The sequence below is a fragment of the Canis lupus genome, chromosome 23 (genome assembly GCF_048164855.1).
Source record: "Canis lupus baileyi chromosome 23, mCanLup2.hap1, whole genome shotgun sequence".
NCBI lineage: Eukaryota > Metazoa > Chordata > Mammalia > Carnivora > Canidae > Canis > Canis lupus.
In genome coordinates, this window is record NC_132860.1 from 41,593,612 (window position 1) to 41,737,790 (window position 144,179).

The window sequence follows — 144,179 nt, forward strand, 5'->3', positions numbered from 1 at the left end:
GTCAAATGGCTATCAACAGAAAAACCAAAGTGCGGCAAGGCTGTGGAGACAAGAAGCCCTTGTGCACTGTTGGTAGGAATATAAAGGGAGCTCTTCTGTGCTGTTGGTAGGAATATAAACTGCTATAGCCACTATGGATAACAGTATGGAGGTTCCCTAAAAAAAGAACTATCACATGATGTAGTAATTCTACTTGTGACATTTATCCAAAGAAAACGAAAACACTAATTCAAAATGATATATGCACCCCATCTTCACTGCAGCACTATTTAGAACAGCCAAGATATGAAAGAACCTGTGTCCACTGGCAGATAAAGGATTTTTTTCTTTTAAAGATTTTATTTATTCATGAGAGACACACAGAGAAGCAGAGGTAGAAGCAGGCTCCATGCAGAAAGCCCAATTTGGGACTCGATCCTGGGACTCCGGAATCACACCCTGAGCCAAAGGCAGACACTCAACTGCTGAGACACCCAGGCGTCCCGACAGATAAATGGATTAAAGAAATGCAGTGTATATACACTGAGCAGTGTGTATTCACTCATGAATACATCCTAGTAGGATATACAGGATATCCTACTGTTTGTGACAACATGGATGGACTTAGGGGCACATTGTGCTAAGTGATATAAGTCAGATAAAGACAAGTGCTATATGCTGTCAATTGTATGTGGAATTTTGAATGACCAAAATTGTAGAATCAGAAAATAAAATGGTGATTACCACAGGTTTACCCCAAAGGTTGTGGGGTCCAGAGCAGATGTAGTTTAAAGGTACAAATTTATAAGATGTAGTTAATACACCTTAGAAATATAACGTCCAGTACAATGAATAAAAACATAAACTTGTATTATAATCCTCAAACTTGCTAAGAGATTAGAACTTAATTACTCCAACCACCAAAAATAATTATGATTATGTAATAATTACATAATGCAATAGAGATGCCAATTATTGCTTCAATGCCAATCATATTACAATATATAAATGTATCAAATTAACATGTTGTACACCTTAACTTTCCTTGGAAGCAGAGGCCTCTGTGGTTGGTCAATTATCAAGAGCACAAAAGAAGTCACTAAAAAGTGTTTTTTGTTAAATGAATTAAGCAAAGGGATGGCTACAATGCTAAAAATGCTCACAAACTTACATCTTATTAAAAATGTTAATAAAACTTGTAAACTGCATACCTACCAAACTCAGAACTTTTTGGAGAAAAACTATTAAGAAAGCTAAAATTCAGCTGGTCTCAAGATTATCTTGGCAAAGCACAACATATGCAAAGTAAATCATCCATATAAGCTAGAGATCTCCCTTTGGAAGAAGGGCCCTATAATTTATAACATAATTTTACATTCGGTTCTTGATTCATTAAACACTCTTTTAAGGTGGTTAAAAAAAAAAAAAGTCTTTCCCTCATCATTTCATGGAACATCTTCCCTAGCTTTTCACAAATGAGAACTCATCCAGTTTTCACATAATTGAAGAATGAGTTTGTTTGCTTAACACACCAATAATTTTAATGTGTTGCTTTTCTTTCACCCCATTACAGTGACACTATTTGCCTATGTACACAGTCAAGTATACAGAGATGCAGGAAAATTGTCCCAAAGTCCAGATGATAATAAGGCCAACTTACATGCACAAGCCTTTACATGACAAATTCATTGCTATGAGCCTGTCACTTTCATTCAGTCTTGTAACTCAATCCTTAATTTTTGTCAATTGCCCACCAGCCTTTAGAGGTCCTCATGAAGTATGTCAATGGCTCCACTGGCACAAAAACTGAATACCCACTATCCTTTCATGATAATTTGGTCATTTGATACTAACAAAAAAAAGACTAATTAAAAAATGGCAGTTACTATTTTAGGTTTAGGTGACTTAGATGCCTTTAGTGTCATGGTAAAGAGTTTAAGGATTTAGGAATCAAAGTCCCTCAATTTAAAATCTAATCTCAAAAAACAAAAAACTCTAATCTCACCATTTGCTACCTATGTGACCCGAGGCAATGTATGTAGTTTTCCTTTGCTTCTGCTTCTCTATCAGTAAAACACGGATAATAGTATATAATCATATGGAGGTGACCGAAAACTAAGTTAGTAAGAGCACTTACACTCTAGTTGCTAAGCTCTTGAACAAAAAATTAGCTGTAGTTGGGTCTACCATTTTTGAATTACTTGTAACTGATAACTAAATTCTTAAGCCTCAACTGCAAAATTTGTAAAGTCTTCCAATCAAGTGAATAGTGTTATTACTTTTCCTGATAGCTTTAAATTACGTGCCTGGAAAATTAAACTAGAATTCCATCTAATTGAGTACTTTTCAGTTCTAATTTTCATTATCTTGATACTGGCTTTCTGCTCCCTTAAATTTGTTCCTTCCTTTTGCCTCCAACCCCGGTTCTTCCTGCTGATAACTTAGGGCATTTTATGGAGGTCGGGGAAGGTACTTGAAGGAATCCTTGAGTTATCAAAACCAGTCCAAGTTGGCCTCTACTATTAGGTCACCAGTCAGATCAGTATGTTATTAAAATCTTGCTTTCATTAGTAGGGAGCCTTTTAAAGCTTTACACACAATTGTAATTATAAGAAACCCATTAATTCTAATAAGCTCATGTATTGAACATTTATAACTTGTAGATTTTATTTGTTGACACAATCTTTACATTTTCCTGCACCTTAAGAATATATCATGCCTAACTGTGTGATCACTGATGCTGACAGAATCAAGCAAGAGACAGTCTGTGGTGAATTTATGAATTTACGTTATTTTGTCAACCCAGCAGCTTTCCTTCTCTGTCCTGGCAAAGAACTTTTCTTTCATAAAAGGGACTCATTACAAGTGGTTTTGGGGACACACAGTGCACATTCAGGATGTAAGCCTGAACAATCCTTTATTTGACTTATCTCAGCACCTGTGTACTTCTAGTACATCATACTTCAGGGCAGGGTCTGTCATTGTTTTTTGAATTTTCATTGAGGTGCCCTCAAATGTTCAGAATGCTATCAATTCTGCATCCTCAAAGTTAGCTAAATGGAATATTTACATTATTATTAACCTACGATTTCCAAATCCTGAGAGCCAGACAAGGCCTCACCATGAACTTCAGAACTTACCAATAGACTGGACTACTTCACCTGGATGTTATAATAAACATTCCTGGGAGTCAGCAGTCCTTTATGACAACCACTTTTCCATATCCAAAACCTTTTTCTACATTCCCTGTCTTGTTCACAAACCTAGGAGTTATCCAAAACCTTCATTCTCTAGTCCTTAAAACGTTTCAGTTCAAGATCCTAAGTCCCTTCATTTATCCCCTTCTCTTCCTACTGCTTTTGTTGCATTTCATGCCTTCATCCTATCTGGCCTTTTAACTACTTCCAATTACACCTTCCTATCAAACTGATTTTTCTAAATTAAAATGCAAGCCTTACTGAAAACATAGGGAACAACCTAAGTGAAGGCAAAAGGTGACTAACTCTGAGTCTGTACAAGTCTTGAATAAGACTAAAGACAAAAAACTCCCAACAAACAAAATGCCCACTGTACTCGAGTTGATAAAATTTGTTCCCTGTGGGAAGTTAGTAATTCTGATACTGCTATACATGTGTACTGGAGCTGAACAATTAAGTAAATGGATGGCAGACGGAAGAATGCACATTTTCACTGCAGGAGTAAGTTATAGAGAAATGAGGCGGCCAGAATGATGTACATGGTAACAGATTAGTGTTGGAGATATAAATATGAATTCATGTTTAGCTTAATGTAGATACAAATGGTTACTTATAGAAATATTTATAGATATAAACACAGGTTGATACATACATTTCCTTGCTATCAGCTAAGTGAGCCTAGAAGCAAAGACAAGTCTCTGGCTATGAGTGTACACCTAATATCCAGATATTAGTTTCTAATACCATTCTTCAATAAACCAGGGATCCTTGGAGAAATGGCTAACTGGAGGGAGCATCTTGAAGTAGCAGAAAAAAAGTACTAAACAAAAAACTTAAAAAACCCATAATGAGAGGATAGCAGTCCAACAGAAAAACACAGGAGCAATGGAATGGCTTTAAAAACCAAAGCTGGGGATCCCTGGGTGGCGCAGCGGTTTGGCGCCTGCCTTTGGCCCAGGGCGTGATCCTGGAGACCCGGGATCGAATCCCACATCGGGTTCCCGGAGCATGGAGCCTGCTTCTTCCTCTGCCTGTGTCTCTGCCTCTCTCTCTCTCTCTCTCTGTGTGTGTGTGTGACTGTCATAAATAAAATAAATAAATAAAAATATAAACCAAAGTTGGAACAACCTGAGAAACAAAACAATGTAATACTAGATTATAACTTGAAATAGGAAATAGAGTCCATAATGAAATAAAATATGAAGAGACAAATCTCCTATGCACAGAAATTCTAAATAATGTAAATTTTCCACCCTTGAAATATAATTCCCCACTCCTATTTAAGCATGGACTGCACATAGTGACTTCCTTATTTTTTTTAGTGACTTTCTTCTAAACAAAAAGAATAGTAACTTTACAGTTAGAAAAAACTGAAAAATACTAGTCAGATAATCCAAATGTTAAGACATGTTGACAGTATATACCCATGATACCACCAATGAGAATGACATTTTATGTCTGTGGTTTTCTTTCTCAATACACAGAGGTTCAACCCTAAGAAAATCAGCAGACAAATCCCAAGTGAGGGTCATCCTACAAAATACCTGACCAGTCAGTACTCCTCAAAACTGCCAGGGTTTTGAAGGAAATCTGAGAAACTGTAAAAACCAAGAGAAGCCCAAGAAGACATGATGACTAAATGTAATGTAGTATCCTAGATGGGATCCTGGAACAGAAAAAGACATTAGGTAAAAATTAAGTATGGACTTTAGTTAATAATAATGCATTAATATTGGTTCATTAATTCTAACAAATATATCATACTAATGTAAGATGTTAATTATAGGGGAAACTGAATGTAATATATGAGAACTCTGTACTATCTTCAATTTTTCTTTAAATCCAAAATTGTTCTAAAACAAAAAGTTAATTTAAAAGAAATTAAGTTGGTAAGAGGAAAAAAAAAATGCCAGCCTAATCACATTTCCACGCTGCTAGTACAAACTTTATGGTATGTCATAAATTTTCTGCAAATTCTTGGGTCCCATTCCCAGAGTTTCTGATTTAGTAGGTCTGAGGCTGGGGACCGAGTTTGCATTTCAAATAAATTCTGAAATTGATCCTGCTGGTCTAAAAATGGTATTTTGATAGTCACTGGCCTCGCCTAGAAGATGGAAATCAAAACACACGATCCCTTGTTACCTATCCTATGTCTACAATCTCATCTGTCTTTCCTATGCAGGTATCTTTTGTTGTAGACACTTTATGTAACTGCTGAAAGCAGGTCTCATACTAATGGGGAAACAAAGACAAATCTAATGCTGTTTCATTACACATTTTTCTAACTGCAGAGATGAATTCCTATCTATAAGCTACATACAAGATACATACCAAAAATGACAATGGAAACTTGTTTTTGAAACTGAGGATCCTGAAACTTCCTTGGAGGCTGTTGAGAGAAACTAGACACCTAAGAGTTGTCAAATCACAAATGATGAGTTTATAATCCAGCTATTCTTATAACTAAAATAACCAAGACAAAAGGACTGCATATTTTATTTTATGAACTTATTTCCTAAGAAAACATATGAAACTCAAAATTTGTTCCTGGTGACCAAACATAGTGTTACCAATTTTCTATGCTATGTGCCAATGTTTTATGGAACCTATTAATTCAATTGACAGACACAAGCAGCACAGAGCAGCAGTTAAGAGCACAAAACACAAAGCCACGCTGCTGGAGCTAGGAATCTCTACTCTCTATAAACTCACTAGTTTTGACTTAGATGAGTTATTTAACCTATGAAATAAATCACTTTCCTCACCTGTAATATAGTGATAGCCTATCTCATAGAGTTACCATTAGGATACACTCATATTCATTAAAATCCTTAAAACACTGACTAGCCCATAACTTCAATTAGCAAAGTCTTAAAGATAATTTAACAATCCAATCATTTGGACAGTATACCTGCTTGGTCAAAAAGAAATGGAAACCAAATTATTTTGACACAATTTTTAATCAATTTAAAAATGTTTAAGGTCAGAAGGTTTATTTCACTTTAATAGACATTGAAAGTGGCCTACTAAATTGGAAAACTAAGAAAGGTAATTAATTAGCATTTAATTAAAACATGCTCTTTAGAGAAACTGTTCTTGAAGGATTTCTTCAAAACTAAGAACTATATAAAAACTTAAAATCAAACAGTAACTATGCAGAAGAAAAACACTGGAAGCTCAGTACTTCAGAGATAATGCTACGTATATAAAGCCCCAGGCATCTACACCTAAATAAAAAAGGCAAGTCATGCAACAACTCCAGAAGAGTTTAAGTTGTAAGATACTTAGGCAGTAAAGAAGCAATCAGGTAAAAAAAAAGAAATCAACTTCCTATCAATTCAACAATTAAAATAAATGAAATACCTATTAACAAAACCAAAAAAACAAGCTACGCTTAGCTTGCATTTCAGAACTGAGGCCACAGAATTATATTATAGGCAAAAGATAAAAATGATAGCAAATATGAATGCCAAATCAAAATTAATTTGCAAGGAAGGAAACCCCTAATAATGTTCTGACAACTTAAAAAATAGCTGGTTGTTAAAAAGAAAAAGTACATAATCAACTGCCCTAAAAACTGATACCAGAACTCATAAATGAGCTTTTAAAATGTTATTTATTGTGGGTGTCATGCAGTCTCACGCTGAGGAATGGCTGACTTTTTTTTTTTTTTTTAAAGCAAGGAGTGGCAGAGCAATAACCCAAAGTCACCTTAAAATATCTGTAAGAACTCTGAAGATTTTCTTCACCTTTAAATGGTTAAAGATTGTCTGAAGAAAACCAAACAAGTTATACTTAATAAGAATTAGAATCTCTAGCATAAAATTATAAGAAAATTGATCACTAGTCCTTTGCTATTATATGGTTACAAGAATTTACATCACTGACCATATAAACAGATCTTTCTCTGGTAGGTTGGTTTCAATTTGTATTTTCAATGGTTTAGAAATTATTAGCTAAAATAATTATAAGAAACTTAGGGTAAGTTTTAAGAACTTCCCTTCAAGTGTTCCACTAAAAGAAGAATGGTCAAAATCAATGTTCTATTTTAGGTAACAGTATTGTATGTACCAAGGCTAATTCTTAGTTTTGTTCATGTTCTTTGGTCACATAAGATTTTAATACAACGCGAGGATTAACATAGGAAACAAAGACTTCTCTATGTACTTTTCTTGGTAACTCTTCTATAAATCCAAAATTATCTCAAGATAAGATGTTAAAAAAATAAAAGCTCAACTATCCGGACCTTATTACCTTTTTACTACCAAATGTACAGAACAATAAAAAACTGTATTTTCTATTTTCCCATGTTGAGTTGAACTCTCAGATTAGCTACCAAGTGTATAATAAACTTAGTTTTGACTGCTTTGCTATAGTAATTACTTTGAATGCTGAGAAAGACAAACCGTATTTCTAAAGAAACAGTAAAACTTAACATTCTTAATTTTTTGACAGATAAAGTAACAACATTCTACATAAATTATAACTCTGTCCCTTTATGTAGGAGTCTAAGATAAAAATATTTAGATTTTTATTTGGGCAACAAAATCAAGAGGTTCATAGGAATAAGAAAGAAATAGAATGATCACTAATGTAACCAGACTAAAATATATAAGCTGCATCTCTCGTTCTCTCTCTCACTCACACACTCACACTCAGGCATACACACATACACACTCACACACAGTCCGTGCTTTGTAACTCTCAGGTGAATAATCCCCTTGGTTTAAATACTAGTTCAACTGCAATGAACACATTAAGATATTGTTTAGGTGGAAAAAAGTCTCAAGAAGAAAACATTAAAAAAGGTATATTAATCATTACTTCAAATCAAGTTATCTCTCTCCTCTAGACAATAAACAAGATTTTATGTCTCCAAATGAACCCAGGTCCTTAAATTATGAAAGATAATTTTTAAAAATTTAAACACAACCCTGAGTACTAGAAACTTTTATGCTGTATTTTAGTCTAATTATACTGAAAGTTTTGCATGGTAGTTCATTAAAATATATGTATCATGAATGCCCAGTTACCAGATTTTTTTTTATGTCTCTATAACAGCTAAATCATTTATTATATAACTACCTTCAGTAATCTAACAGTAGTTGAGTGAGACATACTACTTATAAACCTTTACTTCTAAAATTGTACTTATGCAAATTTTCTTTATAAGAACAAAAGAAAAACACTCAAGGGGCTTGGGAAATAATTTTAATCTACATTTGCATAATTCATACCCGAATTTCTTAAGTTCTGCCAGAGTTTTGGCCTTCAAAACATTTCTTAATTTTAGTTTTCTTGGTGAGCTAGCTCTGCATTGCCTTTAAAAGTACACTATCCTTTAATGGGTTCAATTAGCATAAACAATCTAAATCTGTGATACCTGTATCTAATGAAGTACAATATATAAACAACACTGTATCACCTAGAATTGTCAAGCTTTTCATGAAAGCCTAAAAAATAACTCCAAAAGAATTAAGCTATTTTATTTAACAGGTAATAGATATTTCTCATAAAGCGAAGCTTAAATATTTAATTTTTTGATACCCTAAAATGTATTTCATAAGCCTTTAAGTCTACGGTTTTATACAGTTTTCCATCAGGGAGGCCAGATATACATATACACACACACTTATATACACACATATGTGTGTGTGTATATATATAATTTCTCTTACATGTAACTAATTAAAGATTTTAAGAGGGTGGAGGCTATAAATTAGGTGCAATTTAGTCATAACACCATACAAAGACCTTATATAATAATCAGGAAAGAGATGTTTAACATTATTGCTTAGTCTTAATAAAACGGCAAATTTTAACCAAACTGATACCTCTCCACTCTTATGTTTTATATACATTTAAATCATAGTGCTTAAAGTAATATAGGTACTGATATAATGTTTTAATTTAATTAGTTGTAAACAAATTCCAATTTATTATTCAATGCATATATTCCCCTTTAACTAGCTACTATGCTACCTCAGAATTATTCTTTCTAGAAAAAGTAACCTTCCCAAGGATAAAACAATGCAGAGCTTCTTCTCCTTTAAGGTTTTCAAGTATTATAGGAACACAAACTCATGAAAAAACTACTTAAAAATCCAACATCCCATCTTGCTTTACTAATTATGGGATAAAGAAAGAGATGTGAACAAAACAAACATTCTTTTACACTTCTCTGTTAAACGTAAAGGTATACCAAGAAATACTGTAACTGTTTATGAGCTACTTTCTAGCTTTTCAAGTATAGGACACAACTATATTTCTGTCAAGTGAGGAGAAATGAATAGTCAACCTTAGGTAACTAAAAAAGATGGGAGGCACGAAAAGATAAACTGACTTTGGCTTTTAAGAACCTACCGTTGACCCTGAACTGCCAGATTCAACAACAGCAACAGCAACAACAATAACGACAGCAACAACAAAAGAGGACAGCAGCAAGCCACCATTTTACCATACAGTAAGAATTCTGAAAATAGGCAATACATTTTTTCCCGTCAACTCATTCTGTTGTATCTTGTTTCTCCTGCTTTTTGGTAGCAGGCAGTTCAAGGCTTGCCCACTGCATAGGTTCAGCTTTTCTCATGGTGATCTCAATCTTTGTTGCAGTCATAGTTACATAACTTCGTGTTACGTCAATCACCTGCAACAAATCAGAAAATGACTGTAAGCCTCGATCTTAAAGGAAAATACTGGTCTTGTCCATGCTAATAATCAAAACTCCAAGCTGCTAAGGCCATTTTTATAGCCAGATTTAAACATTTTATTAAGAATTTAAACATTTAAACATTTAAAATTCATTTTAGTAAGTTACATACCTACTTTGCATCACTGTTTTGTAAAATAGTTTATTTTTACTGTACAAATAGGCATTTTAAGGTATAAGAAAAAATTCTGGATTCACAGATACTTACACCCCATAATTTCACATTTTGATGAAATTCCTTCTCTCCTTCAAATACAATGTGCACATTTAACTGAAAAATATACAGGGTTATCTGATCAAATACAAATCGATATAACAGGATTTAAAACAATGATTATTATTTTTTTAAAGATTTTATTTATTCATGAGAGACAGAGAGAGAGAGTGCGCACGAGGAGAGACACAGGCAGAGGGAGAAGCAGGCTCTATGCAGGGAGCCCGACATGGGACTCGATCCCGGGTCTCCAGGATCAGGTCCTGGGCCAAAGGCGGCAGTAAACCGCTGAGCCACCCAGGCCGCCCCAACAATGATTATTTTTTTTTAAGGAAACCATTAACAGAAAAGAAAAATTAACTGAAGTTTCACACTGAGAACTAGGTACTATATAATACGATAAATCTTCTAAGCTAATACAGTATCTCCAGAATGCTTCAGAAAGAATTCTACTATGCAGAAATTTTCATTTCAATAGTTTCTGACAGCAATTTCAAACTATTTTTTTTCGAATGGAAAATAAAAAAAATCTTAAAATCAGCCCAAACACAGTATTTTATAATACATTAACATAGAGAATAATGTACAAAGACAATTTTTTCTCAAAGATATTTAGTGTACTTACCAATGTACTATTTGCTACTACTTGGCTAAGTTCTGGAAGTGAATTTTTAGCATAGATTGAAATGGTTACTTCACCCCCCGTTTGATGCCAGTCATGTCTACATGGAACAACTTTTTTCCCCTGTAAGAGAAGAAAAATGAGTTTACAAAATGCCAAATAACCTCTAAAAAAAAAAGAGGAATTTGAGCCAAATAACTGAGAAAAAATTACCATGTGCAATTGAGGTCCTTAAAGTTGTTTTTTTTTAAATAAGATTTCATTTATTTATTGAGAGACACAGAGAGAGAGAGAGAGAGAGAGAGAGACAGAGACACAGGCAGAGGGAGAAGCAGGCCCCATGCAGGGAGCCCGACGTGGGACTCAATCATGGGACTGCAGGATCACGCCCCGGGCTGAAGGCAGGCGCTAAACTGCTGAGCCACCCAGGGATCCCCCCCTTAAAAAGTTTTTAAGGGAAGACATCTTCTAAAGTTCCCAAAGGTTTAAAAAAACATATATATTACAATATGAATCTTTATAGTCCTACGGCTGAAGAAAATGTTTATTCTTCCATTTGATTTTTTTCTTTCATGTCCATAGCTTTAATACATTGAAAAAGACAACTTAAGAACTAATGAATTTTATCGTATCTTAACATCTCTGCAATCTGTTAAGCACAGTCATAAAAACATTCTATGAAGACTAAAATAAGACATTTGCTTGGTGAAATAAATCCAAACACTTTAACTTCACGCACAGAAACCCTCCACTTATTTTCTGTAAAGTTGGAATCTGACTACAAATTGAAATTTCTAATTTCTATAAATTGGAACCAATTGAGTACTTATACTATCTGTTCTTTGTTATAAAATAATTTTCCTCTTATAATAACATGCAGAAAAAAGTGATAATTTGCTTATTGTTATAGAAATAACTATTACCTACCAGAGGAACATTATTTTATCAAGGACTATTTAAAAAAAGAGACAAATCGTGATGTTTTGTAAATGAAAGCAATTTAGTTACAATGGAGCAAAAACTGTGAGACACTACTGTTCAAAAAGCAGTATCTACATTTTGGTAAAATTATGCGAACCGTATTTAAATTACTTATATCGCTTACATTTTTTGCCCTTAACTACTAGCTCAGATACTTAATACTTGGTAACTGTAAGCATTAAAAAAAAATAACAAAAACATTAATCAAGGGTTATACCCTGAAAACTTCTGCATATAACAGAAAACAACATTTTCAAAATTATGGTCCTTGGAGAAAATACAGCGAGATTTTACCGAATCTTTTGGTTAATAAAACATTCCTGCAAGTTTTGCAGCAGATGAATTAAAATAACTTGAAGGAACACCAAAGCATGTTATTAAAAATCAGAAACCACAGAATATTCAAATGTAGAATGAATGAATCTCTAAAGCAATTTGAAAATTTACAATTATTTTTTAAGTTAAAAGACATATATAGTGAAAAGCTTCATTGCTAGTAGGGTTTTAGTACCAATATAGGACATAAAATTAATTTAATATATTATAAAATACGTTACAATAGCTAACACATACTTATTGAGCAATAAATTGCTTGCCTTCTTACAATTTAATGGGATTTTTGGACACTTACGTGGATAGCCTGTATCTTTTTAAAGTTATCCAGGAAGTAGGAACTAAAGTTTTTGTTATTTTGATAAACTACCCCGTAGCAAGCAGAGGCATTCAAGACAATTGGAACAAGTTTGCGATCCTTCTCTTTGGCCAATAGATGGAGTGTTTTTGCACTGCAAATGGTTGAGTCAAGTTTTAAAGGACCAAAAGAGAATCAGAAGTCTAAGTGATCAAACACTGAAGGAGTAGAAAAGTGATTTTTAATAAACAAAAAGTGGGAAGAAACTATGGAATTACAGAAACACATGCTTCAATTTTGGCAGAGGCTTTACTATTTCACAAAAACCTGCATATTTGCATTGTCATACACAATGGCTGCTTTGAGCAAAGGGTAGTGCTCTGGGAGCTTGACTCAATTTTAACTTTTAGGCACATCAAACTTTTACTATGAGAGAGAGAGAAAAGTAGTTTGTTTGTTTTTTTAAATGTGAAGACAAAATCATCTTAAATCTTTAAAAAACGACTCAGATAAATATATCCCGATATGTTATTTTTAAAAGGCTAAAGGCTACTTACAGCATCCTTTTTAGTCCACATGTGTTTCCCTGTTGTACAGCCCTCTTGGGCTAAGAATGTATTGAAATCAGAAGTTTTTCTTCTACAACAGCTCCAGTATTTCATCCTTTAAATTATCATGGAAAAACTTCAGAAATAAAAATCTTACAACCACTTAAGTCCAGAAGCAGTACAGTGACAATGTAATTTTAAAAGCTAAGTAAGTGTGTGAACTGTAGTATTCTACAAAGTGTCTATGTCTCTAAAGAGTTAAAACTATCAGAAGACTAATCATTTTAAAACCAGAATGCCATTTATTGTAGCAGTTTTGGAGCTCCTGAGTAAAGATGCTTAAAACCACGAAATTCCAAATCCGCTTTTCACTAATAGCTCACATCCAGATTCCTCATAAAATTCGCCAATTCCCCAAAAGTGGTATGACCAAAGGTTTCGACAGAGTGGAAGATTTTAACATGGTACTGTATTTCTATCGACTATAGCATAAAACAAAAGAGGGGCCAGATCTCCAATGAGGACTGTGGAAAGTGTGGCTTTTTTTGGATGACACAATACTGGTGTTTTAGTGCTCTAGGGCTAAAAATTCTCAAAGTCTGTCAATGCACAGAAAAGTCCTTCAAACTAAAAACGATCCAATCCAAATAGAGTATCCCATTGAAAATTTAGGGAATAAGGAAAAACATCAAGTTTGAATCACAATGGCCACTTTACTGTAATCATTGTTTCAGTTATCTGACATGTAAAAAGACAAAATCCACAATCTAGGGTATTTTGAAGACTATGTAACAATGTAAAAATAAAATACCCAATAATGCTGCATGGCAAACAATATTTATAGGCATATTAACTTTTCTAACCTCTACCATGAAGTTTTTATTAGTCATGTATAAGTTACCCTTCATGAAAAATAGGTACTCCAGAATGATATACACAGACTTCTTCAAGACTCTGTAGACCTTGATATGTCTAAAAGAGAAAAAAAAGAGGAAAAAATAAGCTTCACATCTCAATGCTATATTTCATAAATATTTGTAGGACTGGTGACCTCTAAGAACTATGAAAATGCTCAAGAAGTAACAATTACCTACAACATTTTTCATAAATTCACCCCAGGCCATTCCAATAAGGAATTTGAAAAATGATTCCTTTTTGGATATGCTTAAGTTTTATTTTCCTGTGAAAAAGGCAAATAGTAAAGTAGACAATGGGATATATTAAGATGCTTTCACACTGTCAGGTATGAGGTCACAACTCAAGCATATTCATGTATCTAAGTTTATAGAATAATACTGAAACCAAAGCATTAGTATTCTCAATAGAAACAGAGTTATATATAGCATGATTTATATGTATAGGAAACTCTGTGTGGGCATTACAAATTAAGAAGCAGTTCTGGAAATTCTAGGGTGTTGTTGATTTCTTATCCCTAGGAAGGGTAAAATGAGCTGCAGACCTATAAATATATCCAGGGTTTGTCTGGAAGATCCGGGCCCCATTGCTGCTGTAGGTGAAGGCTCTACAGATGAATTCACAAAAAGTTATGTTAATAAAACACAGATGCAGCCAGTAGTTTATTTTTACTTTGGTATTTATAGCAACCACCTACAAGTACAGAAAATAAAATTCTGTATATTTACTTTTGGTAAATCCAATGTACTGCCTGTATGCATCTCCTAAGGAGATTCCATAAGCACACAAAACTCAAGGTTAGATTCTGAACTTAACCAGTATTGCCCCCTCCACTCCTACTCTTCTTCCTACCTTATTTGATGGCACCATATCCATTTAGTCTTCCAAAGCAAAAAAAAAAAAAAAAAAAAAAGTCCTCCGCAGTTTTTCCTCTCCTTCCCTTCATGTTTTCTAGCATGAAACCCTGTCAATTTACCTTGAAAATATCTATCATTTTAATTTGCTAACCTTCCTCAGGATCACCAGATTTTAGAAAATGAGACTATGCTAACAGATTTTAATTAATTTCTCTACCTCACACCTTACATAGTTATCAGTTCCAGGTGGTTTGTACATTTAAATGTGCCTCTCTACATATGAAAAAATATTGATGGCCTTAAATTAGGCAGATTTCTTAAAAGGAAAACGAAAAGCACTAGTCAAACCAAACAGACAAATTGGATTTCATTAAACAGCCTCTGTTTGTCAAGTCATTACTAAGACAATGAAAATGCATAGCATCTATCTCTGGCTAAAGAAAAGAAGTCCTAAAATCAGTAAGAAAAAGCCAACTGATAGAAAAACAGGTAAAAGTTTTTAGACATTTCACAAAAGAGGATATCCAAGTGACCAATAAACATAATAAAGAAAGGTACTCCACCTCATCACTGGGAAAGTGCAAGTTAAAATCACAATGGGAACACTATACACTCATGGCTAAAATATAAAAGACTGATGTTACAAAGTGTTACACCAAGGTGTAGAACAAACAAAATCAACCTCATATACTGCTGGCAGATGTATAAATACAACCATCCAAGAAGAAATCTATGAGCAAGTATCCCTTAAAGTTGTACACAAACTATGGTCTGATAATTCCTTTTCTAGTCATTTACCTAAAAAGAAATGTATCCATGTGTCCCAAAAGTTGGGCACAAAATGTTCACAGTAGCATCAAACCAGAAAATTTAAAGGACAATAGAAAGGGTAAACTGTCAACATTCACACAAGGACATTATTTTGAAACAATGAAAATGAACTATGGCTACATGCAACAAAGATAACTCTCAATACACATTTTATTAAGCCAAGACGACAGGTACTAGAGTACCTGGTCTATGATTCTATTCACATTAAGCCCAAAAATAGGCAGAATGACTCTTTACTGATAGAAAAACGTTACTTTTGGGAGAAAACAGTAAGTGGGAGAAGGTATAAGGAGGGCTCTACTTTGTGAAAATCCCTTGAGCTATAAATTTACTGAAATCTGTATACTTTTTAATGTTATTATTTCAATAAAAAAGATAATAATGACCTCTATAACCTACAGTGAAATCTAACTTTTGAGCACTGTAAAAGCGTTTTGAGATAGATCTGGTCCCTACTTTTCTAATCTTAACTCCACACCAACAAATTTTGTGCCATTATTATTTACTGTTCATTGTTTTCTGTATACTGCTATCACCTCTGCTTGAGATATCCTTTTCCTTTTTGTCCATTTGCAGGATGGACTTCATGTTTCAAAATTCATCTGAGACAGTTTTTCTCTGATCTCCCTGCAAACACTTCACCACTTGCACGGTCTCCTGCAATCCAGTACTTTAGTACTTACTCTCTATTTCTACCTTACATATATATAAATACATTTTCATTTCCATTGCTAAATAAGAAAGGTGATCTCAAACTTAACATGAGGGAAAATTACAAACTTCCCCTAATCCTCTTTTTCTCCTTCTTGGTTAATGGTGTCAACAGTCACCTAGCTGCTGGAGCCCCAACTCCCCTTCACTTGAAGTTCATTAGTAAGTCCTGTTAGTATTTCCAAATAGTATTCATTCTGCATGATTTGACATAAAACCAGGCAGGCAGTGTTCTAAAGCATTCAAGACACAGCAAACGACAATAACAAAAATTCTGTCCTTGTAAACCTTACATGAGAGGAAGAAGGGAAGGGAAAGTCAGCTGGGATAGATCATAGGCAAAATACACATGCAAAAGCAGCAGCATGTTATATGGTGATCAGTGCCCTGGAGAAAAAAGGACAATTTAGAGATGCTGGAGGGCACTCAATTTTTTACATAGGTAGAAAAAAATCCTTACTGAGATGTCTGAATATATCCCACATTGAACCATTTCTAAAGAATACTCTCTAATCCCACTAGTTGGTCTTCCACAATTGCATCCTGGCTGGTTTTCCTTCCTCCAATTCCCCTACTGCCCCATTGTATTTGTCGTCATATTATCAGCCAAAGAGATATTTTTTAAAACCCCTCCTTAAAACAGAAAACGTCTTCCCATTATACCTTAAAATACAAAAAAAAATCCACCCCCTCCCCAAAACCCAAACCCTTCCCTGGGCCCTGAAAGGATAGCCATAATCTTGCCTATCTCATTTACCCCTTTCACATTTTACACCGCTGACCAAGCCCCACTGACCTTTCTCTTAATTTCTTGAAAAACCAAGCTCTAAGGGCTCCACACATTCTGCTCTCATATCAACTTGGAGATTTACATAACTCACCTGCCACATTATTTACATTTCTGGCTTAGTGTCACTTCCAAAAGAACTTTCCTGACAGCCTTATTTAATAACTATACTCTCTACTGAATTCTCTTCATATCAATTTGAATTTATATTTAATACCAATGTGTTATCCTTCCCTCTAAATTAGAATAAGCGCCACACAGCAGAAATTTTTAGTTTATACTATATTTCCAGCCCCCAAGCAATGTCTGGCACACAGTAAGTGCTCAGGAAATGCCGACTGAATTAGAATTACTTATTCCCATGATTCTGTCAGATACAATATTCATCAGACATTATCTCTTATCCATGTTCACAGCCCTAATCCACAGCACAGCACACCAACCAAGACATAATAGGCACCCAAATGTTTGTTGAATTCAATCAGTAAATTGCACTCTTCTTCAAAATTAAATTTTACTTCCATGACACAACACAAATTTTACAATATATACCTTTGTACACCCTCCATTTTTACATGAAGTCCCAATCTTAATTTCATCACTGTCCTCTTCTAAAAATAAAAAGGAAAGAAAATCAAATTAGAAACATTAAAATAACTTTAGTGTCATTCTTAAGTAACCTTCTTCATAAAGCAAGTATTTGAAAAAAATAGTAACCTTAAAAAACACCGATATTTTAAAACAATTTTAAGTTATTAAATTTTCTACATGACCTCTCAGGTAATATATATAAAAAGCTAGTAAGAAATCAACTACTGTGATTAGGTTTTGCCCATGTCCCCAAATGATATATGACACATTTCTATTCTATAATGCAATACAATATCCAACATCTTAACCCTGTAAAAGAGAAGTCATGAAAGGGGTACTACTTCCCTCCATGGTATTGAGTGTAGGTCAGAATATATTGAATATGTTTTATATCATGCACATTTACAATTATCAAATAAATTTAACAGTTAAAAGGAATGAATGATAGAAGAAAAAATGCTTAAGAGTTTCTCATTTTAATAAAGACGTTACAGAATAAACTAACAATTCATTTTGTGGTATTACTGGTATTTAGAAAACAAAAACAAATTCTTTACTATATTGTGCTACCTTTTCAATATTTATGTATAGTGAACTATACTGCTTCTCTTTTAGATAATTGGTTAATTGTACAAAAAAAAGTTACAAGATAAAAATCTTACCTTTCTTACTTTCTTCATTCCCCGAGGATAGTTTAAGTTTGTCAAGTGCTTGTTTTAGGGAGGCAGATATTTTTAATTCCAAGTTTGTCATTGGTTCATCTGGGCTGGAGAATTTTTAAACTTTATTACCATTATTGATGTTCCAAAAATATATACATATGCATGTTTTTTTTTTTTTACTAAAAATAAATACACTAAGAATCTATAAAAAAAACCAACGCCTTGTGAATTTTTTCCTATTAAATAGTATTTTACAAATACATGCTATTACGTATTTACACTTTTACGTTTTAACAGAAAAATTCTGATATAAAAGCATTAAATTCCAGACACTTGGGTTGCTTAGTCGGTTAAATGACTGACTCTTGATTTTAGATCAGGTCACTATCTCAGGGTCGTAAGATTGAGTCTTGAGTCAGTGGAGCCTGTTGGGGATTTTCTCTCTCTCCCTCCCACCTCATTAGTAAACAAATTTAAAAAAAATTAAGTCTCCAATAATCATGCTATTACCAACATGGTAAGTCATTAATCAGTAAGTTTAATGAGAAAAGAGTAAATACTAGGAATCCAAGTTGCCAAGAAGGGACCATGAAGTACTTTTACATTCCACACCTAAGCAAAATGCTAAGCATACAATTAACAGGCAACAAGTACGTACTACGTGAATCCATATTCCTATCACTGGAGATAATTCACTTGATGTGGACACTGTTTACATGCATCCATAAAATCAGAATTATATCACAAGGTAATTTCAGTAGGGTTAAAAATGAATAACAAGACCTCCCTAACATTTCATAATGGTTAAGTGTTATGTGTACAATTTATTTAAAGCCATTCAATAAGTATTAAGAATATTAATGCAACAATAAAACAGAAATCCTAGGTTATACATTCCACATCCCTAATGAAAATAATTATTGTAGGCAGATGTCGGAAGTATTAACAAAGTACATAAAAACCTGTATTTCCATAATCTCTACAATACTACCAAATGAATTTAGGGAAAAATACTTAATTTCTCTCACTTCTTAATTAGTAGTTCATCATTTAAAGTAAATATTAACTCATACTGATAATTATAGTAGGCACCACTGTAATACTTAAGAATGAGCCATGCCAAAATTGTCTTTTCCTTATAATTTTTTATAACTGGTGTATCAGCCAGGAAGTCATTTGATAAAGTCTCTGATGATTATGGATGAGGTGAAGACGGAATAAAAATCAGTTTAAGTAGTCTGGTTGAATGAACAAACATCAAAAAGTCTCTCAGGTCCAGTATTATTCAGTATGCTCTAAACTTATTTAAGATCAATAAAGGGAAAAAAGTCATGAAAACCATGAAGTCCATCATGGGAATACAAATATCAACTGGGGACATATTTGAGACCAACACATCTGTTTTCTAAGTCTTATATTTTGGTTCTTTTTTTTTAAGATTTTATTTATTTATTCATGAGACATAGAGAGAGAGAGAGAGGCAGAGGGAGAAGCAGGCTGCATGCAGGGAGCCCAACATGGGACTCGATCCCGGGTCTCCAGGATCAGGCCCTGGGCTGAAGGCGGCGTTTAACCACTGAGCCACCTGGGCTGCCCTGTACTTTGGTTCTAAAACAATACTCAAGTGCAACATGAAAGAGGCCTGGTTTAACAGTGGCAGTCAACATGCATATATGGGAATGTAAAATAGAGTTTAGTTGATCAGAGATAAGTATGAAGAATCTGTGTAATTCTACTGCAAAATGAGCAAAAGGTATTTTAAACATACTTTAATAGATCAGCCATCTAAACCAAATAAACAAAAAATTTAATGATTATAATGAAATCAGTTTTCAGGCATGTGAAAGTAAAAGAGGAGTGATTAGGCTTGTTATAAGTTACAAAATATGGACAAATGAAAGACAGAACTTTGCTCAATATGAAGAAAAATATATACTTAGTAACAATAAAAGGGACTACTTTAAAAGTAAATTCTTCTTCACTAGAATTATTTGAAAGGAAACTAAACATCCTTCTGTCAAGAATGTCCTAGAAGATAGTCAAGAAGACAGAAGAAAGAGGAAGGCCTCTAAAGTTCTTTTTCACCTCAAACTGATTCTCTGACAATTCCTGTCTAGAATTTCATTATGCCATAGTGAAAAAGACATGTCAAGTCCCAAGAAAGATGTGTGGCTCTTCTGCTTTTGACATAATATTATGATAATACACTGAACAAATACGCAATGAAAGTTTACTATGTACATGTCCTCAAGCTGCAGACAAAATACAAATGGAAGGTATACTAAGGGAAAATCAAATAGATAAAAAGTTGGTGACCTACATAACAACTACAAATGGTATGTGAAATCACAAAATACTAAGAACAGATGCTATTATTCACTCGTGACAAAAATATACAAGTGTATGAGGTGTACCTTGGCCTTTTTATTGCTTCTACTGGCTTAGGGGCTTGAATGATGTGCTCCTGAAACTTGGGTTTCAATTCAGAAAGTTCTTTCTTCTCAGTAGTCTTGACTTCAGGTTTGACTGGCTCAGGTGGCTTCTCACTATTATGCCTACCTTTTGTACAGCCCTGTTTGTTAGGAAATATAAAAGTTATCATTGTTTCACATGCAATGGTAGAAAAATTATTTTCAATTCTTTATTAATACATTCTATTATATGCATTCTCCACACACTTATTTTAAGAAACTAAAAACAGAACTCCAAATGTGCAATATTTGTAAAAAAGTTCTCACATCTTAATGTATTTTAAAAGAAGCCTTTAAATTATACTTCATAAATATCTACTTATACACAGCATAAACTTTTTTACGGTAAACAAGTTCTGGAAATCTCACATGGAATCCTACAAATTATTTACACAGAAGGACCTTGATTTGAGCCCTCAGTTCTTCTACTTACTAGCTATATAACCTTGAGCAAGTTAATCTTTTTAAACTTCAGCTTCCTCACCAGTAAAATGGAGGCAATGGCACTTAAATTTTTTGAGAAGATTAAGTAAAATAGAGTATTTGTCAAATCTGGCAGGTAGTAAATGGTCGATAAATGCTAGCTACCTTTTCCACATTCTACTGAGTCATACGTGCACTGTAACATCCCTGAAATTGTAACTTCAAAGGCATATCATTTCATTAACAGCTTTTATTTACTTTAAAGATACACAAAATAAATGGTTTATCTTGAGAGTATCGTAGGTTTGATAAATACTATTATTCCTCACTTACTATAAAAATGCTTTGAATTGTTGCCTACCACCTCCTTCTTGATGTACTTTAAAGACTACTTATACCAAGGACAAACAAAATTGATGGGTGGGTAATTAATACTGTGAAACTTTTAGCTCTCAAACAGATAAATTCCTTATTTTAAAGACTGTCAAGGGAGGTGAGCTCCACTTTAAAAGAAAGGTTCTATCTGCATGTTAACAGACTATTCAGTAGACGTCCAAAATTAGATTCCTAAAATTTGGAGCTTCCCATTATTTTTACTTTTTCAGGAGATAATCTAGGAAAAAAAATACTTACCGCAATGCTTAAAAAATCAGAAAAATCGGTTGTTCTTCTCTTACAGCAAGACCAACCCTATGAAACAGAAAAAAACTACAAATTCAATTTGCATAGAACTACAACCCACTAAAAGTCTATTTGCACTTATGTTCTGGAATCTGGCAGTGACTAGCACATATATAGATTCCACAGTTGGAAAGTGTTATAAATGATTCATCTAATCAAGTGAAATGATTTTTAGTTTTTGATTTTAAAAAAATTAACCAATGTTAAAGGTGATTTGTGTTGTGACTGATCACAAAAGGAAGTACCTTAAGATAGGGAAATAAAAATTGCTTCTGGGCAGCCCTGGTGGCTCAGCAGTTTAGCGCCGCCTGCAGCCAAGGGCGTGATCCTGGAGACCCTGGATCAAGTCCCACGTCAGGCTCTCTGCGTGGAGCCTGCTTCTCCCTCTGCCTGTGTTTCTGCCTCTCTCTCTCTCTGCATCTCTATAAATAAATAAAATCTTTAAAAAAAAAATTGCAAAAAAAAAAAAATTGCTTCTGTTTTCAAGACTAGTACTTGATTCTGAAGAGAAACATTTTATAATTTCTAAAAATACCATAAACTTTAAAGGATCTAAGGAGTAAGTGAAGTGCTTTACTTTAAAAATCCAGTAAATTAGAAATATTAATTACAATTCAGTTTCTAAAGAACTCACTCACTGAAGGTGTTCCCCAACAATAAGCATTCTATTTTCAGAACAACACAGATTGATGAGCATAGTAGCCTAAGAATTGCTAGATCTTTTTTTTTGAATTGTTAGATCTTTGAAAGTTAAATGATCTTTTCAGCAACAAGCATAAAGTTAGATATTGCAATGCCATGTGTGATTTTTAAACAAAGTATCAAGTAGCTTACCAAAAGCTTTAAACTGTCATCTATAATTCCAGTGTAGTATAGAGAATAAAAAAATACAAAAGCAGCAGTTTCAAGACTTAGGATGTTTTAAAATTAGACCAAAGGCTAGGATTTGCACATATCTATCTGGACCTCACTGCTTTTCTCAATATACTGCATGAAGAATTTGGTAGTGGTTTTTTTCACACTATGCATTTCCAAATTATTTTATTTATTTTATTTTTTTATTTTTATTTTTCCAAATTATTTTAAAGAAAATGTTAAGGGACACCTGGGTGGCTCAGTGGTTGAGCATCTGCCTTTCGCTCAGGGCCTGATCCCGAAGTCCTGGGATGGGGTCCCGCATCGGGCTCCCTGCATGGAGCCTGTTTCTCCCTCTGTGTCTCTGCCTCCCTATCTTTCATGAAAAAATAACTAAAATCTTAAAAAAAAAAAAAAGAAAGATGTTAAATTTACTATAATTCAATTTTTCCTTTATTCTGAAATTGAATTCTTTTACTCTGAATTGAGATATAAATGAAATTCTACTTTAATCTTAAAATATAGTATTTAGTTGCATTGATAATAAAGTCATCAGAAAAGTTATTCTGTATGGAAAAAAGCTTTATTATCTTAATCACATATAAAGAATTACAGCAGATATTCTGGGGATACTGGAATACGTACATGATACATACCAGTTGTTCCCAAATGCTAATCTGGGATCTATGGCAGTCCTCAATAAAACAAAAAAATGAAGGATAAATTGAAGTATGTGAGTATAAGATTGTCATTTCTTAAGAAGGACAGTCTCTCTTCTCTATGTCACTTCTAATTTGAATATTAAAATATTCTTTTGTATATGCAATATTTAACTTCTTTTTTTTTTTAAGATTTATTTATTTATTCAGTCAGAGAGAGCGAGAGAGAGGCAGAGACACAGGCAGAGGGAGAAGCAGGCTCCATGCAGGAAGCCCGATGTGGGACTTGATCCCAGGTCTCCAGGATCACACCCCGGGCTGCAAGCGGCGCTAAATCGCTGCGCCACCAGGGCTGCCCGCAATATTTAACTTCTTATTCGGCAATAAACTGGCAACAGTGGATATTATACTGATTTATCTATTTTTGTCTATGTATTTGCGCTGTGAAATTCAACAGTGTCAGAAAGTACAGGTCTTCAAGAAATGTTTATAGAGACAATAATAAACAGCAGGACTGGGAAAAAGAAACAAGAAGACTTCAGAATGAAATCATTAAGATTAATTTAACAGGGTGACTAACAGTTGGGTAGTAAAAAAAAGAGCAATGGACTGAATGACTAGAAAGTTTGTGATATTACTAGCAGCAGCAAAGTTCAGATGCAGGCTATTTTTGGGTAAGAGTTCACTTTAAAAACTGGTTTTCAATCACAAATGAAATGCAAACATTCTGCAGAAGCCACTGGTACAGAGAGGATGTTTAAGGATAGAAACAAATGAAATGAGAGGAATAGGAAGCTAAAGACAAAGGTGAAGTATGTCTCTGGTTAAGGGATAGAAACATATTACAAGAAAGAAAGAAAAACATACAGTATGAAAAATAAACATAGAATAAATGGCAGTCTAGGAAAGATAAGTCCCCTCACTCTTCTGTAAAAGTAAATATTCCCCAGAACCAGATTCCATCCCCAAAATAGTTTGTAAAACAGTTAAAAAGACCTAAGGAAGAATCAGCTCTCTTAACCTGCCCTACTGAATGGCTGTTTTGTTTTCTTTACTTTTCTTTACTCAGATTCCATCCCCAAAATAGTTTGTAAAACAGTTAAAAAGACCTAAGGAAGAATCAGCTCTCTTAACCTGCCCTACTGAATGGCTGTTTTGTTTTCTTTACTTAGAATTAACCAGACTAACATAAACTTGTTATCTAATTATATATCTTTATTAACACTTGGCTATCAAACAGATAATTACCAAAATGATCCAACTACTCCTTAGAAGGTATAATTAGAAATTCAAAAGGCATCAACAATATTTAAACATGTAAGACTGGTTACCAAAATCTAAAACCATGGCGGCCACACTGCAACATTTCCTTTTGAGATATATATTAGCTTTTGAGATATTATTGTATTATCATAAATTTTTAAAAGATCAATAAATACACCAAGAAAAACTTAGTCAAGCAGCATTCTATTATTTCTCTAATTATCCAGAACATCAAGTACAGGTGGAAAACAGGTGGTACCTCAGATTGGCACCCTTTACTGTTTGTGACAATCTTTGCTAAAATTCAAAGCAGCTCTTATTACACAGTAGCCGCCTGACAGATTAAGAAACTAAGATTCAGTACAACTGCTTTCACTTCCTCTCAAGATTAAAAAGTGAAGAAATGAAGAGTACAGAAAATGAGAGTTGGGAAGGAAAGAATTTTGTAACTGGGAAAGACTTTAAGATCAGCATCCCAAAATGGTCATTAAGAAAGCAAGAAGTCACAAGTTGACAAAAAAAAGATGAGCAAATAAAGATTCAGTATTACACCTCTAAATTTAATATACAGATATGAAAAGACTGAAATGTATCAAGCTCTTACCTTTAAGGCATCATGAAAGACTGGAACACCTGGGTGATACGTGCAAGCATCTGGTAAAAAACAAAGAAAGGGAAAAAATACACTTTATAATAAAGAATAAAAAATCATGATTTTCTTCAGGCGTTAACATTTAATCCTTTTTCCAAATGCAGGTAATACTCTGCTTTTCCTTAAGAATTCGCAAATGTGTGAGTTTAACATGGCACATAGTGCTTAATATAATATCATATTAAAATAGTAATAGTTAAAATTCTAATTCAAGAGTATGACAACTGTAAACAAAAATAATGCAGAACAGTGCAAGTATAACAAATTGCATTTTATTCCTCTAGTCTTTATAGTTAAACTTGTTTAGAACCAAAACTTCAAGCTCCATGATTTTGACCATCACCTTCCAATTCTATTTACAAAAATATTATCAAACCAAAGTGTTCTATGTACATCGATCCACAGATTGCCCAAGAGATTCTCTAAAAAGATATTTTAGAAGGATAGGTTCAAAACTGTAAAAAGAGATGTACTATCTAATTGCTATTTTAATTTTCCTAGACAGGTGTCAATACCTAGATACAAACCTCATTAAAAAGTTTAAGTTTCACAGTCTATTTTCAGGGTTGTCACTGCCTGTTACACTGTATTTCCCTCCCCCTCACCCATTACACCATCAATTTTCACTAACACTTATGAAAATAAGCTCAGTACAGTTTACAATATAAAATACATTTTTAAAAAAATCTTATTTATTCATGAGAGACCCACAGAGAAAGAGACAGAGACATAGGCAGAGGGAGAAGCAGGCTCCCTGCAAGAAGCCTGATGTGGGACTCCACCCCGTACCCTGGATCACACCACGAGCTGAAGGCAGGTACTCAACTACTGAGCCACCCAGGCAATCCCGAAATGTCACATTTTTAAAAAATCAGATGATGATAAACAATTACTTCCTGACTAGACACAATCAGGAGCTTAGAAAAAGCAGGTGAGTTCCACATCTGTACAATTTTTTTTATAAGGCTACTTTGCCCCAACTTTCTTGTCTGCTTAGCTTTTAATTGGCTACAACCTCTGATGCCTGTTGTTGCCTTAAAATGATTGATTCCTGGTACTTCTTATCCCTATATTAACAGAATGGTTCCTTAGTAAACAGGTGTTATATAGATACTCTGCTAGGCTAATGGAGCAAAAAAGTGTCAGGTATTTTCATGGTACAGTAAGTAAATCCACGGAATAAGAAACTATAGGTAGCAATGGAATTTAAGGGCTGAAAAAGGAGATTCAAAGTAGAAATGAATATACAGAAGGTGAGTAAGAGAAAGTTGAGAACAGAATCAAAGAGGGAACAAATACAGTCTTTTCAAATATCAAACTCACACAGAGGCATAAAATGCACACTGCATTAACATACTAAGAGGCATAATCATCACAGTGGTCAGTCTGGGCAGAACGGCAGGAGTCAGTCAGGTCTTAACCCTACAACTAGTATGAATGAAATCTGAAAATTACTGCTTTCGTGTGTATAAAACAAGCAGATGGTTATTTTCCTCTGGCCTTTACTAGGTTTACAGGTTTTGCTCAGCTCTATTTTAGCGGTGAGGAACTACACTGTAGCAGTTAGGAGCCAAGGGCTTTACTCATTGGGTCTGACCCTGGCTCAATTTCTGGCTCTGCCTCTCAGTAGCTGATTCAACTTCCTTACAAATTGGAATTAAATAAAAAACTGTGAAGCAGTGCTTTTTGCAGAGTTAACTGTTTAATATGTGAAAAATACCAACGTACCTCCTTTAAACATTTAGTCTGTGTTTCAAACTAAAACCTGCTTATCAGCTTCGAAGGCAGGCTTTTTATTTTTGCCCAAAGGTCAGACTTCTGCCGTTGTAAAAAACTTTCTCCTAACCAAGTCCGCAGTTTGCTATTAGCTGTTATCTTCTACTTCCCATTTCCATTTTCTTAACTTACCAAACACCTTACTGGGATTAAGTCTCTAACCCCCATTTTGATAAAGCAACTACACTTTCCACAACCTTTTGGGAGCCCCCTGATGAATTCAGTACCTGCTGATCCCATAATCCCTGAACGTCTACTCCTCTTTCCACTCCCCTCTCTCATCTCTTTCCCAGGCGTTATACCATCTCTCTCTCTCTCTCTCTCACTCACACACACACACACACACACACACACACACGGTACTTGCTTCCAAAAAAATGGTTCTATCTACTTCCTAATTTCCGGCCGGTATAGAACACCCTACACAGACATTTACTGTAGTACATTATTGTCTTAGGGAACAAAGCCTCAGTCTTTCCACTTAACATTAAACAGCGCAGATACTAAGGCAAGTTTTACCCTTTACCTTGGCTACCAACAGCAAAGGCTTTAAAACCTTTTATTCCTCAATCCCGTCATCCACTGAACTCACACAATCTTCTTTTCGAAGAAGTCCATCTTAATGGGATAAAAACGTCCATGACAGAAACGTGAGTGTCGTACACGGACTGCGAGACTGGACGGTACCTCACAGAGTCCTGCCAGGGCCTTCCCATTCTAACCCTGTCCCCAGCTCGCCTGCGCGCCAGGCAGGTACCTCAGATCTATCAGGTTTTGGTTTCCTTCACACCGCAGGCCCCACGCTGCTACCAGGCGGAAGCCGGGGCTCTCCAACGGCTCCGGCCCTACACACTGTAAAGGGGCGCTGGAACCCTACAGCGTGTCCGAGGTGACAGGCCGACGTCCGGCGCACGGAAAACACACGGGTGCCAGCTGCAGTGCTCAGAGCGCGGTCGTTTGCCACCACCGTCGAGAATCCACTCGCTTTATCCCTTTCCCCGTTCACGTTTCGGGCGCAGGGACTGCACGTCGTCCGGCCCGGCCCGTTCACTCGCATCCCCGCGGCGGACGCGGGCGCCGCCAGCCCGAGGAGGGCACAGCGCTGCCTCGGAGGGTCCCGCCCCGCCCCCGGGGCCACCACGGGCCGCGCACCCCGCCACGGAGCAACACGGCCTACGGGTACAGGGCGGTCTTCACGACCCACCACGCTTAAAAAAAAAAAAAAAAAAAGTAACTTTATAAGAGCCGGGTGGCTGAACAAGCGGGAAACAAAACTTTCAGAAAAACCCCGCCAGGGCCCGACCCCACGCGCTCGCGCGCTCGCGGCTCAGCGCCCCCCGCCCCGCCCCGCCCCGCGCCCGGGCCGACCTGCCCCGAGGAGCCGGGGCGGGAGTGAATCCCGAGGTTCTAATTCCCGGCGAGTCCCGGGCGGCCGGGCGGGCGGGCCACGTGGGAGCCGGCAGTGCGGGTCGCGGGCGGGCGGGGCGGGGCGGCGCGGCCGCGGGGGAGGGAGGGAGGGCGGGCGGCGCGGGGCAAGCCCGGCGGGGGCAGCGCGGCGCCGGCCCGCGGGGACCCCGACATGCCCTTGGGCCCAAGGGCGTCCCCCTGCCGGGCCGGGGCGGGCGCGGGGCGGGCGGCGCGCTCTCACCGTCGGAGTTGGTCTCGGGATCGAAGCGCTGGCCGCAGCCCCGGTTGTAGCACAGCAGGGCCATGTCTTCTCCCCGCCGCTCGCGGGCCTGCTCCACACGCCGGGAAGGGCAGCGGGCTGCCGGCTGGGGCGGCTGCCGGCTTCCGGAAACGGCCGGTTCCGCTTCAGGAACCTTCGCGAATTTTCCGGTCGCGCAGGCGCAGAGAAGATGGGAAGGGGCGGGGCCGGCGGCGGCGGCGGCGGCGGGGGCGCCGGGTCGGGCTTCGGAGGCGGGAAGCGTGGAGCCCGGAGCCCTAGAGGCAGATCGGCGACGGCGTCCGAGGGCCTACGGGCCGCGCTGCGGGCTGCGGGCTGCGGGCCGCGCGCCACCACCACAGCCGCCTCTCGGCTTTTGCGGCGAGTCCAGCCCCGGCCTGGCGGTTCGGTTCGCCCCCTCGCGGCCGCACGGAAGGCGCAGAGCCCGGCGGCGTTTGCGCGTCCCCCGCCGGAACGGGGTTGCCTGGCAACCAGGAGACGCGGGGGACGCCCTCTCCCGGGGCTGCCGTCTCCGCCGCCCGGGTCTCCGCGGCGCGGGACTGTTGGGGCGTCGGGGCAAGTGTGATCACGGAGTCATCCAGGCCGACTCCTTTGAGAATACAAAGCACTTAAAGTCAGGAGATCTTACACTGTTGACCGAATGCAGTGCTAGAAATGGTCACCGGTGTGCTCAGACTCTGGGGTAAAGGGACGCTGTTTCAAGTCAGGCTCCATTTGTTGAGTTTGCCGATGCTGCTTCAGTCCGGGGACGACTAATAAAATTTCATCAAGTGCGTGGTAATGGGCACACGCTAAGGATGTCGTCTACAACTTGTATATTTCCCAAACTTGGGACATTTGAAGTAAAAGCAAACACTTCTTGATAGCAAGTATGCTTCTTGAAATAGTAACACCAGTAATAATTAAATAGAAGTAAAAAAGCTATACAATGTTTCTAGTGATCCCGAGCCTGTTAATGAGAGGTGGGCTCAAAATCTTCTGAGCCCAATAAAATTAAGACCATTTTTTCATGGTCCCTTCCTCTTTTTATACCTAGAGGTATTATATTTTTCTGTAGTCATCTCAAGATACATATATACAATATATTATTCTTCACTTAACGTGACTAGAGTATTTTTCTGTTTCATAGTCATTATAAATGAAGTAATAGTCTGTTGAATAAATTAGCACTATGACCATTCTTCCTTTAATCTCATCACTATTATTATATATAAACTTCAATAGTCAACTAACTGTACCTTGTTTTTTCTTATTTTAGATTTCCCTCCAGGATAACTTTTGAGAAGTGGCCTTACTGGGGTAAAGGGCGTAAGCCTTTTAAAACAAATTTAAGATTTTAAAGGCAAATCTAGCCATTTATTTCCAATACGTGGTACCAATTGTCAGTTTCACCAGCCATGGATTGGAGGAACAGACCATAGAAATTAATCTTACACAATTAGAAATGAAGAGATGAAGACATTTAGAAAGTTTAGGCTGTGGTTAAATTCATGGCCTGGGTGTCCTATCTTTGCAACATTACCAGGATTATTACTGAGCTCTTTCAAATGCTTTTAATGTTTACTGTCATTTTTTTCCAGCTACAGCATTTTATAATCAGAAAATAATAAATACTTATAGGAGAAAATTCAAAAATGCAGAAATATATTAAGAACAAGAGCAATGATTCTATCACCCAGTAATAAGGACTGAAACGCTAAACTCTGATAAACTTATTTCCAGTTTTTTCTCCATTGGACATTTATTTATTGGCATGAATGTTAAGCAAAACAAAACAGCAACAAAACCCTCCTAAGAATTGGAGTCATAATGCATATGGAGGTTTATGTTCCCCTTTTGAGTATTTCAAAGACTACAAAATCAAATCATTCTTAAGAGAACAGAGAGCACATTCCACTCCATTCCCCGCCACACTTCCACTCTGTCCCCACATTCCAGTGCTGACTACCACAAATTAAGAAACTGTGTGGTGGTAACATCGCATAATTTATATAATCTTTACATCCAGGTCCCATTCCATCCCCCATTACACACATGCTGTTACACAGAATCTTAAGATTTTTCCCATGTTATGAAAGCAGTGGTATAGACTAGTGAAGAGTGAAGCTTCGGACTTAGACCAGGATTCAGAACTTAGCTCTGCAATGTAGAGCTGTCTATCTACAGCAGGGAAGTCCAATCTCAGGGCTTAAAAAGTGATCTTAATTATTTTGATTAGTCATGTAATATTGAACATACACATTTATCTTACTTTTCAGGCCCTGCTAAAATTGTGGAATAAATTAAATAAAATTAAAAATATAAACCCATAAGGACAATTTTTTTTTGAAAGATTTTATTTATTTATTCTTGAGAGACACAGAGAGAGGGGCAGAGACATAGGCAGTGGGAGAAGCAGTCTTCCCATAGGAAGCCAGATATGGGACTCCGTCCCCTCATGGGGGATCATGCCCTGAGCCAAAGGCAGACACTCAACCGCTGAGCCACCCAGGCGTCCCAGGACAAATTTGAATAGGGTATTGCACCAGACAAATGATATCAATAAATTTTGTTTTAATTTTCCCCCCCCTTTTTTTTTGGCATTTAGGAATATTTGTGGTTTTGTTCAAATTGTTCCCTATATACTAATACCTAATTGCCTCTTTTTTTCTTACTTAGGCTTTCCTACTCTACCAAATCTAACTGATTTTGACTTTCGATTGTTTCCTATAGGGCAATTAATGAGATTACTACTCTTTTCTTCTTTCTCCTCTGATTTTATTTATGTTTTTTTCAATTTTATTGGAAAATGTAGCATTTGCACATGAGTCTTCCATCCTGATGCCTAGCTTGTTATTTAAATATATTTATTATTGATATATATGTTCGTATATAAACTTATCAAATCCATTTAAATGTTTTTACTTATAATAAATATATTAAGAAATATTGTCACTGGTTACTACTAGTCTTTCAGCTTAAGTTTCCTGTCGTTCTTGTCAGATGAAGCTTATTTTCTAGTAGAGTTGGCAGGAATCATTTATGAAAACAATCTTCCCTGATCTCTTCCATCTTTAAAATAGCTTCTTCTAAAGGCCTGAAACTTGAAGGAGGGCTTTAGTGGATATAAAATCCTTAGTTCATTCTAAGTTCAGAATTTACAAATTTTTTTTAACATAGAACTGAACCGAATTTCTTTTTTTGTGACCAAGCCTATGTTGAATTGAATATAAAACAGAATGAAAGGGAAAAACCTTATCTTGGCACTACATGTTTTTCTTCTTGCTTCCCTGCAGCAATCAAACCTTTAGAAATGTCCTGAACTTGGGGCGCCTGGGCAGCTCAGTCGGTTGAGCCTCTGACTCTTTATTTCAGTTCAGGTCATGATCTCAGTGCTGTCCCATATGGGGGTTTGTGCTCTGTACAGAGTCTGTTTTAGATCCTTTCTCCTTCCCCAAATGAGGGGTGGGACCCCTCATTTGTGTGCGCTCTAAATAAATATAATCTTTAAAAAGAAAAAAAAAGAAAAAAAGTCCTGGACTTATTTCAGTACTCTGTAAATCAATATAAATGTCCTACAACAGTATTGGGTATTTTGTAAATAAATGCTTCTTCCAAAGTTTGGTTACATTTTTTCCCCAAATAAACTGAACATCTTTAGCTGAAATAGCTAATAATTTTGGATTGCCAAAAAACCTTTGCTTTTGAAGTCCTTAGACAATTGCAATTTAAAAAAAAAAACAAAGATTAAAAAAATTACAAACAAGAATTATATTGAAATTTATCCCTATAAAGCAAGGGAGGAAAAAAAAGAGAGATTACAGATAATAATTCTGTATATTGGGGTAGCCCCGGTGGTGCAGTGGTTTAGCGCCGCCTGCAGCCCAGGGCGTGGTCCTGGAGACCCTGGATCGGGTCCCGCGTCAGGCTCTCTGAGTGGAGCCTGCTTCTCCCTCTGCCTGTGTCTCTGCCTCTCTCTCTCTCTCTCTCTCTCTCTCTCTGTGTCTAACATGAATAAATAAATAAAATCTTTAAAAAAATAATTCTGTATATTAAAAATACATTGATATTTATACTCTAGTGTGCATGCTCAGTTATTTGAAGAGTACAACTTTTTTAATATTACCCCATGTTTGAATTTCTGCTATAGGCAACAATCCCGCTGAAAGTAATTTAGTAAATTGTGAAGTACATTTTCTTCTGATAAATTCTCATTTACTTATATATTTTTAAGTTTTATTTCCCATCAAAGATAGTGTCCTTATTAGTTTTAGTAGCCTAACAAAACAGGAGCTAAGAATCATACACATTCTGTGTCCCACCTCACATTCTCGTTACCTACTATTTTACTCTAGTCATTGTGGATTTAACCTGACATCTCATTTCATCTGCATCACATATCTTTCTCTGTCTAGTCTCAGGCTTCTCCAGTGCCAATGAATAAAATGCCTATGAGCCATTCTGATACTCACCAAACTTGGAAGCAGGAGGAGTAAACAGGCAATGGTGCAACCCTTGACTAATTCTTAGATAGGGACTGGTAGATAAATGCTCCTGATTCTGTGTCTTGGGTAGGCAATTCTGAAGTATATTCTACAAGGCTTCTTAGGGGAATTGACCTCCAGCTATTTATTGCAATAATAATGTTGCTCAGTATTTTATCCTAGTAGTCAATATTTCTTCCCTTTCTTGTCTTGCCAGTTTTCCACTCTCCTCTTCTTTGTAATAATTTCCTAAAATAAGCTGTTTACAAGCTTTTATCTCCAGCTCCACTTTTGGAGAGGACCTAGGCTGAACCAAATTGAAAGATGTACATTCTTACTGAATATCTTTTTTAAAATTAAATCTTCAAAAAATGAAATTCATCATATCTCAGAATTTTATTTACTAAATTCTCTTAACAAAAAAGACAACTTTACAGGCTGAAACTTTGAGGTTATTGTTGATTAGGAAGAATTGATTTCCTTGTGCAATAATTGCTGGCATTTCTGTAACATTACATTTCCTTTATTATCCACAAATGCTGGCTTTTCCAAACAATTTCAATTTGTGTTAAACTTTGGCTCTAAAGTTGGTGCATATGAGTCCCAAAAGGCTTGTTCAGATTTGAATAACCAAAATTTAAAATTTTGTTGCTGACTCATTTATTTGTAGCCCACTTTTCTGTAATTCTATAAGTACAGAAATGCTAGAATTTCCATTTCTATAAAATTTTATATACACAGTACTGATTTTGGAGTATTCCACATTTTTCTTTTTTAAGGAGAAAGCCCTTTTTTGTGATAGTTTCTTGTATATCTTCTTTTCTTCCAAACTATAAACTTAGGCAATTTGTCAAAGTGGATAACAAAAAAAATTTTTTTAAAGAACATTAAGACCTATAAATCCACTTTACATATCCAATTAAAATGTAAGATTCTTTATTTTTAAAAAATGTTTATTTATTCGAGAGAGAGAGAGAGAGAGAGAAAGGCAGAGACACTGGCAGAGGGGGAAGCAGGCTTCCTGTAAGGAGCCCCTGTGGGACTTGATCCCGGATCCCAAGATCACGCCCTGAGCTGAAGGCAGGTGCTCAACTGCTGAGCCACACAGGCGTCCTGTAAGATTCTTTTTTTAAAAAAAGATTTTATTTTTTTATTTGAGAGAAGAGAGCACAAGTAGGGGACAGAGGCAGAGAGAGGGAGAAGCAGACTTGCTGCTGAGCAGGAACCAAAATGGTCTTGATCTCACGACCTTGGGATTGTGACCTGAGCCATCCAGGAGAACAAACTCTGGCTTTGGGTGTGCACCCTGATTAAAGTTCCTTCAGCTATGACAGTTGCTCCCTTCTGCTGAAGTCTGGCTGTGAATTAGTTTGCACTTCATTAGAAGGAGGAACCACGGTGCTCATGAACCCGTAAGTCCTGACACCCTAATTGGCAGTATCTCCAGAACCATCTTGCTGCCTGCTCCTCTAGGGCCAGTGGTGACAGGGCAGTTCTGCACCCAGCCAAATACATAACAATAAAAGCCAAACATTTGTCAGCCTCAAAAAAAGGGGGATCCCTGGACGGCTCAGCGGTTTACCTGAGTGGCTTACCCCTAAAATGTAAGATCCTTGAAGACAGTGATTTTTGTCTCTTTATTCACTATTATGTCCTGAATGCTTAGAACAATGACCGATATAAGATAGGCACTCAATAAGTGTTTGTTGAATAAATTAAATGAATGAGTTTTTATGTGCTCAATAAGAAAAGAAATAAAAGACAATAAATGCAAATTCAAAAGATGGTCAATTACAACTAATTTTTTTCTTTAGCTTGTTGAATTTGGAGCAAAATTGAACAAAAATGTAAATATGGAAACTAATTTAGAAGTATTTATGTTACTATTAACAAAATAATATTTAAAAAGATATAAAGCCCATGTAGACTTTCACGTTTTCATGAAAGCAGCAAAGGAATACCTTTAGTTGGAATCTATTTCTTTCTAAAAAACAGCTTTATGGATACTTACTAAGTGTTGCAAAACTCAAGCATTTTTTAAAATATACATATTTTCCCACAAGATGGCAGCAAAGATTTATTTTAGAACCACTGGACACAGTAGTTACACCAAATGACGTACATGTTTGAAAGCTACAATGTGTGAGGAAAGTGGGGGATACTTTTTTATTATTCCTTGGAGGTAACACTTCATTAGAAAGGTTGTATCATTGGTACCTAGATAGAGTTTCTGTGACTCAACACAAATCTCTTTTATACTTTCCACTTCAATTTCATTTTCTTTATTTTTATTTTTATTTTTATTTTTTTATGAGAGAGAGAGAGAGAGAGGCAGAGACACAGGCAGAGGGAGAAGCAGGCTCCATGCACCGGGAGCCCGACGTGGGATTCGATCCAGGGTCTCCCGGATCGCGCCCTGGGCCAAAGACAGGCGTCAAACCGCTGCGCCACCCAGGGATCCCTCTTTATTTTTTTAAACAAGTATTTTATTTTATTTATTTAACAGAGATAGGACAAACAGCAGGAGCAGCAGGCAGAGGGAGAGGGAGAAGCAGGCTCCCTGCAGGGAGCTCCATGCGGGACTCCATCCCAGGACCCCGGGAGCATGACCTGAGCCGAAGGTGGACACTTACCCCATTGAACCACCCAGGTGCCCCTCAATTTCATTTTCTTTACATATTTCCAGATTAATCTTAAGTTACAAATCTGAATGCATCACTTAACTAAACAAACGACCAAACAGAAACTTCAGTAATTTCCTAAGCCCTATGGAATAAAGAATACTCTTTTTTAGCTTACTCACTCAACCTATTCAGTAGCTATATTCTCTTACAAATTGCTATGACAGGCGCTAGGTATAGAAACATGAATAATGCTTCATTATTATTGGGGAAAAAGGGACAAAGGTGAGAGATGAGTTTGGGGCATTGAGGTCTGGAATTCAGGTAAATGTCTAGGCTTGAGAAAGCAGTTTGAGAATCAACAGACAAGTATACTTGAAGGGCATGTAAATACAACTGGTGATTTTTTTCATTTAAATAATTTATACATGATATTTGCAAAGAATATTTTAAAACTATAGTAATGATGAATGTGAAATTCATTCTATACATAAAAACAACTTATATGTGCAGACTCTGAATATTTGTCTATGTAGATATAACAGATCACAAATAGGGTCAGAATACACATTCTGTTTTTGTAAGTGCAATTCACTTACTAATAAGTCGAGATGGGGAAGCTGGAATGGGCAGAAAATAAGACTGAAGAAGACTGGCTGTATAGAAGGAAAGGCAAGCTAAGAATCCAGGGAATAGTGCCATGTATGACAAGAACTAAATGACTTTTACCAATGGAATAATTTAGTGTCAAGTTCTACAGAATGATTAACTGAGAAGAGAACTAAGAAGAATCGATTGGATTTGGCAATTAGTATCCTCGATGGTGACCTCTGCCTGAATAACTTTAGTCTGACTGCTATGTGACAATGAGGGATGAGAAGCAAGGATGGGGTGGCAGTTGTCGTGAACTTTTCCTGTGAGAAGATTCACTTGAAATGGAAGAGATTAAAGCATCAGTATAATTTGTGAAGAAACAACTTGGTGGACAAAGAGAGATCTAAAATATAAGACAAATAGGGAATAACAAATAGAATAAGATTCTGGAAATGTGATTTAAAAAACTAGGTAAAGTGTTTATTCATAAAGACAGTTTTTTTAATATTTTATTTTTAAAATTTATTTGAGAGAGAAAGAGAAAGAATTTGAAGCAGACTCCCCTGCTGAGTGGAGAGCCCCACAGAGGGCTCAATCTCACACCCTGAGATCACAACCTGAGCCAAAATCAGGAGTTGGACGCTTGACCAACTGAGCCACTAGGTGCCCCTGTTTTTGTTTTTGTTTTCCTTTTGAGTATAATTAGGTTTTTAGGTATAGAAGTGAGAGTTCACACTTGAGGATCTTTACCCTATGGTCTCAATCCTGTATTAATATACTTCATGTTGTTTATACGTGAATCAAACTGAATTATTTCCTCTTGCCCTGATATATCATCCCACAATTTCCTAATTGCTTTGTTTACTTCATTCTCTCTTCTCCAATCTCTTCTTGTTTAAAGCTTATACATTCTTTAAGGTCCAAAGCAAATTACACTTCCTGCTGGAGCTATCCTCACCACAAGATCTAGTTCAAGCGGGACTTCTCACTCTCTGGAACTAGCAAGTTAGTCAATGTTATCTCCAAAAACACCACCAGCATGTATAGAACATTGGGGGAGAGCAAGACAAATATAAATGGGGTGGTGGTTGGAGAAGAACCTTTCTGTACATGATCTTTCATGGTCTGACAACATAAGAGAATCTTATAGGTAGTGGAAAGGGTTCTTTGTTTTAATCTGGTTCAGTAGTTTTAGAAAATATATTCAGTTGTTTTACAATTTAATTCAATCCATTGCTTTTTTAAAAAACACAAACCACTCCTATTATTAAACAAAATGTAAAGTAAATTTCATTTGCCAATAAGGAAATGTTTAAGTTTTGTTTTTTCTGTTTAAGTTTCCAAAAAGTGTTAAAAATTTTAATACAATATAGGAGTTCTTATCAATATATACGAAGAATAAAATTAAATACAAAAAGTACTGGATATTAATATAGTAATCAAAAACAAACAATGAGAAGAGCCAGGATTTGGAGTAAGACTACCTGACACTGGGACGCCTGGGTGGCTCAGCAGTTGAGCATCTGCCTTCAGCTCAGGTTGTGATCCCAGAGTCCTGGGATCGAGTCCCACATTGGGCTCCCTGCATGGAGCCTGCTTCTCCCTCTGCCTGTGTCTTTGCCTCTCTCTTTGTGTCTCTCATGAATAAATAAATAAAATCTTTTTTTAAAAAAAGAATACATGACACTGAGTACAAATGTATGTCACCTCTCTGGCCCACATGCTTTCGTACCTAAAAATAGGTTGTTGGGAGTATCAGTTGAAAACACTTTTGTAAAAATGTGTTGTGAACCACAAAGGCTTGTAAAAATATTAGTCAATTTTTTTAGAAGTATTCATGTAAAAAGATATCAGAATAAGAGAAGATTTCTTATCATTACAGCATATAATCCTATATAAGTTTCACAGATCTTGACGTCCATATTGACACTTTTGCTTCCTTCTTTTTATTCTTAAAGATTTATTTAAAGATTTATTCTTTAAATTCTTAAAGATTTTATTTATTTATTGGATAGAGAGCACAAGTGGAGGGTAGGGGGCAGAGGGAGAAGCACACTCCCCGCTGAGCAGGGAGCCCAGCTCAGGACCCTGGGGTCAAAATCTGAGCTGAAGACAGATGCTTAACCAATTGAGCCACCCAGGTACCAAGACACTTTTGCTTCTTATCACTAAGCACAAGTTGACAAGAGTTCCTCAGCAGGGGTGCCTGGGTGTGCAGTTGGATAAGCTGCCAACTGTTGATCTCAGCCAGGTTCATAATCTCAGTCTCAGCACCACAGAGTCTTCTTGGGACTCTTTCTTCCTCTACCTCTGCTCACAGCGCCCCCTCCCCCACCACTGTTCATACTCTCTCTCTTTAATAAATAAATAAAATATTTTAATTTATTTTTGGTTTTAAAAATCAGAGAGTCTTAATTACATGTCTTATAAATACAGAATATTTTGATCTGCTTTTAGCTAATGAGTATTTAACTTAACATCTTGATCCTAAAATCATTTTGCCTTTTGTTCATGCATATTAAATATTTTAATCAGAATTATTACAAACCTGATTATTTTTATGAGTGAAAACATTTAGGAGAAAATAAAAACATATTCGGGGGACTAGATGCCATTGTGTCAGTTTAATCTGTTGCTCAATTTTTTCTCCACAGTTAACTTTTCACAATTTTGTCATTTTCATTTTAAATATACTGATGTTGTTTTAATTAATATGATTTTTCTTATTAAGTTTTTAACTAACATTGGATCCATTGACTGTTTTTTGCCTATATAACATATTATCATTTACAGCTTATGCTACTGGAATTTTCTTTGGTGACCATTATTTCTGCTAATGTGTTTGCATCAAAATTTTACAAACCACAATGTTACATGTAGAGTTTTATCTATTTATAAATGTGTTTGTCTTGCATATTTGTACCAGTCGTAGTCATCAAAATCTTAAAGACTAAAAGTTCATATTCATTTGTTGGCTAATCTTAGAAAAAATATATATACAGAACAATTGCTTTCAGATAGTTAAGATTAAGCTAATGTCTAGGGATGGTTTGTTGTATGGATAACCCAATTCTTTCTTATTTTTTCTATCATTTTGTGTCTTAGCAATGTTTCTACTTGCTGTTTAAACTATATTTATAATGTGCTTTTTCTTTTCTTAGAGTCTGCAAAATGAGTCAGTTTAACAAATATCATTTGCATTGATATTTATAAATCATATATTTGGTCAATTTTTTGTGGTTCTAAAAAATATATGCTTAGGCTTTTTTCCATTTCTTTGAATAACTAAGGCAATACAAATTGTTTTGTGAGAAATATTAGTGATAAAATACTCATGAGTTGGCCATGAGATAATCAAATGAGGAATTCATAAAAATCAAAGCAGAATATGTTTGAGAGCTGAAGATAAATAATATTGTAACCCAAGAACAGAAATTTTAAATAAATATAGTTTCAGGAAAAATGTTCTAATACTAAAATCATGCTATGAAATATCCTCCCATGGGAAGTGTGAACACTTCAGTTATTCAAAACCAGCCTGGAAACAGCATTAAAAAATATACCCTTGGGAGTAATTTTATACAGTGATTGAGTTGACTAGGAGCCTGATAGGCCTGTACCATATCTACTTGGTACAGCTTAAATAAAATGGCAACTTCTACACAGTATTTGCCATTGGAAAATACAAATTAAAAATAATGTGATCAGCACAGGTAACATGATTCTTTTAATAAAATGCAGTCACATTTTACTAACTTATCAAATAATAAGAGTAATGATGATTTTCAAAGAATTTTGGAAATAAAAAATCTTATGAAGTGTTGTCAGGCTCTATAACATATTTTTATTCACCCATATTACTTCTCTGGAAAAATAATTCTATAAACTGAAAAGTGGAAAAGCAACATAAGGAAAAAGGAAAAAATAAATAAGAGGGGAAGCAGAAAACATCTGCTAGCAACTCTAAAGGACATCATATTTTAATGGGACCAGTTCAGGGATATATAAGAATATATTTTTATTCATAATAAAATAAAAAAGAAACAGATTTTTTCAGTTTCAAATGTGTTGAAGAAGTAAATAGTTACTGTTTTTATGAATACTAATCTTTTACTGTTAGCATTGCCATTTTCAAGATCTAATGTAAAGAATATTTCATAAGTTAAACATTTGAGAGTCTGTTTCATAGTATTTTAGTTCATTTCTCATCATTGGAAATAAAGAAATATGTCTGAAAATAACTACACAAACTACCAGAAGTTAAGAGCAGTTTGATCCACATATATTTCCAGAATAGAGTATTCCACACTTATTAAAAACTGACAGTCCACAGTTATTTAAAAACAAAATAATTGTAGGTCAACAAAATAATGTCTAAATATTTGCATTTTTAAACTTGTCTATCCAAATATGATTTCATAATTTTTAATAATACCCCAGAACATGGGATCATTCTGTTCTCTTTTATTCATTACTAAATACAACAACAAGAACACTTCATTCAGTGCTCCCCTGTTCCAGGCTCTTTCTATAAAATAATCATCACAATAACTGAGATGGGTACTTTATTATTCCAAGTTTTCAGATTAGGAAAATGAGGCATAAAGGAGTTAATTAACACACTTAAGTTATCACAGCTGGTAGGCTGCAAAGACTTAATTTAAATCCAGCCATTCTAAATCCAGAGCTCTTGTTCTGGGGCTCTTTATAAAGCATTTAAAATAAGTTTACTTTATAGTATTTGGGTGTTACAAAATTAACACAACAGAGTACTAATATATGTTGTAGTAGTTGTGTAATTAATTGCTATTACCTCCTCAGTAAGTGTTCTCCTGTAGCTGAAGTTAAATCATACTTTCACTCCTAAGTGCCTAGTAAGATGTCATTACATAATTCTGTGGATGCTTGGTGCATATTTGTGAAATAAGTTAGATATCAAAGTTTCACAGAGAAAGTTGCTCAGAAAAAAAGGTGGAAGGCAATACTTGAAAGCTACTTTTATTCTATAGATTAGGTTTTTAAAAAACTTTTAAATGAAGTCCTTGGGTGGCTCTGTCAGTTAAGCAACAGAGCCTTGATTTTGATTTTAGGGTCTTGAGATTGAGTCCCATTGCTTGCAGCTCTGCACTCAGGGATGAGATTCTCTCTCCCTCTTCCTTTGCCCCTCCCCATGCTTGCATTCTCTTTCTCTCTCCGTCTCTCCAAAATAAATAAGTGAATCTTTAAAAAAAATTTAAATAAATCCTAATTTTGTGATGATTGAAGACTCACATGCAGCTGGAAAAAGATAATACTTACTCTTTACATGGTTTCTTCTCACATAGTGATACTTTGTAAACTATAATACAGATACCATGACGAGGAAATTAAGATTGATACAACTCACCTGTATCAGTTCATGTAACTACTGTCACAATCAAGATACAAAACAGTTCCATCACTACCAGAGCACCTATAGTACCTTTTTTTTTTTTTTAATTTTAGAGAGGGAGGGGGTTGGGAGAGAGAAAGCTTGAGGGCTTGATCTCACAACTCTGAGATCATGACCTGAACCAAAATTGAGTGTCTGTTGCTTAATCAACTGAGCCACCCAGGCATCCCCCTATTGCACCCTTTTAAATGCTCTCTAGTTCGTATACCTTCCCTAATCCTTAACAACTACTAATTTGGTCTCTATAATTTTGCCATTTCTAGAATGTCATGAGTGGAATTTTATAATGCAAACTCTTTTAGGATTGTCTTTTTTCACTCATCATAATTCCCTGGAGACTTACCAAGCCATTGCATATATCGATACTTCATTGCTTTTTATTGATGGGTAGTATTCGAAGGTACATATGTGCCACAGTTTGTTTAAACTTTCACCCACTGAAGCACATCTGAGTTGTTTTCAGTTTTTAGCTACTGCAGGTAAAGCTGCTAGGAGCATCTGTCTATAGGTTTTTGCATGAACGTAAATATTCATTTCTCTGGGATAAATGTCTGTGAGCGCAACTGCTAGGTCATAGAGTAGGTATGTGTTTAGCTTATAAGAAAACTGCCAAACTATTCCATGGTGGCTGTACTATTTCACACTCCCACCAGTGATATAGGAGTGATCCAGTTTCTCTGCATGCTTGCCAGCATTTGGAATTGTTACTGTTTTTAATTTTAGCAATCTTATAGGTATATAGTAAGAGCTCACGTTTTAATTTTCATTTCTCTAATGGCAAATCATGCTGAACAGTTTTTCACATGCCATCAGTTTATCCTCTGCTGGTATGAATATGGCACATTTTATTTTATCTCTTGGTGACATGCTTGTTAGTCGTTTGTCTATTTTGTATTTGGATTACTCTTTACGGTTGAGTTTTGCAAGTTCCTTATATAATCCAGATACTTATTCTTTGTCCTTTCTATAGTCTAGATACTAGTCCTTTGTGTGGTTTGTAAGTATTTTCTCCAGACTGTAGTTCGTCTTATAAATCTCTTAACAGTCTTCTGTAGGACAAAAGTTTTTAATTTTGATGAATTCCAATCTATCCATTTTTCTTTTATGGATTGTGTTGTATTTCTCTTTTTGTTTCCCACAGGTAATTATATAATTTTATGAAATTGTTTATATAATATGTGAGTTTTTCTCAATATATAAGAAGAACAACATTATGAAGTATAATAAAAAGTAGATATTAATATAATAATAATAAACACAAACTCGGTATTGAGTTTATACAGCAGTTCTTAGATTTAGGTTAAGATGATCTTCAGATAATCTAGAATATACTTACATTAAATATCTTGTCTTATAAATTAAATAATAATTAATAAAAAATCTTACTGACAATAACCCCATAAATATGTCCACAAAACATCATTTAGGTAATGCTAATCTTGAATTTTTCTATTTAAAAGCCAGAGGCACAGTCTTATGAAAATAATTATCTGCCTAAACATATCTCTAGACTTTTGAAAAAAACGAGATATGTAATTTATCTACAGCATTGCTTTGTTATAATTATTTTATTCTGAAGGATTCGTATAGAGTCCTTGTCATTTAGAATCTGAATTCTAGTTAATCTTTAATCTTTCCTCAATATTATTTCTTTAGAAGGGAAATAATATTATGAAGTGGCTGACCAGGACCAACGTTTGTGTCAATTGATTTTAACAGGTTATATTTTACCATCTCATACCCCTTTGGCAATCCAATCAGTAGATTAACATTAGCACTTTTGGAAATTTTATAATTGGAGAAATTATTGGGTCATTATAGTAAATGGCCAAATTTGATTACATATTTAGGAAAACTCCTACTATGTAACATCCCCAACTTGATTTTGGGAGTCTCTTTCAGAACGTCTGTTCCTTTTTTGCATTGCCCTTGTTGGACTGGTAAAAGCACTGCATTTAATGTGGAGGTTTTATTTTCTGACTTGCTAAGTTTAAACATAAAAAGAATAAGGAGAACAGTGTATTATGATCAAATAAGCCTACCAGAGTTGAAAATTATTTGGCTTATGTTGCTATATTTTAAAGGGTGTTTCTGTACTCAAGTCAAATTTTGATTGTTTATTCTTTTAACATACATGAATCAGTCTAATCAAGGATAAAAGTAGTTTTTTTGCTAGTAACTTAAGTAATAATTATTAACAGGACTTGATGAAATGTTTTTCAATAAGTGCACTTTTACTATTGAGTAAAACATGTCAAATACAAAATTCAGTTAACCCTTTTTCAGAGATGACTCAATAATTTGGGCTCTTTCTTCCACTAAGTTTAAGCCATTTAATTAACAGCATGTCACTATAATTTTATAATTGTTTGTCCTCATAACAACTAAACCATGAAAACTAAAATGTATGCTAATTCTTTGCCATTTTATTAATTTAATCAGCAAATTTTAGGGAGGGATGTTTTTATTTGATTCAGAGATGCACTGCCTGCACATTTTGACATGTTGAAATTGAGGTACGTTGTATGATCCATGTTGAAATTTTTTTAAGGTAACATCATTTATTATTGGTTTGTTGGTGTTGCCATTTTCATTATACTGTCTGAGGTATTTTTTTTAGTATAATTGACACACAATGTTAATTAGTCTCAGGCTTACAGTTTAGTGATTTGACAAGTTTATACATGCTATGATTACCACAAGTATAGCTACCACCTGTCCCATTACCTCACTATTACAATATAATTTACTGTATTCCTTATACTCTGCTTTTTGTTCTCATGATTTACTCTTTCCATAACTGGAGAACTATAGCTCCCTCTCCCCTTCACCCATGCTGCCCAGCCCCCAACCCCTACCCTCTAGCAACCATCAGTTTGTTCTCTGTATTTATAGTTCTGATTCTGCTTTTTGTTTACTCATTCTTTTAAGATTCCACTTATGAATAGAAACATATAATATTTGACTTTATCAGTCTGACTTATTTCACTTAGCATAATACCCTCTATGTCCTTCCATGTTGTCTCAAATGGCACAATCTCATCCTTTTTATGGTGGTGTAATATTCCATGGTGTATATATATCATATTTTATATGTATATATAAAAAATATATAAATATATAAAAAATATATATCATATCATATATCTATTGATGGACACTTAGGTTGCTTCCATATATTGGCTACTGTAAATAATGCTGCAATAAATATAAGGTTGCATATATCTTTTCAAGTTTGTGTTTTGTTTTCCGCAAGTAAATACCCAGTAGTGGAATTTTTGGATCCTATAGGATTTCTATTTTAATTTTTTTGTGGAAACTCCATGTTGTTTTACTTAGCAACTATACTAATTTACATTCCCACTAACAGTGCACAAAGTTTCCTTTTTCTCCACATCCTCACCAACACTTGTTGCTTTTTTGTCTTCTTGATTTTAGCCATTCTAACAGGCGTGAGGTGGCTTCGATTTGCATTTTCCTGATGAGTGATACTGAGCATCCTTCCAGGTGTGTGTTGAACATCTGGATGCTTTCTTATTCAGCTCCTCTGGCCAGTTTTTAATAATCATGTTGAATCCCAAAATTTTGGTAAAGCAGTAAGTTGCCATGTGGTCCTCTTTGCTTAGCTATGTGTAGGTGAATATCTAATTATCAATTCACCTAGGTTACTTGCAAATTGGTAACCAAACAGAAGATTGAATTTTAAGTTAGAACCATAATTGTAGCCCAAAATTCATAAAAATTATTACATTGGGATGCAACACTGAAGTGAAAAGCATTGTATTCAGAAGAGCATAACAGTTCTGCAAGAGGAAAATTTATAAATTGAGCAAATATTTGTTGCTGGTGCATGATCTGCACATTTTTAAAGCATCAACCAAGTAACATAGTACCTAATTAGAGAGAAATACACAAGAATATAAAGATGAGTTTAATTTTCTCATTGAGACAGTTGAAAGAGGATTTCTGGTCACACTCCAGACAATGCAATTAAAGATAGGAGAAATTGCCAAATCTCTTGGAACAGATCACAGAATTTTCAAAGCTAGAAAAGGTTGGTGTGATGATTCATACATCATGAAAATCTATGCCTCAGATACTGAGCATGTAACTTTCAAGGGCTTCCAGCTGACTTCCAAGAGAAGCTGTTAACTTTCAGAGACACAGAAGTCTTACAGGGAGAAAAGGAAACCTTGAATTTAACTAAATAGGAAATGCAGATGAAATCTTGATATTCTTTGATAGGCCGAAAGTTATACAGTCAATCCTAAATGTGCTAAAGCAGTCAGGATCATGAGCATAGAATATAAAAAGCAATATTTCTCTGTTATATAACTGCATATGCCTGGAAATGATTCAGAAGAAATTTGGATTCTCGATTATTAAGAACATTTGTATATTCTCTAGGGGAAGGAAGTCTTATTACATAAGCTAATATCCAGAGGCTTCTAGCATATAAATAGGATGTCTTGCTTGTCTCCTAAACAAGATAGTAATTCCAACAATGGAAGCAAGAACTGGAGCAAGAGCTAAAAGAGGAGTGAGAAAGAGATGATGAGAGGAGAGAAGTGAATAGAAGGCCTTCAATATTTCAGAGTCTGACAAAGGAGACACCAAAAGAAGGTAAGCAGAGAGAGAGAAGGGAGGAAAACAATAATACAATGTGGTATCAAGGAAGCCAGGAAAAATTTGTATTTCAGGAAGGAGCAAGTATCCAACCATTACATGCTGCTAAGATATTGAGTAGGGTGAGGCTGAAACATGGCCACTGAATTTAGTTGCAGGTAGTTAATGGAAACTTAAGGAAAATGGTTTTCATGGAGCAGTGGGGGCAGAAGAAAGGTTAGATTGGCCTGACAAGTTAATGGGACAAAAAAAAGTGGAGACTAAAATTAAATAGTTTCTCTTGTAAGTCTAAGTGTGTAGAAGATATGAGCTGAAGGAGCACTTGGGGGTATAAATTTTAAAAAAATTTTGGATGAAAGAATTTAAAGTTGTAGGGGGATAGAATAATTCACTGTGGTTCAAACTGCAAGTTATGACTTATTGGTGTGTTGTAATGTTAATTTAGTCAGTGGGGACCAGCATTAAAGAAAAAAAGAAAAGGAGAGGAAGAAAAAATATCAGTGTATCATGCATCATAAGGTAATCTTAAGAAATTTTGTTCTGGTTATTTGTATAGTTTGTCCATTGCAATCCACAGTAAGATACATTTTATATATTTATACCTGATTCTTATATCTAGTATATATATTATATATGATACATATAGAATGTATAATATTGGGTTGTGTTGTAATATATATATTTTATTGTGGGTCACAGCAAACTTGTGGGTCACAGAGGCTCTGAAAGCTGAAGTATTAAATGTTAGCATACGTTCTGGAGAATGTGAGAGGGACAGGACACAGACACATGGACATACTGGCCATCAAGAGTAGGGGAAACATGTACTTATTTTGTATCAGAAAAGCAGAAGGAGAAGGTTGGTCCAAAGGCAGGTTATTAACATCTTTGGGAACAGAATGTTGGAAGGAATTCCTTTCTATTGGGTCCAGTCACTTTAGTTAAGTACAATGTAATCATCTGCTGAGAGTGAAGAGTATAGAAGTGGTTCACGGTTTGTAAGTAATAAATGAAATGTGAATGATTTGTTATTGAAATTAGATCAAGATGATTAGACCATTATATGAAGAGTGTGGATAGGTGAGGTTGTTTATTGAATTCATAGCAATACCAACCCCTTAGAAGTCTTCAGGTATCTGAGTATAGACACAGACAAAGGTAACAAAGATTGTTGGGTTCAGCATTGGAGTTGGTATAGTTGGAAGCTTTGAAAGACATATGGACAAAAGAGGTTAGTGTATTGGTACCAAAATGGGTGAAATGACAGGCTATAGAATAGATCAAAAGTATAAGGAGTTTGGTATTTTGGAAGAAAAGGGAAGAGGTCAGTGGAGCTGAAGGCGGCTCAAAGACATTGAACAATAGGAAGAATGGGACTCCTGAGCAGACACATGTAATTATCACCAGAGAACAAAATGTCTGTGATTTTGGAAGTGGAAATTTTTTCAGTGCTATGTTATTAGAAATTGGTGGGAGATGATGTGAGACATACTGTTAATGATAAGTCAGGGAACCATTAGAATATGATGTTGGATATATTGCCCATGTGGACACTGAATTTTCTGAGATGATGGCTGGAATCGAGGAGGAAGGGATACCCTGGGCTAGGTACCAAAATCTTTAGTGGATGAGAAGAGCTGGCCAGGAACATGGTGGATGAAAACAACAGGATTGGGAGTTTTTGAAAGTTTATGGAAGAGCTTTTGTGGGGCAAGGCAACAATGAGAACTCCAGCTCCACTTCTAACCCACGAGCTATCAAAGAAGAGAGTATTGCTCAAGAACATCAGCTCTGGATACACACTGTCTGATTCCCTTGCTGTCTTCATCTCTCTATACTTCTGTGACCTTGAGAAAGTTACTTATCTCTCTCCGCCTCAGTTTTATATCTCTAAAATATGGATAAAAGTATCTACCTCATTGGAATGCTATAATAATTAAATGAGATGAATTTATAAAATTTATTCATGAAATAAACTCATGTACAGTGTATCTTAGTGCTTGTGTAAGAAAAATAGACAATAAATCCTTGCTGTTATTATTGGTTATTCTTTTCTCAAATGTTAAGTGAACAACCTCTATTTGGGAGAGCTGTCAAAAGTTTCTTGGTAGTCACCTATTTTTCAGTTAAAATAATGTTTGGGGAATCTGATGGGATTGTAAGGATTTACTAGTTTTATAGGGAGAGTTCCAGAAAGCCCACTGGAATTATTTTGGAGGAAAAGATAGTATGAGTAGGATGGTAGGTGAGGTAGCAGACATACTGAGAACTGTAGACACGAGAACAGAAATAGAGATAGCTTAAACAACTTATATCCTCACACTGCCACTGCCACAATGGCACACAGTTCACATGAAATCTTCACACAAGCTGGGATAGAAGACATGGATATGAGGATATAGTGAATTTAGTACCAATAGTTTTTTCAGAAAGGAAGGATAATTTGGCCTTACAGAATTCATGCATACATGACCCGGAAGAAAGATCCTATAGGCATCTCAGCTCCAGGTGCTGGACCAGAGGGAAACACAGCTCTAGTTTTTCAAAAGCAGCTATATGAAATTCTGGTTCAAGTAGGGTCAGCCCTACCTGATACACAGGGACAGAGAAGTGGGAAAGATATTCCCTAAAGGAACATCAAGGACTATTTCCAAGAGATGAGGAAATGGATGTTGGGAAGGTGAACAAGGTATGTCTACCACTCCCACTGTTGCCTTCCTGAATACATTCTCCATGTATCAGATCATATGCTTACTTTAAAAACCCAGGTTATATTATTTCACTACCTTTTAAAACTCTGTTCATGGTTATTCTTGCATTCAGAATATATTTCTGATACCTCATAAGGGCTGCAAGTCCAGGCAATATCTGGAACCAACTCACTGTTTAGTCTTAGCTCATGACACTTTCTCCTTTACCCCCACACTCTTCCATGAAAGTTACTTTTATAGCAAAATTCTTTTCCCACATTAAGGCAATGGTACCCTCTACCTGAAGCTATATTTTGCCCATTCTTGCTATCCTGTTACTTACTAACTAACCTTCATGTCTCAGCTCCAAGGTTACTTCCCCAGAGAGGCTTTCCCTTGCCTACTCCTATGTTTTCAATTTTCTACTGTGGAGCTTCTTTTATATGCTTCTTGCAAGCTCTAAACATTAGTTATTATTGCCTACCTTCCCAAATGGACTAAAATTCCAGAGGAGCTTTTTTCATCACAAACAAAACTTCACACAATCCCTCTAGGTCAATATGTTCTGAATCACTGAATCCCTAAGGGCTATTTCTACCATTGTTCATTTTTAATATTTACTTATGCATCTTTGGATACATGAAGTGATGCATTGGCTACTATAATATCTAATTGTTCCCACCACTAATGCTCTATGATGCTTATTCTATATCAGCATTAACAAAGTTCTTTAGTCAATTACTTAAATATTTTCCTATTTTTAAAAAATATCTTTATTTATAAGTATATATTATTCTTATCTCTACTTTCCTGCAATATTACATTACATTCTCTCCCTGCAAGGAAATAGATCTAATTTTATCCATTTTAAAATCAATATATCCTCCAGTTACTATGTCACGTAAGCTTTATTTTTCTGTGTGTTGTTTTTTTTTTTTTTTTTACATTTTCAATATCTTGCAAGGTCTGAATAGGTTATATTTAGAGTCTAGGCCATAACTCATGAAAATGTAAGATAAAGTGATAGCATAGTTTTTAAAATACCAAAGGTGGAAGGAAAAGAATACAAATGTTTCCATTTGTACTTTGGAATAAAATCAACTAGGAAGCACATAAACTAGCAGTATTCAATGTACGGACAATATTTATCTACAAATATGTCAGGAAGAAGAAGTTAGAGATATTTTTACTAGACTAAATAGCAAGATCGTAATCATATAAGGCTATTCCCATTCCCTTTTTCAGTCATAAGACTTTATAACATACTTTTGGCACATAGAGCATATAATTTTTGTTATGTGGTAATATAATTGATAGTAAAGATCGAATTATCAAATGTTTTGGAATGAGGATTAAATAAATTACCTGGCATTAAAAATGTTTAATGAGGGATCCCTGGGTGGTGCAACGGTTTAGTGCCTGCCTTTGGCCCAGGGCGCGATCCTGGAGACCTGGGATCGAATCCCACGTCGGGCTCCCGGTGCATGGAGCCTGCTTCTCCTTCTGCCTATGTCTCTGCCTCTCTCTCTCTCTGTGACTATCATAAATTAAAAAAAAATGTTTAATGATAAATCAGAGATTAAATTACTTTTCTAGAAGTGAATTATGTATTAATTTATAGTTTTTTGACTTAAAATTTAATGTGAAGGCTATTGTAATGTAAAATTTAACATTATCATTAACATTTGTCTGATTTACATTCTTCAGCTGAAAATCAAATTGTTGCCAGGGGCTTTGCAACAGAGAATAAAGTACAGTGACATGACTTAATGGAAGGATCAATGACCCATATTCTCAATAAGGTACCAAGAATTGTTACAGGCATGAAGTCGGGTACAGGAATCAAGGGAACAGACAGGTATTATGGGATTTGGGGTGGAAGGAGAGTGCTCCCCTTCACTGATATTGAAAATGTCTTTTATATTGCAGTTTGCCTGATGTTTTGTATTTTAAGCACTTTTCTACTCCTTTCAAAATGGTGTTATAATTGTTAGCAGGCAGATCGCCTATTTGTGGTCATCATACCAGAATCATTAGAAGGATCCATACATCCTTTCATTGATCTATGCTTAGGATGTTTCTGATCTTATCAATGATAGTACTACAGGGCCATCCACTATGATTTTAAGGGGTCTTCAAAGGAAAATAATACAGTTTTAAAAATCAACAGATTGTAATTTTTAGAGCAGTTTTAGGACTATAGAAAAACCGAGCAATAAGTTCAGAGAGCTCTCATATATTTCCTCTCCTCCTGTAGAATTTCTCCTATTATTTCTCATTATTTTAATGTTTCCTTGATCGTCGTCCCAAAGAACTAGTAGAATTCAGATACGACCTCCATAAATAAAATGCATCCCAAGCATCCTGGATCTACAAGCTTTTAGTGTAATGATTAAAAGTATGGTCTTTACTTCATGGAAACATTAAAAGTGGGACTAAATATGATGCAATGTATAAGGTTTAAACAGGTAGAAAGAGGGGTTAGGATATTTTTTTTGAAAGTGAGAATGAAAAAAAATTAAAATATATTCAGAGAGTAGTAAAACAAAACAGACTCAATGTATCTCTCCAAGATAAGCCCTTACATCTAAACACTGAAACAATTACAAGTGCTTTTTTCTCCATCTTTATAGATTGATCTTTCCAGATCATTGCCTTAGAGGATCACAAAAATTAAAATTCAAACTGAAGGCTTGAAGAATTGACATTTAGTGTTGGAATTCTGAATTTTAATTTTGGAGAAAGAGAAAGAGCAGTTAATTTATGAATAAGGCACTTTTCCTTTAAATGGCTTTCTTTGAATGAATTACAAGGAGGTTAGGAGAAAGCATGCATAAGTGAGTGATGGATGAATGCATGAAAAGTGGATAAACATTGTCACTTGACAGATTTGAGGAGATATATGACATTGGCTATCATTGAGAATTAAAGCATAAAAACAGGACTTGGAAAAAGATGAGTAAGAAGTTACATACAGTATGCAGAAAAATATGATGTTAGCAAAGAGAATCAAAGAAAGAGCAAATGACGTGGATTAGAGGACATAAATTTATTTACAAATGTGATCTCAACAAGCCATTTCCTTCTCTCTTCTTTGCCTTCTTCACGAACTCTTAGGCATCCATAGCTTTTTCACACTTTGGTGAACTAACGAAATAATGAATGCAAAATTCCATAATAGTTTTTAGTTGGATTTAGGTAGGACTCAGATCACAGAGATTAAGATTAAATAATTTGTGAATGATATAAAGATGACTGTGGAATTTTGCTGAAGAATTTAGATTTGGAAGGAAAGCAAAGCACAAGACTTGGTAAAGAAAATAGGATTAAGTGAAGTATTTTAAAGTGGGTTTAGTTTTGGTTGGTTTTTAAAGTTTGTCTCCTATAAATTAAAGAACTAAACCCATTTTAAAATACTTCACTTGATCCTGTGGGATAACATTGGAAGATTTGTGACTGGTAGTTTTGTGAGAGAAGGAAGGCTTAGAAGAGTGATTTGGGTAGAACATTTCCTGAATTGATGATTGTAGTCCTTGCCAATTAGTGGTAAGATTCATTTCATTAGGATTTTAATAAAATATGGAAAAATAAACAAACCAAAAAACCAGAACAAAAACCCACAAAATTATGGTCTTTAGTATCAAATAGTTGTATTTGTGGCCAAATTCTATTTCTTTTGCTTTCTAGCTATGGGACCTTGAGCAAGTTTGTTAACTCTTTTGGGCTTTAATTCTATTGTCTGTAATGTAGGAATAATAATATCTACCTCATGACGTTGCGAAGGGGATTAAATTAGATTATGTAAATATAGCATTGATATAATAATATCTATCATAATAAAGAGTGGGTGCTATTTTTATTACAAATGATAAATGTCACATTTTTTATAGCAATAGTGTGGAATTTGAGAAGTATTTAAGGAAAAATTAAAGGATACTTAATTTATGGCAGAAAGGTAAAGTACAAAAGGAAAACCGTGGGCTTTGGAGTAAAACTGAATCTCAGTATTACTACATAAAAATGGGTGACTCTGGACAAGTAGTTTAAATTACCTGATCTTCTATGTCTTCAACTTAAAAATGGAAAGATTTTTACTTATTTATATTTTGTCTTGAGAACTAAATGAGCTAATATATGTCCCAAAATGTGTTTAATATAATAGGGCAAAGTGTGTGATTGCACTTCTAGAAGGAGCATGCATATGAACAGTAGCCTTTTCTGATTGTGTGAGATGATAAAATATAAATATGGTAAGAGTGAACTATTTGACATAGTTTATTTGGATGTTCACAAAGCTTTTGACAAACTTTGACAAATGCCAAAAGTTACCTAAATATAAAACTCCTAACAGATTTTGTTTTAAAGATTTTATTTATTTATTCATGAGAGAGACATACACACACAGGCAGAAGCAGGCTCCATGTGGGGGAGCCCCATGTGGGACTCAACCTGCCACTCTGGGATCACACCCTGAGCCAGAGGCAGATGCTCAACCACTGAGCCACCCAGGCATCCCAGCCAACAGATTTCTAATTATGATTTTACTAAATATTATTGGTAAACATTCTCTGCCCAGTAGTCTTGTCATACACCCTCACCTATTTTACTCTAAATTCAGATGGCTCCATGGTTCTCACCTGTGTGATCTTGGGTTAGTTACTTATTTTTCTATGTTTTCATAATTCAGCTATAAAATATTTATTATGACAGCATAATTCATAAGGTGATTATATATAAAAAGTGTGTGTGTGTGTGTGTGTGTGTGTGTGCATGTGTGTACAAAGCTCTGGCATGGCATCTGAAAGGCAAACAAGTTAATGAGCAAAAAATATATAAAATTGAGTTGGGAGTAGAGATCAGTGTACTCTTCTCGCTTACAGTGGAAGGTTTTTCTTCTATCTTTTGCACTGGAGTATTAAAGCCAAGTGTGTGTTCTGTTTAGTAAGCTCTCTGTTTAGATAGGTCAAACAGATCTATGGCAGCACTAAATGTAAAGGAGATATGGAATAAATTTGTAGAGTTGATCCTGTCTAGGATTGAAGAGTGAGAGTTGAAAAGGTTGCTGTTTTGCGAAAGAGAGTAGATAGGATTTGCAGGAAGCTTAGCTAGGAATTAAGAATGTGCATAAAGGTGGTATCTTTGACATCATATTTCTTGGGAATAGTCTTGGGAGAGTAGGAGAAATATATCTCAGAAGCTGATATTTGAGGGAATCAAATTTCTGGCTAATGAGTACCAGAGTACTTGTTTGTTTGGGGCCTCCAGAAGATCCAAAGTAATTTAACACTTTTAATGACAGTACTTGATAATATAAGTTGATTTGTGCCTTATTTTGTTTTACAAACAACACTAAGTTATGAAGCAGTGTAAAATCTAAGTTCTGAGAGACTTAAAGGCAGATGAAGAGACTGATTTTTAGGTTGGTTAGCATCCTTCCCCAATTCTTACCATGATTAGTGACAGAGCTTGAACAGGTACTCATTTCCTAGCTGACTCAGGACTCAGGACTCAGCTGCTCTTCTCAGGACACTGTGTTGAAAAGTAGTAGGTGGGCTTCTATGCTGTGAGGTGCAGAAATACATCCAAATAATAGTTACATAACAGTAAACATTAAGATTTAAATAACCATTACATTTTCAAAAAATCTTTTACAAGTACTGGTGACATTTGAAGAGTGGTCACTAATAGGAGCTTTCTGATGAATCGGTCCTTGCAAGACTTGGAAGCTGGCAATTGGGAGATTTCTACAGGAATGGGGCTAGTGGATTGGGCCTTCTGCCTATCTTTTCAGCATGCTAAAAATTTCCCTCCTTTCCTGTCTGGAAGCTACACATTAAAAGATACAGCTCTGAGTTATTCTAATAAGATAATCTTTTTGTATTTTCTAATTGGTTCAACCATTTGATAGTATTTTTAAAAATATACCTATTTACTGAGCCACACAATTTCTTCAATACTGAACATTTTTTGTGATATCTGATAAAAGTATGAAATTAAAGGCATTTATATATTTAAAATAACGTGTAGCATGTATTTACAAAAAAACTAGTGTTTGTTTAGATATGCAGAAATAGATAAATACATGAGGAAAGGAAGTGAACCATAAACGCATTAACAAATCATGAAAAATGACTGTTTCACTTCAGTGCTTATTACCCAGAATATGATTTTTGATTTCTTAAAGCACAATGACGCATAAATATAAAGAGGACCAGTGAAAGAAAAAGCAAAGTATTGAATGCTCTGTAGACGAGATTTTCATAATCTACAATGAAACAATCTACAATCTACTAGAATATTTGCTGAGGCTAGATCATTGGCATTTCTTTAAGTGCCTGACAGAGCATCTTCTTTTAGTGGGAAATAAGTGCTTCCAGTATGTCATTGGACTTATTATTAGGTTGGTTTATTTCCCACCTAGTACTTTTACATGGTGCTTCAATTTCAGGTTACATTAAGTTATGCATTTAAAAATTCTCATTTTTTATCAATCTTATTTTTCTGGGTATAGCATTTATTGACAAAAGCAGGGAAAACTGCGTATCAACAAACTATAACTTTGTCAGTGGCAGACAAAATGAGTTCTTAAATGTTCCTGCTTACGCTGATCAAAACTGCATTTCTGTGTGACCTAGGTGACTAATGTCTCTAGTCACCTGACAGCATCTTTTATTTAGAAAAAAAATCATGTCCTCCAATGCCTTCCTACTCAGTTACCACATGGTTAACTTTCGATGAGGTTCTTTTGAAAAGTCCTTGATTTCTCTATTCTTTTTTCTATACATCTTATCTAACTTTCCAATATCCAACCTAAGGTAGATAATAAATGTGTACTTCTTAATTTTCTATTCCCTATCTTCCTAGCATTTACAAATATAGCCATGAACTTGGGCCGATTAATGTTGAGTCCAATTTTATCTCCCTTTCCTAAGTATGGTCAATTCTAAAGAAATCAAAAGGAAACTATAATGTATTGAGTTCCTATCATGTAAATACGTATACTTAATATATATTTTTAGCCAATTCTACCTGCATGATACCTATGTGATTCACCTCTTTTTTTTTCCACTGCTTCTATGCAAATTAAAAATTCCAGTTATTCTTGGATTACTGGCTTATTGAAAAAAATCCTTACTTAACAAATTGCCCTATTTCCAGTATATCTATAAAAATACATTATAGATGTTGCTCTCATATGTATCTTTCTAAGCTATAGTTCTCATCATATTACACTCTTGTTTAAAAATTTGCAGTGGTTTGTCATTGTCCCACAGTGGAATGCAAAGAGGGGTGAGCATATTTAAGTAAAAACTCAAGATGAGGCATTACAATATGAAAAGAACCATATTAAAACTTTCTTTGTATCATTAGAGTAATAAAGAATATATACTTTATAAATAAGTGAATAAATATCAAAGTATGGGGTGAGATATTTTTCTAATAAAAGTACATGATTATTAATAATTAGAAACCACTAGTCTATAGAATGATATCCAGGCTACTTAGCCAAGCATTCACTTCCACTAGAACCCCGTTACCTTATTTATTTTATTTTTTTTAACAGGGAAAGTTTTTTTTTTCTTTTAAGATTTTATTTATTTATTTATTTATTTATTTATTTATTTATTTATTCACGAGAGACACAGAGAATGGCAGAGACACAGACAGAGGGAGAAGCAGGCTCCTCACAGGGAGCCCAACATGGGACTCGATCCTGGGTCCCCAGGATCACGCCCTGGGCCGAAGGTGGCGCTAAACCGCTGAGCCACCAGGGCGGCCACCCCATTACCTTAAACAACGCTTTACACTGTATCGTTATTCAGTCTTTATTATAGTGAAACTAAGATGCATTTTACCACAGAAAATCCCTACTTTCCTTCCACCTAGAATGTTTCCTTTCATCCCTAGGCTCTAATCTTAACCAGTTTTCAATCCAGCTCAGATGCTAATTTCTTTGTGAATATTTCAGCAGTTAGAACAGTTTGATTATAAGTAACAGAGAAACACATACATTGGTATGATTAATAAAGGAAATGAAGGTTCGTGCCAATGAAAAATGAAGATAAAGGGAATGTTTCAAGTGCATTCATCAGGCCCCAAAGCCATTTATCCTTGATTCCTTTGGCTCTCAATTCCTGTATGTGATCTCTCTCCTCAGGTTGGTTTTCTTAATAGTCACAGAGTTGCAGCAGTTCTAAATCTTACCTTTGCTTCCCATATCATGTAGAGGAAGACAGAGAGAACTCTCCCATCCCCTACCTCAATTCAATAAAAGTCCTTGGCTTCACACTGAATTAATTTAGGTCATCTGCTCACTCATGTGGCCAGAGCAGTGATGATCAGATTAGGTCCTACAAGGCCTATATTTGGGTTAAGCTAGTCAAGGTTCACCCCTGGAGCTGGCAGGTCATTAATTTCATGGCTGCTTCATAATTTAATATAATAAAAATTATATTCTGAGTAGATAGATAACAATGTCCACCATAAACCTCAAGTCATTTACCAGTTAAAAGTAGACTCTTCTCCTGAATTACTACAGCATTTTAGGTACTGTCTTTTACTCTTATTTTTTCCTTGTATTATTGCAACTTTGTGTCATATCTACCAGGCTTTAAGCTTCTTGAGGGGCAAGTACCTATATCTGATTCCTATTTTTATCCAACTTCCTCTTGCCTAGCAAGATATATAATAGTTTATATATTTCTTAAAGATTTGATCTTCTGAGAAAAAGAGGTATCTTTTAAATGGCTTCTTCTCAACTATATATGTTTTGTAATCCACAGGTGATTGATGAAAAAATTCTACTTTGTGCAGAAAAAACAAGGGAAAGTACAAAGAGATTAGAAGAGATAGCATGTTAGCTTGCCAAATATCATGTCTTTCTCTACAGGAAGAAACTTGATCTTGGACATTTCTTGCTTGCATTTAAATGAATAATAATCACTCAACACTATTATTAGACAAATTAGTTGACTTTCTTTTGAAAAGATAATTTCTTCTTATCAGAATTTTAATTAAGTGAATAAAATAAGTGTAGTTTTTAGGTTTCCAGATTCATGTTGGATAAAGATTTTGTTTTACTTAATATAGAAGCTATAGTTAATGAAAATTATTTTTACATAACTTTACTTATCAGAAATCTCCCTCCAAAAATGCTTCATTCAAGCTTTAATATTAAATCCAAATTGATCCCAAACTTATACATACAGTGGCCTACTTCAATATTCCATGTTGCTGCCTCACTATCAAAAACTGAATCCATGATCTGTCCCCATCAAAGTAGCTCCTCTTCTATCTAATGTTAGCTGTCTTGGTAAGTAGCTTTTCATCCACAGAGTTCTTTTCAGAAACCTGGGAGCCATCCTTGATAGTCCTTCTACCTCATTCACTTATATCCAATTCATTATCAAATCTTGTCAATTCTACTTCCCTTATGTGGAAAATATGTCTTGAATATGTTCATTTCTCACAACCTCTATTGCTACTACTATAAGTCACCATTATTAATTGCCTGGACTTAGAAAAATAGCCTTCCAAGTGGTTTTGTTTCTGATCTTCTCTTTCTTCATTCTAGTACTCATACTTTCACCAGAGTATAACCCCTCTCCCCCACTAGGGGCACCTGTGTTGCTCAGGGGTTGAGCATCTGCCTTTGACTCAGGTCATGATCCTGGGGTCCTGGTATTGAGTCCCGCATTAGGTACCCCGCAAGGAACCCGCTTCTCCCTCTGCCTATGTCTCTGCCTCTCTCTGTGCCTCTCATGAATAAATAAATAAAATCTTTTTAAAAAGAAATAAAATACCCCCTCCCCCACTAAAGGCCTTTCATAGCTTTATAAATTCTGTGAGATTCAGACAATATGATTCCATCCTCATCTTTGACTCATTTCCCCCTTCCCTTTGCTCCATATACACCAACCTCTCTGTTCCTAAAATACACAAAGTTCTTTTCCCTTCATAGCTCTTGTACATCCTGTTTCCTGCATGTGAGATATTCCTTTCACCTCCCCCTCTCTTCTTCTCCTTCCCTCCTTTCCTTTTGCTGTCTCTGTGTCTCTCCCTCTCTTTCTCTCACACTCACACATATACAATTTCTTCCTAGCCTACCTAACTCACACTCATCCTTCAAGTCTCAGATTAAATGTTGTTTTAATTTGTCAGAGAATCTTTCTCAGACCCTCTTGCCAGATTAGGTTAATTCCTCCTGCTACAAATTCTAATAGCTCTCTATACTTTTACCTAATAGCATGTATAATAATCATATTAAATATTTTTTTGTGAAATTATTTGTTAAATATATGTTTTCTCCATCATTCTATAACTATCATGATGTAGGCACTGTGTCTCTTCTGTTCATCATTGTATCCCTGTTACCTAAAATAGTGACTGCATTTAGTATGCATTCAATAAGTATATATTAAATAAATTAATAATAAAAGAATTACAGAAGAGAAAGGATTTACTGAATGACTCTATTTGCCAAAGTTTAGGTCAAAACAGAGAAAGATAAGATGTGGCTACCTAGGAAGGGAAAATTAAGCCACAAAGAGATTAGAAGAGCAAAAATGTTGTCCACTTGACTTTTAAAAAATGAGGTCTATAACATGGCAATTTTTCTCTGTTTTATACCTTCTAGGCACTGATCTTGACTTTGCTCTGTGTACAAAATTTCATAAACCAGCATTTTTTTCTAATCTTAGCCTCTCTCCAAATTATGGAGAGTGACTCATATGTCACTCACAAATTTCTATTGATTTTTCTTTGTTATATCACTATACTTAAAAAATCCCACTGGCACTACCATATTGCAGAGCACAATTATCTTATCCTAGTCTTCTGCAAAAATCTCCTAAAACATCTTCCTACTCTCAATCTGTATAGCACTCTGATGCCAGATTAATCATTGTAAAACATTCTCTGTTCATGTTACCCACAGTTCAAAAGTCTCTATTTGCTCTTTGTCATTCTATAAAATAAATTATAAAATAAATTGAGGCCCTTGACTTGGCATTCATGGCCTTAATCCCAAATTTTCTGTTTCTTATGTGAAGATTCCATATATTCTCCAGATAGTCTCACCTGCACAATTTTGTTCATTCCTTTTTTTTTTTAAAAAATTAGAGTATCTTTCTTTCCTACTTGCTTTGGACTCCAAAATGTATTTCTGGACTACTCCTGTTGACAACAATATCTTCTTTCTCTGAAGTTTGTTCTCATCTACATTCTGTGTAATCACTTGATACTATTATCATAGTCTATTTTATTTTTTTTTTTAATGTATAGGAACTTAAACACCACCTAAATTGTGAATCATTGAAAGCTTTACTGTATTCGCAGCATTCAGGATAGTACCTAGTAATATATTTGCTGTCTCTTATAACTCACTGTAGTGCCAGCATTTAGAATAGAATTTAGTACATAATACAGTTTAATGAAGATTTATTGCTGCTGCTGATGGGTATTACTTAGAGAAGGAGAGGTAGGCAGGGTTAACAGAATGTCTTATGAAATGCCAAACATACAGAGTATTGCTAGTATAGAGGCTAACTGAATTCACCAGACTTGAGATTGCTAATGGTTTGTTGGTATCAGCTTTAGCTGAACGGTTCCCTGATGCAAGAGAGCGTGAGGGAAGGGCATTTTGGTAGAAAGAATGGCATGATCAAATGCTCAGGCTGGAAATATGTACGAAAGATGGACTAGTTTGATAAGAAGGTGAGATTGCTCACTCCATATGGAGACCATTATCTTGCAGGGAAAAAATGAAGCTGCATTTATGTGAAAAAAAATCTTGAAAATCTGAATAAAAGTAATTTTTCTTCCTATACTAACCTATCTTTTTGAGAAATTAGGAGAATTTTAGTCAAGAGAAGAACAGAATCGAAGTATTTGTAAGTATTTGGAAAAATAGGTAAGAAAAATTATCCAAACTGAAGGAAACCTGAGCCCATTCCCATACTTTCCCATCACATATCGAATTACGGGTCATTTGCTAGACAGATAAGATAACTATATTTTGATATTACTGCATTATAAATTTTTGCTTTATACGTACAGTTACTTTTATAATTTGGGTTTTTTTTCTTCTTCAGTGAGATATTGGTATTGATCAATATTAAGCTGGAAAGGAGTAAAAAAGTTAAAATCAATGGTATTGAATACTTAATATAAAATATCTCTGTATTCTTAAAATTGGGAATGAAAAGAGAGTCTATAAATTTAATAATTATGAAAGATTATTTTCTAGTTAACAGAAGTTTAGCATATCTTAATAATATAAATTGGTTTCTTAATGATAAATTAATATCTTATTCTGATAGAGGAACATTTGAAAATGTGATATACCCTGTTCCTTGGTCCTTAATATAATTTTATTTACATATATACATATTACTTAGATGTTATCAGGTTTAATCTGAGAGACTTGAATATTAAACTATGCACTCCATAAATAACTTTTAAGTAAACTTTTAAGATTGCTTCCTCATTTGTTTTTTGTTTTTTAAGTTTGTTTTGATTCATTTTGATTTTGATTCTGCTTACCTAAAAGCACTCCTACACTTTTGCTGCAGGATGTACTAAGTAATGAAAGAATGGGCTGTGGAAAGTAGACAAACAGGTTATTTTCATTTTGTTTCAGTTTTGTTTAAAGTATAAGCTTGGGGGTTAAGGCATTCAAATTATCATCCTGGTTGCTTTTCTATAGACATAAAGTATCAAAGATAGTTACCTATAGAAGCATTCACATCAACTTAATATGTCTCCATCTCTCCTGTAGTGACCAATGTTACCTGTGATGACAAACTTATATTTGATACCACTAGCCTAATTATTCATGCTGTGGTCAGACTGAAAGCAAAGCAGAGAAGTAGAGTACATGGGCTCATAATAGGCCCCTCCCTCCCAAAACTCAGATTTTTTTCTTTGTGATCTGATGACCCCTCTATCACTTTTCATTTTGGAACAGGAAATGATGATATTATAACATCATTTATGTTTAGGTGGTAATATTGTGTGTCTGATATGTGGTTGACAAGTCATGTGGTTGACAAGTCATGTCCTACAAGGTGGAATGGTGAGAAAGTGAGGCAACCTTAGGTAAATCTGAGGCTTCCCTGGCAGATGAATTAAGTCTTTCTGCCTCCAAGTGTAAGACTGCTGGAAGACAGAAAAAGTGTGAGTTCAATTTTTGTCACCAGTACTCATTGCTAGTTGAGTAAAATCTTTTCTTTGGGTTGATTTTAAGAACTTGGGAAAGCACTGGAATGGTACATTGCATTTCTAGTGGCCTAGTTGATATTACAACAGTCTGGAAAGTTGAATGCATAGAATGCTTTTCTAAAAAAGAACTTAATGGTCCTAGAAAGATGGATCACTGTTTCTGGTTGAAATTACATTTTAATAGAATTCTGACAAAAACAATATGCATTTTAACAAGTTTCATGAAATGGCAACATTTTCAACATACAAAATAAATAGCAAGAGTGATGGTGGTGTTTCAATCAGCACATGTAACTGGAAAGTTCTGGAATATTATGAGAAACTACAGAATGTGTAAGTCAAATCCTGGCTTTATGTTTACAGTAGTAAAGGAGGAAGTTTCAAGATTTTTAGTCAAGGTCTCAGAAACATGAGATACACACTATTAAAAGGAGGTTATCCTAACCCAGAGGTTGGGTAATGTAGGGCAGAATGTAGGGAACAGACCATGAAGTAGGAGAGAGATGAACTACATGTGGATTATCATGGATAATTTTATCATGGATAAAAAACACAGATTTGTGGTCTGAGAGTAATGCTTTAGATATTCTACTTTTCCTGCTATATCTTCAACATCTCTACGTATGTCTAGATTAAGAGATTGGCAAACACTTTCTTTAAAGGGACAGATGGTAAATATTTTAGGCTTTCCAGAGTATACAGTCTATAACTACTGCCACTGTAGCCACAGGCTATACATAAAAAATAGGAGTAGCTGTGTTTCAACATGACTTTATTTACAAAACTAGGAGACAAGCCCACTGACTGTTGTTTGCTGACTCCTTATTTAGAGTCTTACTTACCAAGTCAGATCTTGCCTGGACAATGACATTAGCCTCATTCCTGTCTATGAAAAAAGCCTTTATGTCTCCATTCATTTGTTCAAGACATTCTATAGAACATGTAACACGTAACAGACACTATTCCATACAATGTAGATACAGTAGTGAAAAAGATGAATTTCCTTCCTCTAAGAGTTTGTCTAAGAAACAATGGATAAATAAAGAAGCAAGGAGACAAAATAATGAAAACTTATTTTAGGTGTTATAAAGGAACTAAATACCATGACACAAAAGAAAGTAATTGGGGATAGGAGCTCAACTTTAAATAGGTGGCCAAGGAATGCTTTCTGAAGAGGATGACATTTAAGCTAAAATCTGAATGACAGGAAAACAACAACAAACAACAACAACAACCATATTGTAAGTGTGGGGAAAGAGCATTCTAGGAAAGGGAAATAAAAAGTATAAAGGTGTTGAGGTGGGAAGATGCTTGATATGTTTGAGAAGAGAAAGGAAGCCTATGTGTCTAGAATGGAGGAAAAAAGAGGTACCAAATGAGGTTGGAGATGAAGACAGTACCCAGATCAAGAAAATCCTTGAAGGTTATGATCATGTGTGTGGAATGTTTTCTAACTTCAGTGGGAAGCTGTTAAAAATATATTATCAGGGAGGTAACATAACCTTATGTATATTTTATATGAATTATTCTGGCTGCTATATAATGAATGAAAAGGGAGAAGCACGACTGGAAGTAAGGAAATTAGAAGTCTCAGGGCACCTAGGTGGCTCAGTTGGTTAAGCCTCTGACTCTTGGTTTCAGCTCAGGCTATGATCATAGGGTCATGAGACCCAGCCCTGCATTGGGCTTGAAGTTCAGCAGCTAGTCTGATTGAGTATCTTTCTCCCTCTGCCCCTCTCCTCCACACACACTTTCTCTCTCTCTCTCTCTCAAATAAATAAACAAACAAATAAATACATCTTTTTTAAAAAGGTTTCTGCAATGGCTTAGATCAGAAAGTCTGAGAGTGGTTGTAGTGTAGACAGAGATAAGAGGTTGAATTTGACATGTACTTTGAAATATATCAATAGGATGATGTATTGCTCATGTATTGAATATGGCAGTTAGAGGAAGAAAGGAGTCAAGAATAATTACTACTTTTTGAATTGAACATCTGGGGGTAGTGGTAACATGTTCTGAGACTGGAAAGAGAGAAGAGAAATAGGAGGGGAGTGAATCACGATTTCTGTTTTGGATAAGCTGGGTTTGGAATGTCAATAAGAATTTAGGGGAAAATACAAAATAAGAAATAGGATATGTTTGTAGTTCAAGGGAGAGTTCTGAACTAAAATTTTTATTTTTGGTGGCATTAGCACATGGATGGTATTTAAAACACTGGATCAGGCCTCTGCTTCTGGCCACATGGAGTAAAGGCCTAGATCTACCCATTCACCTTAAACAAACAAAAAATAAGCAAAATATTTTTAAAAATGGTTTTCAGACATTGAAAAAGCTAGCATCTGAGAGAAGGAAAACAAATTAAGTGAATCCTACTATTTATGCAACTTGTTGCCTTAAGAGAAATTCTAGGACTCAGTACAGGGAGAGGAACCCAAACAGAACCTCACAGCTTCCCTAAGTTGAGAAAACAGGGTTGAGAATGCAAAGGAGATTTAGAGGGCAACATGTTAGCAAGGATAGGACAAAGCTATAGGAGTTGAAAAGGATTCCCCTCAAGTCTTCAACTGAGTACTGATTGGCACTTGATGTGAGGAAATCTACTTGAACCTGGAGAAAGAGTAACAAATTCTTTGATACTCTCTCCTTCTCCCAGGAGGTAGAGCTTATTATAGTGGATAAAGCTGGCAGATAGAGTCTTCACCAAGCGATTAAAGTTAACATTGTCGTAATAAGACATATTGATATCATTACCTCCTTATATAAATATTTACTTATTTATTTTAGAGGCGGGGAGAGAGAATGAGTGCATGAGTGGGGGGAGGGGCAAAGGGAGAGAATCTCCAGCAGATTCCCCGCTGAGCGCAGAGCCCAACTTGGGGTCCAATCTCATGACCATGAGATCATAACCTGAGCCAAAACCAAGAGCTGGACGCTCACCCGACCGAGCTACCCAGGCACTCCTGTACCCCCTGATATAATGTGATGAAAAGCACACCTCTCCTTTGTGGCATTATTTCCAAAAATCCATAATGCCATTGTAATTATGAGAAAACATCAGACGAACACACATGAATGCCCTATGAGGGGCACTCTACAAAGTTTATGACCAGTATTTTTCAGAAGTGTCAAGGCCATGAAAAATTGAAAGACCAGGGAACTGTCACAGATTGGAGGGCCCTAGAGGTATATCAGCTAAGTCCAATGCAGTATCCTGGAATAAAAATAAGGACGGACATTAGTGGAAAAGCTGGGGAAATCCAAAGTACATTTGTAGTTGAGTTATTAATAGAATTGTAGTGATGTTAAATTCTTACTTTTAATAATTATACCTTGGTTACATGAGATATTAATATGAAGGAGAAGCTGAATGAAGGCTAGAAGATAACTCTATCGTCTTTTCAACTCTTCTGTAAGTCAAAAGTTATCTCACCATAATTATTTTTTAAAGAGCAAATTTAAGACTCTGGAAACAACAAAACAGAGCACTGACACATCACTGGTTGGAGCCTTTCTAATTACCCCCACGCAAGAAAATCTCAATAATATTCACTCAGTCGTTTCATATAAATGTATTGGGGAAATATAACAGGCAAACATTGTGCTCTGACTAGGTTTATAGAAGCAAATGAAAGATATGTGTTTTTTTGGTTGCCAAAGAGAATTATGAGTGTTATAACTATGGGTAGATGGAGACTGAGAAAGTTTGGATTTGCAACAATTTAATTGAGTTGGGGGCTCAGCCATAAGTGTCACTGAATCATCTTCAAAGTCTAATTGTCTTCAAAGTTGATGTGTAGGGGGAAAACCAAAGTTTCAGAGAAAAATTACAAAACTGTACAACTGATTACTTCTAATTTCTAATGTTTGTACAAGAATCCTTTTTTTTAACTGCTTTTTAATGATCATATGCATTGTGGCTTTTTCATTGCTTGAGTGAGTTTTGGTTTGATCAGAATCAGGAGCATAGGTACTAGAGAAAGCTTGCCTAAGCTTCCCAGGTGAACATTCTTGATGTATCGATCAGTATTAATATTGTGAAATCAATATCTGTGTTTATTCTGTAGCACTTCCAAAATTCCTATCTGTGTCTCCAATTAAGGAACACACTCAATACAACTAGTTTTCTATGTTGTCTCCATTCCTTTGTGAATGGCAATATTTAAAGGGATTATTAAATATATTAAAATGAGTAGGCTTGATTTTGAATGAGTGAAGAAAAGGTATTTACAAGATTTGTATGCTTCTGGAGTCCTACTGGGATTTTTTGCTGGCAGCATAGCCTGTTAATATTTAATACTTTCCAGAAATTATCCTCAGAGGCTCAATCCATTAGCTCAAGTGCATGCTACAAAAACAGATTTGTATACTATCAACAGCACATGAACAGAGAAGGGAAAGAAAATGAAATGGTTTTTCTATCAAGTACCATGATTTAGAAATCTCTGTGTTTCGTGGTTTCAGCTCAGTGCTTGGCAATACTGGAAGTTCTACATTCAATTTTGTTGAAATCAGTGAATGAATGAATGAATGAATGAATGAATGAATATATCAACCAGGTTTTCATTTAAAGTGCTTAAAGCATCACAACCTTTTCTTTGTCTCTGGCGATGTCCTTGGAAATAAATAAATAAATAGATAAATAAATAAATAAGTAAATAAATAAATAAATAAATATTTCAATACCGGGTGCTGTTCAACTATTTCAGAAATGTTACCTTTGTACCAGTAGATGGCAGTCCCTCTTCACGTCTCATCTTAATTTAATGAGAAAAGGAAGCAAGGGATTGAAAAAGAAAAGGATGGAAATAGAAGCAGATAAAGATAGATATTTAAATTCAGCACATTGTGTTTAATTTTTATGAATGGATTTTTAAAAGTGAACTGTTAAGAAGCAGGGAAAATTAAAATATGTCTTAAGTTAATTGGAAATAAGACATCAAACAATTGACTTTGTGCTAGCTCATCAAATTTCATACCAATGTGTTACATTTTGATTAAATGACAACTGTATTTCTTTCTAAAAATAAGCTCATCAATAGCCATGTGGGATATGTGGTTTTCCATGTAAATGTCAGCCAATTTCTTGTCATGCTGAGTACTCAAGTGAGGCAGGCTTTAATTTTTAAGGTTTTTGGGCTGCACTTTGTTATCAGGTTGATACTTTGGAGAGTGCTTAGGGAAAGCCTCAAACTATTTTTATCTCCAAAATGTTTAAAATTTGTTTAGCAGCTTAGGATGCTATAGACATTCGGACAAATGCATGCCCTAGCACTGAAGCATAATATGGAAAACTGCCCCAACAGGAGCTCATTATACATTTCCACAGAGATTCCCAATATGTGAAACACATTGATGCATTCAAATTGCATCTCTGCTACAGTAGTTGCTAGGGAGCAAACTGAGATCACCAATTTCATTTCCTTTAAGAAAGTATCTTTATTTGAAACCTAAATCGTGGGTTCTAGAATAATTTCCTCAACCTCTTCCCCTCATTACATTCATCATTCTTCCATCTTCTTCAGCCCTCTTACCCTGACCCTACTGCGATGGGAAAAAAAATGACTAACACCTGGGGAACTATTCAGAAATTCAAATAGCGGGTCCCATTATCCACTTGATTTTTTTGTATCTTCCTATTTAGTATATTCTACAATTTGTCAACAGATAAAACCACAATAACTTTAAATGAGCTCTAATTCATAACCACTGTTAACTGGAGAATATAGGTCATGGTAAAAATACATTTTTCATGAAAATGGCTATATTCTCACCTATTTTGCATAAAATTCGTGTCTCTGAAAATAAACTACTATATGGATAGTTTGATTTTATATTATAAAATTGTACTCATATCTAAGTTTGTATTTAGCTGATTTATTTAGCGGATATATAAAACCAATTATATAGCTATAGTAGAACTAGGAAATGGTAGGAATGATATTAACAAATTGAAAAAGACACAGAAAAACACTTCCTGTTCACAACGAATGTATGTGTTTTCCCTTGACCTATCTGGAAATATCAGAATGCAAGCAGGTCAACCATTGCAGATATATACGCTATTATAATTTTTGATGTTTGTCTGTGTTTCCCCATTAGACTTTGAAATGGTTGAGGGGAAGAAACATTTACATTAATTTATTCATGTAATCATGCTTTCGCCAATCACTAATTGTATACTTACTTTGTGACAGTTTGGGGATAAGATGACAAATAAGATGTAACTGCTGTCTTTAAGAAGCTTACAGTATGTTAAGGTAAAACAAACACATAAAAACTAGAGTTAATAATTGTAGATGCCATGACTGAAGTATGTATTGACTACAGTGAAATCACTAGAGCCTTTCTGTCTGTTGGGATGTAAGGTGGAGTGATAGAAAACTTCATTAGAGAGTAACTCTTGAACTGTTTTTGAAAGATGTGTAGTTCATCAGATTGACAAATTGTGATGTAAAATATTCTGCACAGTTGGACCAGTGTGGAAAAGGGCATAGGGTTGTTTATTTGAAAATTGGAAATTTGTGTGAGACAGTACAAAACACAGGGCTGTAATTGTAGGTAGGGATATGGTCAGGAAAGCTTTTAATGTCACATAAAGGAATTTGGACTTTATTATATGGATGCTTAGAGTCAGAAATGAGTCTTATGCAGGGAAATGACAAATCCTATTTACCTTTTTTTTTTTTTTTGTGGTGCAAAAAGAAAGAAATTTGTTTCAGTGAGACCAACACCAGGCAGACAGCAGACTAGTGCCTCAAGACTGTTTCTGAAGCAGTGAAAATACTTCCAGGTTTTTTATAAGGAAAGTGTGGGACAAAGGTAGTGGGTACATGCTGGTAAGCAGGTTCACCCTGACAAAGGCTTAGTGGGTAGACTCACAGGTGGGAATTTGGCAACAAAGAGATAATTTGGGAGACTTTGCAATAGTTTAGGCAAGAAATGGAAGATGAAATAAATCTAGATGGATAGGTAACAAGATCAGTTTTAGATTTAGATTGGGGTGTGTGTTGGGTTTCCAAGAAGAGACAAATAGGCATCAAGGGAAAGCTCTGGATTAGAATTGTAGCTTTGGGATCTATCAGTATATAACTGATAGCCATATATATGGATGAGATCATTTAGTGAGGGAAGAAAGGATAGAATATTGGGAAACAACATTTAAGGTGTAATAGATAAAAAGAACTCTAAGATGAAAAATATAAGAAGGCAGGAATGGAAGGTAAAGAGAATGGATTTATGGAAGTGAAGGCGGAAATAAGTAGTCAACATGACAATATATGAAGATTTTTTCTTTTAATAAACTTCTCTATATTACCAGAATCTAGCATAGAACCTGGCACTGAGTGGGTGTTAACATATATCTTTGAAACTGAACTTACCAAGTACACTTTGTCATCACTACAATATTATTGGTCAGAGAAAATCCTCAATTACACAGGTAAGTTGGTGTAAATGGTAACTTGAGTAGTGACACTCCTAGAAGAAGCTGAAAGTAGACTGGTGGTTACCAGGGGCTGGGGGGTGGAGGCAGAAGTTAATGGGTATAAAATTTGGGTATAAAAAGTCCTGAAGATTGATTACAGAACAATGTGTATGTACCTAATACTACTGCACTGTGCACTTAAAATGGTTAAAGTGGTAAATTTTATGTCATGTGTATTTTACCACAACTATATACATATACACAACTAGAATAAAAGACTTATGGAGTCCCTATATCCACTCTGGAACACAATAAAAGCCATGGATTTAGCTTAGGGGTGAAACTTTAATTCAGAGCACCTGACCACGTTGTCCACATGTGCCTAGAGTATTGATGGTAAAGTAGATCAAGGAATTTGTCCACCTGACTTTAAGTTTAGAGTTTTTTCCACAATGCTTCTTTTTATCCCACTTTGTCCTCAGGAAAGTCTATTTCTATTACAAACACTCCTGCAAATAAAGGAGATTAGTACCTTATTATGTCTGTGTTGATCTTTGCTTTGTTCTGTGGATGGAAAATATACCATGTTTGATCCTTCATTTTGAAAAGAAAGCTAGAAAAATGCAGACCCCAAAGAGATATTTGACTTAAAAGGTGCATTAATTTGTTCTCATATCAATAATTAAATAAATCAGAGTTTCGTTTAAACTCAAATGTCTTGTTTTTTTGTCCTCTTGTGATTTGGGCACACATATATTTGTTTGATTTCTTTTAGGTTAAACTGTGGACATAAACTTCTACTATAAAAGGAATGAACAAAAAACGAATTTTATATGAGGCCTGACTTAATTATTGTACAAGAGGTTTTATGGCATTTCAGAAATGAGTGGCACCACTTTCTACAATACTGCGCCTTGTAAAACTAAATGGCAGAAAATTAAAAACAGATTGAGAACATGTTTAAATCTAAAAAAACCCTTATACTTCAACACATTTAACCAAATATAGATTAACTCTGGGAAAACATATAAACACTGCAATTTGCTTAAGTTGTGTTCACATGCCATGATATGACCAGAACAAAGTCTGCAATTATGCAATAGTAAATCTAACAGCATTCCTTAAAAATCAATTGTACATGTAGTGGTATAATAGTATGTACTTTGTTCATTTCATAGTTATAGCAACAATTATATTTGGATTTGTAAAGAAATGCAAGGGTTTTTTTTTCTTAATAGAAATTAAGCCTATTATTAAGTACCTGTTAAATGTATTATAAGCTCTTTGAGGCTTAAAGCTAACCTAATAAAGGCTCACCCTCAAATGGTTAATGGAGAGAATAGACATCATTAGCTAGTATTCTGTGGTAACTTTGTGACCAATTCTCTCAGTGCCTCTCTTTCCTTCACTTTATCTTCTGCATTTTTTTTTCTTTGCTTCTTTTCCCATCCTCCCAATTGCCATATTTTACCTGATTACTTATTGCTGCCCATCTACCCTTTCATTTTATACTCCTGTACTAACTATACAGTCTTTCCCTGATTTACAAATGTTCTCTTTGTTCTCCGTGAGTGAATATATGAGACAATGAAGTGAAGTCTCTGGCTCTCTCTCTGTGTCTCTCATGAAAATAAATAAATATCTTTTAAAAAAAAAGAAGCTAAGGGAGAGGCGAGTGACAAATGGCAAATAATTTTGTAACTCGGATGAGAAGACAGGCTTTTTTTTTTGAGACTTTTGAATTTAGTTGTGGTTTAAATATTGGGAGTTGAATAGAACACTGGGAATAGATGTTCAAGAAATAAATTTAAAAAGAGGAATTAAAAAACAGGTATTTATTTTAGACTAGAAAATGCAATGAAGAAATAGGAAAGCAATACTTTACCAAATGTGAAGAAAAAAACTCAATCCGTGGTTTTCTAGAAAAATTAATTTCAACAAGAAACAAATTTGAGAAATGTATTTTTAATATATTTGATTCTAAGATTACTGTACATAGCATATGTTTCCTCAAAATCAAACATATGTTTATTTTTAGAATGTAAGTTTCCTGACAGTGTGATAAATCTCCATTCACCCTGTGGTGATTTAGGCTAAAGTATTTTGGTTAATGGAAAGTTTGTGTTAACTGAGGCTTGCCAAATAGCTCATATTTTTCACTGGATCCTAATGTTTTGAAACTTGTAACAAATAATTAAAATTTATTAAATGTCTCCAATAATTACTGATCCCTTAGCAATTCTTCAAAACATTGAAAACATAGAATTAGGATTCTTCAGGCATCTGTTTGACGTTCCATCATTCTTTTAAAGTATACCAAATTTAATTAGAGAATCATTAATACATTTTTAAAGGGAGCTGCTTTATTAGTACTTATATAGTGGCTTTATAAACATTCCTTATTTATAATTATCTACTACATTTGTAAAACACCATGCACATTCAGTTCAGAATACAGGGACTTAGCCTGTTCCTCTTTGAATCCTCAGCATGCTTCTTTGCATAGAGTAAACTAAATATTTTCAAAAACATTGAATTTGTGACTTTAGGTGGTTTTTTTTTTTTCCAATACAGGAAAAGAGTCTAAGTTCCTAAAAGGCTATCTACTAATGATATTTTCTCAGTGTGATGCTGTGTCCAAACAGGATCTTTGCTCTCACAAAGAAAGATATTGGAAACAAAACAAAAAAAAGCCCTTATCCTACATTCCCTAAACTGCTGAAATAGCCACATTTGAAATTTCTGATTCTCAGCCTCAGAAATACAATAATGTGGCTGAGGACAATTTAGATAAAGTACAGGCAGCTTTTATTATTGACGATCAGAAATTATAGGTTTTAATTTGACCGACCTTAGTTATAAAGATATGTTATAATTGGATAACAGACCTAGCGAAGAAAATAATTTTGACTTTATTTTCCTCTCATGACATGTGAAATTGCCCTTCTAAGCAACATAAAGGAAAGACAACAAGAAAACATGTATATTTCCATGATTATAATAGTTCTACAATTAAGAGTTGTGTTGGAATGCATCTCGATAGGAGTGGGTATCTATACAGATTCCATTTCTTATCATGATTATATGAGCTTTTCTCTTTATGTTTGCTTAGAAGGAGAGAACAGCCCAAGATATTCAACTATTTAACTATGAACTTTTTGGTTTGTTAATCTCCCAGAAACATAATATTTATATATGAAGTTTGTGATAACCAGTAAACTTATACAATATGTTTGATATATGTTATTGTATTTGCTTAATTATCCAATATTCTTTTTTATAGAAAATTGAATTTAGTTGCTTAAGCAGTAAACGAATTTATTAGCCTTAGGAAAATTAACTTACTGTTCCTTTATAAATGAACTCCACCATCATGTAATCAATTCAACACCATGTGTGGGTTCTCTGGTTTAAGAACATTTTGACTAGCTCTCCTTTGAAGCTGCCAAAAATTAGTGTTGCTTTTGACAAATTTAATTCAAATATAATGTAAAGCCTAGAGCCTTGTGTGACAACAGCTTAAAATATAAGATTTTCAGTTAGAATGGATAAAATCTGGGAGTAGTAATCACCTAAGAGTAAAAAAATAATGAATACAATGTATAATATTAACATTGGCTTATTACTTGAATAACTCAAACTCAATGAACTTGAGACAAATGAGAGTACATAAGTACATTCTAAGAGATGTTAAAGGCTTAAACATGAATTAGGTTAAAAAGATTTTAGTTTAAGGAAGGGTGAAGTCAAGATCAAGGTAGGGAAATATTAATAAACTTTTGAATTTGTATTAAGGGAAATGACTGCTTCTTTACCAAAACATCTTTAGAGGCTAACCATCAAAGAGGTATAATCGGACTAGGTAAAATGAATTATTCTGGCTAGTATTAGAAATCTTTATATGTAAGTGATTTATTTTTTTTTAATTTTTTTTATTGGTGTTCAATTTACCAACATACAGAATAACCCCCAGTGCCCGTCACCCAATCACTCCCACCCCCCCCGCCCTCCTCCCCTTCTACCACCCCTAGTTCGTTTCCCAGAGTTAGCAGTCTTTACGTTATGTCTCCCTTTCTGTTTTTTCCCACACATTTCTTCTCCCTTCCCTTATATTCCCTTTCACTATTATTTATATTCCCCAAATGAATGAGAACGTATAGTGTTTGTCCTTCTCCGACTGACTTACTTTACTCAACATAATACCCTCCAGTTCCATCCACATTAAAGAAAATGGTGGGTATTTGTTGTTTCTAATGGCTGAGTAATATTCCATTGTATACATAGACCACATCTTCTTTATCCACTCATCTTTCGATGGACACCGAGGCTCCTTCCACAGTTTGGCTATCGTGGACATTGCTGCTAGAAACATCGGGGTGCAGGTGTCCCGGCATTTCATTGCATCTGTATCTTTGGGGTAAATCCCCAGCAGTGCAATTGCTGGGTCGTAGGGCAGGTCTATTTTTAACTCTTTGAGGAACCTCCACACAGTTTTCCAGAGTGGCTGCACCAGTTCACATTCCCACCAACAGTGCAAGAGGGTTCCCTTTTCTCCGCATCCTCTCCAACATTTGTTGTTTCCTGCCTTGTTAATTTACCCCATTCTCACTGGTGTGAGGTGGTATCTCATTGTGGTTTTGATTTGTATTTCCCTGATGGCAAGTGATGCAGAGCATTTTCTCATATGCATGTTGGCCATGTCTATGTCTTCCTCTGTGAGATTTCTCTTCATGTCTTTTGCCCATTTCATGATTGGATTGCTTGTTTCTTTGGTGTTGAGTTTAAGAAGTTCTTTATAGATCTTGGAAACTAGCCCTTTATCTGATACGTCATTTGCAAATATCTTCTCCCATTCTGTAGGTTGTCTTTTAGTTTTGTTGACTGTATCCTTTGCTGTGCAAAAGCTTCTTATCTTGATGAAGTCCCAATGGTTCATTTTTGCTTTTGTTTCTTTTGCCTTCGTGGATGTATCTTGCAAGAAGTTACTGTGGCCAAGTTCAAAAAGGGTGTTGCCTGTGTTCTTCTCTAGGATTTTGATGGAGTCTTGTCTCACATTTAGATCTTTCATCCATTTTGAGTTTATCTTTGTGTATGGTGAAAGAGAGTGGTCTAGTTTCATTCTTCTGCATGTGGATGTCCAATTTTCCCAGCACCATTTATTGAAGAGACTGTCTTTCTTCCAATGGATAGTCTTTCCTCCTTTATCGAATATTAGTTGACCATAAAGTTCAGGGTCCACATCTGGGTTCTCTATTCTGTTCCATTGATCTATGTGTCTGTTTTTGTGCCAGTACCACACTGTCTTGATGACCACAGCTTTGTAGTACAACCTGAAATCTGGCATTGTGATGCCCCCAGATATGGTTTTCTTTTTTAAAATTCCCCTGGCTATTCGGGGTCTTTTCTGATTCCACACAAATCTTAAAATAATTTGTTCTAACTCTCTGAAGAAAGTCCATGGTATTTTGATAGGGATTGCATTAAACGCGTAAATTGCCCTGGGTAACATTGACATTTTCACAATATTAATTCTGCCAATCCATGAGCATGGAATATTTTTCCATCTCTTTGTGTCTTCCTCAATTTCTTTCAGAAGTGTTCTATAGTTTTAAGGGTATAGATCATTTACATCTTTGGTTAGGTTTATTCCTAGGTATCTTATGCTTTTGGGTGCAATTGTAAATGGGATTGACTCATTAATTTCTCTTTCTTCAGTCTCATGGTTAGTGTATAGAAATGCCACTGATTTCTGGGCATTGATTTTGTATCCTGCCACGCTACCGAATTGCTGTGTGAGTTCTGGCAATCTTGGGGTGGAGACTTTTGGGTTTTCTATGTAGAGTATCATGTCATCGGCGAAGAGGGTGAGTTTGACTTCTTCTTTGCCAATTTGAATGCCTTTAATGTCTTTTTGTTGTCTGATTGCTGAGGCTAGGACTTCCAGTACTATGTTGAACAGCAGTGGTGAGAGTGGACATCCCTGTCTTGTTCCTGATCTTAGGGGAAAGGCTCCCAGTGCTTCCCCATTGAGAATGATATTTGCTGTGGGCTTTTCGGAGATGGCTTTTAAGATGTTGAGGAATGTTCCCTCTATCCCTACACTCTGAAGAGTTTTGATCAGAAATGGATGCTGTATTTTGTCAAATGCTTTCTCTGCATCTAATGAGAGGATCATATAGTTCTTGATTTTTCTCTTGCTGATATGATGAATCACATTGTTTTACGGGTGTTGAACCAGCCTTGTGTCCCGGGTATAAATCTTACTTGGTCATGGTGAATAATTTTCTTAATGTATTGTTGGATCCTATTGGCCAGTATCTTGCTGAGAATTTTTGCATCCATGTTCATCAGGGATATTGGTCTGTAATTCTCCTTTTTGGTGGGGTCTTTGTCTGGTTTTGGAATTAAGGTGATGCTGGCCTCATAGAACGAATTTGGAAGTACTCCATCTCTTTCTATCTTTCCAAACAGCTTTAGGAGAATAGGTATGGTTTCTTCTTTAAACGTTTGATAAAATTCCCCTGGGAAGCCATCTGGCCCTGGACTCTTGTGTCTTGGGAGGTTTTTGATGACTGCTTCAATTTCCTTCCTGGTTATTGGCCTGTTCAGGTTTTCTATTTCTTCCTGTTCCAGTTTTGGTAGTTTGTGGCTTTCCAGGAATGCGTCCATTTCTTCTAGATTGCCTAATTTATTGGCGTATAGCTGTTCATAATATGTTTTTAAAATCGTTTGTATTTCCTTGGTGTTGGTAGTGATCTCTCCTTTCTCATTCATGATTTTATTAATTTGAGTCTTCTCTCTCTTCTTTTTAATAAGGATGGCTAATGGTTTATCTATCTTGTTAATTCTTTCAAAGAACCAACTCCTGGTTCTGTTGATCTGTTCCACAGTTCTTCTGGTCTCGATTTCGTTGAGTTCTGCTCGAATCTTTATTAACTCCCTTCTTCTGCTGGGTGTAGGATCTATTTGCTGTTTTTTCTCTAGCTCCTTTATGTGTAAGGTTAGCTTTTGTATTTGAGTTCTTTCCAGTTTTTGAATGGATGCTTGTATTGCAATGTATTTCCCCCTTAGGACTGCTTTTGCTGCATCCCAAAGATTTTGAACGGTTGTATCTTCATTCTCATTAGTTTCCAAGAATCTTTCTAATTCTTCCTTAATTTCCTGGTTGACCCTTTCATCTTTTAGCAGGATGGTCCTTAACCTCCACGTGTTTGAGGTCCTTTCAAACTTCTTGTTGTGATTTAGTTCTAATTTCAAGGCATTATGGTCTGAGAATATGCAGGGGAAGATCCCAATCTTTTGGTATCGGTTCAGACCCGATTTGTGACCCAATATGTGGTCTATTCTTGAGAAAGTTCCATGTGCACTTGAGAAGAATGTGTATTCAGTTGAGTTTGGATGTAAAGTTCTGTAGATATCTGTGAAATCCATCTGGTCCAGTGTATCATTTAAAGCTCTCGTTTCTTTGGAGATGTTGTGCTTAGAAGACCTATCGAGTATAGAAAGAGCTAGATTGAAGTCACCATGTGTAAGTGTATTGTTATCTCAGTATTTCTTCACTTTGGTTATTAATTGATTGATATATTTGGCAGCTCCCACATTCGGGGCATATATATTGAGGATTGTTAAGTCCTCTTGTTGAATAGATCCTTTAAGTATGATATAGTGTCCCTCTTCATCTCTCACTACAGTCTTCAGGGTAAATTTTAGTTTATCTGATATAAGGATGGCTACCCCTGCTTTCTTTTGAGGACCATTCGAAGGGTAAATGGTTCTCCAACCTTTTATTTTCAGGCTGTAGGTGTACTTCTGTCTAAAATGAGTCTCTTTTTAGACAGCAAATAGGGATCCCTGGGTGGCGCAGTGGTTTGGCGCCTGCTTTTGGCCCAGGGCGTGATCCTGGAGACCCGGGATCGAATCCCACATCGGGCTCCCGGTGCATGGAGCCTGCTTCTCCCTCTGCCTGTGTCTCTGCCTCTCTCTCTCTCTCTGTGACTATCATAAAAAAAAAAAATTAGACAGCAAATAGATGGGTCCTGCTTTTTTTATCCAGTCTGAAACCCTGCGCCTTTTGATGGGGTCATTAAGCCCGTTCACATTCAGAGTTACTATTGAGAGATAGGAGTTTAGTGTCATCATGATATCTATTCAGTCCTTGTTTTTGTGGATTGTTCCACTAAACTTCTTCTTAAAGGGGAATTTTAAGAGTCCCCTTAAAATTTCTTGCAGAACTGGTTTGGAGGTCACATATTCTTTCAGTTGCTGCCTGTCTTGGAAGCTCTTTATCTCTCCTTCCATTTTGAATGAGAGCCTTGCTGGATAAAGTATTCTTGGTTGCATGTTCTTCTCATTTAGGACCTGAATATATCCTGCCAGCCCTTTCTGGCCTGCCAGGTCTCTGTGGAGAGGTCTGCTGTTACCCTAATACTCCTCCCCATAAAAGTCAGGGATTTCTTGTCTCTTGCTGCTTTAAGGATCTTCTCTTTATCTTTGGAATTTGCAAGCTTCACTATTAAATGTCGAGGTGTTGAACGATTTTTATTGATTTTAGGGGGGATCTCTATTTCCTGGATCTGAATGCCTGTTTCCCTTCACAGATTAGGAAAGTTTTCAGCTAGAATTTGTTCAAATACATATTCTGGCCCTCTGTCCTTTCGGCGCCCTTGGGAACACCAATTGAACGTAAGTTTTTCTTCCTCAGGCTGTCGTTTATTTCCCTTAATCTATCTTCATGGTCTTTTAATTGTTTGTCTCTTTTTTCCTCAGTTTCTCTCTTTGCTATCAACTTGTCTTCTATGTCACTCACTCGTTCTTCCACCTTGTTAACCCTCGTCGTTAGGACTTCTAGTTTGGATTGCATCTCATTCAGTTGATTTTTAATTTCTGCCTGATTAGCTCTAAATTCTGCAGTCATGAAGTCTCTTGAGTCCTTTATGCTTTTTTCTAGAGCCACCAGTAGCTCTATGATAGTGCTTCTGAATTGGCTTTCTGACATTGAATTGTAATCCAGATTTTGTAACTCTGTGGGAGAGAGGACTGTTTCTGATTTTTTCTTTTGAAGTGAGATTTTCCTTCTAGTCATTTTGGTCAGTGCAGAGTGGCCAAAATCAAGTTGTATTGGGAAAAGGAGAAAAAGAGAGGAGAGAAAGAAGGAAAGAAAAGAGAAAGAGGAAAAAAAAAAGGAAGAAAAAAACAAAAAAAAAAAAAACAAAAAAAAAAAGAAAAAGAAAGAAAGGGAAAAAAAGGGGTTGGGGGAAGGAAACAAATCAAAAAGCAAAACAAAACAAAACAAAACAAAACAAAAGAACCACGGGGGAGTATCTTCTGATTCTGTGCACTTTAAGTCCCTTGACTTCCCCTGGAACTTGTCCTTCTAGCTGGTCTTCCGGGCGAGGGGCCTGTTGTGCTGTTTTAGGTGTTAGCACTTGGGGGAGCTGCTCTGCCCCTGCCTGGTGCAGGGCTCAGTGGGGGTTGTTTACCCCGTGAGGCCCCCGGAGGAACAGCCCCAGTGGCGGGCCCAGCTCTGGAAACCTGGATTCAGCCCCCGCAGTAGCTCCGGAGCTCTCCGTCTGCAGGGCCCGGAGGCTCCGGGCGGGGCCGCTGATCTGCTCAGCTCGGGGCAGGAGCGTCCTCGCTGTCCTGGGCCCTCCCGGCCTCTGCCTGTCCCGGGGGGAGGCCAGATCCTGGGCTGTTTCCTGGCGCCCTGTGCTCCGGGGCCTGCGCTGTTGGATTCGGGCTCCCGCTGCGCAGCCCCCTCCGCGGAGCCGCCCCCGAGCCCCCCCGAGCTGCTCCGGGTCCCGCCGTGCGCGCTGCAGCCCTTAGGGAGCTCGGCGCACTCTCCTGGGCGCGCAGTTGCTCTGTTACTGTCCCCGGGAACCCGAGGGCATCCCCGCCCTCCTGGGTCCTGCTCCACCTCCCCGCGAGCCCCTTTCCCCCGGGAAGGTCGGTGCAGCTCCTGCGTCTCCGGGACGGGGCTCTCCTGTCCTGGGGACACTCGCCCCGGCCTCAGCCCGGCTCCTCGCGGGCCCCTCCCCCTCGGAGGCCTTTTGTTTCTTTACTTCTTTTTCCCCGTCTTCCTACCTTGATAGAAGCGCGAACTCTTCTCACTGTAGCATTCCAGCTGGTCTCTCTAATTCTCAGGCCGAATTCATAGATTTTCAGGATGATTTGAAGGTTTTCTAGGTAATTTGGTGGAGACAGGTGATTTGGGGACCCTACTCCTCTGCCATCTTGCCCCTCCTCTCATGTAAGTGATTTATTAAATATTTGTATTTAGATAATGATATCTAAATGATATCTAACTTTCTGGTCACTTTTGGTTTTAAAAAGAAAATCTAGTCCAGTAGAGTACAATTTAAATCAGTTGAACACTTTAAGCTTATATTCTTCCTGTTGCATAATAATGGCTAACCGTTAGTCTGAGTGTTTCAGCGTGAAGAAGAACATAATCAGCTTTTTTATTCCTCTCCTGCCTTTTTCCTAGGATCAGGGATGGGGAAATGGGCAGAGGTCATTTTACTTAATTAATACTCTTGTAATCCTCTTGGCTTTCAGTGAGATGGGTATAGCCAGCATCTAAATGGTGGCTCTTTCATGTGCAACATCTGCAAGATCACTGGGGATTTTGGAGAAGGTTTTCCCACTGGACGTTTCATAATGTGGATCGACTCTCTTCACACTTTCCTTCTCTATCCTTAGAGACCTATTTTTATATTATGATATAAAGAATAGATTCTGTTTGTGTAATATAACTATTATTTATTTCAGTGGTTGAAAGGATTGTAGTTCATATCTTTTTCATTGACATACAAGACCTAATAGTATATGTACATCTATGGCAAAAAGAGATTAAATTCATACATAGTTCCTACCTAAAACAATTTTTGTTAATATGTATTTTGTAGTGCTTAGCATGAAAATAACTTTCCTCTTCTCTCAAATAGAGCCTACTTCTAAAGAGACTAAGCTAAAAATATTTCTTTCATTTAAAGACAAATCCTTTACTTTGAATAATAAAATATGATAGCTTATTAAAAATTTGGTTTGTTAAATCTGATTGAAGATTCAGTCCAAAGCCATTTTGAAAGCTAGGATTTTAATTTGCATGTTATGGTTTTTTATTATGTATTTATTTTATGCAGCTGTCTTTCAATTTTGTGACATAGTTAAGCAATTGTTGATAGGTGTGTTGAATTTAGTAAGATTGCCTTCTTTACTTAAATGATCTGTTTTCGTCGAGCTGCCAGTAAAAGATGATCTCACACTTTTTGACATATTATTAGTGATGGTTGTTAAAGGAATATTGATATTTCCTTATGCTGTTTATTTTGTTTCTTCATATATCATACTGACCTTATTTATTCTGTCCTTTGCACATTTTTTGTTTTCTTTGAGAAGGACACAGAATACATGTTCATAAAATCAGTTATGGGTTATGAGGAAAAATCCAAATATGAGTTAGCTGCTTTACAACTATCAGAATTTCTCTTCTAAAAATATAAAAATTAAAATTAAAAATCCTCCATTTGGGTCAAAATTTTCTCTTATTCATGGCCACTATTTATTTTGTCTTTGAATCATTATATACTTACATAATACTCTTAAATTTTTTCTAATATTTTATTGTTATAACAATTGTTACATCCTTTAACTGAATATTTTCCAAATTTTTAATCAACTTAGTGACATCTTGAAATCATTTAATTTACTCATTCATCCTTCTTTTTCACATTTTTTCCTAAACACCTGTCATGTGCCAGGATTGAACTAGATCCTAAAAATGTGCTGGTAAGCAAGGGACATGTCTTTGCCCTCGTGAAACTTCTAGTCTGATTGTGGAGATAGAAAAAGAAAAAAAAAAGTAGTGCATACATAAACTAGAACGTTAGACATTTTGATGAGTATCTGAAGAGAATAAGCACAGGGCTTTTACAGCACTTAGTACGTCCTAAGTTTGTATGATAAACTCACCAATCATTTGATAACAAGTGTACAATACATACATACATTCTCACTCCCCTAATATATCACTATAGTTTACTTAATTTAAAAATATTCAAATATAGCTTTTCAATTATGACAGCTATATTATTTAAAAAGTATGCCAGAAGCATCAGTATCACCTGTCTTGTTAGAAATACACATTTTCAGGTCCCACCTCAGACCTATGGATTCAGATACTCTGGGGTGGTGCTCAGAAATCTGGGTTTCAACAAGTCGTCCAGTTGACTCTGTTGCACATGCATGCTAACAGTTGAGAAATACTAATTTAAAGTTTTTCTGGAAAGCCTTCCTAAACACAGATGAATCTATATAGATAGGCTTCCTATGTATATTTCTAACACATGGTCAGCACACTATAGCCCTCAGACAAAAACCAGCCTGCAGCTTGTTTTCTGTAATAAAAGTTATTGGAATACAATCGTATCCATTTGTTTATGTACTGTTTATGGCTCTTTAAAGCTAAGGCAGAATGCTAATGGTTCTCCAAACCCTAAAATATTTACTATCTGCTTCTTCACAGAAAAAAAAAAAAGTCTGCTTCCTACTCTAGTACTATAGCATAGCACTTGTTAAACTGAATTACCATTAGCTTTTTACTTACTATTCTTTTATTGCCAACACTTTTCTGAATTCTGGGATGCATTCGCAAAAAAAGAAAAGTTTCCATCCTTATAGAGCTTGCATTCTGGGGTGGGTGGAATAGACTGAAAAAAATAAATATAATTTCCTTTAATCAACAACAGATTTAGAATTGTGTATTGTTCACTATGGTGCCTAGCCTGGTATCTGGTCCACACTGGATGTTCAATAGCTGTCTATCAAATAATGAATTACCAATAAGTGAATGAAAGAATGCCACACAGTGACAGGGAGCACCTCTCTGTTTGTGCATGAGCATCAAGAATGTACATGAACTGTCTTGGAATTATTTGTCTCTTCCTATTCATAACTGATATCCTGAGATTCTACACTCAGTGAGCCTCAATCCTCATTTGGTGTTTCAAATGGCCCAAAAAGTGTTACAGGATTCAGATAGTATTAAAAAACACAATTTTAAAAATTAAACTAATATATCCTTTTAGGAGAGTAAGCAAGGGTTCATATATGTGACAAGTATAGTGAGTCATGACCCATTTCTGCAACTCCAAGAGTTGGGAATCATCACATTCTGCCTTGCAATAGTATTTTAAAACATAGCCTATCTATATGATATGAAACAATACTTTGGGTCGTGGTTGAGTAGTTTATCATACAAAGCACCAGGATAGCATATGCAAGATTATCTGTATTGAGAGTGTATCAATTTTACTTTATGTTGTTTATATCAAGAATAAATCTCAAATAAATACCAATTATATATGAATCATACTGTTTGTAAAAATTCTGATTCAGTACATCTACTTTGTTCATAGGCAAATTCCATCTGATTTGGTCAAATAAGAAGGAATTTTATTTTACTTTATCTGTAAAAGGAGATGATGAAAACTGCTACAAAAGTAAATGAGGAGCTTTAAGTAATTACTGATTTTCAGATGGAAATAAGAAAGAAAGCTGAAGATTTGAAATCAACTAACTGCCTATCATAATGAAACTAGTACAGATACCTAGCCAATGAAGGTGCCAGATTATTCATAAATTAAAATGCTGACTCTGATTTATTTTACTATTAAATAGAATTGAGGAGATGCCCAATGTGTTTTCTAAGTGACCATTTCTAATTATGCAACTAGATAATCAGCCTAGTCACAAAAAGGCTCCAGCAGCAACATACAGACCCTGGTGTAAGGGGCCTAGGGAGATTCAGTGGCTTGGTCCCTAATCAAGCACATGAGTATTCAGCACCAAGTTGTACATATAAAGTGCTTAGCACAATACTTGGGACACAGTAAACACTAAGTAAATGATTGCTATTCTTATTAACCAGAATCTGAAAAGTGACTTTAGAGAGGGACATGTCCTCTGATTCATAGGTGATACACATCATATCTAGAGGCCGTCTCTTCCTCCAGCAAGAAAAGATTCATGGAAGTGATATCATTTGAGGTAAGTCATGAATAATAGTTAATATTCAAGAAGTAGAAATGGGAAGGAGTTCATAGACAGCGGCATGCTAACTGCATGTTTCTGCAGCCCTCGGCCTTCCCTTACAATTACTCATCCTGAATGAAGCACCTTCCAAAGACAAGTGAGCCTGCAAGGGAGAGAACCAGGCTTTGGCTTTGCTGAGGTCCTGGCATAAGGCACATTTATAGGACTTTACTATTATTATCTGGACCTGCATTGATCTTGCATCCTAGAGAGAAGGTATCTTGGACAAATTAGAGCTTTATGCTTCCTGAAAAGAGGTTTGGTCCACTGAGTGGAGCACTAAGAAGAGAGCTAGCATCTGTCCATCCACATTTGTGGTCCTTCAGGAATCTACTCATCCCTAAGATCCCTAAGTAGTTCCCCAAAAGCTGAAAAGTTTGGGAGAGTTCTCTTTATCTCTTTAACTAAAAAGACATTAAGCTTTAATGGGAGTAGAGGAGTTTTCTCCCAAGGATTCCATCGGTGACCAGAAAGTTTGAAGCTGGTACATCTCCTGCTCATAGGGCCAGAGATGGCATATTCCCCACCAACTGTGAAAATGGCATCACTTGAGGCTGGAAGCAATGGGAAAGGAATGCATTGGAGAAAGAGTGCTCTTGGAAAGTGATGGGTAACCACTAGTAAGAAGTAAAATTTCAGTAGAACTTTTTTTTTTTAAGATTGTATTAATTTACTTGAGAGAGAGGAAGCACAGAGGGAGAGGGAGAAGCAGACCCCTACTGAGCACAGAGCCGGATGTAGAGCTTGATCCCAGGACACCGGAATCGCGACCTGAGCCAAAGGCAAACGCTTAACTGACTGAGCTACCCAGGTGCCTCTCAGTAGAACTTCTAAACTGACAAGAGAAAGAGATAATAATAATTCGATCAAATAAAATACAAAAAATATGAAAAATTTAGACGAGAAAACAACAACATATAATGAATAGAGGCATTAGTGAATGAATTTTGCTATATCTAGGTTTTGGAAATTTATTCAGAATTAAGGAAAATTAATACAAGCTCTATAAGAGACTTCTAAAACACTTCTAAACAGAAGTGTTTTTAAAGACAAAAGGGAAATGGGTGGAGGTGCACCATACTAACTAAAATGAAAGAAAAGCAAAGCTGGTATCAGACAAGTTAAGAATTTGGGGTTAAATGGGATAAAAAGAACATTGTATAATAATAAACAATAAATGATAAATGCAATTCCTGATAAAGAAGTAACAGTATAAACTTGTCAAACAACATAGCAGCTGATTATACAAAGGAAATGTATTAGAAACATGAGGAGAATTTAAGGAGATTAAAAAATACAAATTAAGATATTTTGGTTACATAGATTATGTCAAATCAAGTAAACAAAAGAAATTTAATAACATAATCACACTTCAGTGTGTATGTGTGTAGGGGAAGGGACAAAAGAGTGGGGGGAGAGAAAGAATACAGAGAACTTTGCATTTCACAAATGGGCAAAATAGCTATATTTATTATTTTTAAAATCTGTCTTCTGCTGCTGACAAAGAATAAATGAAAACATTTTAAAGTAGAGATTTTACAGATTACATTCTAGGACAGTTAATCTAATAATCTAGAAGTTCTGAAAAATTAGTTACTTGGAATTTAAGAAACAGTCTTTTAACCCTTATACGCAACATAAATTCAAAAGTGAAATTACAAACTATCTAGAAATTCATGAAAGGAATACTCTTTACACTAAAACCCATAGGACACAGCTAACACTATTCTCATAGAAAATTTTACATCTTTAATGGCTTTGTTATTAAAGAAGAAAGACAAAAAATACAGAACTTAGTATTATCTTGAAAAATCAGACAAAAAAAAAGAAAAATCAGACAAAACAAAATATGCTAAAACGAAGTAGTGGAAATAATACATAAAACTATAATCTGAGAAAATAAGATTGAAAAAAGTATTAATAAATCTGAAAACTGATTCTTGAAAAAGATCAATAATATAAATTGTGAGGTCAATTAAGAAGAAAGGGAAGCAAAAAATATATATCAGGATGAAAATGGAGATATAATCCAGGTACAAGTGAGATTTAAAAAATTATAAGAATAACCTATTTTAAAACCTAGATTATGTAGATGTTTTCCTAGCAAAAGATAAATTACCAACGTAGACTCATGAATAAGCATAAAAGTTGAGAAATCAATCATTGTAAAATAGACTGGAAAGAAGATTTAAAATGTATCTCTAAATGAGGAACCATGAGCAAAGAGTTTCAAAAATGAGTTTATCTAATTTTTAGAAGATAGTTTTAATTTATTTAAATTACATTAAGAAAATTAGGGAGCTCCTAAATTTATTTTATAAAACAAAATAATATTAATATCAAAAAATGATAAAAATCATACAAAGAAAGTATACTTTAATGATACTTTATAGGATGCAAGCAAAGTATTATCAATTGGACTTTAGAAGTGAGATATTCACAGATAGGATTGTAGGAATATGAGGGTGAGTACAAAATAGGAAAAACACATTTCATGATACCAAGAGAACAATGGAGAAAACCAAATTAATATAGCCCTAGATCCTAAAAGTTATGATGAAAAATATTCTTAATAAACCCTGACTAAAATAAGAAAGAAATTACTTCAATAGGCTAGTTTTTACTTATGAACAATGAAAAGCCCATTTTATTATTATTTAAATTTTAAAAATACATATTAGCAAATGTAATAAGAAAAAACATTAATTCTAATACTGGAAAAGAAGAATGAGATTATCCATGTTTTTGCTAAAAATTGAAACCAGAGAAAGTCTTCTAGTCACTTTGAGGGAAATTTTCTAAGTGGCCATGTACCTTTTAAATGTACAATCACCGATACATTTTCATTATATTTGATATAAGTAGCTATAAATGGAAATAGAGTTAGCCTATTTGAAATAGCAACAAAAACTACAAAATAATTAGGAATAATCTTAAGAAGAGCAGTATGAGGAGGAAAAGTACATTTTTAAATTTGATTACAGAAAAATTGGAAAGAATTTCAATAAAGATACTATGAGTGAAGTCAAGTACATGCTTGATTAGAAGAAAACCTCAGTGTACATAAAAAACAAAGCATTAAAATTTACACTATATATTCAGATCTTACATTTGACAAACAACAATAAAAATACATAAAGGATTGGTTAAACACACAAACCATGGAAGCTCAAATTCAAATGACCAATAACCAGAAAAAAAGATTCTCAGACTCACTAATAGGAAAATGCATATGAAAAACAATCCTGAAATATCTTTCACAAGTCATATTGGCAAACAAATCACCTAGAGACTAGACCACAGCAGGGTCTTTCTTCAGATGAGCTCCCAGAATTTTCTCTACCCATCAGCCAGGCCAGAGGAACCATTTTACCATCAAAGGTGTGGAGACTGCACTTGGAAAGTTCTATTTCCTGGATATTTCTAGCAACTTGCCACACAACACTGAGTATCTAGGAATGATTAGGTAGCTGAGTTCGAGTGCCTTTATTGTTCATTACCTATCTACAGGCTTCATAGTTCCTATGAGAGTGAATATATTAATCTTGTGGACAGAAATAATCTTGCCAGTTAACTCAGTATAAATAAAAAAATTATCATTTGGAATTTTTAAAAAGATTATTTATTTATTTGAAGCAGCATGAGTGAGAGAGTGCATGAGCAGGGTGAGGGGCAGAGAGAGAGAGAGAGAAGCAGACTCCCTGCTGAGCAGGGAGCCCTACTGAGGCTCCATCCCAGGACCCTGGGATGGTGACCTGAGCTGAAGGCAGATGCTTAACCAGTTGAGCCACCCAAGTTGCCCTGGAATTCTTTTTTAACATAAGTTTCTTTGGGTTGAATTGTGTAAATCTGTCTACTGAAGCTCGATCCTTATAATAAAATTTAAAACCCTATGATCTGCAGTCCTGCCAACCCATCTCTGTTTCCTCTCTGATTTCATCTTTTGTCACTTTACCCCTCCTTCACTTTGCTCCATCTACAGTGTCTTCCTTGTTTACTTGGAATGTATGAAATTTAGTCTCAAGAGAAGGCATTTGCACTTGTTCCCTCCACCCGGAATGCTTATCCCTACTTCTTTCAGATTTCTTCACATGTACTTCCTTCTTATTGGAGAGATCATTACTGATTCCTTTTAAAAAAGTAATACTGCCTCACTTCACTCCTTTTTTGCCCCCAATTACTCTGCTTTATTATTCTATTCATATACGAATGGCCACAACTATATGAAAAGATGCTCAACAACACTAGTCATTTGTGACATATAACTGAAACCTGAACGAAATACTATTATTCACTCATTAGAATGGCTATCATCAGAGATAACAAGTGTTGACCAGAATGTGGAGAAACTGGGCAGCCTGGGTGGCGTAGCAGTTTAGTGCTAGCTTCAGCCCTGCACGGGATCCTGAAGACCTGAGATGGAGTTCCACATCGAGCTCCCTGCAGGGAGCCTGCTTCTCCCTCTGCCTGTGTCTCTGCCTCTCTGTCTCTCATGAATAAATAAATAAAATCTTTTTTTAAAAATTAAAAAAAAAAGAACGTGGAGAAACTGGGACCCTCATACTGCTGGTAAGAATGTAAAATGCTACAGACACTTTGGAAAACAATTTGGCATAACATTGAAAAGCTAAACAGAAACTTATCATAGGATTTCAAGATTCTACTCGTAAGAATATACCCAAGAGAAATGAAAAAAATATGTTCATACAAAGACTTGTATGCACATGGTAGAGCAACATTATTCAAAATAGTAAAAAACTTGAAACAATACACTATCCAATTGCTGAATGGATTTAAAAATTATGGTACACTCATACGATGGAATATTATTTAACAATAAAAAGCAATGAAGTACTGGTAATTGCTACAACGTGGATGAACCTCAGAAATATTATGCTAAGTAAAAGAAGCCAGATGCTGAAGAATACGTAGTGATTCCATTTATGTGAAATGTCTAGATCAAATCTGTAGGCACAGAAATCAGATCAGTGGTTAACTGGGGCTGAAGGTGGATAAGAGGACTAACTAGAAACAGGATTGAGGGAAATTGGGCGGGGGTCAGTTAATGGAAATGTTCTAATACTGGAATATGATGGTTCCATAGCTCAATACACTTACTAATAATTGTATACTTTCAATGGATAAATTCTATGGAATGTAAACTATACCACAATAAAGATAAAACATACAGTATAATTTACAGGCAATAGTATGGTTGAGTTACAATCTTCTTTCTTGCATTAAAATGTTATTTGGTTCAATTGTTCTTTTCGCACAAAAGTCCCCATTTTTTTTTCTGGGTGTTTATGAATATTGGATACCATCTATGCCACTGGAGAATTCTAATTATCAAAAAGTTCTGGGAATGCTCACCTGGTAGTTCTGAATTTATATTTACATGACATGTACGTACCAGTTTAAACAATTTGGGGAAATATGAAATAATGTTGGATTAAGTATGTTCACTTATTCATTTAGTCTTCCATTGCTGAATATATATTTATTGAGTTTCTATTTTGTGCAATAGAGGCATACAATGTCAAAAGCTAGAGGAGGGATAATCTTACTGACTTCAGCTTCCATAAATAATGAAATTGAGGCCCAGAGAAGTCAAATTACTTGCCTAGTACAAAAATTCTCAAATGACGAAGCCAGGGCAGGTTCTCTTTTTTCCCATTCTCCCTACTACACTTATGCTAATGAGGAATTCATAAGAATTTACTAGAAACTTAACAAACTAGTAGATTAAAAAAATCACTTTACTGCCATCATTTTAGGATTAACACATATGTTGCATGGTCAACATCTGTTCCATTCAGGACACACTAGCTTTGAGGAGGTAAGGGGCTATAGGAAATTTGCTACTGACAGTCAAATTTGTCTTTTCATATTCAAAATGAAAAGCATTCAGACCTTATCATGTGCTCATCCAGATTTGCTTACAATGTAATTTCATCCTTGTTAGCTATAAATATTATTGAAAGGAATTGAAACTGACAAACTTCCTCAGTGATAGTTTACGAAATTAGATTAAATATTTATTGATTAGCAAACCAAACTTTATGCAGAATTTCAAAGTAAATCATTCAAAAAGTCTTAGAACTAATAAATGTAAATCTTCCAATTCATACATTCTATGCTTTAACATGTGAGGAGATAAAAGCCTGGTGCATCTCACAAAGCACAAAACTAAAAAGAATTTTTTTCTACTGTTGCAGATCAACAATTTCCATGTTTTTACTGAGCTGAGGGAAGCAGGAGGGAGAGGGGACTATTCAACATAAATCAGACAACAGTAAGGCAGGAGTACACATTAATAGAGCGAGCTTTTTTCTGTTTTAAGTACATTTAACGTACATTACAAATAACATGTAATTGGTCAAAGGTATTTAAATATTGTATTCACAGTAACTGAATTAATTCCAGGGTAGATTTTAGTTATGGGAAGAAGGAGAGTAAATTTTTTAAGAAAGCAATTCAAACTTTTTATGATCTATCTTATTTTAAAAAACTTGCTCTGATTTCAGATGGCTGATTCCTTTTACTAAGGAACAAGAAAAATGCTGACTGTTGGCTATTGACAACACCTGTTCCCTCATTTTGGCAAGATTATAACCCTTTAAAACTTTTAATCATTGTCATCTTTGAGTGAATCACCTCTAGAAATTATATTGATGTCAAAATTGATATCAAGCTTCTAAAATATATTCAATGTAAAAAAACCTTACTATGGGATGCCTGGGTGGCTCAGTGGTTGGGTGTCTGCCTTTGGCTCAGGGCGTGATCTCAGAATCCGGGATCCAGTTCTGCATTGGGCTCCCTGTGGGGAGCCTGCTTCTCCCTCTCCCTCTGCCTGTGTCTCTGCCTCTCTCTCTATGTGTCTCTCATGAAGAAATAAATAAAATCTTTAAAACAAAACAAAACAAAAACCTCAAAAAACCTTACTATGGAAATTATAGAGAAGGTTGTGATTGAAAATATTAAGCTTATATATACTTGTGCATTCATTTATTTAGAAAATATCAACTAAATATCCATAAAAATGCTAGGATCCTACCAGGTGTTAGAGATACAATAATTAAACATTTTAATTAAATAATTAATAATTAATAATTAAACATTTTAATCATTTCCTGCTCTAATGAAGCTTAAAATATCAGATTGGTAAATTGGCAATTATAATATAGTAAGATAATTGATCAGTCCTCAGCTAACCAAACAAGATGAATTTTGTGCTCTTTACTGTTGAGTCCATTAAAAAAATGTTAAGAGTCTTGCTTTATGGATGTCATTTTTACTATTTATTACATGGATAAGGAAAAAAAATACTTGTGGTAGATTTCACTTCCCAAAAATATTCAAAGCAATATTTCTGGTCTTGCATGCTCTTATAATTCTTGTTTTATCACCATCAAGCCTATGGATTGGGTTGCCAGAATGGCTCAGTCAGTTGGGTACCTGAGTCTCGATTTTGGCCCAGGTCATGATCTCAAAGTCTTGAGATTGAGCCCAGTGTCAGACTGGGCATGGAGCCTGCTTGGGAATCTCTCTCCCTCTGTACCTCACTCCCACCCACCCTCCCCCTTCCCAGATTTGCATGTGAACTCTCTCAATCTCTCTCTCTTAAAAGAAAAAAAAAAAAGAAAAAAGAAAAAACAACTAGGGATCTATTTTCTCTCTCTTTCATCTTGGAAGGAGTTGTATCTGCTTTGACCAAAAGAGTACAGCAGATAAGATACCATGTAACTCCCAAGGCTAGATCTAAAAATGATATAGCTTCTGCCTGCCTCTGTTTTGGGACCCAACCACCATGTTGTGAGAAGCCCCATTAAGTAGAGGGTCTGGTGTACATGTTTAGGTCGACAGCTCCACTAAAAGTTCAAGCTGATAGCCAGTATCAACTGGGAGATGTGTGAGTAAGCAAGCTTTCAGATGCATATTGACATCTGCCGATGCTGAGTGGAACAGAGAGTAGCCTTCTCTTTCCAAACTCTAACCAAAATTGCACATTTGTAAAGCTAAATAAACACTTTTTGATATTTTAAGCCATTAAGTTTGAAAATTTTTAATGGAGAAATAGGTAGATCAAAGAACCTCCATATGTAAACTTTGATTCATTTCAGTAAAATAATTCTTACAGTACTATATACTGCAAGAACGATACTCCTTGGAAATTGACTACCAGTACTCGCCTACATTTATCTATTTCTCCAAAATTGCTTCTTATTATTCATATATATTGTTTATATTCCAGCCAAATATAACTTCTTACTTTTACCTTTTACTAACTCATTCTAGAGAATGGGTTATTGAACACCTATTATGTGCTCAGCATTTTGCTAGATGCTAGTTTTCCCTGAACACAATATATTCCTTCACAACTTCACATCTTTGCATATACTCTTCTTTCTGCCAGAATACCTTTCCCTACCATCTCTGACGTACTTCAACATAATTCCAAAACCATTTCAGATGTCACCTCTGTGCTGAAGACTTTCCTTACTCCACTGATGGTAGCCATATTTTTCTTGTATTCAGAGCACTATGCGTATGTCTGTTATTGATCTTACACATATTATCAGTCTCAATTTTAGCCTAACTCCTTTACTAGACTTTAAGCCTCTAGAGGTCAAGAACAGATATCTTCATGAATCTGCTCTCTGTACTAGTGTCAGGAATATATTAATTTCATTATACATAATGGTTGAATATTGTTAAATAATATTTAAATATTGGTTAAGTGCTGGCATTTTTAGTGTTTTTTTCCTTAAGACTATTTTTAGTACTTTATGAGAAGACTGTTGCACACATGATAATAACAATTATGTCATTAGCTAGTAAAGGTACTGAGCTGATATAAATAATAAATTTCATATATGTTACCACGAATCCACCAAATAGTAATGGTTTTTGCCCACAACTAGCCTTAGCTTATTTTAACAACCTGACAGGGCAGCCTGGGTGGCTCAGTGGTTTAGCACCACCTTCAGCCAGGGCATGATGCTAGAGACTCGGGCTCAAGTCCCGCATCAGGCTCTCTGCATGGAGTCTGCTTCTCCCTCTGCCTGGGTCTCTGCATCTGTGTGTGTGTGTGTCTCATGAATAAATAAATAAAATCTTTATTAAAAAAAACTGATAGAAATTGAAGTTTTTATTGCTTATTTCTAAACTCCTAATATTTCCTTAGCTTTCTGATCACTCTAACATGATCCCATAAGAAATAATTTTTATTAACTTTTGAACTACAGCAATAAAAAAAAAGTTTCCCTCATGTACAACCAAAATACATTTTCCAAGAAGCATTCAGAACATTTTCTGCTTAATAGGATATTCATCCAAATAAATTGGTATGATTATTAATGGTACTTTTCCTTTTAATCATAAGGGTCTTCTGTACTAGGAGCTGATCTGTTATCATTTACTAAGCTACTGTTCTCTGGAGCCAAGGAATAGAAGACCTTTTCTTTCATCTTTCCTATTTTAAAGCTCAAATGGAGGAACCTTCTGTACTTTTTAGTCACTTACTTTCTAAGAGGGTCTATTAAGAAATAATGCCATAAAATTAATGGTTAGAGTTTCAGCCTTGTGAACTTGTCCCTTACCAGATACATAGGAAACCTAAGGATGCTTTAGGAAAAATTTCCTAAATTGTAAGTCCTACCTCGTTGGGAGCCTCTGGGGAAGAGAGAGAAAAACAACAACAAAAAATAATTGCAAAATAATTATATAAATAGTAAATAATTACTCTGCAAACAGCTTAATGATATGGACTGAATCAAATGGTGCCCTTGACAGGAAAAAATATTTTTCTCATCCAATCATCACAGCTCTGCATTTTAACAGAACAGTAAGTGGTTCACTGGGTAAACGATTATTTTTTAATTTTTATTAAGTTTTATGTTTTTCTAATTTTAATTTATTTTTGTTTAATTTAGTTTTACTTATCTTTTTTAAAGATTTTATTTGTTTATTCATGAGAGAGACACACACACACACAGAGGCAGAGACACAGGCAGAGGGAGAAGTAGGCTCCATGCAGGGAGCCCGATGTGGGACTCCATCCCAGGACTCCAGGATCATGCCCTGGGCTGAAGACAGGTGCTAAACCACTGAGCCACCCAGGCATCCCTAGTGTTACTTATTTTTAAATTTTATTTGTTTTTTTTTTTTTTGTCTCAAATTTTTATTGAAATTCTAGTTAGCCTACAGTATGTTGGTTTCAGGAGCAGAATTTAGCGATTCATCACTTCCGTATGACACTCAGTGCTCATCACAATACGTGCCTTCCTTAATATCCATCACTCATTTAGCCCCCCCCCCCCCCGCTTCCCCTCCAGCAGCCCTAAGTTTGTTCTCTACGGTTAAGAGTCTCTTATGGTTTGCCTCCCTCTCTTTTTTCCCTCCTTCCCCTATATTCATCTGTTTTGTTTCTTAAATTCTACATGAGTGAAATCATATATTTGTCTTTCTCTGACTGACTTATTTCACTCAGCATAATATGCTCTAGTTCCATCCATGTCATTGCAATGGTAAGATTTCATTATTTTTGATGGCTGAGTAATATATATATATTTGGATGGATATATATATATATTTGCATGGATATGTATATATATATCCATCCAAATAAACTGGATATATATTATATATAACAATATATATAATAAATTGGAATATATATTATTATTCACTAATATATATATATTCATATATATAGTAGTGAAGTTGCTAGATTGAAAGGTAGTTCTATTTTTAACATTTAAGGAAACTCCATACTGTTCTCCAGAGTGGCTGTACTAGTTTCCATTGCCACCAACAGTGTAAGAGAGTTCCCTTTTCTTCACATCCTCACCAACACCTGTTGTTCCTGTGTTGATTCTAGCCATTTTGACAAGTGTGAGATGATATCTCATTGTGGTTTTTGATTTGTATTTTCCTGATTCTGAGTGATGTTGAGCATCTTTAGGGGATGGCACAGCATGGCCACCTGGATGTCTTCCTTGGAAAAATGTCTCTTCAGGTCTTCTGCCTATTTCTTAAGTGGATTATTTTTTGGGGGTGTTGAATTTGGTTAAGTTCTTTATAGATTTTGGATACTAACCCTTTATCAGACATGTCATTTGCAAATATCTTCTCCCATTCTGTAGGTTGTCTTTTAGTTTTATTGATTGTTTTCTTCACTGTGCAGAAACTTTTTATCTTGATGAAATCCCAATAGTTCATTTTTGCTTTCGCTGCTCTTGCCTCAGTGACCTGTCTAGTAAGGAGTTGCTACAGCTGAGGTCATAGAAAATAGGTTGCTGCCTATTTTCTCCTGATTTTGATGGTTTCCTATCTCATATTTAGGTGTCTCATCCATTTTGAATTTATTTTTGTGTATGGTGTAAGAAAGTGGTCCAGTTTCATTCTTTTGCATATTCCTGTCCAGTTTTCCCAACACCATTTATTGAAGAGACTGTCTTTTTTCCACTGGATATTCTTTCCTGCTTTGTTGGAGATTACTTGACCATATAGTTGTGGGTCCATTTCTAGGTTTTCTATTCCATTCCACTGACCTATGTGTTTGTTTCTGTGCCAGTACCATACTGTTTTGATCACTGCAGCTCTGTAATATAGCTTGAAGTCTGGAAATGCAATACCTCTTGCTTTGCTTCTCTTTTTCAGGATTGCTTTGGCTCTTTGGGGTCTTTTGTAGTTCCATACAAATTTTAGTATTGTTTGTTCCAGCTCTGTGAAAAATGCTAGTGGTATTTTGATAAGGATTGCATTAAATTTGCAGATTGTTTTGGGTAGTATAGACATTTTAACAGTATTTGTTCTTCCAATCCATGAGCATGGGATGTTTTTCCATTTCTTTTGTATCATCTTCAGTTTCTTTCATAAGTGTTGTATAGTTTTCAGAGTACAGGTCATTTATCTCTTTGGTTAGGTTTATTCCTAGGTATCATATGGGTTTTGGTGCAATTGGGAATGGGATTAATTCTCTGATTTCTCTTTCTGTTGCTTCATTATTGGTATACAGAAATGCAACAAATTTCTATATTTTGATTTTATATCCTGCAACTTTGCTGAATTTGTGTATCAGTTCTAGCAATTTTTTGGTGGAGTCTTGCAGGTTTTCTACATTGGACAAAAGATTTTGATTGCTCTTCCACATTGTTTGGTTTCATCTTAGTTTCTATCCCAGAGATACTTTGGGAATATTATAAATAAACACAGAGATATCTCACTGAGAAGATAGCTCTAGGAAATGAAGTGTTTTTCATAAGTAAAGTTTTTACACAGACTGAATTTTTCCTAAGTAGAACAGATGCTTATGTGTTGTGATTTTAACTCTGATAATGACTCTTACTTTTTCCATGTGTGTATGCCCCAATTTAATATTCTCTGGTGGCTGAAATATTTTTTTTGATGAGAAATATTTTTCTATTTCATTTTTGACATTAGAATTGAGAATGTGAATGTTCCAAGAAAAGCAATTGACAGACAATGGCTCTTATTAAGTTTTAAGTGGCTAATAACACCTTTCTCTAGAAACAGATTGTGATAGAGTGGACTATAGACCATTTAGAAGAAAAAAGGGTACTTACAGACAAGTTTTCCCATTTTGTCATTTTTGCCTAGGGTCAGCTCTATTCCCAAATAATTAAAACCCATTTAAGCAGTGAGCTGTATTTTATTTCTCATAGAAATATATCTAAAATGTATTATGCATTCTCTTGATTTATTAAAGAGAGTACAATGCATAAAATATAAACTTTCTTCATAACCTAGAGTCATTATTTTGTTTTTTCATAAATTATCCTAGATTGCTTTATTTTTTATAATTCTGTTGTCCCACATATTAATGGCAGCTGTCCCAGCTCAGTCTATCTCTATCTCTCATGTACTCAGTAACTCTGTATCTTTCGAGTCACAACATCCTGTGTTTCAGTTATGAGTATAATGTGTAGTAGATGTTACTTGACCTCTTTAAGTCTTATTTTGGTGGCTAATGGCAATATTTCCTATAAGGACTGTGGTGAGAACAATTAAAAATGCACATGAAGCAATAGAGCTTTTAGCTCTAACTTGCACAGATGTCTGTGGTAGATTAGAAACAACAAAAGATGCTGAATAGGGGTCCCTGGGTGGCTCAGTAGATTAAGTGTCTGCCTCTGGCTCAGGTCATGATCCCAGAGTTCTGGGATCAAGCCCTGCTTTGGGCTTCCTGCTCAGTGGGGAGTCTGCTTCTCTCTGTCTTTTTTTCTCTCTGCCCCTCCTGCTCAGCTCATAAATAAATAAATAAATAAATAAATAAATAAATAAATAAATAATTCCAAGTGAAACAAAGTGTCCAGATATATTAACCAATAACTTGAATTTTAAGCATAATTTTAAAATTATAAAAATCTTTCCAGAGGGAACAATGATTACTTTTCAGGCATAGAATGTTCTTAGGAGGTTAAAGGTACTTTTCACTAATATTTAAATTTAAAGGATGTTTAGGAAAGAGAGAAATATAGAGGATGTCTGCCAGAAAAGTAGGCAGAATTGTAGAAAGTAGGTAGAAAATCAAAGAATAAAGTATAAAGTTTCAATCGATGTATAACTATTTCATGAGGTGTATTTTTTGTCTACCTATAAAATAGCCTTGTGACATTACTACTTGTGTTTTTTTATTGCATTAGTATCACATATTCAACTTTGTACAATGACAGGCGCACAAGTAACAGTGAGTTAATTTTAGGAATGAGGTGGAAAAAAGTGTAGAATAGAAATTCTCTTGCCTTAGATAGTATGGGACTGCTTCTCAAAGTCTTAGGAAGTGTCCCTGGGATTTGCATTTCAGAGCATCATTTCCTGGTTGAAGGACTTTGGGAACCTAAAGGGAATTTTTAAAAGGTCAGTTTTTAGTTGCTTATGGCCTACCTCTCCTTCCTCATACAGTTAACTGCTGACATTCAGCATAGTCATGGAGAATATCCAATTAAGAATCCTGCTTGGCAAGTCACCTTTAAATTCCTGTATTTTATTTGTCCCCTAGCATCTATTTGGAGTGCTACCATATTGGAACCTTGAAGGTATATGATCTTTATTATGATGGCCACTCTCCAAGGAAATGTATGTTCTAAAATAAAAGACAGACCACTGTGACAAAAAGTATCAGAACTTCTACCCTCCCAATCAGATCACTATACATCATCTTCAAGGCTTGTCTTTTCCTGGACTTTCTTTTCTGTCTAAAACATTCGCATAGAACAATAGGACATTTATACTCAATTACTTGGGGCTCTTTCTGCCTGAACATTCTCACACCAAATAATTTTGGTGTCTTAGAAATAAAATAGTCAATTAGACTTTGATTAGAGGAGTTGATACTGAGTGAAACAGAGTTTATCTAATATCCCTTAGGAGCAAATTAGAGAGTGAGCCTTATTTTCACCTAAGGAAAATTTTGTTCTAAGATCACATCTTCTCATATGAAAAGTTCTCAGTGGGTTTGGAGGAGAATATTGGCACAGTGCAACTGACTTTTGAGAGTTACATTTGACAAAACTGAAATAACTAAGTATCACTGGCATTCTGTTAAACTATCCAAGGGAATCAAAGAACCAAGCTGAGGAGAAAATGATGCTTGCTTGTTTTGAATCCTAATAAGACTGCCTCTTTGTTGTAATGCTTTCCACAGAAACCTCTTAGAAAAGTGTTTGATTCTATTCATGACACTGCTATTCTTCTGAAGAGATCAGAAAATTTAAGTTATGGTCTTCTTACCTTTAAAAAATAAACATTAGATTTTATTTTTAAGAAAAAAATTGTGTATGTATAAATATTGACAGCTCCAGGGGAAATTCAGATGTAATTTTTAAAGACATTTGGTTAGAAAATCTATTCTTGAATCTGAAGGTATTTGCTTTGACAAGATATGAACCAAAATGATCCCTGATTCATCATCATTAAATAGGAGTAGCCTAATGAAAGAGTTTAAGCTCATTTTCTCTGAAGTAATTCTTTGTCCTCTCTCTTCGTTTTCAGAGCTGATAATTATCAAGAGTTCAAACTTAGAACTACTCAACAAGTAAAAGAATCTTTACACAAATACTGGCAAGCAGCTTAGGGCCTATTTTAAATCTTCAGACACACTCTGCAATTTAGATTAATATTTTAACACCAAATATCATTACAGAGAAGACTCACAAAATAGCAGGAATACTGTTATTATGGCTTGAGTTCACTGAAGGAACTGAAAGTCAGGACTGAAGAAATACAAGAAATGGCTAGGGAATATCTATTTTCCCTGGCTGTTTGTTCTAACAATTTGGCCTTAATATCATGTTCAGTGATTTCATGTATACCCACATAGTAATGCTAGTAATTTGTCATTATATCAGGAAGGTAGACTAAGTATGCCTGATGCATGATATTACTTTTGTTGTGTCACCATTACATGTTATTGTGATCCCTAGTTTTATTGAATTTCATTTGTATTAAACTAATGTTTCTATACATATCTTGGGAAAAATATCTCCTGGCTAGCTTTTTTTAGAAGTTGAGAAGAATCAGCAGTGCGAAGACTAGCCACAGTGGAAATACCAAAGAAATAGTGTTTAAAGAAGCAGTTTGAGAGACAAGAATCATAATCATGCAAAGATGACTAGTAATGAGTAATTGTACAAAAAAAATGTAACTCATATGTTATAGTTTTTGAGGAATTAGCGAAAGGAATGAAAACCACGAGCAGGGCTGGTCAGAAATGGCATTAAAGAAGTGGGGCTTTACTGTGTAGAATTACCATGCAAAAGAAGAAATAAATGACATTTTAAAGATTTATTTATTTATTTTTAGAGGGGAGGGACAGAAGGAGAAGGACTCTCCACTGAACACAGAACCCAACATGGGCCTCACTCTCATGACCCGGAGATCATGACCTGAGCTGAAATCAAGAATCAGATGCTTAACCCACTGAACTCCAGGAACTCCAATAAATGACATTATAGACAAAGAAATAACTCTGTGGGGAAGGATGGAAGCAGGAATGTTCAAGCAATGCACTATACTTGAAATGTACATTTTATGTTGGGACTGAAGAGGAAAATAAGGTTGAAAAAATAAGAGGACCAGATAGTAAAGGCCTGTATTCATTCATGAGGGCTGTGGTAACAAAGTACCAGAGATGATGTGACTTATAAAACAGAAATGAATTTTCTCACATTTCTGAAGGCTAGAAGTCCAAGCACAAGGTATTAACAGATTTGGTTTCTTCTAAAGCCTTTTTCCTTGATTTGCAGATGGCCATGTCTTCACATGATCTTTCCTCTGTGTGCATCCATTCCTGCTGACTATTTCTTTGTTCAAGTTTTCTCTCCTTATAAGGACACAAGTCAGGTTGCACTAGGGACCGCTCTAACAGCCTCACTATAACTTAATCACCTCTTTAAAGGTCCTACCTCCAAATACACTCATATTCTGTAGTACGAAGTGTTAGGGACTCAACATATGAATTTCAGAGGCAGCAGTTCAGTCCATAGGAAATTTACATGCCAAGTTGAGAAGAAGGTTTCAAAGAGACATTACTTATGACCTGGGATCTAGTTCTGACTGAGTCCCTTTCCATTTGTCTTTCAGTGCTCTGTGAAACCTCTCTGGTCCTACAGGTAATGGAGTTGAACTAGAAAATCTCCAAGGTTTTCCTAACTAAAATTCTATATTTTGGGGAAATTCCTAAAAATATGAAAATAGGTCATATACCCATAAGTTAATCAACATCATGAGTCAGCTTATTTACAGTCAATTAGACCAAGCATAACCTCTAAAGCAGCACTTCCTAAACTCTTTTGAGAATACTAAGAAGTATCACTCAAAAGGTATTCTGAGGTCATAAAAATCCAGAAAATTTGCAAAATTATTTTGATGGGAGGATTTTGAGCTTTTAGGTAAACCAAGACATTTTTTTGGAAGCTACAAAACCCCGGGGCAGGTGCATTCTCCTTTTTTCCTAATGGGACATTAATATCTTTCACGCTTACCTCTCAATTTGTACAACATTTATAAGGAATAAAATCAAAGTTGTTATATTGAAATAGTTAAGTGTGTTATCTGCAGCCTTGTTGTTTGTATTCTTTTATAAAAATAATTTTTCAGAGAACATTTTAAACAATTTGAGGAGTGGTCACTAAAATACATTTTAAAAAATATTTCAGATGACAGTTAAATTGAACTAGAGTGAAGGAAATAGAAATCTAGGGGAAAATAAAATACTCTAGCTGCTTTAGTTCTCTTGATTTTATAAACAGTGAAGACTTCTCTTCAAGTTGTATAACAGACTGGAAGAATACAGAGAAGGCTCACAGGGCTGCAAGGGTTCCCACATCATCTTTCCTTGTCACTTGTTCACTCTCGGGCTATGAAGGTTGGGTTGAGGGTGGACTGGACTGAGACAAACCAGTTCTGAACCTACATGAGCCTGAAAACTTGAATCATGCTGGCTCTTTTCCCATTCTCCTCAGGAATTTGAAAGATGGAAGAAATGTTGTTTAAGAATTAACTGATTTATTCACAATAGGTTCTGGGGCTAGTCAATGAGAACTGGCCTTAAAGAGGGCAGGCCCAACTCCTTAATGAGTTCAGGGAGAGCCATACTCAGACCATCTTTTTCTTTTTTCAATAGAGATTTATTCAGTTACTTGAGAGAGATAGAGTGTGCATGAGTGGGGGGAAGGTTTAGAGAGAAAGAGAAAGAGAGACAGAGAGAGAATCCTCAAGCAGATTCCCCAGTAAGCACAACATGGATCTCAGACCCTGAGATCAAGCCCTGAGCCAAAACCAAGAGTAGGATGCTCAAGTGACCAAACCACCCAGGTACCCCTGGAACTATCTCTAAAAGGCAGATTCAGTATACAATAGTTTCTAAGTTTATTTGACCATGTCCTTCTCCATGTGTGTATGGTTTGTGCATGAGACAGAGAGAGACAGAGAGACAAAGAGGCAGAGATTCTCTCCTCTTATCAATAGACTATTTTTCAGAGTAGTTTTTTAGGTTTGCAGCACAACTGAGCAGAAAGTATAGAGAGGTCTCACATACTGCCTGTCCTCACACATTAGACAGATTTTCCACTATTAACATCCCCTAACAGAGTGGGATAATTGTTACAATCAATGACTCTACATTGACACATCATTACACAAAGTCCACAGTTTATATTATGATTCACCATTGGTATTGTGCACTGCATGGATTTTGTTAAATACGTAATGACATGTATCCACCATTATAGTATCATATAGAATAGTTTCACTGCCCTCTGTGCTCTTAGAATTATCTTTTTACTAGTATTTGCTGGTATGGCAGTGGACACATCCTGAGAAATGTTGCTCTAAAACAACTGTGGCTTGTATTATTGAATAGGTAAAAAACCTTGTTTCTGCTTTATTGAAACCAGCAAGAGGAACTGATTCAAAACATATGGTACTTTACTGTTGACTACAACTCCCTGACAGTGGACCATGTGTCTCACTTTATACTTTGCTAATACAAATAAACTATTTGGGTAGTTTGGGAACCTCAGAGCCTAATTTATTGCTCACTTACATTTGGTAAGTATTTTAAAGGAAGGTTTACTTACATCCTCTTCCAAGAACGTGGGAGTGTGCAGCAGGGAGCTATAGAAGAGTTTATATGTTCTCTTTTTAATTGAATATTATTTTATTTTCAAGGACTTTATTTTCAAGAAACAGGTGTTTCACCTGAGGTGAAGCCAGGCAGTTTATTAGGGATGAGCACCATTACACAATAATGAAAAATATATATATTGCAAAATAATTGCAAATATGAGTGTGAGGCATGTGCTGTGATCATGCAACGTGTTGAAAAGAAATAAGGATATGAATTTTCACCTTCAAACCTGAAGTCATAGAATTCTAGAGTCTAATCCTGATAAATATATTAACATGTATATAGGTATTTTTATTTTATAGGATTATCAAACAGCACCACAAAATGATAACTGCCCTTCCTTAAGTATACTGAAGGCATATGCAGGAGCTATGGAATATCTTAAATAAATTTCAATTCCAAAGTAAGAAAATTACATGAACATTAATACGGAATATTTTGTCAGTGGGGTTCAATCCTGATTTGTAAAAGGTCCAGAGAAGACCACCAAACTTGGACTAGAGCACATGAGTACTTTCCCTAGTTACGTGATACTGGGCAAATACTAACTCCTTTGTATGTCTTTGTTTATAAAAGCAGAAGGTTCGGGATCCCTGGGTGGCGCAGCGGTTTAGCGCCTGCCTTTGGCCCAGGGCGCGATCCTGGAGACCCGGGATCGAATCCCATGTCGGGCTCCTGGTGCATGGAGCCTGCTTCTCCCTCTGCCTGTGTCTCTGCCTCTCTCTCTCTCTCTCTCTCTGTGCGACTATCATAAAAATAAAAAAATAAAAAAAATATTTAAAAAAAAAAGCAGAAGGTTGTATCAAATGATCTTTATGTCTTTCTATTCTTAACACTTGTTTATAATTCTATACAATACACTGGACACCAGAAATAGGATTTGTATATCTGGTCTACTACAATTCATCCTTCTCTTGTCTATCCTTCATTCCCTTCTTCCTTCTTTCCTTCCTTCTGTGTTCTTCCTACTCTTCCTTCTCCTTTCACAAATATTTATGATATTTGTCTGCCACGTTTTGGTCCCTATGCTGGGGGCTAATGGCACTACAACAAACAAGACAAGATCTTTGACTTTATTATTATTATTTTTTAGATTTTATTTATTCATAAGAGAGAGAGAGAGAGGCAGAGACACAGGCAGATAGAGAAGCAGGCTCCATGCTTGTGGATGTGGACTGGATGTGGGACTGGATCCCAGGACTCCAGCATCATGCCCTGGGCTGAAGGCAGGTGCTAAACCACTGAGCCACCCAGGGATCCCCAAGATCCTTGACTTTAAAGAGCTTTCAATTTAGTGAGAGACAGGTGAATTGGAAATTAGAATATAGTGTGTCATGATAAATACCAAGTGTGATCAATACCATAAAAGAGCATATAAGGGTTACTTAATCTCATGGAATTATACATGAGAGATGTTTAACTAGTTTACAACAGAATGGCCTATCACTTAATAAAAGAGTGAAATACTTCTATACAGTTTGGTAAATAGCCTCTCTCTGTGCTCCCAAGTGTTTTTTTCTGACACTGTGGCCATGCAAGATTCTCTCCAAAGACCTCCCTCCTATACTTTGTCATGACCCTGCCAATAAGGGTTAATCTCTGGACACTGTAAGTCTTCCATGATTCTGTTCCAGCACGGTAGCCTATGTCCATTCTGATTGCTTACCCACAATCAGAAATGCCCAAGCTACACTTGTTGTTAAATGCTTTAAATAGTACCTTTAGTTCATACACTGCCTTTTCAGGATTTGAAGCATGAAATATATTAGGCTCGAGAAAGAAGGGCAAGAGTGGGTAAAAATGTGTTCCAGACAAAATCAATGGATTTTGGACCTGTGTAGACAGGTCCACTGGTGAAAGACTGGTAGTTTAAGAAATGGAAAGTAGTTTAGTAGATCATTACTAGTGAGCTCTAGGAGAGAAGTAGTGGGAGAAAACTCTAGAGAGGTAGATAGGACCCAGAATTCAAAGTACTTTACAAGTCAGGCTCAGCAGTTTTTTGCTGAATAGAGAAGAGTATTATTTATATATTTCTGGAGGGGGCACTATGATGTTTTGACAGAGTTAGAAATGTCAGGAAAAACACTACAAAAGAGTCTAGATACATGTTGTATAGGTATCTATTACCTTGTGGTATCTGTACCAAAATTGGTGTTGTAAGTAAGATCTGTTTGCTCTGCCCATAACCCCAGAGCTCTTTCCAAGGCATGCCAGAAACACCAATCTTTACTTCAATACCAGAGAAATAGCAATATGCAACCACAGGGTTTTTCTTCCCATTCTATTAATAATTTTAGAGAGAAAAGGAGCTGGCATACAGGAAGTTCAACAAGTTATCTCAGATTTTAGCCATTTTGAAATGGTATTAATGAATAAATGAATAATGAATGAAATGAATGAAAGGTGGCAATTCTCAGGTGTAAGGTGGAAATACCTCTTTCCTTTTCTGAATGTTTCTCTACCTTGGAACAAGACCTTACGAGCCTAACCCTCCTAGTATCTTTTCATTTATTTTTTAACTCTCACTCCTTGTGGGAGAAGAGAAGTGATCTAGCAGTACTGGTGAGTTGAGAAGTAACTAGGCATGCATTGCTCAACGAATCTTTGCTACAGCGCCTGGATTCACTTGGCACTAGGAAGTATGTATCTCTTGGACAGGCTCTGTTCTGGGGGACAGTGGAATGGTGGGACAGACTTTCCATGTTCCAATACTTCCATGTCTTGGTAACAAAGTTTGCTTAACTTTGGGATTTGTTATTGGAAAGCCTGCTTGCCAGCATTTATTAGTCAGACTTTCCTGTATCAACTTTATCAGTAATAAATGTGATATTTTGAACTCCCTTTCCTGGCTCTTATGTCTTACATTTCAATTGATTCAGAGATCAAGGAGAAAATGAGAGGGCTATTTATTAGGCTTCTTTCAAATGCAGTGATGCATTCTTCTCATTCAAGCCATGCAAAGATATTTTCCTGTCAAATTTAGAAAGAAAATTTACTTACATCTTTATATGAAAGCAAATTTACTTTTCATTTCATCTAGGTGTATATATACTTCATACTTTCATATATACTTTATAAAAGTTCAAAATTCCTTATGTTACTGTTATTCTGGTCTTGATTTTATTTATTTCTGATTTTTCTGTGTTATTTCATTCCTCTGTTAAATTTCAGCTAAACTTCTTCTTTTTCTAGTTCCTTGTGGTATAATGTGAAGTTGTTTATTTGAGCTTTTTTTCTTAATGCAAGCACTTAAGTATGCATAAATTTCCCTCTAACATCCACTTTTGCTGTATCCCATAGGTTTTAGAACATTGTGTTTTCTTCTTCTTTTGAGACATATTTTAATTTGCCATTTGGTTTCTTATTTGGCCAACTGCTTGTGTGGTGGTGTGTTGTTTAATATTTACATATTAAATATTTAATATTTACATTGTAGATTTTCCAGCTTTGTATTATTGTTGGATCTTTAGTTTTGTACTATTCTAGTTGGAGAATATACTTGGTATGATTTCAGTCTTCTTAAATTTGTAGTATTTGTTATGTCTCTTTTTATAAGATTTAACCAGGGGATTCTTCTATATATACTTGAAGAAAATGTGTATTCTATTTTTCTTGGATGGTATGTTTTATATGTATCATTTAGAACCATTTATTCTGAAGTATGCTTCAAGTAAAAAATGTTCTTGATGAAAAACGCTTTAACTGAAGGTACTTATTTAAAATAAAACATATCAAAGGGGAGGTGGGTGAGGGATGGGTGAATTGGGTGAAGGGGATTCAGAGTACATTTATTATGAGTACTAAGTAATGCCGTATAGAATTGTAAAATCACTATATAAATATAGTGAAGCCAATATAACATTCTATGTTAACTATACTGGAATTAAAATAAAAAACTTAAAAAAAAAAAAGAAGAGTGGTTTTGAATACTGGCTCTGAAATGAGCCATGTGTTTAAACCTCTTCTCTATTGCTTATAAGTCATGTGACCTTACAAAAATTGTTCTCTGTGGATTTCAATTTGATCGAATATAAAGCAGCATAATCTTAGGGCCTGTCTCATTAGGTTGGTCTAAGATTATATATGTAAAACACATATGATAGAATCTGGCACACAGTAAATACTATATGTGTTTGCTATTGTTATTGGTCCAGAAAATGAACCTGAGTTTGGAAAGATAGTTCAATTTTTCCTGTCCAAACTCTAGTTTTTTTAATGACCCATTAATTACATTCAATAATGGTAGTAATTAATAATCCAAAACAAATTCAGTTAGACATATAGTTTGCATGACTTGATTAGAATGGCCATTTGGAATTTGACTTTATTAATGTTATCAAGATAGACATTAATATTAATGTTATGTGAATGGGCATGATCTTATAAAATACGGTATTTTTGCTTTTCTTTTGTAATAAACTTAGCTAAGATGTAAAATGAAAAAGTGTTATTCAGTTATCTGTCAAAAAATCATATAAAATTCAACAGTGAAATTTTAGAGTTGAATTATTTGATTAGCATACTATTATAAATTTTTCAGTGTATCTTTCTGTCCTTTGATATAATGATGTTGCTAGTGATGCTTCTTATGTTTCTGAAACATGAAAAAATGCTTTGCGGTAGCTTGTATTTTCTATGTATTTTATAACCTTGGTCTTCTTTGTCATCTGCTTTTTTTTTTCCGGCAGGGTTTCTCCTATGAATAGGAGTATGCTACCTTGCCACCATAATTTTTAAATAAAAGCAAAATCATACACACTAAAGCTCCTGTTAAATCATTAATGGTATAATGGCTTTACGTGGTTGCAAATTTTCTAATTCAAGGATTCCAAATATAATTTTTTCGCAGACAAAAAATTGGCAATTAAGGCCAAATATTACTCTTTGAGTTCTCTAAAATATTTTGTTCAGAAGACGTGAAATAGTAACACTTGAACAAATTGTCCTGTGTTTTCCGGTTTGCAAGCAGATCAGAAAGGCTTATATGGATATTTATTAATTATAGTGTTTCAATATATTATCGGAATATAAATAGCAATAAATACAGAAGTTAAATCAAGGGCCATTAGAGAATATTATGTGAAAGTATGGAAAAATTTGAAAACCTATAGGAAGTGGATTGTGTCTTAGCAAAATGTAATTAACAAAATCAATTCAAGGGAAGTAGAAAACTTAATAGGCCTGCCTGTCAAAAAAAATGAAAAAAAGAAAAGCACTGAAATGGTGTTTAAGAAAACATCATTAAAAATGGAAGCTCTCTAACTTGTAAATAAAAGATGATTTCTAAATTATTCTAGTTCATAGGGAATGTACAACCTCCCAAGTCATTTTATGAGGCCATCATAACTTTAATATTAAAACCTATAAAGAGAGTAAAACCTCATTTATTGTTATAAAACAAATTTTCTTTAAAAACTCACTGCACTTTGAAAAACAGAATACTGTTCCAAAGATTATACCAATATAATTCATTTCCTCGGTAAACTAGAGGAAAATTTATGCATTTATATAATTAAAATATTGAAAATATATTTGAAAAGGAAATTCAGAAGACTTGCCTAATTAGAACTCTGAATAAACAGGAATATAAGAAAATTACTTAAATATGATAAAGATTATCATAAGCTGAAAGAAAATATAAATATAAATTGTGAAATACTAATAAACATCACTTTAATTACAATTAGAAACCAGAAAGGGATAACTGTTGGTGCTATGATTAATCACTATTGCATGGAAGGATATAAAATATACAGTAAGAGAAAAAAGTCAAATAATATTATAAATTTCAAAGAAGAAAAGTTGTCTATTTTTTGTTAATGAGTTGATTGTATACCCAGAAAGCCTAAAATATTCTAGAAAAAAATATTATTTAACTTAAAAAGAATATTGGGAAAAGTTATTGTATACAAAATAAGCAGTCAAATAGTAATCATTGCCTATCCTAGCAATAATAACTCAGAGGAATTAGTCCAATTCATAATATAAACAGAAATATATAAAGTATTTAATAAAGAATATCAGAAATGAAATGAAGAAAAATCACAAAAACAAATCATTGTAGCAAACACTTTATATGGAAATTTACATGATTTTCCTGAATGGAAAAATTTAATATCACAGAAAATGACAATTATCTAAGATAGAAATTTAATGCAGCTACAGTTTAAATCCTAATGAGTTAAAAAAATTTATTTTGAAGTTAATATGTAGTATTAAATATAAGAGAATTTAAGAAAACTATGAAAATGAAAAACAAATAGAATTAGTTATAAAGCTACAGTAATAAATGAATATGATATTGCCATGGAAAAGGAAAACAGATCAGACAAAAAGGGAATAATCCATAGAATACTGAAAGACACCCTGTTTTAAAGAAACTTTTTTTAATAGAAAAAAATGGGCAAAAAATGGGAATAGGCAGCTAACAAATGAATAATTCTATTTGGCTAGCAAGAACTAGAGATGCTCAAACTCAATATCAGAGAAATAAATGGTAGATCAAAAATGAAATAGTACTTTATTCTACCAAGCTAACAGAATTAAAATATACTCTAAAACCAACTGCTAGAGAGAACATGTGGAGCAATTCTATTACTTATCATTGGTGAAAGACTTTTCTCATTTTATTGCTTTACTGAGAAACAATCTAATACCATATGTTTTTTAAAAATGTATATTTTTCTACAAAACAACCCCCTTCCTAGGAATCTGTCCTATAAAAATAAAAATATAATGTATAAGAATGTTTCCAAGGATTTTGCTAGAATCATTGCTCTTGGGGACAAAAACTGGAAACAAAATTAATCGACATCAATAAAGAAATGGTTGCATAAATTACACATACAGAATTTCACCATATTTATTTGGTGGAATTTTCTCAAACTACTATGGAAAGAGATATGAAAAATCCAGAGCAGACTATAATATGACGTGTTTTTTTTTTTTTTTTTTTTTTTTTAGTGAAGAAAACGACACCAACAGGATGGTGGCCATGAAAGCCAGGATCCACTAAGGAGTGTTAAACTACTTATCTGCCAAATTAGCTAGCTCTGAAAAGAGATGGCATTGCAGCATTTGGCCTATACCCAGCCATTGCTGGTAGTTGGTGACAAACAAGAAAGATGGGTGTAGGAAGGGCTATTCCCAATTCTCAACCCCTGGACACTATGCCCTACAAGCAGGGATGCTTCCGAGATGAACCCTGAAGCATAGACATGGACGTAAGTTGAGCCCCACAGGTGCAGATCTTGGTGGTAGTGGAAAATATTCCAACCAGCACTTTGAAAGCTAATGTGGAGAAGGTTCCCTGTGAACGGCAGTTAACACAGGTCAGTTGGTACTGAACGATGAGGAATGCCATTCTGAAGGGAGGATGATGGCTTCTATTGCCCTTAGCTAAGATAAAATATTCAGATCTAAATCCCCAAATCAAGAGTTGGGGAGAGGAATGCTACCAGGCCAACCTAAGGCCATTTGATTATTTAGAAGATTCCCGTCTAACTTTCGAATATTCAGAAATTCTTCAGCCACCTCTCTGTTACTGATTTCTAGTGGAATTTAATTGTAGTCTAAAAGCATAATTCATACCATTTCTATCATTTAAAATTGTGTCAAGGTATATTAAAGTATGGCCCAGAATGTGATCTCTCTTGGTTGAATGTTCCATGAGAGACTGAGACAAATTTATGTTCTGCTGTTGTTGAATGGAGTATTCTATAAATGGCAATTAAATCAAGTTGATAGTGTTAGTGCTGTTCATGTCATTTACGTTTTTATTGATTTTTGCCTATTTAATTAATAACTTACTGAAAGAGGAATGTGTATTAAAGCCTCCAACTATAATACTGGATTTGTCTGTTTCTCGTTTCAGTTTCATTTATTTTTGCTTCATGTATTTCTTTTTTAAAAACAATTTTTTTATTGGAGTTCAATTTGCCAACATATAGCATAACACCTAGTGCTCATCCCGCCAAGTGCCCCCCTCAGTGCCCATCACCCAGTCACCCCAACCCCCTGCCCATGTCCCTTTCTACTACCCTTTGTTCATTTCCCAGAGTTAGGGGTCTCTCATGTTTTGTCACCCTCACTGATATTTTCACTCATTTTCTGTCCTTTCCCCTTTATTCCCTTTCACTAATTTTTATATTCCCCAAATGAGGGCAGCCCCAGTGGCTCAGCGGTTTAGCGCTGCCTTCAGCCCAGGGTGTGATCCTGGAGACCCGGAATCGAGTCCCATGTCCGGCTCCCTGGTGGCGCCTGCTTCTCCCTCTGCCTGTGTCTCTGCCTCTCTCTCTCTCTCTCTCTCTCTCTGTGTGCCTCTCATGAATAAATAAATAAAATCTTTAAAAACATATATTCCCCAAATGAATGAGACCATATAATGTTTGTCTTTCCCCAGTTGACTTATTTCACTCAGCATAATACCCTCCAGTTCCATTCATGTTGAAGCAAATGGTGGGTATTTGTTGTTTCTAATGGCTGAGTAATATTCCACTGTATACATAGACCACATCTTCTTTATCCATTCATCTTTCCATGGACACCGAGGCTCTTTCCACAGTTTGGCTATTGTGGACATTGCTGCTAGAAACATTGGGGTGCAGGTATCCTGGCGTTTCATTGCATCTGTATCTTTGGGGTAAATCCCAAGCAGTGCAATTGCTGGGTCATAGGGCAGTTCTATTTTTGACTCTTTGAGGAACCTCCATACAGTTTTCCAGAGTGGCTGCATCAGTTCACATTCCCACCAACAGTGCAAGAGCGTTCCCCTTTCTCTACATCTTCTCCAACATTTGTTGTTTCCTGTCTTGTTAATTTTCCCCATTCTCACTGGTGTGAGGTGGTATCTCAGTGTGGTTTTGATTTGTATTTCCCTGATGGCAAGTGATGCGGAGCATTTTCTCATGTGCTTGTTGGCCATGTCTATGTCTTCCTCTGTGAAATTTCTGTCCATGTCTTTTGTCCATTTCATGAGTGGATTGTTTCTTTGTTGAGTTTAATAAGTTCTTTATAGATCTTGGATACTAGCCCTTTATCTGATAGGTCATTTGCAAATATCTTCTCCCATTCTGTAGGTTGTCTTTTAGTTTTGTTGACTGTTTCTTTTGCTGTGCAGAAGCTTTTTATCTTGATGAAGTCCCAATAATTCATTTTTTCTTTTGTTCCCCTTGCCTTCATGGATGTATCTTGCAAGAAGTTGCTGTGGCCAAGTTCAAAAAGGGTTCTGCCTTTGTTTTCCTCTAGGATTTGGATGGATTCTTGTCTCACATTTAGATCTTTCATCCATTTTGAGTTTATCTTTGTGTATGGTATAAGAGAATGGTCTAGTTTTATTCTTCTGCATGTGGATGTCCATTTATTGAAGAGTGATTCATGTATTTCTATCACCTATTGACAGTGCATGCATATTTGAGATTATGTCTTCTTGGAAAATGACCTCTTTAACTATGATAGTATTCCTTATTTTGAATTCTTTTTTTTTTAAAATATTTAATTTATTTATTTATTTGAGAGAGAGAGAATGTGTGTATATGTGATGGTTGGGGTGGGGGGAGTCAAGGGAGAGGGACCAGCAGACCCCATGCTGAGTGCAGAGCCTGACTCAGGGCTCATGATTCCAATGTCATGACCTGAATGGAAACCAAGCATCAGATGCTTAACTGACTGAGCCACCATGACACCCCTTAAATTCTTTTTTTATCTGAAATAATAGCTTTATTTTTGGTTAGTGTTTGCAAGGTGTGTCTTTTTCCATTTTTTTTACTTTTAACCTGTGTCTTTATATTTAAAATGGGTTTCTTGTAGATAACATATAGTTGGGTCTTTTTTTTTTTTTTTTGCCATTCTAATAGTCTTTGTCTTGTAATTGATGTATTTTGACCACTAACATTTAAAGTGATTATTTATATGGTTGGATTAATATGTACTATCTTTGTAACTTTTTTATTCATTGAATTTACTCTTTGTTTCTTCCCTTCTCCCCTTTTCCTGCCTTTTCTCGTTTTAACTAAACATTTCATATAATTGTCATTTTTATCTTCTTTGCATATCAAGTATACTTCTTTTAATGGTTATCTCAAAGTTTACAGTATACATTTTAAACTAATCTAATCTCTCTTTAAATAATACTATTAGGCTTCTATGTGTTACAGGTAACAAGATTATTCCAAATTCATTCCCCCATATTTGTGATATTATTGTCATTCATTTTATTTACCCATCTGCTTTAATCACTCAATATATTTTAGCATCTATTACTTTAAACAATTATCTTTTAGATCAGTGGCAAGTAGGAAAAATAACATTTATTTTAATCTTAATTTATCCCATCTCTGATGTTTCTGTCTTTTTTTTTAAATTTTTTTTTAAGTTTTTATTTATTTATGATAGTCACACAGAGATAGAGAGAGGCAGAGACATAGGCAGAGGGAGAAGCAGGCTCCATGCACCGGGATCCCAACGTGGGATTCGATCCCGGGTCTCCAGGATCGTGCCCTGGGCCAAAGGCAGGCACCAAACCGCTGCGCCACCCAGGGATCCCTGTTTCTGTCTTTTTAATGTAGATCCAAGTTTCTGAGGGGGTTTTTCTTAGATCTTAGCCTGAGAACCTGGTGAGTTTCTAGAAAGTCCACGCAGTTATTATGAGTACCCTAAGACTGAGGCCCCAGAAGTTAGTTTCTCACTCTTAGGCTAGTTCACTTAGTCTCTAGCATTTCATCAAAATTACCATTTTAATGTTTTTACCAGTTATTGACTCCAGAAACTTTTGTTCCAGGTAAGCAGATCACAGTTACTTTATCTCTACGGATGGGCCTGTCTCTCTAGATTCTGGAGTGGCAGTTTGCCCTAAAACCTCAGTTCTCTGATATGTGCAAGAAAAATCATTTAACTATATAAATTGTTGTAATTATAAATATTGAATTAATGATTTCCAGGATCTTTGTATAGAAGAACTCTCATGGATATTTTAGAAAGTAAGGAGCGCAAGTTCTAATCAATTTTATACAAAAAATGTATCTTAGAATAAAAAGGGTAAACCATTCAGAGACACAAAATCCCTTTGTATTTGTATGTGCTTACACATCTTTCTGAGGAAGATTTGTGTGATAGAATGCTCACAAAGTCATTAACACTGGTAGTTGAGACATTTTTGTATTGTGCTAATTCCCTTATTACATAAAGCATATATCACTTCTTTGGATTATTATTTTTAAAAAGTTGTGTGGTTTGCCAGAGGCATTTATCACTTGTGTTCATGAATAATGATGATAAACCTTTCAAAGTAGGAGGGCTCTAAATGCCAGGCTAAGAAGTATGACCTTTATTTGAGAGGCAAAGGGGTGCTACTGATGAATTTTGAGCAGGGTAATGATATAATTTGACTTCTGATTTTAGAAAATTTACCTAGCTGCTGTATGTTGAATAGGCTTGAATACTGAGGAACTCATTTAGGTGGCTATCAGAATTATGTTAACAATATTTTCTATTTGTATAGTGCTTTAGAATTTACTGAGCACTATCATTTACAGCAACTTATTTATTTCTCAAAACTGCACTGTAATTCAGACATATTAGAAAGTTTTACCTTACATTTGGAGATATGGACAGCCATTCTAAGTAAATTAAAAAACATGACTTGAGTCCCAGGATCGAGTCCCGCATTGGGCTCCCTGCATGGAGCCTGCTTCTCCCTCTGCCTATGTCTCTGCCTCTCTCTCTGTTTGTGTCTCTCATGAATAAATAAATAAAATCTTTAATTTTTTTTGAGGATAAAATCTTAAAAGAATTAAACAACATGCCTTAAACTCACAGTTGGTATGTTTCATAACTGGGGTATGAAGTTAGAAATTTTGTGCTCTATTTTATTATATAGCTTCTGCACAAGACCAAACAAAAATAGCTCTGTATTTTTATAAAGCTTAGAGTTTATAAAGTGCTTTTATAGGATAGTATTAAGTAAGTGGCAATAATATAACTGAAAACAAACAATTCATCACCAAAAACAAGCATAGAAGCGAAAAAGATGCTTGACAATATGCTTGATAAAGAGTTTAAAGTAATGATCATAAAGATCATCACTGGGCTGAAAAGAAGAGTGGAGGAACTCAGTGAGAACTTCAACAAAAAGATAGAAAATATAAAAAAGAGCCAATCAGAGTTGATGTAAACAGAAACTGAGATGAAAAATACACCAGAAGGGATCAATAGTAGATTAGCAGATGCAGAAGAATGGGTCAGTGGCCTGGAAGGCAGGGTAATGGAAAGCACCCAAGATGAACAGCAAAAAGAAAAACCAATTTTAAAAAATTAAGGTAGGTTAAGGGATCTCTTGGACAACACCAGAAGAAGTAATTCACATTATAGAAACTTCAGAAGGAGAAACAAGACAGAAAGAGGCAGAAAACTTATTTGAATAAGTAATGATAAAAAGGATGTTTGAGAAAAGCAACTAAACAGAGGAAAATAGGAAAAGAAACATTGTGTTTATGAACTTTTATTACACCATCGCTATTTTTTATGGTGGCTATTAAATCTATATTTTGTAGATGAGGAAATGGAATCATAAGTCACTTGCTCAAAGTCACATAGCTTTTCAAAAGGCATTGCTGAGATATGAACCCAGGTCTGTCTGATTCCTAAGGTACAGAGGAAATCGTAGCTATAAGTATAATGGTATTGATGGCTATTGTGTTACTGATGTATAATAATAAAAGCTGAGCTTACTAATGTGCTACTGACAACCAAGTCTCTTTGGTTACATACAATGAAATTTTCATCTTTAGCAAAAGAGTAAACAAAGCCAAGAATCAAGCCTAGGACTTAAGAGAATGAATAGAATTGAAAAGACAGTCAAATGCCTAACCAAGGCTTGTTTCTTATACTTAGATGAGTGACCTGCTTGGGAAGATCTAGGACCCTGATACAATATATGGAATTTTTGTGAGGATGTTTTCTAATATTTTGATACTTAATATTGTCTGAATCTCCTGAGCCTTCAGACAAAGTCTATCTTCCTGATTATGAGACAGCATACCCTGAGGAGTCCAGTTCTAGCATCTGGAAAAGGAACTTACATTGTGTTTTATCTTTAACTTTTACTATATTATCACGGCCCTGTATAGTGGATATTAAATCTGTATTTTGTAGATGAGAAAATCCTATATGTGATTTTTGTCAGGCCTGATCCAAAGCAATTGCAAAGCTTTGCCTGGCAGGGCTCATGGGGAAAGGTTGCCCACCCCATTTCAGACTTGATACATGGCCAGTACTTTGCAGTTTTCTGGCAGAAGCTGTAGTCAAGGACTCAAGCATGCTGGGCCAGCCATGTACATATGTACCTCTTTACTTGAGCCAAGGAGCCTGCACCAAGACCTATTTTTAAGGGGCCCTTTTTTCCATTTTGACTGAGTATCTCCTCACTGCTAACCCTTCTTCCTCTCCCTACTTCTGGCCCATGGGTCCCTATAGAGGTAGTAAGTAGTCTTTTCTTAGTAGTGCCTTGATGGTGAGATGATCCCCCCCCTTGTCTATATTGCATTAACATTTACAGTCTCCCAATGCCATTTTGTAGGGAAAAATTCAACACTGGTGAGCCAACACTTTTTTTAAAAAATCTTTTTGTGTGTACTGTTGCAATAGGTTAATAAAGGCTTGGTTTTGACTTTCAGTTTGGCTAAGTGTTCTGACCACCACTAAACCTGACTGCATGACAAAACTGGTACAGAAAGCAGGGAGTTGTTCAATGGCACAAAATGTTGTTCTGGAAGAACAGGAATAAAAAGCCTGGGGTCCAGCTGGACATATTGTCAGCATGCCAATGGGTCTTTCTTGTGGAGTGCTAAAGACTGTTTGCAGAAATTTTTCATTTCTAGGGAAAATCATTGGTCCTTCTCTTTAGCCTGTGGCTCCCTAGCTGAGCCCACTCAGTGAGTCACATTAGGAATCCAACCAATGGTCTCAAAGAAAGCTAGGGAATTATTTCCCTAACTACTGCTCATAGCTTTCCTACAAGGGGACCAAAAAGTGTCAGATGATACTTGTGCTGAATTGTGACTGATTATTGTTATCTTTGTGCAGATCCTTGGTGTCAATGGATGTCCTGTGACACAGCAAGTTGTTGAGACTTGTGCATCCTGTGAAAACCCATGTAGAATTCTTTGGAATTACCTTGGCTTGGGACACCTGGGTGGCTCAGCGGTTGAGTGTCTGCCTTTGGCTCAGGGTGTGATTCCAGAGTCCCGGGATGGAGTCCCACATCCAGCTCTCCTTGAGGAGTCTGCTTCTCCCTCTGCCTTTCTCTCTGTATCTCTCATGAAAAAATAAATAAAATCTTTTTTAAAAAGGAATTACCTTGCCTAGCAACCCAAAGAAACCTTAGAGACTTGGTTAGTTTGCCTCTACAATGAAGGAGGTCATCCGTTAAACTCAGTGAAGGAAAAGGGACCATGTAGGTGTTTACTACAAAAACCCCTCCAGAGAACCCTGACAGAGGCTGCATTTCCTAAGGAGGAAAAAGGAGCAAGGAGAAAGGAAGAGCAAAACAAGACCTCTCTTTCCTCAGTTGGTATTATTTTGAGATCAAAAAGTTTGGCTCATTGTGTCAAGTTCCCTGCCATTGAAAAAACATGTTTGGGTTGTCCTCACATAGACTGGTATGGCTGATGGTCTCTTGGATCTACAATGAGTTGCTGGAAACAGTGGATGATGAGACTGTTTACTAGACTCAGATTTCTAGGTTTGTCCATGCTGCTCCTGCTGGTTATCCAGCCTAGTTAAATCTCCTCATGAGGTCAGGTCAATCAGTCTATAAAACAATTTGAGTCTTGACTGACAAAGTCCTCAGCATAGAAAAAAGTGGTCATGCCAAGATAGTAAATATTGGCCAGGGGAAAGAGTAGCAGAAGAATAGTTTATAGACACAATTTACTGCATGATTCAGGCAAGGGCCTTCCCAAAAATATATTTGGGTTTGATTCTTGAGAAGGGGGTCTTAAAGAAGGATGTTGATGGGCTCCCTACCATGAAGCTTGTGACTGGATACTCAGCCACACAGGTGACTAACAGGCCCCTGGCTCAGTACTGCATGGTGATGATCCTGTGACTGACACAGATGCTATCTTCTCCTAATGAAACCCCTTCTAGTGAATGTAGAGATGAATTGGAGAGCACCATCATGCTTTACCTGGACTTCTTAGCTTTCGAAAATAAGACTAAGGGTTAGGTAAAGGTCCTTTCTCTTCAGGGGTGATCAGGGATCCTGTGCAAAAATTAGGGTTCAATGAGAAGGTGGGAGAGAATTGCACTTCTTGAGCCTTTTGCAGATAGTACATAGGTGGCTGTATCTTTGCAATCTTTGATACCAGGATAAGGAAAGACCAGATAATGCTTTCTGGTTTTGTGTCTGAGACCATCATCACTGGAACTCTTTCATAGGCCTGGCTAGGGATAGGTTCATTTGGGTCCCTGCAAACCACCATTGTTACGGATCCCACTAATGAATATATTATTGTTATAGCTGTATTGTCTACATGCACTCCTGCTCATCTCATCCTTCATATCCTGACAGGCATAGCTATTAATAATCCTAACAGAATGATTAAGATAATTTTAGTTGGGTATATGGAAAACTATAATCCTGCCTGACTACTGTCACTGAGTTCCAGTGTTTCTCAAAAACAGTATCAGTTGACTAGGACAAAAACAACAGTCTTCACTGCTGAGTTTAAGGAAGCCAAAGTACTCTGTAAGATTATTTCTCTGGGGCACCTGGGTGGCTCAGTGGTTGAATGTCTGCCTTTGGCTCAGGTTGTGATATCGGGGTCCTGGGATCGAATCCCGCATCAGTCTCCCTGTGGGAAGCCTGCTTCTCCCTCTGCCTATGCCTCTGCTTCTCTCTGTGTGTCTTTCATGAATAAATAAATAAATAAAATTTTTTTTAAAAAAGGCTATTTCTGCATTCAGTAGTCCTGTCTATCTTACATAAGACCTCCAGTACCTGAAACTCATTTTTGACTATTGATAACTCAGTGTCGTAGTGCCACCCTTGGCCCGTGCATTATCAGACAATGTGATTATTGCCCAAGCTGAGGGAACTTGACATGCGGCAACTGATATCATAAATGCCTTTTTTTTAGCATCCTTCTCCATCACAACCTTGATCAATTTAACCTTACATGAAATGAGTTGCAATATAACTTTTATGTCCTTTCACAAGTCTACATAATTTTCTTGGCCATCTGCCATCAATGGATAGACTGTAGTCTAGAAAAAGTTCCTTTTCCAGAGGGAGTACTAGACTTACTGGTGACATCCTTCTGCTGGGCCCAGACAAAAACACTGCCCAAGAACTGGAAGCCCTATTGATTCACATGCAGCCACACAGCTGGGGCGTTAACACAGGTAAAGTAAAAGGTTCTAGTACTGGATGTAATCTAGTTAGGGACATGACTTCTCATCCCAGAGGAGATGACAGCTAAGTTTTTCTCCTTGCAATGACAAATAAAAAAGATGCACAGCAATTAGTATGCTTGTTTAGCTACTGGCACTCTCATAAATCTTGCATATAGATCTTGATGGTACTTACCTACCAGATTACCAGAAAGGCTACTACCTTTGCGTGGATACCTGGCCAATAATATGCCCTGGAAGCCCTCAATGGGCCGAATAGGCTGCCCTTTCCCTGATTCCCACTAATACACCTTTACCATTGAGTTATGGGGCTTTAGCAACCTCTCAGTTTGCCAACTGGAACTACAACAGAGCGAAATCACTATGGGCCAGAAATTCTATTGAGATTTTGGACCTGTATGCTCTTAGAATCAGCCAAAAGCTGTACATATCTTTTGAGGCAATCATTGGCTTGTTATTATACCTTAGTGGGCACTGAGAACCTGATTCATGGCCATGAAGTAGTCATATAACTAGAAATCCCAATTATGCCATGGGTCTGAGTAGGGACCTTAAATTGTCAAATGGTGGCTTTGGATTCTCAGGAAATGGTACACACAGAAATGGGCAAAGCTTGACCCAGCTGGGGTCTTGCAACAATGAAAAGATCTTGGAGACCATGGAAAGATCTTGGGAATGTTCCTCTGCCTCCTAGCTATATAGCTCAAGGAGCTCTGCTTCTCCTGGTCCAGGGGAGACCTAGATATAGAGACCTTCAGGACCATATATAGGTCTGGTTCACTGATTGCTCCTCCTGGTTAACTTTTATTAGGATAGAATGGGTTGCAGCTGCCTTCCAATTCGACAAAGACCTGTCCCCTTATGCACCTGAGACACTCAGAACAATTGGTTAGAACTTCATGCAGAATATATGGTTATCCAGGCCACCTCAGCAAATGAGCCATGCTGTATTTTCACTGACTCATAGGCTGCAATTAATATCCTGGTTATTGCGTTAGGCTACTGGCAAGTACTGGGCTGGAATATAAAACAATCTTCTCTTTGGGGATAAGACACTTGGATCAAAATGTGTTTTGTTCTTAATAAGCTTTTTGTTATTCATATAACCAAAAAGACTTCTATACTGTTGAAGGGAAATTCAGTCAATGAGAAGACCCCTTTACCCCTCTTATGAACTAAGTGTGAAGACTGAATTGTTTTCTGCCCCAGAACCAGCAGATGTACAACCAGTTGCTTCCTGAGTTCATGAGAAATGGAAATTCAGTCACCATCCTAGACAGGACCTACATGCATGAACTGCCATATTCATCAGAAGATGTTGAAAAAGTATGGAGAAGCTGGTTTGCCAGCAAGACCCTAAGTAAGGCTAAAATTACTGCCCATGGGCAGTTCTTTTGAACCAACAGGTCTGGGTGTTCCTGATAGATAGATCACTGTGGGCCTCTCATTCCATGCAAAAGGTTCTTCTGGATCCTAACTGCATTTAGTCTTTCTCTGGGTTTGACCTAGCCACCCTCATGCATTCTACTGACACAGGCCACATTATCCAGGCCCTACACTGTCACTTTTTGTTTGTTTGGGTTCCCTGAGCATATTGCTTCTGATAAAAGACCTGGATTTGTTGCTCAAGCTGCACAACAAGGAGCCCAATCATGAGGCATATGGTGAACTTTCCCTGCTCCATAAAACTTCCAGGCTGCAGGGATTGTTGAGCATTTAAATGGACAATTAAATGGCTAATGGGAGAGGGCAGGGTAACCCCATCATGGACTACATATTTCAAGTGAGCAGTCTGGAGTCTCAATGCAACAAGATCAGGATGACTATTAAACAGCAAAGGGTGGGAGATAGTAATTTCCTTTTCTATTTATCCCCTGTGGTCATAACATGAATTTTTTCTACAAGGGTCTTGAAGATAATGACTATAAATTTAAAGTCTCTAGTTCAACATTTTCCTTAAGATGGCCTTGCCACTTGGCTATGACTAGCCCCATAAAATGGAAATAAGTATGCAAAATAAAAATTATACTAAACCTCAAGAGGATCCAAGCCAGAAGGTTTATGTTTACCACTCTAGAGGTTGGATCAAAAATGTCATCCTTGACACTTAGGAAAACACTGCCCAAGTTAGTCAATGGGGATAATTTTCCCAACTGATAAGATATGAACATCTTTGATCTGGGAGCTTATATATGGAAGAAGGAGGGTTAGTTATGTAACTTCTAATCTCTTTTCTCCATAGGGTAGCCTGTGTGATCCCACATCATCAAATTCCTTGGTGTATCCATACAGTCAGTTGCCACCACCATGAATTTGGTGAGGTGTCAGATATGTCACCACTGCCTAATCCTACAGATAAACATCTGATTGCTGTGCTCCCAATTACCACAAATGGACACTTATCTAACCATGTGTCTTGGGTACTGCAACCTTATTTTCTAGACTTGATGCATTACTACTGTATTTGAACTGATACTGCAGAACAAAATGCTTCCCTAAATGTCAACTCACTTCTGTCAAAGACTGTGGCAATTGAAACATCTGGAGGAGAGGGAGTGGGATCGATCCATTGTTGGGGCTATTTTGTGTAAAGTGATGCTCTTGCTATATGTATAGATGCAGTTATTCTCTCACTGTCTAGGTCACCCAACTAGAAAAGTTATGTAAAGCTTGTCCTTGACCCTGGCTAAGGTTATTGGTGATACTATCTTAGCTTCGGAGGAGCCTATGTGTCTTGGCCTCAAAGTCCTGGACAATTGCTAGGAAGCCAGGGAGGAAGGACTGTGCAACTACCAACATCTTGTGTTGTACCTCAATCAAGGAAACTGATAAAGTAGAACAGGACATTATGAGGCTTAGATGAGAGGCTTCCAGGATCTTCAGAGTAGACCCTTATGTGTTATGGAGCATATTTTCCTGGTTTGGAAATGGTTGGTGCTTATGGTTATGTTCACTACTCCCAGCGATCTTGATTGTCCTTCCTCTGGTGATTTTGACTATGGCTCTGGTCTGCTGTTGCCTCACATAGATTAACCCATCATGGTCATTGCTCCTCAATGTTCAAATCATTTGAGTCCATGATGTGGTAGCCTATGCTACTTTCTCAGGTCCTGAAGGATCAAGAGATAAAGTTGAGGAGTTCAACTCCAGGCCAAAATCCTATGAATGATTTTTATAGGCCTAAATCTAGGCAATTATGACTTTTCTTCATAGGTGTCTTGGGGAGAAGCTGCTCTTCCCACATCAGATCTGGTGCACAACCAGTGCACTGCAATTTTCTAGGGGTTGTTACAGCTGAGAACTCAAGCACTCCTGGGCTAGCCATATTCATATGAATATCTGTACTCCTAGTAGAGGTGCCCTTACTGAGACTTCCTTATTGCAGCCTTTGGCCGAAATACTTTTCTCACTTTGAGTACCCTTCCATTCCTAGCCAGTCCGTGGCTCTATAAAAAGGCAGGAACCCTTTGCTTAGGACTCCTTGGCAGTCAGATAATTGCCCCAGACTGCTCTACCTCACTTCATCTAGAGCTGCTTTGTAGGGGAAAAGGAACATTAAGTTTCTGGCACTCCTTTTTGCCTCTTGCTTGCACTGTTGTGGTAAGTGAGTAATGGTTTGATTGATGAGTTTAGTTTGGATAATTGTCTGAACTGAATACCTCAAAAACTGATTACATGACTTGCTCCCCTCTCCCTCTAGCAAGACAAGGTAGAGTCCTCTTCCTTCTCAAGGCAACATATGCCCTCTTCAAGATACACCCCATATCTCTTCCTGTCCTACAGCTAAGGGGAAGTGGCAGCAGCATCCAGCTGGGGTAGTGATGATCCTGACGAGGGGGCAGAGGGATTCTATATCCCAAAGTACCTGTGGGAACCAGCTAGCATGCACCAGCAGGAGCTGGAGAAATACATGTGGGACTGGATTTAGGTTGCCAGAGAAAAGTGGCTGAAAGATAAATTTGGATAGAAAATAGTTTATTACTTGAAAGCATTCTCCTGACATACATAATGCAGCACTCTGGCAAGAGCCCTCGAGCATGCAAATTTGCTACTAGCATAGCTCCTAGAGCATGCAGTAAGCAAAGGCCAACACTTGGAAAGTTGCAATGTCATGGTGGAAAATGGTCAAAGGGACTGGCATGAAGCAAAGTGGAAGATTGTACTTCATAAGAAGACCAAGAGTACATAGAATTTACCAAGATTATGTAAAGACTTTGCTGATGAAACAGGCATGAGCATCACTACAATTAGGCAGTGGAGGCTCTCTTCTTTAGATGTGGGCTGGTGGCAGGACGGGGTATCACCCAAACTTGGATCATTGACAGAATGGAGAGGACAGGTCTCTGAAATAATGGAAACCAAGTGCTGGGACTTAATTACCAAAAACCAGGGGTTTATAAATATTGTAATGGCATCAACGTCAAAGTGGCAGCTGACGGGCTATATTCAAAAAGTTACAGAGATGGTTAGCGGAAAATAACTTCCCTGTAGCAGACTAGATAGGCAGCTTTAAGGGTCCATCTTAGCTTGTATTAGCAGAAGAAATCAAAGATAGGTTGCTGGGAGGCCGAGGGTTGTCTCCCAAATAAAAAATCAAAATCCCTAGCCGAGTATCCAAACCTGGGTCAGCTTTCATTGGCTGAAGAAGATGTGCTGTCTTTGGGGAAAAGGACCCTGCAATACCATGGCAACTGTGGACAGTTGTGTCTTTTCCCGTGTTTCTCAAAGGAACCTATGGTGTTCTATCAGCTAATAGTTCACTGATGGGAACAGGATATTTAAACATTTTAAGGATTGTTGTAAAAGAGTCTAAAGTAATATATGATATTTGGAGAGTCAAAGCAACATCATTACCTTCCTTTTAGGGTGAGGGCACACAAGGTACAGGTGATGAATGAACTTCAGAAAGTTCTGGCATATGGTAGATCTGATAGGTCTACTCACAGACCAAGTTTTAATCACTTCAGTCTTCAAATGTATAATCTCCTACCTAATCCTTGTCCTCTTTCTCCCCAAAGGTATAATTGTGATACATACTTTGCGGTAGACAGTGAAACCCCCTCATTGGCTCCTGAGCCTGTTATTATGAGGGTGTCCAAGTGGAAGCCTCTAAAATTCTCCTGCTACCCAAGCATAGATAATAAATCAAATGCAATACTGCACCCTGAGTTGGTTGGGCGCAGGGGACAGTAGGGAGTGGGAGTAGGTGGGAATAGCCCCTGGGGGGCTATTTTTGAGGAGCTAAAGAATTTCACATTACTATCTGAATGCATTTTCTTTAAAACGTTAAGGGAAAAGTTATGCTAACACAAGGGGCTCTCTATGGTCTGGGAGCCAAAGACTAACTGAACATTTAGAGGCTTTTGGTGGGGACCAGAAGGGCATATATGTGTTAATCATAAAGGTTTTTGACATCTGTCACTTTTTCTATGGAAAAACATTTGGGCTATAAGCATAGTGGACAACTTGTATTTATTTCTTCATCCAGACACACCCTGCCACCACATTCTTTCTCTAAGAAACTATGAAATTATTTTATCTTTGAAGAATGATTGGATTTTTACCAATGTCTGTTTCACTGTTGATAACTTTAATTTGGTATGTTTTCGATGATGTTCTTTTGAGTTGTCTGCTTTCTTCTCTGCCAGTGACAGCAATCAGGGCTGTAACACAAGTTTTTGTCAGGTGGTTCCTGAACAAGGGTCCCTGAAAAAGGAGCATGTGGGGTTTGAAATTTTTCCATGAATCCTGCCTTGATACTGGATCAATTTGAGAAAAGGGGTGCTCTTCTGTAATTTATCTACCCAGAGAACACACCTTGTTCTAATTTATAAAAAGGGATTTTTTTTTATTTTTATTTTTATTTATTTACTTATGATAGTCACAGAGAGAGAGAGGCAAAGACACAGGCAGAGGGAGAAGCAGGCTCCATGCACCGGGAGCCTGATATGGGATTCGATCCCGGGTCTCCAGGATCACGCCCTGGGCCAAAGGCAGGCGCCAAACCGCTGCGCCACCCAGGGATCCCAAAAAGGGATTTTATACACGGTTAGTACTTTGCCCTTGTTGGTTCAGGTAATCAAATTGCTAATTGATATTTCTCTAATAATAAAAAGTAAATTGGGATTTGACAATGTCTACTTGCAACTTGAGATATTTTAATATCAGTGAGTGAAACCTTATAAATTTGAAAGGTCTATTTTCTTAATTTTTTCTTCGTTGAAATATTTATATTTTATTAACTTACTTTCAAGTGAAATATTAGCTTTTAAGTTCATAGCTTCTTCCTTGGGACCTTTTCAGACTATTCTAGCTTTAGTCACTGATAATAACTTAAAATTTTACTAGTAATTTGCTTTTTTCATGTAAATTAAACTAAATATATATCCACTTTTGAAAACTTACATATTCTAAACTTGAAGGAAGATAGTATCCACTACCTTTTGATAAAAGGAAGAAGAAATATTTTTATATTAATAGTAAGGAAACCTGACATTTGTCACTTTTTTTACTTCCAAAAGCCCTTAAACACCAGATCCAATACATAACTAGGATGTAAAGTGCTTGAAAGCAAAGATTTTTACTTGTTAATAAAAGAGTGCCAGTACATAGTAAGTGCCCAATAAATATTTGCCATACAAATGAAGAGCTTTTTGAGTGTCATGCCTCCAATTTGAGGAATAATTCTAAATTTTAGAAATAATGTTTTCATTACCATTTCTTGTTTTGCATATAAAGACAGACTCAATAAAGTGAATTTTCCCTTCTACATATCAAGGGATCTAGGCAGTGCACCATAGCGTCTATTGCCAACCATTGCTATGCAGAGAAAAATTTAATTATATGAGATAATGTATATTCCAGGCACTATATATAATGGTACCTATAATTTGTGTGGGACATCATAAATTTCTATAATATATGTTAAAATGTGTATAATAAACTAATAGTTTATATTTCAGAGAGAAGGGGCAAGACAGCGGAAGAGTAGGGTCCCTAAATCACCTGTCCCCACCAAATTACCTAGATAACCTTCAAATCATCCTGAAAATCTACGAATTCGGCCTGAGAATTAAAGAGAGAACACCTGGAATGCTACAGTGAGAAGAGTTCGCACTTCTATCAAGGTAGGAAGACGGGGAAAAAGAAATAAAGACACAAAAGGCCTCCAAGGGGGAGGAGCTGGGCTGAGGAGGAGCCGGGCTGAGGCCGGGGCGAGTGTCCCCAGGACAGGAGAGCCCCGTCCCGGAGGAGCAGGAGCTGCACCGACCTTCCCGGGCAGAAAGGGGCTCGCGGGGAGGTGGAGCAGGACCCAGGGGGGCGGGGATGCCCTCGGGCTCCCGGGGACACTGACAGACACCTGCGCCCCGGGAGAGCGCCCCGAGCTCCATAAGGGCTGCAGCGCGCACGGCGGGGCCCGGAGCAGCTCGGGGGGCTCGGGGGCGGCTCCGCGGAGGGGGTTACGCGGCCCGGGAGCGCGAATCCAACAGCGCAGGCCCCAGAGCACAGGGCGCCGGGACACAGCTCGGGATCCCGCCTCCCCCCGGGACAGGCAGAGGCCGGGAGGCCCCAGGACAGCAAGGACGCTCCTGCCCCGAGCTGAGCAGATCAGCGGCCCCGCCCGGAGCCTCCAGGCCCTGCAGACGGAGAGCTCCGGAGTTCCTGCGGGGGCTGAATCCAGGTTTCCAGAGCTGGGCCCGCCACTGCGTTTGTTCCTCCTGGGGCCTCACGGGGTGAACAACCGCGCTGAGCCCTGCACCAGGCAGGGGGCAGAGCAGCTCCCCCAAGTGCTAACACCTGAAAATCAGCACAACAGGCCCCTCCCCCAGAAGACCAGCGAGAGGGACAAGTTCCAGGGGAAGTCAAGGGACTTAGAGTACACAGAATCAGAAGATACTCCCTCGTGTTTTTTGTTTTTGTTTTTGATTTCTGATTGCTTCTCCCACCCCTTTTTCTCACCTTTCTTTCTTTTTCTTTCTTTTTTTCTTCTCTTTTTTCCTTTTTTTCTTCCTTTTTTCTTTTTCTCTTTTCTTTCCTTCTCTCTCTTTTTCTCCTTTTCCCAATACAACTTGATTTTGGCCACTCTGCACTGAGCAAAATGACTAGAAGGAAAACCTCACCTCAAAAGAAAGAATCAGAAACAGTCCTCTCTCCCACAGAGTTACAAAATCTGGGTTACAATTCAATGTCAGAAAGCCAATTCAGAAGCACTATTATACAGCTACTGGTGGCTCTAGAAAAAAGCATAAAGGACTCAAGAGACTTCATGACTGCAGAATTTAGATCCAATCAGGCAGAAATTAAAAATCAATTGAATGAGATGCAATCCAAACTAGAAGTCTTAACAATGAGGGTTAACGAGGTGGAAGAACGAGTGAGTGACATAGAAGACAAGTTGATGACAAAGAGGGAAACTGAGGAAAAAAGAGACAGACAATTAAAAGACCATGAAGACAGATTAAGGGAAATAAACCACAGCCTGAGGAAGAAAAACCTACTTTTAATTGGTGTTCCCGAGGGCACCAAAAGGGACAGAGGGCCAGAATATGTATTTGAACAAATCATAGTTGAAAACTTTCCTAATCTGGGAAGGGAAACAGGCATTCAGATCCAGGAAATAGAGAGACCCCCCCCCCCCCCAAATCAATAAAAACCGTTCAACACCTCGACATTTAATAGTGAAGCTTGCAAATTCCAAAGATAAAGAGAAGATCCTTAAAGCAGCAAGAGACAAGAAATCCCTGACTTTTATGGGGAGGAGTATTAGGGTAACAGCAGACCTCTCCACAGAGACCTGGCAGGCCAGAAAGGGCTGGCAGGATATATACAGGGTCCTAAATGAGAAGAACATGCAACCAAGAATACTTTATCCAATAAGGCTCTCAAAATGAAAGGAGAGATAAAGAGCTTCCAAGACAGGCAGGAACTGAAAGAATATGTGACCTCCAAACCAGCTCTGCAAGAAATTTTAAGGGGGACTCTTAAAATTCCCCTTTAAGAAGAATTCCAATGGAACAATCCACAAAAACAAGGACTGAATAGATATCATGATGACACTAAACTCATATCTGTCAATAGTAACTCTGAACGTGAACAGGCTTAATGACCCCATCAAAAGGCGCAGGGTGTCAGACTGGATAAAAAAGCAGGACCCATCTATTTGCTGTCTTCAAGAGACTCTTTATTTTATTTTATTTTATTTTATTTTATTTTATTTTATTTTATTTTATTTTATTTTATTTTTTTAAGAGACTCATTTTAGACAGAAGGACACCTACAGCCTGAAAATAAAAGGTTGGAGAACCATTTGCCATTCGAATGGTCCTCAAAAGAAAGCAGGGGTAGCCATCCTTATATCAGATAAACTAAAATTTACCCCGAAGACTGTAGTGAGAGATGAAGAGGGACACTATATCATACTCAAAGGATCTATCCAACAAGAGGACTTAACAATCATCAATATATATGCCCCGAATGTGGGAGCTGCCAAATATATATCAATCAATTAATAACCAAAATTAAGACATACTTAGATAATAATACACTTATACGTGGTGACTTCAATCTAGCACTTTCTACCCTCGATAGGTCTTCTAAACACAACATCTCCAAAGAAACAAGAGCTTTAAATGTACACTGGACCAGATGGATTTCACAGATATCTACAGATCTCAAATACAGAAGCTAACCTTACACATAAAAGAGCTAGAGAAAAAACAGCAAATAGATCCTACACCCAGCAGAAGAAGACAGTTAATAAAGATTTGAGCAGAACTCAACGAAATTGAGACCAGAAGAACTGTGGAACAGATCAACAGAACCAGGAGTTGGTTCTTTGAAAGAACTAATAAGATAGATAAACCATTAGCCAGCCTTATTAAAAAGAAGAAAGAGAAGACTCAAATTAATAAAATCATGAATGAGAAAGGAGAGATCACTACCAACACCAAGGAAATACAAACGATTTTAAAAACATATTATGAACAGCTATACGCCAATAAATTAGGCAATCTAGAAGAAATGGACGCATTCCTGGAAAGCCACAAACTACCAAAACTGGAACAGGAAGAAATAGAAAACCTGAACAGGCCAATAACCAGGGAGGAAATTGAAGCAGTCATCAAAAACCTCCCAAGACACAAGAGTCCAGGGCCAGATGGCTTCTCAGGGGAATTTTATCAAACGTTTAAAGAAGAAATCATACCTATTCTACTAAAGCAGTTTGGAAAGATAGAAAGAGATGGAGTACTTCCAAATTCATTCTATGAGGCCAGCATCACCTTAATTCCAAAACCAAAGACCCCACTAAAAAGGAGAATTACAGACCAATATCCCTGATGAACATTGATGCAAAAATTCTCAACAAGATACTAGCCAATAGGATCCAACAGTACATTAAGAAAATTATTCACCATGACCAAGTAGGATTTATCCCCGGGACACAAGGCTGGTTCATGACTCCTAAAACAATCAATGTGATTCATCATATCAGCAAGAGAAAAACCAAGAACCATATTATCCTCTCATTAGATGCAGAGAAAGCATTGGACAAAATACAGCATCCATTCCTGATCAAAATTCTTCAGGGTGTAGGGATAGAGGGAACTTTCCTCAACATCTTAAAAGCCATCTACGAAAAGCCCACAGCAAATATCATTCTCAATGGGGAAGCACTGGGAGCCTTTTCCCTAAGATCAAGAACAAGACAGGGATGTCCACTCTCACCACTGCTATTCAACATAGTACTGGAAGTCCTAGCCTCAGCAATCAGACAACAAAAAGACATTAAAGGCATTCAAATTGGCAAAGAAGAAGTCAAACTCTCCTTCTTTGCAGATGACATGATACTCTACATAGAAAACCCAAGAGACTCCACTCCAAGATTGCTAGAACTCATACAGCAATTTGGTAGCATGGCAGGATACAAAATCAATGCCCAGAAATCAATGGCATTTCTATACACTAACAATGCGACTGAAGAAAGAGAAATTAATGAGTCAATCCCATTTACAATTGCACCCAAAAGCAGAAGATACCTAGGAATAAACCTAACCAAAGATGTAAAGGATCTATACCCTAAAAACTATAGAAGATGTGGTTTATGTATACAATGGAATATTACTCAGCTATTAGAAATGACAAATACCCACCATTTGCTTCAACGTGGATGGAACTGGAGGGTATTATGCTGAGTGAAGTAAGTCAGTCGGAGAAGGACAAACATTATATGTTCTCATTCATTTGGGGAATATAAATAATAGTGAAAGGGAATATAAGGGAAGGGAGAAGAAATGTGTGGGAAATATCAGAAAGGGAGACAGAACGTAAAGACTCCTAACTCTGGGAAATGAACTAGGGGTGGTGGAAGGGGAGGAGGGTGGGGTGTAGGGGTGAATGGGTGACGGGCACTGAGGGGGCACTTGACGGGATGAGAACTGGGTGTTATTCTGTATGTTGGTAAGTTGGACACCAATAAAAAATAAATTTATTAAAAAATAAATAAAAATAAATAAAAAATAAGTTTATATTTCATGTAATATAATCAAACTTTTATTTCCTCTTCCCTTATTTCTTTAATTGTAAGTAATAGTCCATACGGTTTGAGTGTCTGTAAACAAAACAAGCAAACATTTTTTCTATATCTTATGTCATATTTTTTCTGTAGCACCCAGTGTTTTGGTTGCTTTCCAATATTTATTTACTTATGCTTAAAGATTTATTTATTTTAGAGAGAGAGAGAGCACATCTGTGTGCAGGCAAGTTCAGGGAGGCAGAGAGGGAGAGAGAATCTCAAGCCAACTCCATGCTGAGCATGGAGTTGGATGCAGGGCTCTATCCTACAACCTGAGATCTTGACCTGAGCTGAAATCAAGAGTCGGTGGCCTAACTGACTCAGCCCCCCAGGATCCCCTGGATGCTTTCTAATATTTATTAATCAAACAAATCAGTAGAGTAGAATGAGTTACAGATTGCCTCTGATTTATGATGATTTGACTTACATTTTTTTGGCTTTCCATGTTGTGAAACTGATATGCATTCAATGGAAATTGTATTTCGAATTTTGATATTTTCCTGACTAGCAATATGTAGTCCAATCACTTTCCTGATGCTGCAATGTCAGTGAGCTGCAGCTTCCCATCAACCAGGCCATTATAAACATACACAATCTCTATACTTCAAGCCATTCTGTTTCTCACTTTCAGTAAGTATTCAACAAATTACATGAAATATTCAATGCTGTCTTACAAAATAGGCTTTGTATTAGATGCTTTTGCCAAACTACCGGCTAATATAAGAGTTCTGTGCATATTTAAGATAGGCTAGGCTAAGCTATGATGTTCAGTAGGTTAGGTGTTGAAAATGCATTTTTGTCCACAATATTTTCAATTTATGATGAGTTTATTGGGGTGTAACTCCATCATAATTTTAGGAAGATCTATATTTTTAATCACACTTTAATGAAAGAAAATTAACAAATTGGTACTATTGTTTGAAAGAAATCCTTTTGCTGAATTTTTTTTCTTAGAAAATTATATGCTATGGCTCCTTCAAATTATCTCCAGTTAGCATTGCTTAGGTCAAATTTCAACACTATAAAAGCAACAAAGAATTAGCTTTCTTAATGAGCAATCATTCAGTTATATAACCTAACTTTCAGGAGTTCAAATTAGTATTGAAGTCAGAAACATCACATGAGAATGTCCAGTTTTTACATGGAGGAAATATAGATAGTGTATTGGCTATATTTTCTGACTAGTATCAGCATACATATGGATTTATATAAATCTGTATGTCAATACTATGTTAAATATTAAAAAATATATTTAAGAAATTTAAGTAATCTCTGTCACATTAATATTAATAATGGATCATGTTTAAATCTTGACAGTAAAAGCTTGCTTAAGATAGTGACATCCATTTAATTGATGTCATTTGTCCAGATTCTGTTATTGGATGTTAATGGATGTTATTTTGTCCAGAAATAGAAAACTGATTTGAAAATGTATTGCAGGCTGGGCACTTCTTCCTCCTTGATTTGTTATAAAAAGGAGGTATTACAGCATCAGAAATGGAAGTCCTTTGAAAGAGGGAACAAGATTCAGTGTCTCAAATGAGGGAACAACTAAACAGAGGCAGATTTGGATGTTTGAAAAAAAAAAGTGAACCTATACAAAGGGAAAATTATGCCTTAACTCTAGAAGACATATTTTCCAAAGCAATCCTGTTTTCTGCTTTGGCCCAATATGAAAAAAGTCATTACTAAGGCATATAGGTATTTCAATAAGCTGATCTGACTCTGCATGTTGCTTTGAATGAAATCCTGCTTTTAATCTTAGTGCACTGTTTTGTTTTTAAGGTTGAGATCTATAATAATATTTATATTTCTTTTTCTCCCGAAAAATATTTCAATCATTAAATCTACAGGAATATTCTTTTCCCAAAACTTAATGAAAACTCTCATTTATTGCTTTGGTAATACAAACAAACTAGTACAGTCATTTTGGGAGACAGTTTGACAGTTTCTTAAAAAGCAAAACATAATCTTACCGTACAATCCAGCAGTTGTCCTGTTAGCTATTTAGTCAACCGAGTTGAAAACTTATTTCCATACAAACAACTTTCAAAAAAAATTTTATAGAACTATATTCATAATCACCAAAACTTGAAAGCATCCAAGATTTCCTCAATAAGTGAGTGGATAAATAAATGCTGTATAGCCAAATACTATTCAGCAATATAAAGAAACGAGTTATCAAGCTGAACAAAAACATGGATGAATCTTATAGGCATATTACTAAGTGAAAGAAGTCAATCTGCAAAGGTTACATACCTATATGCCATTCTGGAAGTGGCAAAGCTATAGAGATGATACATAGATTAGTGGTTGGAAGGAGTTTAAGAAGAAAGAAGGTTGAATAGGTAAAGCACAGGAAACTTTTTTAAAAGAATGCTTTAAATAGTCTGTATGACACTATAATTGTGAATATATGACTTACATGACATTATGCATTTGTGAAAGCCCATAGACTTTTATAGCACAAAGATCAAATCTTAAGGTAAGCAAATAATCATATAGCAATGTATCGTTATCTATAGCATAAAGAGATTTATAATAAGAAATTGGCTCATGTGATTCTAGATGCTGAGAAGTCCTAAGGTCTACAGCTAGCAAGCTGGAACCTGGAGAGAGATCCAAGAGAGCTGATGTGCAGTTTCGGCAGGTTTGAGATCCAAGAAGAGCCAATGTTTCAGTCTGAATCACAAGGCTGGAAGACACCGATATTTCAGCTCAGGCATTTAGGCAGGATGAATTCTTACTCAGTCTTTTTGTTCTATTCATGTCTTCAGTTGATTGGATGAGGCTCACTCACACTAGGAAGGGTAATCTGCTTTACTCAGTTGATCAATTCACACGTTAACTTCATCCAGAAAGACTCTCACAGACACATTCAGAATAATGTTTGGCCAATTGCCCAGGCATTCTGTGGTCAGGACAAGTTGACAGATAAAAGTAACCGTCACATAGGCTGTAACAGAAGGACTAATTACATTATAAATGTATGAAATAAACTCACAAAAGAAAGAAAGAAAGAAACAAAGAAAGAAAGAAAACGAACTTCACTAAGGTGGTAGTGGAAAAACGTGCTGATCTAAGTAACTTTGGTATTGAGTAGAGACTATCAGACTACAGGTAAAAGAGCTCTGCTCTAGTTAATAAGATTCTTTTCCATGGAGGTACAACTTAATTATTCTGAAACTACTTACATGCATACTGGATTTGAATACTTATGTGTGTAGATAGTGGATGGTGGGGGCATATCTTGTTGAGTGCTGCCATTCAACTTATTAATGGTGGTTTCCAGAAATAGCCTCATTTTGCAAAGAAAGGAAGCAATTTCATTTGAAGTCATAAGATTGCCAGAACCCTGGTTAAATAATTTGTAGTTACTCTTTTCCTGGTTGAGCAGTATATAGCTGTACAGATGCATTCATTGAGAAAACAGATGGATAAATTCATTAAGACTTGGTTTCTGGGATGCCTGGGTGGCTCAGCAGTTGAGCATCTGCCTTTGGCTCAGGGCGTGATCCCAGAGTCCCAGGACCAAGTCTCACATTGGGCTCCCGGCATGGAGACTGTTTTTCCCTCTGCCTGTGTCTCTGCCCCTCTCTCTCTCCGTGTCTCTGATGAATAAACAAATAAATAAAATCTTAAAAAAAAAAAGACTTGGGTTTCTGCTAGATAAGTGGCACAGAATGACACGCGAACAAAAACTCATATAATGAACTACAGATAATAACTACAAAACAATTTTTAAAATAGTTTATATTTTAGTTGAAAATCAATAAATCTCCCTTCTGATTTCTGTACATTTCCTTGGAATGGTCTTCCATTCTGTATATTATGATTACAGGAAAGTCACAGAGCAAAATGAAAATTTACTGTTCAAAAATTAGATCCCAGTTGGGACTATTTGATAATTGAGAAATCTTTATATAATTCAGGTTACTTTTTACTTTCTTAAATATGAAAAATATATTTTCGCTGAACCCATTTTAAATAAAAATGCATTTTAAAGTATTGATTTGCCTGGCAATAATAAACTTCAAGTCTTTGAATATTGTTTGTAAGGTCTGTGATTGTAAAAGTTTTTACATTTGGCTTGAATGTATATTAGTTTTTTTTAACTTAAATATCCTACTTTGAATTGATTTTAATTAAACTGTATAGAATAGCATACCATGACAGTGATTTACATTAAGTAAAGAATATTAAAATACAATTAAAACAGAAGTAAAATATTCAGACCTTTGGAGTAACTCAAGGAATATTTAATTTTAAATCCCATATAATGTGTACAGATATTGTTAGATCTAACAAGAGTTGAAATTTTGCTTGTCTCAGTAAACCAGATGGAGGGTCATTTTTCTTTAGTTCTGAGGCAAAGTTGAGAAGCAAAGCTGTCACAAAGTGTTTCATCAGCCCATCAAACCACAAATTCAGAGTGGAAATTTTCATTATGCATAATGCAAGATACCTAACCATTCTTATTTCACTGAATTTCAATATATATATAATTCAAAGAGAAATAATTCAGAATTTTATGTGATTTTCTTATGGCCCTAAAGGATGCCAATATCAATTCAAGGCAATAATCATATTATGAGTTGGTAATATATTGTGCATGCTTATGTGAAAGATATTCATTACAGAATGTATCCATAAAGGTTTTCAACAAATCTGTCTTTGAAAAAATCCTCTATGACTATTGAAATGAAATGTTCCTAAACACTCTGCCAGCTGTCATGTACTATTACTTCTGACCCTTTTAAAAATCGATCATATTGTCTAATTCCTTTAAAAATCAATCATATGGTCAACTATATTTGGTGTATGCAACTATGTATTGATACTTTATATTGGGCTACAAGTAGTTCCATGATACTCTTTAACATATAAATATTATAATTAGTTTGGATTTAATTATATGGCAGCTAAGACCAGAAATAGGAAGGAGGGAGGGAGAGAGAGAGATAAGGACTGATTGATTGGTTTGATATAATGAGGCAATGTACTTTAAGAATAAAGAACATTGTATTTATCAAACTTTTTTATTCCCAAAGTTGTTGTAAGAGAGGCGAAATTCAAGCAGCCCAGGTGGCTCAGTGGTTTAGGGCTGCCTTCAGCCCAGGGTGTGGTCCTGGAGACCCAGGGTCAAGTCCTGCGTCAGGCTTCCTACATGGAGCCTATTTCTCCCTCTGCCTGTGTCTCTGCCTCTCTCTCTTTCTGTCTCTCATGAATAAATAAATAAAATCTTAAAAAAAAGAGATGAAATTCTTTGCACATTTATTTTGGTTTTCAATAATCTGAAATATTGCAAATGCTTATAGTAATTAATAAAAAATAGAACCAGAAAGGTAATAAGTACATTTAAGTAGTAGCTTTCAAGTGGCCCCTAATGTCAAGTCAGATCTCAAAGTCTTATAGTTCATGATACTGGAAAGCCCCTCATCAGATGGAGAACAAAAGTGACTGATAACAAATGGAGTGCATAGTTGTAGTAAGCTCCTTGGAGACTCAAAAAGTATGGATGTGAGTACAGTATACAATTGAAATTTCTCTGAACTTTTTATTAACTTTATGTGTTATTACTATCTATTATTTGTTTAGGACACTTGCTTGCAGAGATAAAGTAAAGCTTGGGTAACACCAAAAAGTGTTCATCAAAGTGATTATCAATAATGATAGTTCTCTTGGTTTTCTCACTTTTTATATTCTATGAAAGGTAAAATGTAGAAAGCAATTATTTGTCTTTTGTACATACTGGTGTACTATTTAATTCCACTAGACTGAGGCCGGAGTTGGAAGGAAAAACAAAGGTTCTACTTCTTACCTGTGGGGCATTTGATCTTGCAATGTATCAGTTTCCTGTTGTGTAAAATGGGGACAGACATATTAATGTTGCCCATCTCACAGGTATAGTAGACCTTTTAATACAGTGGTCAAGCATAGTCTTTTCAGGTGAACAGATGAAAAAGTCATCATTCTTTCTAGATATGTGAACTTTAAATTAATTAATCCATTTGACTCAATTACCTTATCTAAGAAAAACCAGTTAATAAAAGCTTTTCCATATCATCATTTGGAAGATTATACATGATGCTTGTAGAGTCCTTGGCAAACTGGCTATAAAATATCAGCTAAATAAGTGGTAGTTGCTAATATTCGTCTTAATAATATATGTGACAGGTCTTTATGAAGAGTAACATTTTACATATATTATTTTTAATTTATTTTTTTTTTTAGGGTCAAGATCTTTTATTTCCTGATTTTAAAAACTGCCACCATCATGGCCCTCCTAGGTTCTTCTGCACCTTTGTCCCAGTGGCTCCTGGCAGTAGCTCCACACAACTCCTTTTTTGCCCCTGCCTTTTGTCCTTCTGGTCCTTACCCATCAGCTTGAGTTTGACAAATCAATTTGCTTTTTCCCTCCAACCTGTGGGAATAAGGACTGGATTCTTCTTCCTGGTGGAGGGTTCCTCATCAGCCAATGTTCAAGCCCAGCCTACTACTGATTAGTTCTACTTGCTCTTGGCTTTTGTGCCTTTTGCATCCAGCACACTCTGGGCATGAGCAAGCTGCTTTACAGAATCTAGCACGAGGATTCCAGGCAGCACCAGCCACAAGCTGTTTGTGAAGACAAAGTAAAACCAGAAGTAGAGCTGGTGGCCCAGCTCCCCATGCTGGAATCCAACCCAGTGCTCTGTTAGGAAATAGAGCACATCCCCATAGTCTGACCCACAGAGACCACAAGTTGTAAGAGGAAGCTCAGGGGCTGCTGGCAGAGAAAGGCAATCACCACCCACCGACTGAGTGGTCCCCAAAGGCAAGCTGTGATGGCCTCCATGCATATCGTAAAGTTGTCACTCAGGATGTATCGGCTGTCTCCCTTGGCATACTCTTTCCAGAGTTGGGACAAGAAAGCTTGGTCTCCAAGAAGGTCTTCGTGATAAAGGCTGAACCAGCCCTCAATCACCATGTGAATGAACCCACACACTGCAAACCAGCACAGGGACAGTCGCTGCCAAGTCCCCAGGGGCATGACCACAGCACTACCTGACAACAGCCATGTGGTCGCAACCAAGACCCCAGAGACAGAGAAGAGGCTGGCCAGGAGATGCCAAGTGGGGCAGTCGTTAGGCACAAAGTTGTCCAGCCTCAGGTGCCGAGGCCAATATGGGTGCAAGGAGCTGGCGTTGGTGGTCATGCCTTTGTAGGCTGATGGCCAGTGGCGCTGTAGCGGCAGCCTCTCTCACACACTCCCGGATCTGAGTTAGCTTGCTCAGTATTTTTAATTTTTAATAATTAAGGATTAAATCATTTGATTTATTAAAATCTTAAGGACTTCTGGGGCACCTGGGTGGTTCAGTGGTTGAGCGTCTGCCTTCGGCTCAGGGCATGGTCCCGGAGTCCTGGGATGGAGTCCCACATCCAGCTCCCTTTGAGGAGCCCACTTCTCCCTTTGCTTATGTTTCTGCCTCTCTCTCTCTCTGTGTCTCTCATGAATTAAAAAAAAAAATTTAAATCTAAAATAAAAAAATAACATTTTAGGGACTTCTAACTTGTATACAAAAAAGGAGCTATAAAATTGGTCAGATATTTTGGACTAACAGTCCTCTTAAGTGATTGATATATTGGTATTTCTAGATGAAGAAAAACTTCCAGATTTGGAGCCAAAACAATCACAGTAAGTCATTTCTTGAAAATCTCAGAAAGCACAGAAAGCTGCATAGGTAAAGACTGTCATGTTATTTTGATTTTAATAGTATTTCATCTCAATAATAATAATAATTTCAAAAGTTGTTTTGCAGATTTAATGAAATAACATATACAAACATCCAGCATTTTCTTGCCATGTAATAACTACTCAAAAAAATGTATGTTGTTTTCACCTAAAGTATAAACTGCTTGATGGAGAGGACTAGGAGGTTTTTCTCTTCTCAAAAATAGTGCCTATTTGAGTAGATACTTAATATTGGTTTCCCAAAATTTTCAGTTCATTTACTATTAAATGGATTCTAATTGTTCAGATAGGATAGTGAATTTATTTATTGTTTTATTTATTCAGAGTTGTACCGGTACCTATTGTGTGACAGGCACTGTGCTAAAATGCTAGAGACTCTAAAATGAGTACAGGGGTTCCTACCTTTAAAGAAAATATAGCCTAGTGGGGAAGCACTTCTACACAAATAATTGTATTTTAACTATGTAGGTATGTCTTTAACATAATATCAATGTGGCTACATAGAGAGAATAATGTTAGAAACATAAAAATAAAAATGATCCTAAAAGTATTAGTTATTTTTAGGAATGGCAAGTTTATTTATTCCAATTAGTTCACATTTTGTTAATATCATAACATGCGATACCCAGATTACTGAAATATATTTTTGGACAAAAAGAATAGTACTCTGTTAGTGACTCCTGTTGGCAGCATCAACAATGGTGAGTAAAAGAAATCCACAGAAATCTCTGTGTCATTAACTGAATACTCCATGTTATAGAGGACTCTCTTGGAGCTAAAATAATTTGTTCTATTGTTGTTTCTTTTATGGAGCTCCAAGTTCTTTACTATTGTATATTATATGGATTACAACTTTTTGGCTCTTTGGCTTTAGCAGAATAGAAAATGCTGGTTAGTTTTGATTTATCATTTTCATACACAAATCTTATTTTTTCCAAAGGAATTTTTTATAGATATTCTTTTTAAATAACTCAGATATAGTGTTTATACTCTTTCAAGATGTTGCTTTTCTGACTTGTCTTGAAGACAATGCCATAGTCTCTTTTTTGAAATATTTCTTGCTAGCTCTTTCAAGACAAATGAACATTTACTTAAGAAACATAGTTTCTTTATTTATAATTCCTGATTTTTAAAATGATATTCATTCATAATTTTAACATTTTAACTTAAGCAATTAATACTTAAATTATTTTTTTAAAAAATCAAGGTACTGAAAATCTAATAATGAAACAGTCATCTCTTGCCCTAAGCATTCTATTTCTCAAATCCTACTTCTGAAGCAAATTCTATTAACTCTTTTATTGGCTTCTTCCAGCAACTTCTTCTTTATCAGTAAATAAAATGTTTATCTTGCTTTTTCTTAACTAATCTATTTTAAGATTATTTTCTGACTTCCACCTATAATAGTTGGAGATTAAACTATTCTTCACTACTTGTACATTTTGTAGTTGATTTATTGTATCATTGGACCCAATTTTTACATTTTGCTATGTTCATACTCTTCAGAAGTTTCTTCTCATACCAACTCTCAGCTTGGCCATACAAGCTTTTACTCTGGGACTTTAACAATGTTGATACAAAGAGAGGCTTAAAACACACTGGGACATGTGTACTTCCTCTTTTGGAACTCTACCAATGCCATGAGAACAAGCTCTATTCTCCTTGCTGTTGGATCAGACTTTGTGTGTTAAAATCAAGTGGTCCCAGCTCCAGCCATTCTTGATCTTCCAACCCTCAGCTAACCTGATGACTGTCTGAAGACGTGAAAGCAAACCTCGTCTGTATCAGCAGAATCCTTCAACCAAACTGTGGACTCATAAAATGCTTTTAACTACTAAGTTTTAGGATTAAACATATTCCTTCTTTCACTTTCAAAATATAATTTTATCATATTATTCTAGCTTCTTCCTTTCTCTTCATTATTTGCTTTGAGCCCTCTCATCTCATGCTTTAAGCTGAAATTGTTGCTTTTTAGATGTGATTTATCCTGAAATTTCTAATTGCTACTCTTCCAGATTGAATATTCTGCCATTATCTGGAATCCATGACTTTTATCCTTTTTTGGTTGATTTCCTTGTTTTGGAGGGCATATTCTCCAATTCTACCCAAGAAAGTATGCATATGATATATATATATATATATATATATATATTCTGAGAGCTTATAAATCTGAAATTATCTTTATTCCATATTTAACTCATTTGATATTTTGATTGAGTGGTAAATTATTTTTCCTGAAAAATTTTAGAGTATTTATTCTGTGTCTTTTTAGCACAATGTGGCTATTTAGAAGTCCAAGTATTCTTAGTGTTATTCTTTTGTATAAAACCTCTTTTCCAATACTTTGGAAGCATTTAGGATCTTTCACTCTTGATTTCTTTATTGCAACATGAAATAATAAAGTGAGCACCAAAATAATAAAGTGACTTTGTTAAGGACAATGTTTGGAAAATTAGATCTATTCAATGAGAAAAGTAGAACTGGATTGACATTAATAGATCAAAGTAGAATCTAGGATAATAGAAGATCTAAATGAGAAAGGTAAAAAATATAAAGTTAAAAAATGAAATATGGGGATGCTTTTGGGGCCTATTGGGTAGAAGCAATGTAAAATCTCAAAAGCATAAAAATTAGATAAAAAAGTTTAATTTGACTACATAAAACAAGAGATTTTTGCTCACTGAAAAATACCATAGACAAAGTTAAGAGAGGATACGTGGCAATGAGATTTGCAATTTTTTAAAAAAGATTTATTTATTTATTTACAGAGTGTATGCATGTGTGTGTGTGGAGGGGGCAGGGAGTGTGGTGAGGAGGGGCAGAGGAAGAGGGAAGGAGAGAATTTCTAGCAGACTCTGTGCTGAGTACCAAGCCCAATGTGGGGCTCTATCACAAAACCCTAAGATTATGATCTGAGCAGAAACCAAGAGTTGTATGAGTAACCAACTGAGCCACCCAGGAGCCCCAAAATTTGCAATGTTTAAGATGAAATAAGAATATCATGTATCTAAGAAGTCATGTACTTAAAAAAATCAGTAATCTCATTAGAAGAATGCGCAAATGATATGGAAGAGATAATTTAATAAGAAAACTATAAATCTAATAAGTAAAGAGATACTCAAAATAATCAGTGAAACTGGAATTTTAAACTGTAACGAGATACTCAAAATAATCAGTCAAACTGGAATTTTAAACTACAATATGATATCCCTTTGGCTATGATATTAGACCAGTAAAATTGAAAAGCTGAATAATGCCAAATGCTGGTAGGGTTGTGGGGATACAGGAACTGTCATGCTGTGCTAGTGGCAGTTTGGGTTGGGGTAGCTGTTCCAAAAGCAGTCAAGAATAACACACCCATACTACTTGATCCAGGAATGATAGTCCTTAATGGTAGCAATTCTAACATATTGGCAAAAGGGCACCAATATGCATGTTCAAGGAAAAACAATTTATATTGATGGAGAGATGGAGGCAATGGAGATGCTCATAAATGGGGGTGGGTAAGTAAAATAACAGTAATTGCATAACATGGGCTATTATGCAAAAGTTATGAGCAATAGATCAAATGTGTACATTGCTACTTGTGTGACACTGAAACTCACACTGTTTAGAGTGAAGAAAACAATTAAGTGTATAACAAAATAACACATTTTGTAAATCGATCAATCAATCATTTATCTATCAACATCTGTTTCATATCTATCTCCTTTGCACACAGCTCATGACTCAGGACCTTTCCAAAGAAATTGGTGCCTCCAGTTACCAAAACCCTTGGAGGTGCTACAGGACAACATGCTTTAAATGGTTTCTCTTTTTTCATGTACCTTAGATGTTTAGTTAGTACATTTTTAAGACACACAAACACAATTTTATTTTTTGCATGCTTCCTAAAAATCACATTTTCTATTTGAGCTTATAATGTACCATAACTCAAGACCATGAAATTTCAATAAATATTTAATGAGCATTTTCCATATGCTAAGCACTATGACAAACTCTGAGAATGTAACAATGAACAAGACACATTAACCTTGGCTTCCTGAAAGTTAAAAAATAAATTAACATGTGGGGGCCAGTGCTGGGGGACAGTATATGATACTTACTTATGCATCATTTGACAAGTATTTTTTCAACTTTATTGAGGCATAATTGACAAATAAAATTGTGAAATGTTTAAAGCATGCAAAGTGATGATTTAATATAAGTATACATTGTGAAGGGAATCCTCCCATCTAGTTAATTAACACATCCATCACCTCTGATATTTAACTTTTTTTTATTGGTGAGGAAATTTATGTTCTACTCTCTTAGCAGTTTTCAGTTATACAGTAATGTATTATTAACTATAGTCAGTATATTATATATTAGATCTGCTGGCAAACACTTTTCAAACCTGTTTTTATGAGTTCCACTTCTTTTTTTCAGATTTCACATGTAAGTGACACTAATATTTGCCTTCCTCTGTCTGGCTTATTTTATTTATCATAATACTCTCGAGATGCATCCATATTATTTCAAATGGCAGTATTTTTCTTTTCTTAAAGGCTAAATAATATTCTATTGAATCTACATACCATATTTTCCTGATACATTTACCCACTGATGGGCATTTAGCTTGTTTTCATAGCTTGACCATTGTGAATAATGCTGCAATGAAAATGGAGTGCAGATTTCTCTTTGAGATAATAGTCTCCTTTTTTTTTTTTTTTTTGGATATATACCCAGAGTGGGATTGCTGAATATATGGTGATTCCATTTGTAATTTCTGGAGGAAACTCCACACTGTTTACTATAGTGATCATACCAGTTTGCATTCCCACCAATAGGGTACAAGTGTTTCCTTTTGTTTGTATCCTCACCAGTATTTGTTATCCTCTCTCCCTTTTCTTTTTTTGATAATAAACGTTCTAACAGGTGTTAGATATTATGTTATGTTAGATATTATGTCATTGTGGTTTTGATTAGCATTTGTCTGATGATAAGTGATGTAGAGCACCTTTTCATGTAACTGTGGTTATGTCCTCTTTAGAAAAAGGTTCCTGGGTGATGGGTATTAAGGAGGGCACATGATGAGATGAGAGCACTGGGTGTTATTCTATATGTTGCAAATTGAATTTAGATAAAATAAAAATTTAAAAAGAGTCTATATAGGTCCTTTGTCCATTTTTTAATTGAGGTTTTTTTTTGCTATTGAGTTGTATGAATGCCTTGTATATTTTGTATATTAACCCTTTATTGGCTATGCGATTTGCAAATGTGTTCTCTCATTCCATTTATTGATGGTTAACTTTGAGGAGCAGAAGCTTTTTAGTTTGATGTGGTCCCTCCTGTTTAATTTTGTTATCTTTGATTTTGGTGTCAAATCCAATTTTTTTTTTTTTTTTTTTTTTTGCTATGACCAATGTGAAAGAGCTTACCTCTTATATTTTCTTTTAGGAGTTTTATGGTTTCAGGTTACATTCAAGTCTTTAATCCATTTTGAGGTGATTTTTGTGTGTGCTGTAAGATAAGTATCCAGTTTCATTCTTTTGCATGTGGCTATTCATCTCATATAGGAGATGAACATTTCTCAGTGTGGCTTGACCTCCTGGTTGTATCTCATAACTTTGTAATTAATTGTCCAGGTCATCTTCTTTGTTCTTAGTGGCTCTCAGTAGTTGGGCTGCGCCTCAACTGGACAGTATCCCAAAAGTGAGGATCATATTCAGTGCCTAAATGAAGGCTGATTGGAAGCCGAACCCTCAGACAGTGGCTGGGAAAGTATGTACTTCTTGTCTGTGAGCAGCAAGGAAATAGGCATTTTTGCTTGCTTCTTATGCATTGGGCCTAGGTACATAGCTATGGTGGAAGGTTGCTCCTGTGGCTGTTTAAGAAGTACTTCTTTGGCTGCAGTCCTATGGGACTTGTGAATGCGAGCTAAGTGTTCCACGGCCTATTTCTTAGGCAAC

At 36.0% G+C, this 144,179-nt stretch overlaps 1 protein-coding gene, 2 long non-coding RNA genes and 1 pseudogene across 19 annotated transcripts; 1 reads left to right on the plus strand and 3 right to left on the minus strand.

The window, feature by feature from the left end:
* Positions 1 to 8,374: 8,374 nt before the first annotated feature.
* CHORDC1 (cysteine and histidine rich domain containing 1) lies at positions 8,375 to 28,868 on the minus strand. Its single transcript, XM_072794991.1, has 11 exons — positions 28,664 to 28,868; positions 25,192 to 25,241; positions 21,763 to 21,819; positions 20,650 to 20,807; positions 18,236 to 18,339; positions 17,535 to 17,593; positions 13,783 to 13,853; positions 12,891 to 12,996; positions 10,725 to 10,844; positions 10,094 to 10,156; positions 8,375 to 9,822 (listed from the first exon to the last, which is right to left on the minus strand). The coding sequence occupies exons 1-11, from the start codon at positions 28,725 to 28,727 to the stop codon at positions 9,682 to 9,684; spliced, it is 993 nt and encodes a 330-aa protein (XP_072651092.1). The 5' UTR covers positions 28,728 to 28,868; the 3' UTR covers positions 8,375 to 9,681.
* Positions 28,869 to 29,087: 219 nt separating this feature from the next.
* On the plus strand, positions 29,088 to 100,888 carry LOC140615141 (uncharacterized). 17 transcript variants are annotated; one of them, XR_012015816.1, is made up of 9 exons: positions 29,088 to 29,568; positions 29,958 to 29,998; positions 35,669 to 35,812; positions 45,247 to 45,315; positions 46,298 to 46,431; positions 46,880 to 46,953; positions 50,832 to 50,982; positions 68,540 to 69,783; positions 70,544 to 72,071. It is a non-coding gene; the product is annotated as an uncharacterized lncRNA (long non-coding RNA). The 17 variants fall into 17 exon arrangements; XR_012015818.1 differs by having other exon boundaries at positions 50,832 to 50,926; XR_012015807.1 differs by lacking the exons at positions 46,880 to 46,953; positions 70,544 to 72,071 and adding exons at positions 83,742 to 83,814; positions 98,878 to 100,888 and having other exon boundaries at positions 29,089 to 29,568.
* Positions 50,473 to 61,723, minus strand: LOC140615143 (uncharacterized). Its single transcript, XR_012015823.1, has 4 exons — positions 61,668 to 61,723; positions 61,180 to 61,244; positions 54,573 to 54,685; positions 50,473 to 50,661 (listed from the first exon to the last, which is right to left on the minus strand). It is a non-coding gene; the product is annotated as an uncharacterized lncRNA (long non-coding RNA).
* A 35,831-nt stretch (positions 100,889 to 136,719) lies between the features above and the next one.
* LOC140615595 (3-beta-hydroxysteroid-Delta(8),Delta(7)-isomerase pseudogene) lies at positions 136,720 to 137,705 on the minus strand (annotated as a pseudogene).
* Between the last annotated feature and the right edge of the window lie 6,474 nt (positions 137,706 to 144,179).

Coding starts and splice junctions, on each gene's coding strand:
- CHORDC1 (XM_072794991.1), bottom strand. CDS start 28,727: ATGGCCCTGCTGTGCTACAACCGGGGCTGCGGCCAGCGCTTCGATCCC. Junction 21,820..25,191: donor TCTTTCATGATGCCTTAAAG/GTAAGAGCTTGA, acceptor TCTGTTTCATAG/GGTTGGTCTTGCTGTAAGAG. Junction 17,594..18,235: donor GAATGAAGAAAGTAAGAAAG/GTAAGATTTTTA, acceptor TTTTATTTTTAG/AAGAGGACAGTGATGAAATT.